Genomic DNA, 121,896 nt, shown 5'->3' on the forward strand with positions numbered 1-121,896 from the left:
TCAGCTCAAAGTTGTCGCCTTATTAGCTCAGTTGGTTAAGGCTTAACCAATTCCGTCCGCGGTATGCTTAGGGTAGCGGGTTCGATTCCCGCCGTCGCAACAAAATTAATTTAATTAATAGTTGTGATAGGCTGGTGTAGTGCACAGTATATGCATGAAGAAGGTGCACTTAGCCTCTGAAATTCAGGAGCTGATAAATGAAATTATCAGCGGAAAGGTGGTAAAACACATATATGGTATCACAATGGGTTCCATAGTCCTTCGTCGACAGCCAATATAACCTAGCCTAATTCAAAGTTGATAAACATATATAACAAATCAACCCTTCTTAAATTAACTCTTGGAGAAGTGTCTACTTGTTTTTTATAATTTATCAATCTAAATATTGCTACTCAAGAAAGTGGAGGTTACTGAAACACTTAACTCATTTAGTTACTATTTTGTTGTTTTTCATTACTTTTTTTGAGTGAAACAAATATGGACAAGCATATAAGTTTCAATATAACTTCTTCAACACATTGAGAAATTCAATTCTAGTTCAAAAGATTTAGATTAAAATTTTTGTTCATTTTCAAGGCAGGATAAAACTGAAAACTGAACGAATTAATCTTTTGTTGAAAATAGAATTTGACACTGACTATACAAGTTGGAAAAATACTTAATTTTTCAAACTGAAATAATTCCTTATTCTTTATAAATATGTTAAATAGGAAATATCAATAAGTTGATCCATCAATCAATATAATAAATAAAATTAATTTAAATAATGATTGGTTTATGATATATAAAAAAAATTCAGATCGTGAGATTTGATGTAGAATCTTGTTATTATAATCGGTAATATAAAGGCATCCCTGAAAGACTTGAGGCTATTAATATATTTAAAGAAAACACAAATTAAATAAAATCAACTTGTACATGTAGGTAGGTATACACGGTGTTAACTGTAATTACATTTTGATTATTGCACGTTCAATAATCAATATTCATAATACATATTTAATTACGATACATTAATGTTTATTACATAATGTTTTAAATAACATATGTAGAAGTCTTTTAACGTTATCATCATCTTATTAATGAAGATGAAGCGACATGATTTTAATGAGCATTGCAATAGTTGTTTAAACGAAAGTGTTTATTAACCTTTTGTTATGCAAGGTGAATCCCTTACATGTACCCATTTTTTATTTCACAAGGTAGCATAGCATTGGCGAAATTCATAATTAACTACTTTTTTTTTCTTTTTTTTTTTTTAATTTATGCAAAAGAAATTAGCTCTCATGAGAGTCGTTGTCAAAAATTGGCTGAGTTGGTTTCAAAACTTTTGAGTAGATAGAACGATGTCTGAAACATACACTGGAACATAGTTTTAATTGAATTATTTTTTTTAGTTTTTGTTTCTGTTGTTAATCAGAAATATTAAAAAATCATTAGATTGTCCAATAAAAAAAGCCTTTTTTTAAACTACCATTCAAAATGGAAGGCTGAATTTTTAAATAAGTTCATTTTGACATAAATTTAAAGCATAAATAGTTAAAAAATTTTGAATTCTATTAAGGGGGTAGAAAGAAGTTAAAAACTACCTCTAAAATCACTTTTTTCAAAATATCTCGAAAACATACGAAGATATGGGAAAAAAATTTAAATCTATAATGTAGGTATCAAAATTTTCTATAAAATCATTTATTATCACTTTTGACGTATTCGCAATTGAAATCGATGAAATAAAATATGGAAAATTATTTAAAAAATCGGAATTTTTTTAAAATCGTATGTATTAAATTTAGCCAGTCATCTCAGAAAAATATTTCGGTAATAAAAATGTAATTTTGGGGGATTTTTCTGGGATGTGGAAAATGAAACTTTTCTGTTAATTTGACTATATTTCGAGTCGATTGGTGAAAATCCCATTTTTCTAGCATGTATAGTACAGAAAGGCGCTTCGAACGTCACGGGTACCTCTTGGGAGTAAAGCGATCAATGATTTAAAAAAAAATAATTTCTCTGAGATGTCTTACATTACTCTATATTTTATAGAGAAGATTAGCAAATTTTTCATATTTTATGCGGCTGAGCTATAAATTAGATTTGTTTATTACAAATACCTATTGCAAATACGCCAAAAGTGATTTTATAGGAAATTTATTTCATTGTTTGTACTTCCTTACAAATTAAACAATGGTTCAGGGTGAAATTAAACACGGGCGTGTATGAATTAAGGCCTGAGATAACATACGCTATAAAACTTAAAAATAATCGTCCTTTTGTCCCATTTTGTGGCACTATCCCACTTTTTGTTTGTAGATTCTACAAACGTTTATTGTATTTGGTATCAAAAGAAAGATCAATTTGGTAGAAAAAGTGGTATTACAGTGTTTAAGACTATCAGCCCAAGGAGTCTATAAATTACCCAATGATAAAGTCCCAAAGTATGCTATCGAGAATCCAAAAATTTGGTAGAGTAAAAATTCTAAGAAATGTAGCCAATCAAATTTTTTTGCTTGGTCAGTGTAAAGATTATGTTTTGCTTCTACCTACAGTCCTTGGAGTAGATACATACTTTTTTCTTACACTTAGTGTAAATAGAGTAGGATAAAATGTTAGGGGAGCTTTTTAAAAACAATTTTATAACAAATTAGTATGCTAGGAAAAAGCTTATGGCTAAAACTTTGTTAAACATAGCCAAGAACAAGGCTCGAACAAACGTGCCTCACTATGAAATGACCGCATAAAATTGCATTGCATCATAATGCAGACTGTGTGACCGAGAAAAGAATAATAATATCTCTCTCCTTCCTTTTTATTTGGTGGAAATTAAAAAGATTACTATATTTTTGAATGTACAACTTTCTGTTGAGCGACGATATACTTGAAAATGAGTTTATAATTTTAAAAGAGATTTTACTCATTAAAAGGCTTCAAATGACGTTAGATACCAATATAATGTGGAGGTGAATCTTCCAAAAGATACTATCAATTAACATTAACAAAATATGTTAATTTAATTCAATGAAATCTATAATCTATACAAGTATAAAATTCGATTACAAAATCACAAACATTCAACATTCTTTACAATTAAAAATAAAAAAATTAAATAGTTTACTGAAGAATTATTTATTATAACATTAGAAGATGTAAAAACTATGTTTGCAATTAATTTATTTAATGTATATTATTATTATTAGTTGATGAAGAGAAACGATTGTTTGAATGTCAGTTTATATGACAAACGGCCCTTCAAAAATTTTATATATTATCAGATGCAATGTTTATGTTAATATATTTGTTATAATAACATAATATATTTATCAGGTCTGAATCGTTATGTATGGTAATTTATTTGCGTTAAAAAATAAACCAAGTGTACCTAACACATTATTGTTTAGCGATTGTTTTTAAAAACGTACTCAGTTCTGGCTTCGAAATATAGTGTGTCCTCGGATAGAAGTAACTATACTTGTAAATTTTCTTATTTTTTATTTAAAGAAAAAAAGTCATTCTCTTTAAAATTTTTTGCTTATTCTGAAAAGTATGTAGGCATATTTAAAACTTCCAAATAATGTACAGAGTAGCCAAAAAATTGAAATCACTATTTTTCTTTTTGGTAAAGTACCTTTCCTTTTTATAAGTTGACAAAATGTTATTCAGAAAAGTTGCTCACAATTAACAATTATGAATCTGTACAAAATATCAAAAAAACCCGTGTACTTAAATTAAAGCATCATTTTTTATTTGAACAAAAGTTGTAATTACAAAAAAACCTAACAAAGAAATTAATAATAAATAAATTAACATGTACTATTCGAGAGTGTATTTTTTTGTGGTTTGGGTTAGAAAATTAAAAAGAAAATTTATTTTCTCGGATAAACATTCACTAAGAATGGAATTGTCAAAGTTGGAAAGATTCAGTCATGAATTTAAATCTTGTGTCAGGATTGGTAATTTCGAGCAACTTTTCTTAGTAACATTTTGTCAACTTATAAAAAGCATGGGTAGATTACCAAAAAAAAAAAAAAAAAAATAGTGATACCAAATTTTTGGTTACCCTGTACATTATTTAGAAGTTTTAAATATTCCTACCTACTTTTCAGAATAAGCAAAAGTTTTTATAAAGAATAACTATTTTTCTTCAAATGCAAAATAAGAAAATTTACAAGTATAATTAGCTCTATTCGGGGACACACTGTATATTTCATTCAAAAGTTGTTACTAGTTACTAAAAAGTAAAAAAATAACGAAAATATAATGTAGTTACAATTATTGTTATTTTTGGGGTCGGTGTCAGCCCAGTTAATGTAGCAAACTGTTCTGCTACTGTGTTTTCCTTGGCTGATACCGACTCCAAAAATAAAGATAATTGTAAATTTTCGTAATTTTTTTACTTTTTAGTGTATATATTAATTTGCTTTCTAATAGTTGCTTTTGCTTTTTTGAAGTCGGTTTTTTTTTGCGCAGTTTCTTTTTTGAAGATTTTTTTTCCTAGTGTGTATGCCTGTTTTAAATAGAAAAATGTATAAATACATTGATTCAACAAAAAAATTTGTTAAAAAAAAATTTGAATTTCATAAATTTCTTCTGTTTTCATGTCGTTACACACCCAAAAAAATAATAAAAATAAATAAAAAATAGAGCAAAACGAAGACGTTTTACAATAAAAGATTCTTCATATTTGATAATAATGATCCTAAATACGCTCCTGATCACGTTTTATTAAATTATATTATTTATTATTAAGTACTAAAGACTAAATAAAAAAATAGTTAAAACACACAGAGTCAATTTAAATAAACAATTCAAATTCGTGTTATTTATGTCAACGTGATAAATTTTTTTTAAATTGTGATTAAAAGTATATACAGATGAGTCAGAAGTAACACACTAATCGCTAAGTTTGTATTCCTATAAACAACGATTACGATCTCAAAAACTTTTTTTGTTAGTTTGTGCTATAGTTAGATACCAAACGCAGTTCATAACACTCGTATGAAGCGTAGATTATGAATGTTTTGGTGACCCGAAACCGGGTCAAGGTCAGTAAAAATATGACCACAGATAAATAATGCTAAAAATTAAATCGGAGGACAAAAAGTTCTTAAGGACTTTTATTTCTGTTTTAAATTGCATGCCTATTGACTGACCCGCAAGAAGAGCTGGATGAATCTCATGCTTTAAATTTTTATTTAATTTAAGGCTTCGGCTATCTATTTTGGATCTCAAAATAATACTATTCAAACCCCAATAGACCTTTCTTCATTAGTGTCGTTCTTAAACAAGTTTAAATTAAATACGACGTAGTTAACAATATACCCATTCTTAGGCATATTTTGTATTTTACTACATAAATGCAATAAATTTGTTGCAAAAAATATTACCATATAATCCGATCGTTTTCGAGTTTTTGCTTATTTATGGAAACATCGGAGTTCGAACCAGGTCCTTATTTTGAAATATTTTTTATTTTCAAATAAATTCATCTCCGTCTCCGTCTCCGTAAGTAGACGAATTCTTCACTCTCGCTGGTGGACATAGCTCACAAATTTTAATTGTAATAAATGGTCATACAGAAAAAATCTATCGAAGATGGGTGAAAGTGCATATGTAGATTAGGGATGTGCCGGATTGGTAAAAATGTAAATTCGCGGATACCAATACGAATTTGTAGCTGCAAATTTCGTTTGATGAGTGCTTAAACTAGGACAGACTTTTCTTTCAATAGACTTTCAAGGTTTGATACGTCGAATATTTTTTATAGGCAAATGTACTCATTCAATTTAAAATGGTCTAACTATTGAGTCGCCCTATTAGCTCAGTTAGTTAAGGCGAAACCAATTCCGTACGCGGTATGCTTAGGGTAGCGGGTTCGATTCCCGCCGTCGCAACAAAATTAATTTAATTAATGGTTGTGATGGGTTGGTGTAGTGCATGGTATATGCATGAAGGAGGTGCATTCAGCCTCTGAAATTGAGGAGTTGATAAATGAAATTATCAGGGGAAATATGATAATAAATATCATAATAAAATTTTAATGGTAGAAAAATAACATTACAGTAATTTGAAAAAACTATCGGAGCAAAGTGTCCTTACACTCTTATTCCACCCAGCTCCTTTTGCTTAATGTGCTAGGGGACATATATTTAAAATAGGACAGTGAATTTCTGAAACACCCAATATAATAGTATATTATATTTCTTATATATGTAGAAGAATGCATGTGTATTGTAAGGAAATATTTTAAAAAATATTTGTATATATTCAATCATTGAGATCGGATCGTGAATATAAGAAATATTTATATGTATGGTTTACAGGTAAAACATTTATTTGAAGAATATTATTATTTAACAGTTGGAAATATTCATTTAGGTATTTTAAGTACCTATATATACAGTTTAACTTCTGTAATTACGAAAGTTATTTAAAAAATTGAGCCATCGCGCGACGCTTGGCAGATGTAAAAAATCGAAACTATTTTGTACCTATAGAAATTATGCATGAAAGGATGATTTAGTAAAGTAAATAAATATGACATTATCCAAAATCGAATCGTAGAATATTTATAACATAGTATATTATGTATATATAATCAAAAAAGTCGAGAGGTGTCGTCAGACACCCGGTAGGAACTATATACCTTTCGTACCTTTATACATTATAAATATAGCGCTTATTTTTTTTAATTTACAAGATATCTTTCTGAAAATTTAAAGTATTAATTGATTGAAGAGTAGAATTAGTTTAAAAAAGACATACTTTTGATTAGTAGTCAATCCAATATGTGAATACATTACGTTTGATTTGATTAGGATATTTATTATGACATAATATACAAATTGCATTGTACTTACTTTAAATTAATAATCTCTGCTTTATTTAACTTCTTATAACTTTCACAACTCAATTTTTTTAATTGATAAAATATAAAATTTGGACAAAAAATACAAATTGACAGTTATAAAAAGATTTTTGCATTTTCTCAAAATTCATGGCACCCTGAATCGATTGAAAAAGTTTTAGTTTCCTAGGTAACCTAGATGGCGTTTTTGGTGTCTGTTGCAATTTTTTTTGGTTTCCAACTCTCTTCATTCCTATATAAAGGAAGAGAAGATTATTTTTACAAAACTGCATGATGAATTATAAAATTGTACTAAAACGAAAGCATTACTGATATTTCTGCTACATAAAATTTGTTTGGGAACCTTAATATATCTATTAGATAATTTATATTAAAGTCATAGCATAAATATTAATGGGAATTAAAAATTTGTTTTAGTGACTCAGCATAAGGAAGTTTATATCCAGCCCGAAAATCGAACTTTTCAACATTTTTACAGTCGGTCCGGAAATCAAAATTTTTAGCATATTTTTACGTTTCATTGTCAGAAAAATGTATTGATACCACTTGTTCGTTGAATCCTATGTGTTCGCATGTGTGTATGTCTTCGGGGACATTTTTTCGTTCACAATTTCTTGTGTTCGAATGGAAATATCGTACTACTCTCTGGATGTGCTGAAAACACAACCAAAAATACAAATTGGCAGTTATAAACATATTTTTGTATTTTCTCAAAATTCATGGCAGCCTGTATCGAATGAAAAAGGTTTTAGTTTCCTAGGTAACCTAGGTGTCGGTTTATTGTGTCTGTTGCAGTTTTTTTGATTTTAACTCCTTAGCCGCAAACAAATATCGTGCGATAAGGAACATAGTACCAAAAATACTTTTCCCAGTGGCGGGTTGATTTCAGTACCTCTCGCATAAAAGCTTGTATTTCTATTGTAATATAATAATATTAATATTTCAGTGGTTTAAAGGCGGTCCCAGTAAAGAAAAGTTATTTTTATCATCTGGGAAGTTGAATGTGTTGACAATAAGGGTCACACTCACGTAAACAGCATGTTTTCAGAGTTTAGAGAATCATTCTTCAGATAAAAGAATAACATTACTAGTAAAGATTGACTGTACAATAAGTAAGTATATTTGTATTGTACTAGTAATAGAATTTATTACACATTACTATTATTATTGATCAATATATTGGTGTATTATTATAATATTATACTGAACAACACAAAAATACTTGATCATTTTACTTCCTTTTGTAGATGTACAAATCACTACTAACTAAATACTTTGAATATGTAATGAGACCTCTTTTTACACTTCCATCACTTTGTATATTTAGGGCAACTAACATCCAAATCAAATAAAAATCTGCATATTGTTTTAAAGATGAATATAAATACAATTTTTAAATAATACTATTTTATTCTGAAATAATATTCGGTATAATTTCAAATTATTCTTTATTGATATAGTGAGGTAATATAGTTACCCCAACCAGTTGTTTTAAACATGATTCAATTAAAGCGAATAATTTATACTAAAGCTTTAAAGTTTTAAAATTATGAAAAACCTAATAATAAAGGGAATAGCGGGCAAATGTCACGATGATGAAAGAATACTTGGCCTCACAATAATAGAAATCATAAATACATAAAATTTTTATTTACAAATTTATGGTATGGGGAGCGATGGGAATGAGAAACATTCTTTGCTATGAGTAGGTAATCTACAAAAGTAATTATAACTGGTTTTCCATATTATATTCACGCTGCCTGGTGCTATTACCCTATACTATACTAGCTGTGAACTACCTGCTCTGCTAAACAACATCCCCACTTTGATCCCTCCGTTATAGTTTTAGTAATATTTTTGTGTAATGCTCTTATTTGATAACCTAGTTGGGTATATTTGAAAATATTCCATTATTCATTCCTACTTTCTCGTTCCACCATTACTCCTCTGAAGGTTAACAATAAATAAAAACAATCCTTGAAACTGGTTGCATATCTTGTTAATATTTGAGCTTAATCGATGTACAATTTTTTAAGTTTTTGAAGCACATCCCTTTCCACCCCTATTCCCATCCCTCCATATACTATGTTATGCATGTATTATACATAAAAATCTTCCTCTTGAAGTCTTCCTTAGAAAAAAAAATCGCATCAAAATCGGTTGCGTAGTTTTAAAGATTTAAGCATAGTATCTAGGGATAAGGGACAGACAGACGGATTGAAAAGACTTTTTTTTATACTATATGTATTGATTTCTACCTAGTAAACTTGTAGAAATTCCTTATTTTTATGTATACAATAGTATACTGTAAAGACAAAAATAACTTTCGGTCATTCTTTTAATCAATCAGGCATTGTTGGTGTGAAATCTACCGACACTTAAAAAATTATTGCAGAAAATTTAGTGAAATTTACATTAAAATCAGCTATTAGTGTACAATTAGTCTTTGGAAACTGATCATGTATTATTTCTCAAGGCGTTACAAAATCCCAGTTTACCCAAAGCATCCTTTAAACAGGTGGATAAAAAAATAGAATTTTTTGTTCGTTTGGAAGAGAGCTTATGTTTCTTGTTCCATAAATATAATTGGAGTTATTAAGATTAGGGATTTTGAAAGAGCCATTTTAATTTTTTCTAAACGTTTAAACGAAAAGTCTCTTTCTAAATATGGCTCTTTCTAAATATGGATCATTTATACCCACTCTCCTCTATTATTCAACATCTACTGTAAGCCCATGTAAGTGAATTTTTTAGGAATAAGTCAAATACCATCGTTTACCACGCTTTATTCTAACAATTACTAATATAATATTTTATTTAGCTGCATGTATACTTACGTTCTGTTTGTATTTGGCACGTTTAGAAATTGAAATCGCTCTATTTAAAATTTTCGATTCTTCAAACTGATTTGGAATTCTCATTTTATTTTTTGGAAAGATTTGCGATGGAGATTGTAGTATATAGCCTATACATCAAATAATAACCGATTCGATATTGTTTCAAACTTGGGAGGTAATTGCTAAGTATTGAGCCAAGCTTTAAAACCAAGATTGGTCCAGTCTTGTAATAGCATAGAATAATAACATAATAATGTATATTGCCTTAAGCCTGGTTTCCTTTCTTTTTCCAAACATAATATAATTTGATATTTATCATGTATGATAGATATTAAGTTATAATGATGTGTTCTAATCAGTTTTGGAATTTATTTGCTTAAACGGTCATTCTTGTCACTGTCATAGAAGCAAGAAACAAAAATACAAGCCTAAACTCAATCGTCAAGCTTAGGAATCGATCAGCCAGAAGGAATGCTTCGAAAATGTTTTAGATTCACAAAACTTTAAATTTCATGTACGATTTTTGAATAATGTAAAGTTCAAGTGTAAAATAAAATATTTCGCCAATTACATTTTATGAATGGAAATGTAATTTTTAATCGAATAACTAATAATGTACTTATTACGTAAATTAACGGAAGTTATTTGATGTGTTTACTGTATTACATCAGTTAATAAAAATAACATATTAAAAATGTTGTGTATGTTTAGTATAGGTAGGTAATAGATATTACTCATTCAGTAGCAATAATATTCAATTGAATTCAATTTCGTTGTAATATAATTTTTAATTATTGTTAAAATAATATGATTGCATTCCTCTCTCTAATTTCAAATCATTTCAATTTTATTTACTTCTTTATGTATACAGTAAAACTAGTTTATCTCACAAAAAAAAATATTGTTATTAGGTAGGTATGTGCTATAAATGTCAATAATAATTATATATTAACATCTCTGGTCATATCATCATAGCGCACATATAGTACAAGAAAAATTTAAGAAAGTCTACTTAAAGGTAGGTACTTTCACATAATTTTATTATGTAAAATTGTGTTAGCTAATTTATATTGAATAGGCATTAGTAATGACATAAAGGGCAGGTTGCTTCTGAAATGATCTCCTGAATGTAGGGTCAATTTTTATTAACTTTTTTATGACTTTTTTTTTTTTTTTTTAAATTATGAATTATCATTTTTCATTTATTATATTTATACTTACGTTATTATTTTTAGTCTTCAGTTGAGTAGATAAAATTGATAGGATTTCATACAGCTTTTTTAAAATCGCAATTTTCTACATACTCTGTATATCTTTAAATGCATTATCATTGTGGAGTGGAAATTTTACTAATAACAACAAAAAAGTCTAAAACTAACAATTGATTACTCTAAAGATGAAAACAAACATTTACTATAATTGTAAAAGCTAGTAGTATGTAAAAAGATTAACATTCAAAAGTTATTCAAAAGTTCTTGGACTAAAAGTGGTTGTTACAGGCCTAAGAATTTACGACCTCGAAGGCCCCTGACTACAACTGTTTAATTACAAGACGCTCGCAAAAATCAATTCTCCCTCTTTTTTCATACTTACCGTCGTATCTTGCCTAGCGAAATTTTAATATTCAACTTTTTTTTTGTTGTAGTTTTCTTTTTGTTCTTTATGTTTTTACCCTATGTGTGGGCTATGTAATAACATTTAAATTTCTTTTGTTCATAGCTTTATTATGAGCCATTTTTGTTAATAATAATTATAATAATAATAAAAATACTTAAAATATATGTTAAATAAAATGTACAGTTTAAGGCCTTTATTTGTCAACAAACACGATACATTTATTTAAAATTGTAGTAACTTTATTGCATACTAGAGGGCTTTATTATTTATCTTAGAAAAAATCTTGCTTTTGTCTCACGGGTTAATGACAAAATGGTTGTATATGTTGAATATGATGAAATCGATTGAGTGGGTTAAGTACTGGGAACATGCGTGCGGCAGTTTACATGGGTATATTTTCCTAAGATTTATTTTGCTAATTAATACTAGTTGTTTTATAATAACACTAGCTGAATACACGCCCGCTTCACTGGATTTCAATGTAAAAACCACCGCTTTATAGCCTAAAAACCTCCACCACTCTTGATCTCACTTATCCTACTTCGATAACACTCGAAGGGATTGTTTTATACAGCTAAAATATATGCAAAGTTTTCAATTTTGTTTAAAAAAAGTCATAATTCACTGAGCATATCAGAAAAGATGGCCATGAATTGTTTTACATTTACTATTTTAAATTTTTACAGAAATCTTTAATTTATGATTCAAAATGATGGTCATAGATGGAGCAGTAATATGTCAGATTGAATTTAATTATATTCGTTTTTTTTTTTTTAATATAACTTTATAAATTATTGCTCATGTTTTGTTATTCTGATGTTATGAGCTATATTGTTGTACCGTTTCATTCAAATCCATTCGGTAGTTTTAGCGTGAAAGCAAACAAGCAAACATCATCACATTCACATTTATAATATATAGGGATATGTATTTATTGTGAAAATAATATAAAAGGAAAGTTATTGGATAGCGTAAATTGAAATTAAAATTTTAACCTTATTGAAATTTCAACATAAATAATAACTTGCAAATTCATTGAGTTAAAATAAAAGAATTCACAATCAATTTCATAGAATTAAAAAACTCTTAGTGATTCACCATTAAAACACAGTTTAGACGTGATAAATTAGAATGATAATGCATGTCTACTTTATTGTTCAATTAACATAATATAAGAGGAATACGAGGTTTTTATAAGAAATTGACAATAATTATTTATCCATATAATAATATAAAATAATCAACAGATGTCTGAAAATTATACAATTAAAATTGATGATGTTAATTATAATAATATATAGTAGCAACAACAAAAAAAAAATTAAATTGCGGTAAAATGTTTAATTATGTTCATGGCGCGTGGCATTTTATTTAATTGTTTTATTTGCGAGCAATTGCATGTGCAAACAACTGTAAAAACTACACCACCATCTTTATTTACCACACAATATAAAAATTTTAATTTCAAGATTAAACTTTTTTATGTAAATGTTTTCTAATTGATTCAAAAATGTATTGGTGACAAAATTATGAAATTATAATACCAATATAATATATGGTTTCTACAATATCAATTTATTAGGGTTTTGTATATAATGTGAGTACTAACCGACCTTTAAAGCAAGACCTCTCCAACGTTTTAAGCATTAAGGATGTTAGAGAATTGAAACAAACTTTTACAATGTTTTTTATTTGAGGAGATTTTATTTTACGAACTAATTATTCAAAAAATAACAGATGTTAGTATTTTCAATTTTTGAATCTTTAAGACCCTGTTGAGAAATAAATTTGTAAATACATAAAATATATAAAAAATCATGTAATAGTTACAAAACTATAAAAAATATTATTCAAATTTAGATTGGCATTACTGTGGTCTGTATTATGTATGCATTTTATTAAAATATATCCTCTTCAGGACTAAGTACTAATAAAAATATATAGCTAAATTTTGTTATATAAAGTAATTAGCTAGGCCGGTTTCGATTAAGAATCAAAATAAAATAAATAAATGAACAATAAGAAATAAAACAAAAATGATACAACGCACTGTAACAAATAAAATTGATTAATTTTACCTGAAACAGAAAATGTTGTAGGTATATTATAATTTTTTTATTTTATTTTTTATTGCTCATTTTATATATCTTATATTGGTTTTTATTTACTCTTATTTTAGTTTTAAGAGTTTAATGCTACAGAAGAGTATTGCCAAAGTAATCGATGCCTGTCTATCTTATAAATTTTTTTGATAAATTTAGTTAAATATTTTATTTTGGGTCCTGAAGGAATAAAAATTTAACAAAATGAATATTACACCAACATGTTTCAATTCTAGAAAATAGTTTTGATACCAACTTTTACACTTTCCTTGTACCTCCTTTCTGCAAAAAAAGAAAAATATTTATTAAAATTAAATATTTTTTTAACGTTTACTGATCGGTAGAACCAAGATTCTATACAAATTAATAATTATCCGCTAATCAAGAAACCAATACTTTTATATCGTTGTATCTATACTATATAAATCTTTCTGCAAGTTATCCAGAAATCCACCAAAAAATAAAAAACAACGGGAAAAAAAATTTACATCCCAGCACAACTATGGTGACGGGGTTGGGAATTTATATAATTTAAATTATAAAAAATGGATTATTAAAAACTTAAGAAACGAGGGGTGCTTTAAGTTTTACTCTTTACTATCCCTGAGGGGTGGACTGGAATGAATGTATTGAATGAATACTGAAATAATTTTATCAAAAATTCTAAAGTAACATAACAGACCATGATGATCCCTTAATAGGAGGAAATTTCTATGCTCTTTTTTATCTTTTATTTGGAAGATTGGTAAAGTCAAGTTCCTTAATAAAGAAAAATGAAGTTTTAACCTATGGCTTGAGTCTCAAATTTGAGGGAATTCACAATATTTTTTTGCTTAACGTTTATGCTTTGATGAACAAAATATCTACAATCGAGGGACAGAAAGCTTGCAACTGTTGAAAGAGTTCAACAATCGTTTCGAAAAATCATGAAATTTCACATCATCTTAGAACTCTTACGGTAGTTAGCCTCTTACTTATTTGTTTTCAATGACAATGGTTTTCTTTTAACAAAAACGCTAGGTAAAAATACATCCACAAAATATACAAATCGTAACAAAATATTAAAACAAAAACATATTCCACAAATCCAACATTCGAAACACATTTGAAACTTTTTTATTAAATTAAATTTTTTTTATTAAATACCGTTTCAATGTTCCAAGTGACAGACAAAAAGAGTCGTCATATAAATTTTGCTTCATTATGGGCTTACGGTTTTTAATGAATACTTATACAGCAAGAATATTAATTAAAGCTACTTGATTAGCTACACCCCAATTCCAATTTTATTAGAAAATTTCCATTCCATATTCATTTCTCCAACAAACAAACCACAATAAGCCTTAAGCCATACTTAGATTGATACACGTAATTTACGCAACATAAATGATTACTGAGTAAATAACAAACATATGATGATTTAAATTGAAATAAATAAGATTAAAAATTTATGAGAATTGAATACACTTAAAAATAATTTAGATAAACAATTATATTATTATTATGTTATAATGTTACGATGATGATATTTGAAAAGTGAATTTGTTCTGCTCTTAATATGGAGAAAAGTTGTAACAGTTATTAATAGTGGACAGGTCGAATATATATGTTTGTAGGTATGTGAGCACTACTATACGGAGACGGACACTATGAAGTAATCATGATAATATCACGATGTTGATGATAATGATGAATAATTATGTAAAAGAAGATGTTCTTCGTATTCTTAAAAAAGGTGTTTTTTGTATATTTTAATAAAAAATTAATGTTACTCTGGTAGACAAATTTACTACATATTTACAACAGAGTGCTATATTTAGTCTCAGTTTCCAAGTCATCGTGTATTTGTTTCGAGTACTTAGATGCTCATTTGGAGAATAGGTGGATTCACACTGAACTTTCCATTAAACAAGTGCACTTAATGAATAAGTACACTGATGGTCTGTTTGGAAGTTTGGATAAGCTTATTATTTGATCTTAATCTTTAGATTAGTTTCGATAGCGGAAGCAAAGTTAAATAGATTATTTAGACAAGTTACGATTGCAGTTTAGTTTACAAAATTTAGAAAAATATTTTTATTGTGGGTCCTAAATGAGAAATATTTTAACAAACTGAAGTTTTAAGCAAAGAAATACTTTTTAGCCTCCAAACTAAACAAATAAAATTACAAAATTTAAAAAACTCCCAACAAAATTTTTGTGGTACGGAAGCAAACTCTCACTTGAAACAGCTAAGGACACTCCCCGTTAAATTAACTTTAAAACGAAACCAAAAAAATTAAAATCGGTTCATCCGTTTAGATTAGATTTACGATGCCACAGACAGACACAAACACATAGTGGGAAAACTTATAAAACCCTTTTTTTTAGTTCGGCGGTTCCGTACAGGAAAAAACTAAAAAATTGGCGATCATTTTCAAAATCGATTCAGTTTGAAAAAGGCATAACATATAATTTTAACATATAAATAATTACTATGGAAATGAATGGTCAAATAAACCTGACTCAATTCATTTTGAATATTGAAATCTCTATCTCTATATTATAATAAATGCGAAAGTAAGCATGTTTGTTTGTTTCGCTTTCGCGGTAAAACTAGCGAATGGTTTTGAATGAAACTGTACAGCAATATAGATTATACTTCAGAATAACACATGAGATATAATTCATAAAGATATATTAATAAAAAAAAATTATAAATTAATTTAATTTGACATTACCATAAATTACAAATTTCTGTAAAAGTAGTCATTTGACATTACCATAAATTACAGATTTCTGTTAAAATAATCAATATCAAATATTTCACGGCTATCAGCTGACATACTCAATGAATAATAACGACTATTATAAATTTAAAAAAATAGAAAACCATACATATATTTAACCTGTGCTAAACAATTCTTGCCATTATTTCGAGTGTTATAGAAAAAGGATAAGCGAGAGCAATCTTTATCAATCTATACTTTTAAACCCAGCGGGTGGGTATCACTCTATTAGGTAATTCAAAACAATAATTGAAAAGAATAAAATCAACTCAAATATTTAAATTTAAATTAAAATATTTCCAAAAATTTGTCCCAAAAAATGATAGCTCTCTTCCTAGTATCCTTTTCATCTCATCTGAAGTCCTTGACCATCACTTTGATATTGATTTAAGAAGGAGTGTTATAAGTTTAAAGGGTTTATCTGTACGTCTGTGCGTTTCTCAGTGGCATCGTTGCCCCTAAACGGTCGAACCGATTAGATTGAAGACATTTTATAGCTAATTTTCCATAAAAATGGGTTTACAGGGAATAAATCGCATTTATCAGGAGTTTTTTAAATTTTGTAAATTTCACTTGTGGTTGTTGAGTTGCATGTAAGTCTATCAGAGTACGTACTTTACCATACTGTACTGTATGTAATGTGTAATATTAACTGCACATAATCATATATACATTTCATTACAATTATTATTATTATGAGGATATAAGATGATGTTTTGTTTTAATCCCCTTCTCTATATGATGAGACTTCTTTCTTTTACTCTCGTTAATCATTTTGTATGTATGTATGTGTGTTTTATGCAGAAAAATGTACCTATATTATGGTTTAAGTATATAAGGTAAAAATAGGTGAGATGATCTCAATTCAAAAATGGTATATAAATAAGGGTACATCTTCATTTGAAATCAGTACATCATCTTTTAGTACTTAAGTCAATACACATAAGTTCATTTAGTGAATGGTTTAAAAATTTTTGAAAAAGAAAATTTTTTATTTAGTTCATGAAAATATAACATTTTCAAAATTACTTTTAGTTTTTTTTTTTAAGATAGTAATTAGGAATTTCGTCATTATGAAAGTGGTAAGTTTAATTTTTTGTTGATTAAATGTCGAAAAGTGAAAATTTATCTTAACTATATGTGATCGATTGTTACTTCGTGAAAATTAATAATTTTCAATTAAAAAAATTAAAATAATCTATTGTGGTGAAAAAAATCATTTATTGAATCTCAATTTTAAAAAAATTACGTCTTAATTTTAAAACTTAAAAAAAAAATTAATTTATGACAATATTTTAGTTTCAAATTTATGGATTTTTATACTTTTCAGCCAAAATTTTATTCCGTTTGGTCATAGACAACGTAGAATTATATAATGTATAGTCACTTACTATGATCACATAAAATAACAAAAATGTCAATGACCGATATTTCTCTTGAAATAAGACTTTTAGTGGAAACAGAAATTAATTTCAGACAGAGAAAAATTTTTATCCTGATCTTTCTAGATATTTGAAATGTATTTTAAAGAGTGGCTCAAATTTGGAATTAAAATCTTATAAATCAACATAATTGTCTAGACTTTTAATATTTGATAGTTATATTAAATCTAAGAAATTGCATAATATTTATCTTAAAATAATTTTTATTAAATTAAATATTTTTGTTTGTTCTACATTTTTTTCGTTAATCATAATTAATTTTTTATTAAATTAACTTTAAATTATTAAAAAAATTTATTATTTTGATAATTTGGGTTGCTTTTTTTGTAAATTTTTATTTCGTTATTTTCAGTTATTTTGGCTAATTTTAAATATTTTACCTCTTGCTTTTTCACTAAACGAAATTGTTCAACTAGACGCAATTTATTCTTTTAGACGGCTGACTATTTTTTTTATCTGCTTAAGATCCTATTTTATTTTGTTTTCTAATTGTTATATAAACACCGAAAATTTAAATAGTTAATTTAAAGATATATTTCCATTTCCATATATTCCCATTACTAGCTCGACCCGTGAGTAATTACACTCCCATAGTTACTGTATGGCTACCCGGTACCCGTGGCTAAAAACAACTTTCGTAGAAAAGTGTTGAAAAAAAAGTTCTTAAATTTATATTAGGAGATCATGTATTAAAAATAGTACCTAATTTTATATGTCTTGAGTGTTAGGAGAATATCTGTAAAAATATAAATTTATTATTTAAATTTATGATATTTTTTCGTTCAAATAAGTTGCTTAGCGTGTTTTTCCTATGCGGTACATTTTTCGTCAAACCTAGATAATCAGCTTGAAAATGAGGGGTGAATCATGAAATTTAATAAAGGAATAAGGAAGATAAGGGTAGAAAATATTTTGCTTGAGTAATAATATACATATACCTCCTACACTTCCAATTCCGAATGGTAAGGAGATTATACTAAATAAAAAAGTATACATTTTTTGAAATATAAAATGATCAGAACTGAATCTTAAAATTTCGTTTATAACTAGTTTTTCTGTTAACTCTTGTTGGAATCTAGGTATTGGATTATTCTAACATTTTGTTATTTAAGATTTCCTTAAAATTATTAGAAATTATATACAAATGATGTTAAAATCTACAAATAGATTTTTTAATTCAATTTCTATTGAATCTATTTGATTTTCGAAAAATTAGCTTTTTATACCGCCCAACTTTCGAAGTGTTCTTTGTTGCTTATGAGTTACTAGCTCATAATGAACGTTAAATGAACCTGGTGGTTTAAGTCAAATTTATGATCTTTTTAAGATACCTCCCATTTAGCCCAATAATTTTGGTAGCACTAATTTTTATTTCATTTAATAGTTGGATTGCTATTTTCCGAATGAAACACTTTTGATGGCCGATATACAGATAATCCTTTGCCAAATCTTCAAATGAATATATTTTATTACTTTTTGTTCTTTTTAATATCGTTAAATATGGCTTTTTGTATAAAGGATGTCTTCTAATGCTCGCATTGATACAGTACAGTGATATAAAGAAAGTGTAAACAAACAATTTGTCCAGAAGCTTTTAACCCGATGTACCTTTCACCTGATAATAATTCATGTTAATTAATTTCACCATCTTAGACCAATAATTTCCATAGTACCTAAATGTAGTTGCACCTGTTGCCATTGAAATTTTGCATAAAAACGGAGACGTAGCTACATAATGAGCCACTTATTATGATGCTCTTAATAATGATTCTAAATGATACAGCTGCAGCAGTTTTGGTAACAAATTTATTTTATTGTGCACTGGGTTCATACAGCGAAAGTGAGCAATATTAAGTGGAGAGGTAGTACTGACACGTAATAGTTTTTATGTTATACGGGATATATTCATTCGGTCAAATATCAAAACTAACGAATAGATATCATACCGAAATGGATTGAAATGCATTCAGAGATGCTCAAAATGAATATTTCCATCTTGTTTTTTAGAGAAAAAAACAGACAGACTTTATCTAAAGGTAGCCCATGTAATAAATACGTTGAAAACGGCACACCTGATAACAATCATTACATTGTATTTTATCAAAGACTATCTGATTCATGGCATTATTTTGAAATAATGTTATTGATGAACAAAGCTCTAATGACTTAATAGTAATACCATAAATTATCTAAAACTCATTATTTTACTTTTAATTTCTTAAAAAGTTAAAAATAAAAACTCTTATTATGCGGACTTCACAAAACTTCTTTATAATTAAGAAAAAGGTAGCAGCCTTTTGCCTAAGCCCCGAATTTTGTCAAAAGATGAAGAGTACAACTAATGGTTTTCAGGCTATGCGAGATACATTCATTCATTCTTCAATACATTCAAATTAACGAATAGATATCACGCCAAAATTGATCGAAATATATTGAGGCATACCTACTCAAAATCTGTATTTCCATTGAAATTTAAAAACTGTAATTTTTTACCTTAACCAATAACTTCACCTCGTATAACGAAGTAATTCAACAATGAATATTAACAAAACTTATTAGAATTTAACAAAATTTTTTGCTTACAGTTGTTACTAGTGTTTATTGCCACCGTGTGTTCAGCGGCACGTTTAGAAAATAATTATTTGCCACCGCAAGGAGCAAGTCGAGCGGGTGGTGGTCCTGGAATTGCTCCACCAGTATATGGACCTCCTAGTGCGGGAGGTGGTGGTGGTGGCGGCCGAGGAGGACCAGGAGGGCCAGGTGGAAATGGAGCTTTAGGTGGTCGAGGAGGAGGAGGTGGTGGCGGTTTTGGTGGTGGTGCCGGTGGAAATGGAGCTCTAGGTGGTCGAGGAGGCGGCGGTGGTGGCGGTTTTGGTGGTGGTGCGGGAGGTGGTTTTGGAGGAGGAGCGCCTGGTCCACGTAATCCAAATGCTGATATTCCAATTATTTCATATGAAAATGAAAACTCCGGTGATGGAAACTACAGATACAGTTATGAAACTGGTAATGGCATCAAAGCTCAAGAACAAGGAACATTGAAAAATGCAGGTGGTCCAGATGGAGAATCAATTTCCGTACAAGGTTCATATTCGTATACAGATGATCAAGGAAACTTAATAGAAGTTACATATACCGCTGATGAAAATGGTTTCCAACCACAAGGAGCTCATTTACCAACTCCTCCACCAATTCCAGAAGCTATCTTAAAGTAAGTTTACAAATAACAGAAAAATCAACCGAAGTAACTAATAACACTGAAATTCAATTTTTTTTTAAATCATATATATTTTATATAACCTTAGAAGGAGAAAATTTTGTACGTTAAATCTAGACATGGAGCTACAATCTTCTCTATTAGTCTTAATTCCCGTCATCATATTAGTCTTTTTCCTAAACTGTCGAACAACTTTCTTCTAAACAAAAATTCTTGAAGTGGGTCACTTCTTATACAGCTCATCTGAAAAAATTTAATTCATAAAGTCACACAGGAATTTTCTGTATTCCTGTTATATCAATGACATCATACGCTGGATATTTATTATATAAACTAACGCTAATTTATGTTCATGGGGATCCCAAGAGGACGGTAAGTAAGTTCCGATGCCTTCCCTTGGTCTTTGATTGATCATTGATTTTGTTGGCTAAGTCTGTATTTATGGCAAATTAATAATAATGGTTAGCACTAGTTTACTGTGTTGGCTTGTAATAGTATCCTCATGTATACCGGAATTTTTTTTCAAGGTATTCAAATTTTCGAAAAAATTTGTTTCTATATTATCCGATGTCGTACTTATTTAACACATGTTATAATTCCGTAGCATGTGGATTTTAAAATCTAAGCGCTGAAAGAATATAACTTTCATGTTATTAAGGATGTTTTACTACGATTAACTCTTTAATCATAGTATTATAGAAATTTAGGCTTTAACTACGAATAATTTAATTTTAGATCACTTCAACAAAATGCTGCGGAAGAAGCAGCTGGAGGTGGCCAAGGAGGCGGTTATGGTGGTGGTGCTGGTGGCGGACAAGGAGGAGGATACGGTGGTGGTGCACCAAGTGGTCCAAGTGGACGAGGTGGATATCCATCGGGTCCTTCAGGTCCATCTCCTTCATACGGAGCTCCAGGTGGTGGAGCCCCAGGAGGCGGATTCCGAGCACCTGGTCAAGGACCATCCAGACCCTCGTTCTCTCCACAAACTGGTTACAATTACAGAAAATAAACATTATATTAAGTGATCATAAAAAAAGCTTTTTCGAAAAATCGCTGTAACGATTATTATTATTTTGTAAATAATTAATTTAATTTTTCTCATCGTGATTTCTTAAATATTTCATTATTCTAATAAAAAAACTCTTCTTTTTCTGTTTTTTTAATGCACTAGTTATTTACTTTAGTTTTTGCACTTTTTTATTTACTAATTTTTTGTTAATTTCATGTGACACCATTTTTATTTAAGAAATTTACTTTTATTTTCTTTTTTGTTTTATGTTTCGTCTTAACTTGTTTTTAGTGAATTATGAAATATTTAATTGTTCTAAAAAATGATAATTTAAAAAAAGTAGGTAGTAAGCTTTTTTTATAACACTCTGACTGCCATTTTGTTCAAGGACGATGATTTGTATATGATGATATTTTGATGACTCTCTCCAAAACGCTTAATGATTTGGAGAACGTGATATTAATACTGGGTCTATATAAATTTTTTTTATTGAAGTGCAATTTAATATTATATGAAAAAAATATTATTTTTTTAGGTATAAGTTTCATCCAACTTTATTTTATATTTATTCCATTTATAATTTTTACGTATGAGCTAGAATTTTTTTTCATATTTCTTTGCATGTGATGCATCTTTTCTTATATAGTATATTTCATATAACTTGAACAGGATATTAAATCGAAAGTTCATCATAATATTTGCGAACTATGAAGTAAACTATTTAAATTGACTTATATGTAAAAAAAATTATAATGTATCGTTATTTTAAAAAACAAGAAAAAATAAATATATTTTAACGATAGTTTTATTATTATTATTAATTTATTTTTAGAGTTCCATTATGCGGTGAAAAAATAAATCCCTGTAGGATCACTTTTGTGTCTGTCTGTATGTCTGTTTAACGACAAACAAGCTACATAACTACACACTGCTTGACGTCCCAATCATTAAATATAGCTAATTCAACAAATTTTGAATTAAGGACACTTCTTTGCCCTTAATTCGAATCACACACAAATGTCGCACCTTCTAGTGTTCAATTAAAAGGGGCTGTAGAAGTGCATATATCTTTAAATAACAAATCTATACAAATTTTCAAATTTCTAGTTCTATTTGGAGGGAATGCAGAATTGGGTAAACCCGAAAAAAGGTTTTTTTTTAAATTCCTCAAGTGTTCTGAAGTCAGTCCTCTGCTAAACATCCCAACATACTAAATTTTATCTTATAGTGGAGGTCATTGTGAATGCCAAAGTGTATCGGGGCGAAGGAACTACATCTACTAAGTCAGCCATTTTGAACACTTCAATTGAAAGTTTCTTCAACGAATGGTTTCTGTGGAAAATTTCTGAAATGAAAATGGTGGCTATTTGAAAGTGGAAGCGCATATTAGTCCTTGAATTGTAAGATCGTTTAAAAATCCCCTCATGCACTGAACTGATAAAAGAGAGGAAAAATGGGAAAGCTATTCTATGGAAAATAACAAAGCTAAATTCATGGTAATAGTAAGAGAAAGAGAAACATTTCAAATAATATTTGTATACAAATACAAATGTTATTTGAAATGAACAGTATTTTGTTGGAAAATACATTTTCCAACAAAAACACAAAAACAATTTTTGTTGGAAAGATTTGTTGCAGGTTTATTAGATTCAGTAGAAATCGAATCGAAAAACTAATATCGATGAATGTTTGCATTCGATTTCCACCGAAATTATTGACGAAAAAATGTTACCAAAGTTGTTTGTTATTTTATAAAAAATATCTTTCTTACTTAAAATTTTCCTCCACTTTTTATCAATTCAGAGCAAGAGTTGAGTTTTAAATGGCCTTCCAGTTCTTTACTGTTTCTTTGACCCCTCCAGACACAGATATGCCCAAATCCTAATAAATAGAGTTCCACGTGTTATGAATCAGAAATATCCCCGTTGACCTTGTGTAAAGTATAAATTGAATCTAAAAAAATCAACTTAAAATCTGACAGGTCTGTAAGAACAATAAAATATTACCTACACATGTTCAAAAGGGATTGAATATTTATTTTTCTATTTATTTTGTTAATGTTCTATGAATCTATGCCATGTGATGAACATTATTGTTTGAAAAAAAAAATAAATAGTGATCTGGACTCTGGATGTACCAATACTTCATTTTGGTTTTAGTACAGGGCTGTCAATCAATTAATTTATTCGTGAAATTTCTACTGGTGCCATTTAATTTTTCGAATGATTTTGACTCTCTTCCGACTTTTTATGGGACGGAGAGCTAGTAGATAGTTTAGTAGAATTATTCTACGAAATGGTAATAAATAGCTCATCCAGTTTACTAACTTATTTTCAATTTATTTAGGTTCTACGTTTAATACATAATTTGATGTTTGTCTTAGATTAGTCAATAATGTGTAAATCGTAAGCCACATCGATTTCCCCAAAAAACTCCTCCGATTTCCTTCGATTAGGCCCGTGCGCAGGAATTATGCATGGGAGGGGTTCAAACAAGAAATTCTTTTTTCTAATAACAGTATATTTAATTAGGTCAAAATGTGACAGCCAGCCACTGTTTTTCAATGAGTTAATTCTGCGAAGTACAAAAAAAACTTTCCAAAACTCTGTAATCGCATCGATCTCTACACCGCGAAGTATATTAAACGAGGACTAAACCGTTTAGCCGATCTTCAGACATTGTCGATGTAAGATATGGTTTGAGATGACGTTTGAAAACGCAGGTAAAAGTGCCAGAACGCGAAGCGTTTAGTAGATATTCGGAAAAACATCTTTCTTGCAAATATGAAGTACTTCGAGTGCATTTTTGGTAACCTGCTCGTCAATGTGTTTTCGCCTAAGTTAAACTTCGTCAACCCAGATATCACGGGAATCATCGTGCAAAATTAGATATTCTAGTTCAAAAAGTCGAACAAGAGTTTTCATCAAAATTTTTCATTTTATTGAGAAAAAGAAAGCAAAGTTTGATAAAATATTGCGATGAATCAAAATTCGATCTATAATCTTCAACGGTATAAGTCTGTATATTCGAGCGTTGAGTCTTTTATGAGGTGAACTTTGGCTTCCGAAAATTTTCCTGAACTGTTCTCCAACATTTGCTCTTCTTTCAAGCAAAATATGTTTCGCAGAATCAGCTAGTTCGATAGCCTCGCCAAGATGAAGGTTTTCCAGTACTCGACTCAAAGAAAAAGTCAAATAAGGTACCGAGCTTCAAATATGTATTGGTATCTGGGAGGGGCTTTGACCCCCAAAGCCCCTCCCTTGCACACGGTCCTGCCTTCGATAACTCGTTTACCAGACATACTTTCCAAAAAGTTGATTATTTCAGAGTTAATTCACACAATTATCCGACTCCGAGAAACCAAACTTAGCTTCTTAACTCTAACTTAAAATTGGCAACAATAATTTAAATTAGGAAATTTAGCATATCTATGTTGTTGGTACCATTGTAATCATAGAAGCAACGGATCTGAATTTATTTTCCAGAAATAAATAATGCTAGTCGACCAGTGCGAAATTCCGTAGTGTGCACCAAATCGTTTAGTTTGGCAAAACATTCTTTAAAAATTTGGGAGAAATGGCAAATCTAGATCTAAATTCAAATTTAAGAGAAGCGGTACACTTTTGGACCATGGACGGCATTTTTCATTAGCTGGCACTATAATAAATTAGTACTCAAATTAATGGCACCAATCGATTATTTTCCAATCAATTTTAAATTAGGCTGTTTCGATTAAAAATATTATATTTTAATCGTATCGAAATTAAATAATTTGTATTCAATAAAATTATTAGTAAATCAATTAGATTTTTAAAACAAGTTTGAAATGATATTTTCATATCAAAATATATCAATTTGACATATGTAACGTATAATAGATTAACGCTATGAATCTTTTATATATGTTAAAAACAAGTATAGGTATAATACATTAGTATTACAAGATTTGTTAATACCATAAACATCGGTTTTATTAAATTACAAAGATTAATATTTAAAAATTCAAAATACTGATTTCCAAATGACTGTATACGATAAAATAAAATATGCCAACTAAAATCACATTACTCGTACATTTTTTAGAATTTGATACTAGGTGCGTCATTTTTACCGATACATTCAAAAATCTCCTAACATACACCAGCTATAAAAATCTGGTTAGGACAAAAATATTGTTAAGTGAAGGATATCGATGCCTGGAATTAAAATTGACCTTGGCCTTCGTAATTATTTAACCATTGTTGACTCAAGTTTCCAACAGCTAAGAAATAAAAGAACATTTTAAATTTGAAAATTGTTTTCTCATCAAAATATAAACTCTTAAAATTTGAAATATTTTTTCCAAATTCGAATACTTTCAGAAGAAATGCTACTTAAAAAATTGTCGTAATTCAAATTAATTGAAAGAAAGTATATTATTATTTCGATAAAATTGGGTCATGATTAATTTTTGAAGGTACCCCTTTGAAAGTATTCGAATTATTCCCAGAACTCCAGAGCTTCCCAATGTAAGTACTGAGATATCCGCATCTCACAGGCGTGAGATGCCCACCTCAGCAGATATATAAAAGTAGTCATTTTTAAATGTAAAATTAATCTCATTTACACTTAAATTGTCATTCTAATGGCCTCGTGACGGAATAAATTATTAGGTAGAATTGAAAAAAATCTCTTATTAACCTTGATTTATAGTTATATATTTGATTAAAATTTGGTACCATTTGCAAAAGAATAGGCCCTGATCTGAAGAAAATTAATATGCTTGAATGTAATTATAGCTTTTATAAAACTTGAATTCCATAATTAACATCCCTGATAGGTGATTTACTTATTTCGGAAAGCCAAAATAGTTCCTCGATATTAGTTTGGTCTCTCAAAAGACATCTACTCCCCAAGTTCAGCGTTAATTCCCTAATCTAAAACAAACAATATTTGAGACAATGCAATGCATGGTAAATAAAACCATGCAATGTGATATTTGAGACAATGCATGATAAATAATAATAATTAAAATGAAATACTTAAAAAAAACAATTATACTGTTTCCGGCCTATGTTATAAATAAATCTTCATCTTAAATCAAATTTTAATAAGAATTTCATGTAGTTTACCTTAAACACAATACAATAAGGTGTTAAAATAAGGTCATGCCTATATTATTATAAATGATGTTCATCAATATTCAGTAAATTGATCTAAATAATTATTTTATGTAATCAATATATGATAATAATTTTCCATAATTACTATAAGTATTTTATGAACACGCCATACCACCTCTATATTTAAAATAAAATAGTAATTTGAAAGCTGGAAATATTCGATTAGCTAGGTACTATTAGATTGAAAAATTTAAATTCAATTTAATTCAAATTTGAATTCAATTTTACAACAACCCACTCTCAATTTCATAGTTACCCGACATTATAAAAACCAGATACGATGAATTAAAACCAGTTTTAATTCAGCCCAAAACCATCAAGACTTTGCAATTTTGCATAGGTACGAAACTAATCATCATAAAATTCTGCACAAATTAGGTTAATTTTTAAGAAAGTTCAAGTAGAACATAAGGGATTGTTATTCCTTATAGTTTTATCATATCCAGCCGTCACTAGAATCTGTTGAAATTGAATGTGGTTAGAAAATATTTCGCTCATAAACATCTCGAATTTTTAAATCGAGCCTTAATGCAACTTGAACAGCCGGATTAAAATAAATCATCTTTATTCACACAAAAAATGTTAAATTCAGAGAGACTGGCGATTTTTTTCGCGAAATTCCAATGCTTTAAAAGATGGGTTTTTTATAATTTTTGGATACAAAATCCGCTGTATTCGCCTTAAAAACTCTTTCATATGAGCATTATTTGTACCTAGCAAGTGGGTAGTTTTGAGAGAGATACAGAATTTTATTCGTTGATAACAAATTTTTGGCATTTGTGATCTTTTGTAGCCTTCTTTTACTCCTAGGTGTTTCATTTCCAAATATCCGAACCTCAACTTCCGTTTCGCTTTATTGTATTTTGAAAAACAAACAGCAATAATCCCGTTGTTACAAACAATAGAGGTTCGAAAAACTAAATAATATACCAAGAGTACTACCTTTTGGTATTGTTCGTATGTTTCCGTTTATTGGAAGGTAGATAAGTTTGAAAACAGAGGTACAATACCGTACTGTCCCTCATACCATCTGTTTTTAAATTACCTTCAAATTCCGATTCATAATATTCATTTCTACGATCACTTTTTGACTCTACGATTTTGCTTCATGAAATTTTTGAAATTTAGTGTGCCCAGCGAAGCGGGTGGGAATCAGCTAGTATATATATAAAGTCAAGAAAACGCTGTTATTTAAATTGGGAGGATTATAAATTACAATTCAATTTCCAAATGTTATGTAAAATTTTGAAAAAAAATAGCGTGGTTCTAATAATAAGTGTCCTTCTTTACATTAAATTCTATGTAACAATAAAAATTATTTTGTACCATTTAGTCCATTGTAGTTGATTATGTAATTCTTAGTTTTTTACACTATGAATATACTTTTTTCAATACTGATTACGTCCATACTAAATGTTGTGCATAAACAGTTCTCATAATTATAACAAGCAAGCATAGAGGTAAAAAAATGTAACAAGTTTTTATTTATAAAAAAAAATGCTGGTGTTATTGAAGATGAGATAAATCTTGTAATTATTAAATAATTACTGGATATTTAATCCGAATGTGTAAGTGTAAGTCTATCTACAAATGATTAAAATTTACATAAATGGTAACACACACACCTTACCGTGCATCTAACAGTAGATATACATATATATCATAAATATTTATATTTTGCATATTGGATGGACGGTTGTTACAATTATTTTCTTCACCTCCCTACTCTAAATAAATTAAAGTACATTACATATGTGGACCAAAATGTGTAATAAAAAAATTTATTGGTAAATACCTACTTCGATGATCTAAAAATTATGGGTATATAAACTGAATATCTTCTTCGGTTTAAATCAGAGTGCATCCAATAACTCAAAATAATAAGAGCTTATTAGCAAGCAACAAATAAATATTTTTTGTGATTTTTAAATTTTTTTTGGATTAATTCAAAATGAAAGTGGTAAGTGAAAATTTGATTGTATAATAATTATTGTTGAATGAAAGTAAGAATTGAGTATTAGCTATATTTGGACTTAATGTTCACTTGAGCTGTGTCTATTCTAAAAGCATAACACAAAAGTTGTTAATACTTGCTACTTTAAAGTGCTTAATAATATCAAATAAAAAGCAATTTCGTTTAATTTAGTGACTTTTTGACAAACAATAAGAAAAAGCAATTAACATTTTCTGACCTCTTAGCGCTAAATTTACCGGAAATAAACTTCAAAACTGTTTTCGAGTGCACCGTATCACTTAATAATTTTGATAAACATAAAAAAATTGTTATTGGCTGGGTTTCCGAATACTCAAGAATCAATGGGAACACAGAGACTGACAAATTAGCCAAAATATATGCATGTAATAAACGACCGAGAACTATTTCTTGGAGTACATAACGAAAAAGAAGAGATGGTACACCATCCAACCACTTTGGATAAACTCTAATGCCCAAGACCTTTTAAAGGCTTTGATTAATGGCTTTTCATGGGAAAAGACTTCAGAGCATTAGTAACTTGGGAAAGTTGTCTAAGGATCATAACTGATATACTTCCTGGCCTCTGTAAACTTATTAATGATATAAATAACATCAATCTTACAGGGATCCTTTTCTTCAAATTTTATGAGGAAAGTAAGGACATCAGGTACTTTAGAAAGCCCATCTCTCAAACGACATGATCACTTGATGAAGTGATCTTCATTTAAGTGAAAAAAATAAGTATCTCTTATAAGAGGGCCTTTAAGGCAACGCAAAAGTTAAATAGATAAAACTGGCCGCAATACAATAGATTTTCTAAAATTTACGCAAATCTAACCTTATTTCGAGCATAAAAATGCATCGAGAACTGAAAGTTGCAAATTACTTATGAGATAATAATAACTATGCCATAAAGACCGTGGTGGTCTCAAAACATTCACAGTTTTTTTTATCTTATACTAAAATACCAAAATTTTCACAGTTTTTTTTATCTTATACTAAGAGACATCAAGTTTAAAAGGACAATAATTAAAGGATATCTCATATCCAAGGGTAGATACTCAAAATTCAATCCAAAAGATATTGGTGATATGAAAGACTTATTCAGTTTATGTTGATCAACAAATAGTCTGTATATATAATAATATCAATAGTCTAGGGCCACTAAGTACGAATGAGTTCAAAAAGCAAAACGAACTACAAAAACTTAAGAAAAGAAAGAAAATTAAAATGCCAATGGTTTGTGATTTACAGTTCTTCGTGGCCTGCTTAGTCGCTGTTTGTTCAGCTGGACGTTTACAAAACAATTATTTACCACCAAGGGGTGCTAGTCAATCTGCCGGTGCATCCGCTGGTATTATTGCACCTGTTTATGGTGCTCCAGGTGCTGGTATTGGTATTGGTGCCGGCGCTGGGATTGTTGCTAGTGCTTTTGGTGGTGCTAGATTCGCCCCACAACCAAGAAACCCAAATAATGATATTCCAATCTTATCATACTCAAATGAAAACAATGGTGATGGAAGCTACAGATACAGCTATGAAACTGCTAATGGAATTAAAGCTGAAGAACAAGGTGCATTGAAAAATGTTGGCTCAGAAGCTGAAGCTATTGCTGTACAAGGTGGATTCTCTTACACAGACGAACAAGGAAACTTAATCCAACTTACATACACCGCTGATGAAAATGGTTTCCAACCCCAAGGAGCTCATTTACCAACCCCTCCACCAATCCCAGAAGCCATCTTAAAGTAAGTTTGAAGTTTAGTTTTCACTGAGCAAGTTTTAAGAGAATTTTATTTTCATAGATCCATTCAACAAAATGCTGCCGCTCAAGCCGCTGCTGCTGCTCGTGGTGGTTATGCATCAGGAGCTTATGATCAAGGAGCATACAACCAAGGTTCATATAGTCAAGGTTCATACAATCAAGGATCATCAGCATCAAGTTTTCGACCAGCTAAACCATCTTTCTCACCTCAATCGGGATACAATTATTAACTTTAAATAGCGAAATGCCATAAAAATGATAGCTTTAAACTTTTTTGTAAAAGCTCTTAGATTGTAAATAAGTCTAAAAAACAATGTAAATATTTTGCACTGATTGTAAAAATACAATCGAATTTTTATATAAGTAATAAAAAATAAATATGTTTTTCTAAGAAATTATATGTTTAATTGTTCATGTTCCTCAAATACCTATAACAAGCCCAACCCAACATACTTCAATCCAACAGAACCCAACTCAACATAAATCAACGTAATGTACGCATTTCTTTATATGAAAAAAAGATATCTTTTTGTATCTAATAAACTAAATTTTTATTATCAATCATGAATATCACAAAAATTATACAAGCAAGGTCTTGAAAAATTTCTTCTTGGTTTCCATTTTACCCAGAAAAGGTCTATAAGAATTTATTTATAGCCAAATTTTGTCACCAAAAACCGTAATTCTTTTGAACTAAGGGAATGTTGTGTATTTCTAAAACCGGTTTTCCATTAAACGGACCAAACAAAATAGAAACTGGTGTCGAAAAAAACAAAACTGCAACTTTTTACAAACTTTGGAAGACTGGCAATGTAATGGCCACTACAGTTTCAGTTTTGTTTTTGTTTTTCAACAAAAACTCAACGGCCCGTTTAGTTAAAAACCAGCATAAGCAACCAGTAAATGTTGATATTAAAACTTTATGTCTTAGCCAGTTATGTTGTGGGGCAAGGGGCAATGTAAACATCATAGAAATTAAAAAACATTGATATGTCATGCTGCTTTCAAAAGTTCCTGAAGTCCCTAGAATATTTGAAATTCTTTGGCTTTTCTAGATGATCAGATGGTGGTAAATAACACTAATTTTCTGTTTTTTTATTATACCCTGCATATATTTAATACATATCAAAGTACAAGTTCGTAACATTACTTTAATTCCGGATGTCTATCCGTCTGTCTGTTTGTCGCCACAATAACTCAGAAATGAAAAGTGATATCTAGCTGAAATTTTACGTGCAGGCCAGGACGTTAAAAGTGAGATCGAATTCATCGATTGGACCTCACTTAAATACAAAATAATATAGGTCAATTGGGTTTTGGGTTCGTAAGACCTATATCTAATAAACGTTAGAGATAGAACAAATGTTTAAATGTAAAAAAAATTTTCTTTATAAAAATATAAACAACTTTTCTTTGAAACCTTTTTTTTGTTAAAATAACTGTTTATCTGTGATGGCGCAAATTAGAACAAAACTTTCTTGTCCATTTTCTCCAAAACTATTAAAGATAGGCAGTTGAAAATTTGCAGGTAGCTGTCTGTAAATAATGGCCTTGTGGTTCTTGAAAAACGCAAAAAAATTCCAGAAAATACTTTCCAAAATTTTCGAAATTTTTAACAAGCAAATAATTGGCGACCGAAAGGCCGCCAAAATTGTGTTGGCTTTTTAAACTCATATAATTAAAAAAAAAAAAAAAATTCAAACACTAACATTCAAGACTTTCTATACAGAGTATTTCAACAAATAACTCAGTCAATTGTTTGTTATCACTTGTATTTTTATTATGATAGTTAAGAGCAGGTTATTCTTAAATCGAAAAGATGAGTGGTAGAAATACAACGTTAACCAATGATACTATGGATTTTACAGAAAAAGTAATTTAAACGTGAATTTTTCTATCGATTTGGTGATAGGTTAACTAAGGAACATGAACAATTAAACATATAATTTTTTAGAAAAATATATTTATTTTTTTATTACTTATATAAAAATTCGATTGTATTTTTACAATCAGTGCAAAATATTTACATTGTTTTTTAGACTTATTTACAATCTAAGAGCTTTTACAAAAAAGTTAAAAGCTATCATTTTTATGGCATTTCGCTATTTAAAGTTAATAATTGTATCCCGATTGAGGTGAGAAAGATGGTTTAGCTGGTCGAAAACTTGATGCTGATGATCCTTGATTGTATGAACCTTGGCTGTATGAACCTTGGTTGTATGCTCCTTGATCATAAGCTCCTGATGCATAACCACCACGAGCAGCAGCAGCGGCTTGAGCGGCAGCATTTTGTTGAATGGATCTATGAAAATAAAATTCTCTTAAAACTTGCTCAGTGAAAACTTAACTTCAAACTTACTTTAAGATGGCTTCTGGGATTGGTGGAGGGGTTGGTAAATGAGCTCCTTGAGGTTGGAAACCATTTTCATCAGCGGTGTATGTAAGTTGGATTAAGTTTCCTTGTTCGTCTGTGTAAGAGAATCCACCTTGTACAGCAATAGCTTCAGCTTCTGAGCCAACATTTTTCAATGCACCTTGTTCTTCAGCTTTAATTCCATTAGCAGTTTCATAACTGTATCTGTAGCTTCCATCACCATTGTTTTCATTTGAGTATGATAATATTGGAATATCATTATTTGGGTTTCTTGGTTGTGGGGCGAATCTAGCTCCACCAAAACTACTAGCACCTATTCCAGCACCAGCTCGAATACCAGCACCTGGAGTACCATAAGCAGGTGCAATAATACCAGCGGATGCACCGGCAGATTGAGTAGCACCGCTTGGTGGTAAATAATTGTTTTGTAAACGTCCAGCTGAACAAATAGCGACTAAACAGGCGACTAAGAACTGTAAATCACAAATCATTGACATTTTAATTTTTAAAATATTATAGATGGCTTTTTTGCAACTTTAGAAAGGGCTCAAAGATTGGCATTTACTGAAAGGATCTTTTATATCTCTTATTTTTTTAATGGGATTAAACTTTAATTTTGAGTTTGATTTAGCAACTCGATACGAAAAAAATTTACTGATTTTTTCGGTCAATCAATGTTTTCTACGCTGGTATCTCGAAGCGGGACTACACGACTATTTAATTCATCAAAAACCTTTTTTCACTTTCATTACTCTCCTATTTTCTTCATTTTGGTTATACTCAACAATATGCTGTTGCACTAAAAATAGTGCGTAATTAGCTTAAACGAAAATTGAGAAATTCACATGTTTTGTGTATTACTCATTGGAGTGTTCAAACTTCACAATTCCTCTTTGGTGGGCAAATGGCACTTTATACTAACTCCTTATTTATACTATCCCGATTTTAACATTAAAAAAATGAATTCCATCTATTCATTTTTGTAGGTACTAAAAATAGGAACCAATTATGACCCAAGTGCAGTAGTCATCGTCAGTATTTAAATTACTATATTTCCGCAGTACAAAAGTCACTATACTTCAAGGCTTTGTATGTTCAATTATTTGATATTCTTAAGTGCTTTAAGTTATCAAATATTAACATCTCCTGTGTTACACATTTAAAATTTTTGACAAAGTTCAATTGAACATGATACGAGTACAAATACAGGTAATTATCGATTCTCACTTTAATTTAGCAAAAAATATCATACAAACCAATTTTTACTTACCACTTTCATTTTAAATTAATAAAAAAAATTGAAATATCACAAAAAATATTTTATTTGTTGCAAATAAGCTCTTATTGTTTGGAGTTATTGAATGTACTCTGATTTAAACCGAAGAAGATATTCAGTTTATATACTCATAATTTTTTAGATCATCGAGGTAGGTATTTACCAATAAATTTTTTTATTACGTATTTTTGGTCCACATATGCAGTGTAATTTGTATATGTTAAACACATCAGTCAAATACATATAATTTGTTTAACATATAACTCTTTATCTTTGTTTAACAGATAAGTTTCACATATAAGTGGTAACATGTTTTTGAACAACTCTGTTTTGTATTTAGTATTAGTATTTTCAGGTAAGAATTCTAGCCCTTTTTAAAATTCATTTCAAATTGAAGGAAAAACGACTATTTATACGTCATTTATCAAGCACTTTCAGTTTTGTATTGATACAAATAGAAAAAATCAAAGAACACCTTGCACAAGAACACATTATGGAGATAGGGTTTCGGTTAAATTTACTAATATTGCGAGATTTTGTAGAGCTTGGTGTCCTGATCAGAAATCCCAAAGAGCAGAACGATGCAAAAGATAATGATTTTAAGTTATGGGTGATGGAATGTGAATAATCATTGTATAAAAGTATATGTGTTTTCCAAACATATTTAAGAAAAATATTTTTTTGTTTGAGTGTAACTGTGCGCATTTTTACACATCCAAACATATATTTTTTTTAAATACTTACGCTCACACTATCAATTTTTTTGAAAATAAAGAGTAGTTATTGACATTCCATCGCCCATAACTCGATGAGACAAACGAGAAACGTATGGATTTGATCCATCGTGCCTATTGACACTTTATGAGCGAGCTTTTTGAGAATATGAGCGAATGTAATATCAATGTAATTCCCATAAGATTTAATGCGGGATCTTAGAGAAAAAAAATTTGTAATTTGGGTTGTTTTCAACCCTTCTGGTTCCGTTGGTTAAAGTGTAACCAATTCCGTACGCGATATGTCTATCGTCGTTATGACTTTACTCGTCACAACGACGACAAACGTAACCTAACCTTACTTTACCTAATCTATATTTCGAAAACGAAATGTTTTAATTTTCAGAATTACCAATGCACACATATGCAAACAATATCGTGCAAGAAAAAATGAAACAAAAATTAAACCTAAAATTACCAACACGAGAAATGCAAAATGTTTCGAGAAAGAAAAAATAAAAACAAAAAACTAATTACAGTCAACCGGCAAGGTAGCTTACCACAAAACTAATATTTATTATTAATTACTAATACAGTTATTCATACGAAAGGCACATAGTTCCTACAGGGTGTTTCACGAAACCTCTCGTCTTCGTTGTTTGATGTTCGCCTTCGTGTATAAAGCATAATTGTTGTAATAAAGATGGAGCATCATATATTGTTTTCATAATTTGGTACTTCACCATTTTTTTTATAAACTAAGAAATCAATAGTATCAATTAACACAAATTGTAGTTATTGACCAATCATTATTTTGTTTCATCTAAAAATACAATACAAAAAGAAAGTGCAAATCATTTTAAACATTTTTGGCAACATTAGATAATTTAATGTAAAGAGGCGGCGGGAACTGCGTTTTAATGTTAATTCAATTTATTTATGATGATTCTATTAAACAATAAACATAATAATTAATCAAAAAATGATGGGGAACGGTCAACTCCCATTATTGTACTAATGTCGCAATAATAATATTTAAAAGACTATGTGATTAACACAAAAATTAAGCGAGATATGTACATTCACCTTTACCAAAAAATTTTACCTGAATATTACAAGACTTTCTTAAACAATTATCAAAGGATCAAAATCGATAAATATTTTTATTGAAATCTGAAAATGGAAAATATTTGATATCGCTACGTACAAGGATGTACAAAAAAGGAGTTTCACAACTATATGTTACAGGCGTCTACTTTCTTAAACTTTAACAATATAAGGGTATAATCGTTTTGACATATGAATGGCGAAAAGTTTTGCCGTTGAAAAATACGAAACTTTTTCTCGATTTTAATGTATTAAAAAGATGCCACGATATTCCGTATGGGAGATCAATTCCCACCGCAAGAACAATAATTAATTTAATTAACAGTTGTGTTGAACTGGTAAATGCATGAATTTTAGGAGTACACATCCTCCTAAAATAATTGCGGAGCTGATATAATTAACCGAAAAGGTGGTAAAACAGATGTTCTCTTATCAGGGAGACGCTGTTGTTTTTGATCTTCTTCTTTGTCTTTTATTTTCTAGTAATTTAATGAAGCATAAATAAGCATTGCATTTTATAAGAAAGTCTTTTATCTCAGCATAAGCAATTTCTTAGATATCTGATATATTATACGTGTTGTAGACTCTTTTATCCTAGATTTGTAAAGACAAGCCTGTTAAATTATCCTTACTCAGTTTTTATTTTTAAATTTTCTTGTAATTAAAAAAATTCAAATTCTTCTTTTATACAAAGTCAGAATTAACAAGGAAAGAATAATTTTAATAAGAATATTTCGCATTTCATCGTCCTTAACCTTTGGTAAATAAAAATTATGAAATAAAAAAGTGGTCCACGAAATTTTCTCAACATTTAATATTACATGCACAAATTATTTTATTTACTTTTTTTAAATTGCTTTTAAATTGCTTAATCCAAAATGATTCAAAAAAATTATGATATAAACGAATTAAATTAATTAATAAATTTTAGCCCAATTATATTTTAATAACACGAACAATACACTTTCATTATTATTAAAATAATAAAAAATGTTATTGATTTTAAAAAAGTGATTTATCTTATTGTTAACAATAAAAACATTTTTATTTATAATCTAAAATCAGATTTTAAAATGTTGTCTTTAATTGAAACAAAATCTTATCTAAGATTATTATATTCTTCAATTGAATATCTGTAACTAGATACGTCAATATTTCATGTGATTCTTTTCAATTATTATATAATTTGTTGATATAATTTTGGGAAAATTACATAAGTATGATTTATAGATTGTAGAAAAAGTCACAGCCAATTTCAAAACACACAGCTTTTAAAATTTTGTGTACTAGGTAAAATACTAAGTAATTCCTTAGAAAATTGACCAAAAAAGTGAGATATTTTAAATAAGTTAAAATTTTAACAAATATTGGTAACTGGTAATTTACATGCAGAATTTAATTTTATTCAGAATTAAGATGATGCTAACCAACTATATCACGTAGAGTCCCCGTCAGCATATTATGTCATAGATAAATATTTGCATAAATTCTTTTATGACTAAATTATGCTTAGCCTGAACTTTTTCCACACAACAATTTACACTTGAAAAATGATTCTCTGTGTATCTTCTTTTTTTTTGTTATTCTAATAAGAAGATTCTTAAATAACAAATGTCAAAAGTACTTTATGCGTGCTTTAATACGCTGTAATTTTCATGATCCTGCCAGACTGCTATCTATCATGGCTCTTCGGGTGCTCTATCCAGGCACCGTGAAAGAAAACGCCTTACTCATATAGAATTCGTAGAGGAAAATATTGCCAAGTTAAGTATAATCAAGAAACGTAAGAATGTCTGCGTTACATTTATTACAGACGCCATAGGCTGACGGACACCAGGCCTGGGAAATATCGTGAAGGAAATGTAGTATATTTCTGGACTATCAAACTTATTTTTATAAATCCTCAAAAAGGCAGACAAAAAGAATCATTGCTTCATTATGAGCTGACAATCTATTACTATTACGTATTATGGTATACTAAATGTTTTCTTCTTAAATTATTTTTTATAGCTTTTTTATAAATAACCTATTTAATTTGAAGTAAAATGATAATATGCAAATGTTAATAGACTTTAATTTTTGTTAGAAACAAATTGAATATAAACAAATTAATCTTTTAAATGTATAAATTCAAAATCCTGACAGCAGTATATTATTAGATACCATTATTGTTATAATTAATCTTTTATGCATATTTATAAAATATGCATAAAAATCTAAATGCAGATACACCAAGGTGGCGGTCATTAGTATAATTATTTTTCTATACAATAATTATTGATTTTTTTTAAAAATAAAATTAATGATTCATAGTTTATCAAATCAACGGGAAGTGAAAAAAACATAACAATTATAGATACATATTAGAATTTGATGGCCAAAGATATCTTTATTTTTAAAAAAGATTTTTAATAAATATCAATTACAATATTTTCAAAACATCCAAAGAATGGTTGGTTCTCAATTTGAATGATAGATGATTAAAACTCAAATAAAATGATCTATAACAATTTTTTAATTTTTTTGTCTGATGTGTTGTCTTAAACGACCTTCACAACAACTAAAAATATTATTATGATCTAAATTATTTTATTAACCAATAATTACCAATAACTATTTTAAATTTCTGTGAAGGTAACGCGAAGAAGATGAAGAAGATAGATCTGTTAAAATTTGTTATGGACGTCAGGCGACCTCCATATAAGCATTCTTTAATCGGCTGTAATCGGAGTTATTCAATCATGTTTTGTTGTTATTCCAAAAATGTTTACTATACTTATCATTATTTCAAAAAATAGTCAAAAAGTCACAAAAAATTAAAGATTGTACTTTGATATTTTCACGGCTGTTATACCCGCTCAGTATTCAATGATATTCATTTGAAAAAAAATTAAAAAAGGAATTTAAACCACCCAGAGTATTTGGATGTACATATAACCTATCTTTAATGGAAATTCTTGAAAGCTCCGAGAAAAACCAAAGAAATTGTACAGTAAAGTAAGTGTCTCTGTGTAAATATCCCATATAGAAATGTGACAAAGCTTATTATCGTCGAAAAAAATAAATAACCCATAAATTTTTTATGAATGTGAATCGAACATTTAGAAATGATCAGCTAATATCGGTCTAGCCAAATCATTTCGAATGAAAAGCAGTACAGGAACTTTAAAAAAAATTTAGAGTTATGGATCGCTGAATGTGAAAGTTTAATATTACTTATAGGTGGGAAATGAGATAGATTGAAGTAACAGAACAAACTAAATTAACTTTACCTGTATTCCTTAACTTTATATTTCAATTCAGTGACCTGAAAAAGCTTTATTTTTTCTTATTTACTTATTTTGTGGAGCTTGTTTTTTCTAAATAGATCAGACCCTGAGTTGTTAATGAAATGATCCAACATACACAAAATTAAAAAATTGGAAAATTCATTGCAATCTCAACGCCTGTTGTGAAGGATCTGGGACTAGTCTTGATGAGAAGGGAATGTTAAAAGGAAAAATATAAAGCTTTGCTATTGAACATGTCCCAGGTTTTTTCCCTGTGCACAAACAGTATTCAAAAAATGTATCCAAAGGATAACTCTGCCAAAAAGGGGCAAAGTTTTATTTCCATTCACTCGTAATGAGTAGACTATCTAGCACTTCTACTTTACTTACTTCTGAATGCAAAATATATTCTTTACTGATTTTTAATTTAAAGAACTCCCCAAAATTCATACAAGTAATTTTTTCATTAATTGCTGGCACATACAATCTTTTTTGTCGACATTTTTTATTAACATAAATTCCTCCCTCAAAACGTATGTGATCGTGAGCTTGTTGACATAAACTTTCAACTGTAAACATCCCAAAGTAAAAAGATGTTAAATCTAGTCATTTATGATCCAGCCACCTCGAACTTTCGTAATTGATCTTCCCATACTTAGATAATGAAGTTAAATGTCACTATCTCGATTATACTTTGCACTTATGTAGCGATCTGATGTAGAGCTACCAAGCGTTCAATACTTTTAAAATCTTGCTCAAAAGTGAAAATGCGTTTTTTCTTAGTGAGGCATTCAAGTTTGTAATCTCTAAATAGTCAGCTGCCAAACTGGCTTGGTTTAATAACACTTCATTGCAAAAATAGTGTAAAATTCAAGTCTTTCGTGAACATCCATTATGTAATTTGAGTAAAATTTTCATAAACTTTTATCATTACGAAAATAACGTAAGTTCAAGGGTTATCAGTCTTGTATACCATAAATTGCTATTACATTATGGTCTATATACAGAGGTAAAAACAATTTAAAATAAATATGCAACACCTTTTATAATATGCATTAACCCATCAAAAATTTACATAAATGTTACTCTTACACACCTTAGAAATAATTTTTTTAGCATAGACTGGACTGATACAATTAATACTCCCACCGCTACGATAATTCTAAATAATTACTCTTATTAGTAATCATATAGGTACCCAAAATTTATAATAAAAAAATATTTTATTGGTAAATAGATGATTTGAAAAAATTGTATATAAACTGAATATCATCTTCATTTTAAATCAGAGTACTCCAATAACTCAAAATAATAATTTTATTTTTAACAACAAATAAATTTTGTGATTGTTTTGAGTTTTTTTGTTTTTTGGATTAATTGAAAAATGAAAGTGGTGAGTTTGGAAAAATTGATAGAAAATTGTGTTCCTTTAAAAACGATTAGTTTGATTAATTTCGGGAAAATGCCAAATATCGTTTAACTTTATATTTCGGTATTCAGTTTATTCATTTTCGTACTTTGGATTTCAAAAGTATGTCCACAGTATAAAAAATATATTATTGTCTTATTAATGTGAACCTATTCTAAAAAGAAAAGTAAAACGACAAACTTCTTTTTATAAATATCTTTTACTAAAAAATTTACGTTTTAACTCAAGTCACCATTACGATGAAAAAAAAATTCACTTCGTTCCTTTTTCGGAAACTTTACGAGGGTCATCAAATTACGAGACACATCTACTGACATTCTTTCGATTAAATTACTTACAAAGAAACGTATAATTTTGAATTTGAATGTTTATAATTGTTCATTATTGTATAAAATACATCTTTCGTATATTATTTCGTATTTTGTTATACGTCGAAACAATCGGGTTGGTATCCCCAGAAATTTTGTCAACCCTATCGCTGTTTATGGTGGTTACAAGTAGCTACGTATATTATTTAACAAAAATTTAGAATCTTCTTCTATAAAAGTTCACTACATTGAGCTACAGTCACGTCGCTTAGAAAAATTCTGGGAAATTGAGCAATGATATCAATCGACGAATCAATACTGTCTTATGAGAAACTCTCCTAAGACTTATGAGGTACTATCTCCTAAGATATCGAATTTCGCTTTTATATAAATATATATTAAACGACATAAGAGATGGGATCGAGACATACATCGAGATGGGATCCATCTCGATGTATACTGTATATATAGGGTTTTCGGGCGAAAGAGTTTTAGTTAACAAACCAAATTCCTGCTTCTGTCACCATTATTGTTCGAATTAAAATTAGAGAGAATAATACGTCTTTCTACTATTATTGCAATTGAGAATCCTATTAAAACACTTTTCGATACTTTTGTTCATCCAATAACTTTTTTTGCAGTTTTTATTCGTCACATTCGTCGCTGTGTGCTCAGCTGCACGATTAGAAAATAATTATTTACCACCAAGTGGTGCTAGTCAATCAGGTGGTGCTTCCGCTGGTATTGTAGCACCTGTATATGGTGCACCAAGTGCTGGTAGCCGAGGAGGTAGTTTCGCTGGAAACTTTGGCAGTCGTGGTGCTGGTAGCGCTTTTGGCGCTGCATCTGGTAATGCTTTTGGTGGTGCATCAGCTTCATATGCTCCAAGACCAAGAAATCCAAATAATGATATTCCAATCCTTTCCTACTCAAACGACAACAATGGTGAGGGAAGCTACAGATACAGTTATGAAACTGGTAATGGAATCCGTGCTGAAGAACAAGGTGCATTGAAAAATGCTGGCTCACAAGCTGAAGGTATTGCTGTACAAGGTTCATACTCATATACAGACGAACAAGGAAACTTAATCCAAGTAACATACACCGCTGACGAAAACGGTTTCCAACCACAAGGTGCTCATTTACCAACTCCACCACCAATTCCAGAAGCTATCTTAAAGTAAGTTATAATTTTTAATCAAAACCAAATTATTTTAAATAATTATTCTTCTTTTTAGATCAATCCAATTAAACGCTGCTGCAGCTAGTAGCCGTGGAGGTTCTTATGACGATGGTTCATACAATGAAGGAGCTTACTCCCAAGGATCATCTTCTCAAAGATCATCTTCCCAAGGAGCATACTCCCAAGGATCGTCTTCCCAAGGAGCATACCGTCAAGGTTCATATAGCACAGGTTCAGCTGGATTCCGTCCTTCAAGACCATCATTCAATCCACAAACAGGATACAACTATTAAAATGAAGCTTTTTAAAAAGCTTTTAATTTTAATTTAAAAGCTAAGTAAATTGTAAATAATTTTTAATGTATATAAATTTAATCGTGCAATGTTTCACTGATTACCGACAAGCACATACTAATTTAATGTTGACGACGATTTAAAAAATTTTTAATTAATAAAGATTTATATATTTTTGTATCAATTTTAAATTTTATTCAAATTATCTACCACTTCGAGCTTTCTTTTTCAGGAAGATATGTTTCAGAGACATAGGCGAAAATAAACCGACTCTGAAATAAAATTTTCAAGTAGATACTTTTTAACGATTTAATAATGTAATTAACATATTCTATTCAATCTCTTGAATAATCAACGTGATATTCGAAACTTTTTTATTATTTTCGTTCTTATCAACCAGTGTATATCCTTTTTTTCTACTGCTAAAGAGATACATATATTTTACAGCAATTTTATAATCGAAGAAATTTTTATTAAGAATCTCTCGCGATCACATTCACTGGTATTCGGATAAATTGTCGAAACAGTCCAAACAGAGATAAGTACATCATAGTATTACGTAGTATTATGGTAAGAACGGAACTGTATGGAACCATGGTATCATTATATATTTATTTGTTATATTGAGAGAAATGAGAGAATAGGGAGGGAAATGCAAGATGTAGGAATACTTTATTATTTTAAAAAATTAGTACAGACTGTAAATTTAGTTAAATGACCAAAATATACTAAAGATACTTAACCGAAGAGTTTTTCTCGTTATTAAGGATACGTGTCGAAGTTTTTCGATTTTGCCGTATGTTTCAAGCAATTTCACGTAGATTTCCGAAAATCGAATCTTTCTAGCATGCCTAGAAGTCTTTAGAATTTGTATAGGTCAGTCAGTGAGTTACTTCAGTTATGGCGCTAACCGCCCGCTATCTCAAAACGGTTGAGCGCATGAAATAAAATATGTCGTAAGTTTTATGCTCAACTTTTTTATAACAGATGTTAACATCATTAGAGCAATAGAATCCGAGTTAATCTTGAAAAACTGATTTTTTCTTATCTTTGACCTTGAACAACTTACGACGCAGAAACGAGATTTTATGAGACTTTTGAGAATAATTTTAGAACGCTATAATGAACGAAATAGAACGCTATACGAAAATTCAGCTTATTATCTCTCATTCCAAGGTTGACCCTATTTTTATTATAAAGTGATTAGTTTAATATACTTTTACCTGTGTAAAACAAACCCTACCCCTGTTTCGAGTGTTATGGAAGGGGGATAAGTGAGAGTAAGGGAGGTGAAAGCTATAACGCGGTGGTATTTACCAGTATCATTGTCATTATATAGCATATATTCAGGTACTGTATATATATTTTAAATTTATACCTTTGTGTAAGAGTGACTATCCTTCTTTACTTACATGACGTAAAAAAACAAAAGATCATACAATTAACTAATTATTTGTTTTCACTTGTTTATTATAGGTTTCAATAGTCTATAATTTTCAAGTTACAAATAGACACGTAATTTTTATTGCAATTAAATAGCGAATTTTGAAAAATTGTTTCAAACAGAAAAAAAAACTGTTTTTTAACATCTAAAAATATAATAAAATAATATTGTGTAAAACACCCATCAAAAGACGGTGTCGCAAAGATGTTTTTGGTAATTCAAGATAGGAGGATCAAGAATAGGTATAGGAAAATGATTACATCATTATATAAAGTGGATCAAAACAAAATCTTGGATAGTTGTGCACCGGGTAAATAAAGTTTGAATACTTGATATTGAAATTTATAAAATCAAATGAAAAAGATGAGAAGAGAAAAGAAGTTTTCATAAGTATATGTGTTGAACACTGAACCTAACGAGAAAAGAAAGTATTGTGGAACGAAAAGTGACATTACTAAGTTGTCATGCTCTTTTTTTATGCCAGTTTATACGATATAGACTTTTGAGCCTAAACAAATTACATAAGACAACGTTGCATAGGGGTATGGGTTCGTCTTGGCACTATAACTAACCTCGAATATGTTTACACCTTGGTTGGTACACCTTGCAAGAGTTACTATCACTGGAGTTTAGTGACAACGTGCATCATAGTGCAATTTGAACTAACCATAAATTATGTCACATCAAATTTACGGTTTTTAGCTCCGAGTCAACTTCTTTCAAAAAAATGATCCTTTAGATTATGTATTTAAATTTTAAGTACATAAGAACGTAAGTCCATTGAATATTTAAAATTTCCATATTGTAAATGGTGGGGACATTTATTTACACTGCTTGTTTTATTGTCAGTCTAACTAGTGCAGTAGTATTATACAGACCAACATTTATCTGTAAACAGTGTATACCGTATATATCACCAGCTGAGAGTAATAATATTCACTACCAATTTAGTGAATGATTGAAGGTCACTGACGTACAAAATGTATACAAAGAAAAAGATCGGATAGCATCTTTAATACACACTATTTTTTTAAATAACAGTAATGATGCATCCAGCCAGTCAGAATATAAAAGAGCGCACTTGCTTCAAATTTACAAATTATTACATAACCTATACCAAATGTCAGTGCACTGAATCACTCTTGACAGACTCACTACCCAATCTATAACATACCTAAATATAATTTTTTTGTATGTACATAATAATTATTATTACTTAATCAAATAAAATTGGAAAAAGTAATGTACTTTTTTATGTCTGCCATCAAATTTTAATAAATAAATATTGTGTCAAAATAATAAGTACCTACCGATTAGAATCATTGCAATTATTTTCACGCAAGTTTGTAATTAATTGAACACCGTCTTCATATGTCATATATTTGTCATTGAAAATTATGTGGTAAGTTTATACTATAAAATTTCCATTCTATAGACTGACTTTTTGAGTAAAATATTTATTTAAGTATGTGAAAACCAACCGTTACCCATCGGATTGCTTTGGTCTTCCATACTCAGCACCCTACGTATAGAAAATGAGGTGCCGTGTGCTTTGGGTTCGCTCATTAAATATATTCTCTGTTAGGTGCATTGGAAGTTAAACGCTATTTGTTATCTTGCGATGGAACTATGGTCGCAACTCCATAGACTCAAAAAAAAATCTAAATTGACTTTAATGAATTAGCTTAGTGTCTTTACTTGCTCTGGTATTTGTTTATATGTTAGTTTTTTCTGAAATTGGCTTTTAATTAATTGATCGATTCTATATCTTAAACATCTGCGTTGTTGAAGGTAAGAACTACAGACTCAGATAAAGTTCTGAATAATTTAATAAGTTTGTCATCATTTGCCTAGCCTATGCTCTCTCTATAATAGATTACTTATAATATATTAAATGCATTAAAATTTTATTATAAAAATACATCGTTTAAGACAAAGAAAAGTTAAAACGAAAAACTACTGATATTTAAATCACCCTAAGCTAAGTGAATGCAAAAACATCGTTTAAAATTTAAAATTTAAAACTAAAAAATACCTTACCTAAAAAAGGCCTTTAAAACTAAAAAATACCTTACCTAAAAAGGAAATGTATAGCACACGAATTAAGATTACACCGGAAACAGTTATTTTATACGGAATATCCTTTCTAATGACCAATGAACGTATGTCAAAATAGGTCAGTTCATAGACCTCATGGAAAAGATTATTACGGGTAGATTGAGAAAAATGTTTTTAGAGATAGATTCTTAAAGTTGTCGATTGTTGGGTGCCTAGTTTCCCGATGAGGTGTCACAGACGGAAATCTAAAGAGTTTTTTTCAAGATCTTTCGATGTCAATGCTTTTAAAATTGCGGTATTTTTTAAATTTGTTTGGGGGCGACGCGACGGTCATATCAGTTGGGTAACCTACAAAGAAAAGGATTGAATACCTGTCTTTTAAACCGAAGTTTCTAATGATCGGCCAACTTATTCTTGCTGTTGAGTAACGGGGAATAGCCGTGCAAAATATGTTTTCTCAAGATCTAGACGTTGCCAATAGTTTTTACACTTGAATAATCGAGAATTGAGACAACTTTTGTTCAAAATTTTTGGTTATTACGATGATTTGCCTCAAAAGACGACATTGACACTTTCGCGGTTTGACTTACTTCAAAGAAGCTGAATTTGAGAATTTCAGTTTGATGGGAAATCTGGAATTTCAGTCAGCAAGGTGACGAAGCATCCGATCGCTGTCGAATAAATTGAGCTAAAAACAAACCGTTACGGAAACAGCTGTCTTTAAACATCTTCGTACAATACTTACTAAGTTTAAAGAAGATATACTGCCCAAAACCTCTATACGACCCCTGCTTATTTCTGCAAATTTTCCCAGTTTGTGGAAAGCGCCTTTCAACAATTCATCACTATTCTTGATATTTCCATCTTAAATGCTATGTATTCCAATACAGTTTTAGTAAACTACAACATCCCTTGGTGGTCTGTTATTGTTGCTTAAGTAATTTGTTGCATCTCTTACAGCGCAGATTTCAACCTGCAATATAGTGTAACGTAGATTTCCATACTGCAACCATCTCTTGAATGTCAAGCACCTCTGAGTAGGTGCCTACGTCAGCTCTTGTTAGGGTTGCAAAGACATCATATATTGATGTCTCTTGTTCTTCAAGTACTGAATAATTCAGCCAATCCTCTATTGAGAGCATGTATATGTTCACATTTTCCTTTATATTATTCCTTGCGTCCATATAGCACCTTAGCAGACTAAGATGTCCCAGATTTTGACAAACTCCGTCTCTCTGCCTACATCAATTTTAGATCATATATTTTAATAGATAAGCCCAACGTATACCAAGTATGTATATTTTGGCTTCACAGAGTAGATTAACAAAGACAAAAAAACAATATTCAAACAGCTGACATATCGTATTGACGGAAGTCAGCTGCTTCAATAGTTACTGTTTGTATAATTAATTCTGTATTAAAGTTCTAAAAAATGGTTAGTAGTTGTTATATTTGCAAGAAATATTTGTATCACAGGTTAGTAAAGTTTAATTATTAAATATTATTTATTAAATGGCAGTTATTATGTTGTAAATACATGCCAGAATATTATGTTGTATATTAAGACATGCGCATTAATAACCATGCTTTTGCATTTATTATCCTTGTCAATCTACTTTGAGGCGTGAGGGATACACAAATTTGTATTCCTGAATAGTAAGGATAGAACTAGACTACAAAATCATTTTTAAGGGAAAATTATACTTTGCGTAAATAATTTTTGACAACTGTCCGAAACAATAGCAAATCGATGAAAAGGCCTATAACTCGGTGTCTGATTCCATAGATGAACAGTATAAAAAGTGTACATTGATCATCCATTAACTTATTCTGAACTCTATAATTCCTTCGAAATACACAATCTATCGCACGAAAATATAGTCGTAGGAATTTGTTATAAATTTTGTAATCAACACAATATTTATACCCCAAAATAATTAATTAATATCACACAAAACTTACGCAATAGTAATATTAATTTTTTCTTTGGAATAACCTTGAAAATGAAACAAATACATATGCACACATAACAAAAGATAAAAGTTAACGGATGTAACACGCATGAAATAAGAAATCTCCTACGTTACACATACGTAGTAGTGAATACAATTTGTTGAGTTTAGTGCTTATTATACCATCTATCAGTTCATATTATAAACTTACATCAAAGAGTATCTTTGACTTACATTATCTAGTTTAGTGCAGAATATAGTCTGTATTCTTTGGTTTAGTTGTTGAATGCTATGTTTGAATGAAATGTGACCTGATGGCTCTCATTGTCGGAATTTTTTCTTTATCGGTATCATTTGGTCACTCGCAGTTCTTCATATTTTTTGCATTATCAAAATATATTAGCATGCACCTTTTGTAGAATTTTTCTAATTACTTAATCGCTATCGATTAGTCATTGGTTAGTCGATCCACGATTTGTCGTTTCATCAATTAATTTAAAACATAAAATAGTTTTGGTAGTTTATCAAATTTTGTTTTGGACTATATAGATTTTTTAAAATATTTTTATGTTGATTTAATGAATGTTGACTTATAAAATTCTATCAACAATAGCTTTTTAATACATTTCTACCATCTGTGAACGAGAAGCTGAACTACGTAAAGAAAAATGCTAAATAACAGGAAACCGAATATTACTTAAAGACTAATATTAAAAAAAAAGGGCAATGGTTAGAAAAAAATTTTTTGAAAATTATAAAATTCTGAAAAGTTTTGAATGACCAACCGTTGAAAAATATTGACCACTCATAACCAAACGATTGCGATAAAGAAAATGGAGAAAATCCAACAATGAGGGCCACCGGGTAGTACCTGATTTAATGCATATGAATGGGACAAATGGTAGATAAATGACATTTAATCTGGTATATGAATGTTTTACTAGATGTCACTGAAGGTATACATCCTTTACTAGTTTCGATAAAAAAGACTTGTGGAGCTCCAATTGTACACAAGTTTTAAATTCACATGTTGAAAGCTAACGTGTAGGGCGCCACTTTCATATAAGTTGACAGTGAGCTAACCCCGGTTCCATAGAGATAAAACCATAGAGGTGTAAAGACACAGGAAACGCATTAAGTGAATTCTTGACTGCAGTTAGAGATAGAAAGAGACTGAGACATAGGCTTCTTCCTACTCTGTCTCTCAGCCAATATGGTTATATCCAAAGAGATTATATATATAGAGTGCGCATTCGATGAAATTCATGTTCCGATATTAGAAAGAGATACAAAGAGAGTTTTGGTATAGTTATCTCTACTATAGATAGTAGATACATTATAGAGAGCTCTACCTTAGATCAGAGGCTGTCTCTTTCTAAAGTTGGCACAACTTTTAAACACAGAAAGTAAATGATCCGTGCAGTCTATTATTTCTATGTCTAAGGTTATATCTTATTCACACAGAGCTCCACATTATAGATACATCACATTTTTTTCGGTTAAATTGGGATATTGAAATCTTCTTCATAAAAACTCCGGGATTTTCTGCCGTTTATAGTAAACAAAGAGGGTATAAAAAAACTAACACAATAAATACTTTTATATTTATAATATAACTTAAAATACTATTCTAATTATTAAAAACTAACAAAACTTACCTAATAATTTAATGTATTTGACCGAATTTTTAATGTCATTATTATCTTTTAACATGGCACAATATGAATATGCTATGCTCTTAGATCATCTATTATTTTTAAATGCTATGCTTTATTATTAAGAATAGCATTCATATATAAAATATGGAAGTGGTAGCATCTTTCTATGTTCCTGTTATAGGTGCTTACCTTATATATATTTATAATCAACAATCCAAATTAATGTTCCAATAAAATACTTATAATTTTTATGTAATTGGACTGCCAAGTCCGTTTAAATAAATAAATAAATAGAATTAGCATTTATTATGGGCTTCTGTTGTCACATATTTAACACCACGTATAATTAATTACTCATTATTTTTTTATTCTTAACCAACAATTAACCAGCGAATTTGTAAACATTCTTTTCTGATTTATATTAACTCTACACTTATCTAACAGATGGTGTCTGTAGTAGATAAAGCATTGCTTATGTCTTATTAGTTCTGTAATTTTCAACAGATGGCGATAGTAATTTCGATTTTCATTTGGTATATGTATATCCATATATCTATAAGTATACATTGTTGTATCTTTATTTTAGATTAGTCGGACATCAGGACAATGTTCCTTTTAATAAAATATAAATTTTTGATATGCTACTAATTGCAATTGCTACTAAATTTTCGGGGTTTTGACGCTTTTTGTGTAAATTTTCCTTGTCTATCACAAAAGGAATATGTACCTACGACCTTGTTAAACCAATTTTATGAGGAAGGAGCTAAGGCAAATAAATGAAGCAACGAATAAAAATTAATGTTGTTTTTATTTTTTTTATAATTAAACTATTTTTTAATAATAGAAAACTATTTACACATGAATGAAAAATAATCTGAGAATTATTCTTCATGTTTTAATTGACTTTGTAACCAGACTCCATTAGCTATATTAGGTAAATATAATATTAAAAAAAATTCAAATGGACAATGATTCCCAAAGTCAATTTACAAAATACTTAAAGCTAAGGACTGTGTTCGTATTAATTTATATTTCGTACTAATTTAACTAGATAACTTTCTCTTTTTTGTTTTTTAGTCACTAGCCAGAACTTAATTACATACAAGGTTAAAGTTTTTATTCCTAAATGATTTACTTCAAATTAATTATGTATTACCAATTTTATTAAAAATGATATATTTTGGCACGATTCTGTTGAAGAAATTCACATGAACAATAATAATATTACAAATTTTGTTGTTATTGTTTGTTACGTTTTAGTACTAGGTCAGAACCACACCTATTTTGAATTTGTATTTCTTTAATAAAAATTATATCAAACGTGTTAAGAAACCAGCCTTCGTCAATCCAAATAAGGTTACTTGATTCGCGTTATATAAGCGCAGTAGCATTTATCTTATTACTCCCACATATGTTATGGCTAATATTTAAATCAGTGTATTTCTTATTTATGAAATAGACTATTTAAAAATAATACTGTATTTCCATTTCTTTTTCTGCAATATTTTGTGTGGGCATTATTTAATTTATATTTTAATTATTATTGCGAAAACAAACATCAAGGGAGGTAGAAACATTTATAGCTTTGAAAAGCCGTTTTTCAGATCACTATAATTGATGAGAGTGGGAACTCTAAAGCTTCGAAATAATCTTGAGTGGGAAAAGTGATTTTTACTGGCGTTTACCTACAATTACTTAAAAACTTAAACACAACAATTAGGTTGGCTTACACTCAATTCTAGTAGGTCGATTTGGTTCAAGAAAAAAAGCTGGAACAAATTTTTTGTCCTTGTCGTTAGAACGAGTTTTTGCAATTTAATATGACAGAATATAATTTTTTCAATTTAAAATGAACAATTTTCGAGAGAAAATGGTTAATGAAAATTAAATGAAAAATGAAGGTTCGAGTAAAGAAATATATTTCCGATGAAGTTGTCCAGCAACGGGAAAAATATCTCCTTTTTACATTTAAGTAGGAAGGTAATTTTTTTTTCAGTTATCTATATGATCAAAAATAGATACGCACACAACAGCGAAATAATTAAAAATACTGCGATTTTTATCTTTTGTAATTTTTCAGGATGGTGCATAAGGAATTGTTTTATGTCGGTTTTCAGGTAACAGCTCAGAAACTCCACTTCTAAATTGACTTCGAATCTGCTTGGATTACTTCAGTTTAATATAATGTCACGTCAAATATACTTTACATAATCAAATCCGTGAAAACAATTCATTAAAGTAGCGCTTGAGTAATTTTACCGAGAATTCCGAGAGTTAAAGAGTATAAACCTTTATATGAACCAATGCAACGCAAGCGTCAATAATCATATTTCATTGCTTTAGAATCTTCAAAGAATTTCTAACCTTAACACCTCATAATAGCTATTATTCATGTTTTAACTAGTTTATAATGAAAAATATATTTGGAGTCGATAGTGACGAAGGATTAGCTGAATTTTTCGTTCGGTATCGTTTTTATAACTAATTATATAATTATAAGCACAGGAAAAGGATAATTTATATTTTTGCTAGTAGCTGATAAAATCAGCTGAAATTTCACTTACTTTAGAATTTCATACAATATCGTAAGTACTGGAATTAAGTGAAGGGAAATATTACGGGCAAGACAAGGGCAATAAATTAAAAAAATGGTTAAATGACAACACTCTTCTCAAAACATTCAAATTAAATCCATACACACAAACATTATCTAAAATTGAAAAAAAAATTGTTAATGGCTTCGAATCAATTTAGAATTTCTATAAGATAATTTAGTACGGTCTTGGATCATAAGGTGTCGCATCAAAACCAACATAACGATTATTTTTTCTGTGTGTGAATCCAGTTTTAGCTCCTGCATTATAATACACAACTCTTCGTATACCAAATGGATCAATATATCCAAAACTTCCATGTCTATCATTATCCGGTAATGTTTCTTCTTCATGATACAATCGTGGTAAATAGTATCTAAAGCCATTGCGGGTAACTGAAACTCCATCATATTCTTGATATTGTGGTGTGTAGCCATTTCCAATTTGATTATACCCCTTATTCGAGGGCGCAGGTGGTTTACCTCCAACTTGATATGCCCATTGATGCTCATTATTTGGATTGCCAGTGTATTCCCCTAAATCTTGATATGGATCTGAAATATATTGAGGTTTTCTTGGTGGGAATCGTGGTGTGTATGGAATAGAATTTGGACTTGCAAAAGGTCTTGGGGTTGACGAACCGTAGCGAGGAGTACTGGAAGGTGAATAAGTACTAGAAGGTAAATAAGTGCTGGAAGGCAATGGTGGTGCTAAGGTTGTTGAAACAGGCAGGTACGTACTACTTGGGGGAGGCACTGTTGTTGAATAACCTCCACCGATCAAAATAGCTTCTGTACTATCAATTGGTGATGGAGTTGTGGATCCATAATACGATGAATCCGTTGTTGATCCACCTCCAAAACCATTATGTACAATTTCAACACGTGGAATGGATAAGGGTGATTTCGTACTCGTTTCGATTGAATTCGGTGATACTCGTACATAGCTAGGTGTAGCAGTGGGCCGTGGTGAGATTGTTGAAGATTCAATTCCAGGTGATACAAGTATTCCATTTTGAGCCGGTACATTTTTACTAACTGCTACAGCTTTTTGTATTGGTTCATTTTGTCCGACAAATACCATTTTGGATTTTAATATTCGATAACCTTCACGGTCAGCAATATAATCTTGTAAGCGTAAATAACCATTTGGGTCTACCCAACCGGTGGTACCAACTACTGTGCCATCTTGTAAACGTTTTTCTTTGCGATATTGCCCACTTATTGTTTGGTACCGAAAGAATCTTTCAGGCCCTTCATCAGTTTGTATATGGTATTGTGTATTTGGTGTGTCATTCCAACCGCTATTGGCACCTTTTGATGGATGCGAAACAAAGGCTACCATAAACATCTGAAACAATTAAAATAAAAAGTTAGTTACAAACTTAATTTTGATTGATATTTTTTAGTTAAATCTAATATTTATACAAGAATGTGTAAGAATCTTAATAGGTATTGGTATCTCGAATTAATGGACAACAAGCACATGCAAACATTTTTCGAGTGAAATGATTCACCAGGAAGCATGTTGAAAAAGATGCTCCAACATGTAAAAGTAACTTTAAGCACCATGACGTCAGTTTTGCGCGATACAGGTGAGTACAGGTGAGAATATGAGTGTCACACCCCGTGGTGTCTCACTCCTGCACCAGCAAATACGTACGGCGTTGCTGAATACTAACTCTGCATAAGCGAAGTACATAAATGGCGTGCAGAATTAAATCACATAGGGCTTTGGAAATTGACGGAACATCACGGAATTGACGGAACAAAAGTTTTAGCATGAGTTTGTAATCTATAAACACATCTAAGGTTTTATGGTAAATTAAAATTTTTTTGTTTGTTTTGAAGATACTAACAAGCTTACTCCAGTTTATTATTTACATGCAAATTTGTAAGAGCTAAAATTCTTGCTTTTGGGCTTGTTTATAAAAATCATCAACTGGTAGAAAAACATTTTTTCTATATTTTCTTAGTAAATATCACAAGCTTCCTTACACCTTAAGCAACAAACCAGTATATTTAGTCAATTTAGTTTAAAAATCGACTTTTATAGTTAGGCGGTATTTACAAATATAGCAGAATACCGTGCGTAGATTACACAATTAGGTACATACACCCAAAGTGCTTCATTTTAATTTTTACTGATTATGGGTAAATTTGATTTGATTTTAAATTTTGGATTTTATTCAAGTTTTTTCTAGAAAACTATTTCTTCTTTGAAAAGGGACAAATATCTTATGTAGTTAATGATGAAGTCTACTTGATAATCGAAATACGTCATCATATATAAAAGAAATACATATTAATTTATAATTATTATATGAATATAAAAATTTCACACTCTAATTAACAATTCAATTGGGTTTAAAAATTCATTGTCGGTTTTAAAATAATTTATGGTAGTAAGTTATATCATCTTTATAGCAAAAAAAAAAAAAAAAAACTAGAACTGATCAGGTGTATACAAACAATTGTAATTATTTCTTCTATTTACGTAATCATTACCGGTAAAACTTGTATAAATTCAATAAATTCTTGTATAAATTCAATCATTTACTATTAAATAAGAATAAAATAATAAATCTACAGGAAATAATAATGCATAAATTTCCTTAATGTCGATAATTTTCTTTTTTTAATCTAATTTTTATTCTGAATCTGAATGAATAAGATGTTTAGTGTAACAATCAGTTTTCTTTTTAGATTTTCAAAGACAACTATTTATTATATTAATGTAAATTTCTTATCAATATTTTGAACCATTTCTCTCATGTAATTTTTAAACCACCAGTGATGTAGCTGATAGCAAAAAATATTCGATCTTCAAAATCAAATTACTCTCAATTGCAAATTATTATGTTAAACTAAAAATTTGAGCTCTATAAAGCTTAATATACTTAACTTGAAATTTTCCATGTCAAGTCTTTCCTGCTTTTATGGAACAAAAGATTTTTACTTAATTTCATAGAAACTATGTACTATCTAATTGGAACAGCGTTTTCTTTGAAAATTGGTTTGAAAAAAGGTTTATCTTCATTTTCGGTACGATAGAAGCAAATAACTATCAATTGGTAGGGCGCTTGACATGAATCCAAGAAGTCCGGGTTCGAGTCCTGGCTCGAGTGTATTTTTTTTTTCAATTCTCGTTAATTAAGATTACTAGACAAGATATTTGTCAATATTTAGTTTACGCTGTATGTATCATATTAAAAATCATCAATTATAATCGAGAGACCATGATGTAAATAAATATCGTATACATGATTAAAGTAAACAAAAACAAAAACAAAAAGTAATAATGTTCGAACTGTTTATAGTTATTAAGTCTATTAAATTACGGAAAATACATCGATGCAGATTATAACAGTATTATGCCTTTATGTAGTATAATATATACGTGTATTATTTCTATTAATTCATATTATGTACTTGGTTGGATTTAATTCATCGGATCACTTACTCATTTTGTCACTTACAGAAAGAATCGCCCCACAAGGAGCCATTCATTACGCCTTGAATGACTTGGAGTAGTTCAAGAACAGTAGGTGACATTTGACGCCGAAACTTCAAATTTATAGAGATTAGGAAATAATTTCTTAATTGAAAATAAATCATTTTTGAAAAATGAAATTTTGTTTACTATTTTCTACCTCACTGATGGCTTTAAAGATATCTTCTTGTAATCCTTATTAATCTATCAGTCTTTTTCTTTATGCCGGTAAACAACACACAGCCTGAATATAAGTAATAATCTGATTTAATAAGTCTATGCAGCACCTGTGTGTCGTATTTCAATCAATTTTGTTATAAGGTAGTCTTTCAAACTTTAGAAAAAATTCAAGTTTCGATAAAATAAAAAAAAATATTTCTTCATTTCTCCCCCGTCTCTCCCACCATCAATTCATATTATTTCAGGAACATACCTTTGAAATAAATTTTTTATTTTAGTGATAATAAAGGTAACCTATCAAAGTTTTATAAAAATATACTTTTCTGGCTAAATAATAGTTTTGAACTGAAAATCTCTATTATTATTGAAATTACAACTGAAATTTGTTTGAATTGACTATAAAAGAAAATTTTTACTTATTTAAATATTTATTTATTTGCTCCACTTATCCTTTCTCATCTGTTTTAAAAGGATGCAATCAATATATGCTCCAAGCATATTTATGACATCTTATATATTTTGTTCTTTATACTTTATGTAAACCTTGAAATTAATACAAGCGCAAGGCCATGCAAAACTTAAAACAATTTAATATGTATTACAGTACACATAACACTATTATTATTAGCATTATAAATATTTATTATATCTATTTTATAGTCAAAGAACACATTACTTTCCACTTCGTCATAAAATTCAGTTAAATTGTATTTAATATTTCATAATAAATAAATAGTAATGAATAATTAATTTTTGATTTGATTATTTCATTGTTCAATTGATTTAACCTTAACGTAATAAAATTTATTTTTATTTTTTTGCAAAAACCTACTCAAAATTATTTCTAAATGGGCGTATATTGTTTGTTTTTTTACCATATTTTTAATGACAATGAAAATTTATCGTGTCGTGTTGGTTATTTAAAGGTTAAATTCATAAGTTACAGTGATATAATTTTTAAGTAAAGGTCGGACAAAAAGGTCATAATTTTAAGATTAATATTTTATATAAAATTAGATCATAGTTCATATGATAAATAAACCCCTATTGATTTTGAAAAAGTAATAAAATTTAGGTGCGGTTACTTTTTTAAATTTATTGATGTAAGTATGTGGGATGAACATTAGGTATATGTTTAGTAAAATAATCATTCTTTTGTTCTCAACAAATGAAAAGCAATTAATCAAAAAAAAATTATTAATATGTGAAATTAAAAATGAAATTTGTTGTTCTTTAAAAGTACTGTTATAATAAATTCCAAAAATGATGTGTTTTAGAATTAAAATTGACGGCTATAACCACTTTGCCTATAACAAGAAAAGTTTTAAACTAGTAAACTGTTATATAATAATTCATCATCAACAATATTGGTCAATATAGATAAATCATCTAAATGTAAAATTAGTTTTTAACAAAAATGAAAATAATGTGTCAACATGAATTTTAGTCAAATTTTTAAAACCTTGACAAAAGTTAATTTAGACAATTTTTATCAATAGGTAAGTTTTAAGTTCACTTTGAAATTGAGCCAAGTTATAACGTTTTGAAGACCTAAAATAATTGGGAAAAAAAGATTTTCTATTACGTGTATGTATGCTGTATAATCAAAATTTGTCAAGAAATACCTGTATTGCGTTCATTAAGAAATTTTGAGTGTGCAGTTGTCGATGTAAATTTTTGTTCCAAAAAATTGAAGACAATAAGTTTTAGCTGTTTTGAAAATAAATAATTTTATAATATTTTGTGGGTATATTAAAATTGAAATTTTCTTGAAACTTATATATCTGATGAAACTTAGAATAGAATCCAATTGAGTCCGTAGATAATATTTATTAAATACTGATTTTATATGAAACGCGATTGTAACTTAACTTAAACTGTTGAGCGAAGTATTTCTAATTTTTGTTTAACACTTTTAATTTTTAGCAATTAAAATGTTATAGAGTTTCTTACTTCACGTACAGGAAAGTGAAGTTGATTTTTGAAAATCATATGAAACTTTCATAAGGTTTAAAATCACTAATTAGGCAAAGAGGAATATATAATAATATAATAGATGAGATGTCACGTATATGTATCGGCATACAGCCTCGCTACTTAAAACTCAGCTTCGCAAGAAAGAAGCGAACAAAAAAACTTCTTTTATTTTTAATCAATTATAATTTAATTTTCAAGTTTTGGAAATATAATCAGTCTAGTTTCATAGTTAGACTTAAAGCCCAAAAAATAAACTGAAGTGTTCGGTCTATACCCTAGCCACAAACCACAAGGAGGCAATTGCCATAAATAATGAATTGTGCTGGAATTATTCAAGTGAGTTAGATTATTTTCGCCAGTTATATCATTTTTGTCAGCTGACTGACAAACAAGCTTTTGTTTATCGTTCTGATTCGTTTGCTGGTTTAGAGGCAATACCAAAAGTAGTAGTGCAACAAAAGAAACGACACCAAAAAACGACAATTTTCATCTAGGTTACCTAGGATACTAAATCTTTTTCAATCGATTCAGGGTGCCATGAATTAGGAGAAAATGCAAAAATATTTGTATAACTGTTAATTTGTATGTTTTGTCAAAATTTTAAGTTTTATCATTAAAAAAAATTGAGTTGTGAAAGTTATCAGAGATAACAGAGATAATTTAGAGTAAGTACAATGCAATTTTTATGTTATGTCATAATAAATATCCTGATCAAACCAAACGTAATGTACACACATTTTGGGTTGACTGTCCCACGAACACCTCTCGTTCTTTTTTTCGTAACGAGTTAAGTTCTTGTTTTAATAGAGGTATAAGGATTATGCAAGAGTTCTGTCATTAAAATTTTCCCATTCTTTGGTTTATCATAAACCTCCTCGTAGGTTAATTAAACGCAAGCCTGAACTAAATTGATGTATACGAATTTAAAGCTTTTACAAACAATAATATGAACTCAAAACATGATACATTATTTTATATTATTGTTATAAATAAATATGCATTTATTTAGATACATTTCTTATTTAATAGTTTTATTTGAACAGATAGCAGCAATACATTAAAAGAATGTCATTATTTATTTCTGTTTTATTATAATTTTTCATTTGTATAAAATAAAAATAAGTACACACATCATTTTATATATTGCTACATGTCGTTTTAATGACCATCCTACTTTAGGGGAAAGTTGTCATAATCGTTACCTCTAAGTAAAAATGGTCTGTGTATGCATCTCATTTACTATTTTGGAAATTAATATGTATCAGATCGGTTTCTAAACAAATAATTTTTTTAAATAATGAATATTATTTTTAAAACTAATATTTTCTCGAATTTTGTAAAATTAATCAAGATGTACTATTTTGGCAACTGCTTTCATAAATCGTACTCCATTTTCGATACTATGTCGACCCTAGTAAGCTCAATTGGTTAAAGCATAACCAAGCCCGAACGTAGTGTACTTAGGGCACCGGGCTCGATTTCTACCGTCACAACAAAAAACGTAATTTAATTAATGGTTGTAATGGGTTGGTGTAGTGTATAGTATATGTATGAAGAAGGTGCACTCGTCCTCTCAAAATAATTAAGCAGCTGATAATTGAAATTATCAGCGGAAAACTGCGTCGCACGAGTTGGACAATCGCAGAAGTACGTTAATAGTGCGTTATCAAACGTATATCGTATAAAACTTTATCTATTCGTCTAAAATGTGAAAAGAAACTGTAATTATTATTTAATATTTGTCTTGACTCATTGAAAAAATAGAAAATTCATTAGTTTACATTATGACAAAAATTTTGGAGTGTAGCAATGATTTCCTTGCAAGTGCGGTAATGAATTATTTTCCCACGCATTCTGAGAAAAGTAGTTCTTACTCACAGGCGTAGATAAAACACATTTAAAATCACAATGGACCCAATCTCCTAATTTTTGCCTGTTCTTATAAGTAAATACCAAATATGTGTCTAATAGTACACTTATATGTATAAGGATAACACTTATTCTAGTTTTATAGAAATAAAGGAATGTAATGAAATTCTCTTAAATATTCAATTTTTACCATTAATCATGTAGGCGTCATTCGCAGGTGCCAATGTCGTATATTTGCTGGGAATTTTTTTGGTAGCTTGCCTTTTTTACGATTTATGATGTAATTCATATTCTCTAGATTTAGCTAAAAATTGGTAATAAAAAAATCAACAGGTACGATCTAGAAGACCGATAGGTAATTGGCAACTATCTCCTACAATGTGCATTCATGATTATTTGCAATTCACTTTATAGATTGGATGAGATAAATAACTCGTGGAAAAATCATCGGTACCTTTTAGACCAAATAGGCGTCGTTCGCAGGAACCAATGTCGTATATTTGTTCGGAAATTTTTGGGTAACTTGCCCTTTTGGCATGATCTATGTAATCTTCTAATATATTTTGTTCTAAATTTGCACTATGGAAGGCTGTTGAAGCTTTTTTTTGAAAGACTCACATTTAATGCAAGTGAAAAAAAATCTAATAATGAATGTATTTTCTATGTATAAAGAAAAGATTTGCAAACATGTAATCTTGTTATCCATTTTGGCTCTACCATCAGAGCTTAAATTTAAATTTAGAGACAAAGAAATGAGCTTGAAGTTGCCTTAATTTAAGTCTCCAGGTGAGCTTTATTCTTAAACTGAAAGTGTTGCGATGGCAGTCGGAAATTGAAAACTATTTGCAAAAAGAAAAATTCAATGTTTGTCCTGACACACGGCATGTCTCACGATCCTTTTATGAAAACAGTTATGCTTGTTAGAGACTCCTATTTTCCTTTCCAATTTGAGGTGCGAATCACACCTGTGTAATTTTTCGTTCTTGAGATATGAGCATAGTGGTAAGGGGCAATCGTGCAATTTTACATAATCGTATATAGAAGACTTAAATCGTATACATTCAAAAACATAAACAACTCTTCAATTCTGTTTTACTCAATTCTTACCAAAATACGAACTTTTTTGTCAAAATTTTATTTGATTATTTTTTATAAATAATGTGGAATTTCTTTGATATAGTTCTCAATTTTCTCCCTTAATCGTAGGAGGCCGCACCTTTATTGACGAAAATTGCCAGTTATAGTTGTCAAATTTTCATTATATATTCAATCTCCCAAACCTTCATTCAATCTGACACAACGCATTGTTCTTTCTTGTAACGCCCCCACTCTTAAGAAGATTAAACTGTTAGTTGTCACGTTGTTTTTGTATTTCATCGTCAACATTTAATTACCACAAACATGGCATGGAATTTATATCATGCATTACTTTTGGGACACCTTTACATCCAGAGGGTAAAAAAATCGAAACCTCAGAAGACTAATTTAGAGTTTTTAAATTAATGTTGTCGAATATATATCATGCATCTTTTTAATAGAACCATATACAAAACTGTAAGTTCCTGATTCAGAAGACATCAGTTAACTTACATTCAATATCATTGATGATAAATATTGATTATTCATTAAATTAATATCTCTGTATGACATCAATCAAATTATATGCTTAGTGTATCTATATCTATCTTTCATGGGCTGAATTAGATATGTAAATCATGATAAACATCATACATTTACTTTGTAACTTAATAGTATGGTATTTTGTTTTATGAATAAATTAATATTTTGTAAAAAATATATCATATGACGAATTAATGGTCTTATGAATCATTTTTATATACGTACATATATAAAAAATTAATCGATTTTCAATTTTATTTATTGAATGTAATTAATTAGATTTTCGTTAATGGATGTTAGCTTTTAGATTTTGATTAATAAAAAACTGTAGGTGTCCTATTAAATTGTATACTTAATGTAAACTGAACTCAAAAGTTTAAAAAAATTGACTAATTGTAATTATCTTATATATATATATATATATATATATATATATATATATATATATATATATATATATATACAAGTTTTTTTCTGTCCTGTCTTCCTTATTCTTTCATCAAATTCCATGATTCACCCTTCATTTCTAAGCTTATTATGTTTAGGTTGATGAAAAATATACTCATGGTCTAAAAATGTACCGCTTAGGAAAAAACACGCAAGACAAATAATTTGAACAAAAAAATATTAAGTGAAGTGAAATAATTAGTTTATTAGGCAATCATGTTAGTTTTTACACATTTCATTTTTCACACTTAGGTACTTTTTCGTATTCCACTATTCCTAGATGTAAACAATGAAAATTGGGAAAATAAATATGATTTTCGAGAAACAAAATCAGGGTAGGTACAATTTGAGTACCTATAACATATCCAAATTTCAAATCGATAGAGTAAAGGGTATAATCGCAGTGCTTGAAATTCAAACGAAACTTTAACCATTCTTATCTGGGAAACCGCTTTTCTTTATAAATTTTTTTTCCACCAATGAATATTTAAGAGGAGTCTCAAAAAAATTAGAAAATTTCACGCAAATCAAATAATGATTTCACTCCATTGAAAAATGTGTATAAAACCGTCAACAGTCTACTGTTTTTTAAACTTAGGTGCGTTATTCTTGGTAGTGTATTAAAAGGGAATATACGAGTGAAAAAATATTTTTCGAGAAATTCGATTTTAATTTTCACATTAATTTGAAAGGACACAACTTTAAAATAGGGTAACTTACGCTATATACGGTATTTATCTTACAAACCTTATCTTTTTTAATTATTTCTGATACTTATGAGAGGCTTATCTTTGTTTTTTTATTATTAACAAGCAAAATAAGACGATTGTACGATTAAGGCAAAAGAGAAAAAGTTAAGAAAATTATCAGCTTTTAGTTACCACCAGGGAATGGTATCAACACAAAATGAAATGGAATGTACAACTTGGACAATAATGTACAACTGAAGTAATATTGTTCTAGTTATAGGTAATGTTCCTACTCGTAATGGTTCCTACTCGTAGCAATTTAAAAATAATTCGAGTCATTAGAATATTGCCTTTTTTGTAATCAATGGTATGGTGTAAATACCTGTGGTACCTACTATATGGAACTCGTACGCTAAGACGTACTATTGGCAGACTTTCGTAAAAATCATGCTTTTGCAGGCTTTACAAACTAAATACTTGTGCTTATTTCAAAATTGGTACGACTTAATTCACTTTACCCAAGTACCTTTAGTATACATTAATGTTTTTATTCTTCATTGTTATAACATAGACCTTCGTATGTTTTATGAATAACCCCTTGAAATTAGAAAAATGTTATTGTTGTATAATTTTACGTTGAATAATTATTTAATGAACATTTTAAAATGCACACACTAAGTATTTAGATTTATTCTAATTAAGATAATTTAATTTCTGATCATATAATATTTATGTTTCTAATTCGAGGTCAATTACGCACTTAAATAATTTTATTTAAATGATTAATTTTTTTATTTTATATAGTGTGTAATTTAAAAATAGATGTATATACATCGTGAGTGCGAAAAATTTAAATTATCATTTGACTAAGCATAAGAATGTAAACCGATTGACAATCAATAAGTTAATTGCTGACATTTTAGAGTTTAATTTTTTGATATGGTTTGGAATATAAATTACACTGGATGGAGCATAAAAATCCCAAATTTGTTTATCGGATTTTTCAGTTTGCGTGGAAACTTGGGTAATACGTGAGATTCCCAGAGATTCATTATCAATTGAAATGGCATTATAGTCCATCCAACAGAAGACTCAAACATAGGAAAAAGACTTTTTTCCATTACTGAGTCGCAGATTATTAACCAAACGTAAGATTGTGTCTCGGGCGGGAACACAAGAACATAATCATTTTGATTGATAATCAATTCTCGGTGTACCGAAGTACGAAAACAATCGTCGTTAAGCTAAGAAATATACCCAACAAAACTTCGCCAAGTACTTTTCGAATTTTTTTTTGTAAATTTAATAATATGATGTAAAAACCAGAAGATCGGAACAAGCGTTTTGGCAAGCGTTTGTTGGGTCTTTGCATGGTTTAACATAAAAACTACTTTCTTTCTCTATCCAAGCATTCATTCGCATTACAGTACAATCTCACTAATACGGCTCTTTTAAAAATCAGATGGTGGCGGATTATTGGAATGTTCGGATTCCTGTATATTATAGACAAATTCATAATAATGATTGAAGATATCGGCCTATTGAATTTCCGGATTAGTGAGATTGTATTGTATTTGCAAAAATTAAAATTCTATATTTTGAACTAGTCTTAATGTAATCTGATGTGATTAATGTTATACAATGCAATTTTTGTGCAAAATTAACTGGGCGTATATTATGTTTTATGCTATATCATCTACTTATTCATTATTAAGTGTTTGTTATTATATCTACCACCTATAATAGCTGGGGCTACATGACGACTTGTGGAGTATGCCATCTCCATATATGTGAATCTTTTTTTTTATTTATTTATTACGTATGATGAATATTTGATTACTTTGTATGACATTATTGTATTTCTCATCATTATATTTTTTAGTATTAGATTATTTTCCTAATGATTCATTCATTGAGTATTTTCCAAATTAATACATTTTTTTAAAGGCGTACAACATTTTTATTGAATCATTTTTAAATGATCACGTAATTTAATATACGAAGATAGGCAAAATTTTGACAAAAAATCTTAAGACTTGAAGTATTGAATTCTTGATTGTATCAAGCCTCTAAAGATGTCCTGTAAAGAGCTGTAAAAATTTTTACAGTGGAAAACTTTCAAGCATGGATATGTACCATAAGACTTACAAGACTAAAACCAATGATTTGAATAAAGATGCTATACCCATTACACTAAATTCCTTAAACAAAGATAGTCAAATTTTGATCTTGATCTTGGTATCGTTCATCACTAATGCAATTACTACACGATTGTGTCATTGCTAGCCTGTAAACGAAAATTGATAGCATAGAGACTATTGAATCCTAAAATGAACCTCGGTTGCATAACCACTGGAAACGAATTTGTAGGGAACAACTTCAAAAAATAAGGGATCGCAAGGAAACTAATGGAGATGATACGAAGATAAAACAATGGAGTATGCTCTTATATGAACTAAGTCTTCTACACGGTGTCAAATTTTACTAAATGCTTCAAAGCGAAGGTTTAAAACAAGAAAATGTTTCAAATACAAAAAAGGCAATTCAGGGAATAGTATCAGCCCTAGTATCATCTTATTAAATTTGAAGGATTAGTATCATCCCTACTAACTTCTTCAAATAATTGAATTTCCGTTTTTTGTATTTTTAAATGAATTTTGCATGATGGTAGGAAATATTATTTTTCGATTTATCACTCTAATAAACATATAATTATCAAGAATATTCCATGCAATTGAAAATTTTTTGTGCGAATCTGTGTAACTTTCGTTTTATTTGTATAAAATTTTTTTTGTTTCATTCCTAAATCTCTGCTTAGCTCTATCGAAATGAATAAAGGTCTAAATTTACATAATCACACAATTATTGAAATTTATGGCGATTGATTATCTATTCAATTAGTTATTTAAAACGCAAATCAAAAGATTTATTTAACTATAAACGAAACTGTTTTTTTCTGTGTATTTTAGAATGCCATTTTTTTTACCTAAGGAATTTGAAGGTTGTCATTTTTCAATGAAATCACAGTGTAAGTTGTATTGTGTAATATTAAAATATTTCACTTGAAGAACATAGGATTATCGATAAATACTGGACGCATTAACTGACTATGGTTGAAAAGAGGCTTATCAATGGTTTTAAAAATTTGTGGCAATCCATAAATAATTCTAAGAGTTAGTTCAATAACTTAAGCCAAGTTTTGAAAATAACTTAAGTAAAGCTATTTTACAAATTACAATTAGCAAATTGTGCTTTGTACTTAAATTGTGGCGAGCTGACCTCGGCCTGAAGAAAATTTCGTTACTTGAAGTAGCACGCGCATGTTCTCAAGTTCAAATTTATCTCTTTCAGGATGTAATAAGGTTGCAGACATTGGAGATATTCAACTATTTATTAAATAGGCGGCAGATATGCTATTTTGGGGGTAAGGTTACCCGATATGCATATAACAAAAAAAAAAAAAAAATTTATGAAAACCCAACATTTTTTAGAAAATTTGGAAGCTCGAACGTTATTAAAGGTAAGGTCTTTTTGCATTTACACAAATTCGTTCGTCTGATTATTTGTATGCAAATAACAAGAAATGAGAGCGAATCATAATTTTAATAGCGTGTTATAAATTTTGATGGCTTAAATTTAAAGTAATTTATTAAAGTTATTTACATAAGAGCATTCATATTTTGAGGATTAATAGATTCATTTAATAAATATAAACAACCCGTTTAGGATATCTGGTTTAAGAAAAATATAAATTTGGTAACAAAGATAAATGAATTTTCAACCGTGACTCTTGTTTTCTTTTCCTTCTTTCTATGTTAAAAGTAATTGGTAAAAACAAAGAAACAAATTTTCAACCCTTTCGACACTTCATTCTATCTGCAAACATTCTGCCGTTTATTTCTATATATTTTAGTGGCAATGATATATATAAACTTACCTTTACAAATCATCCAAATGGCAGACAAAAAGATTCAAAGAAACTTTGCTTAATTATGAACTCACGGTTTCTTAAAAGTTATGGAAAGATAAGCAAACATGTGCATCTTTCTAATTAAAATTATGATTTGAAATAGAATTGAATTTTATTCCTTAAATACATTTAAATTTTCACTCAAAACATTTATACCATAATATTTTTATAAAAGCTGATTGTTTTATAGCATTTGATTATCATTACGTTTATAGTTTGTTTTTGAAACGTGATAAAATGTTAGAAATGATGACTAAATTTATCATCAACCTACATTTTGTATCCAAATGTACTATGAAATTAAAAAACAATCTTATTTAGTTATAATATTCTACGTAAATGGTTTGAAATTAATGACAATATGAAGATGTTATATTATAGCAAAATAAACTAAAACAATCTCTAAAGATCATTTTATATTATTAGTAAATTGAGTTCAAACATCAAAGGATTGCAGGAAGTATAATCCAATTGAGTTAGCTAAAGACTAATTTTGGTAAAAATTTAGTTTTAAGAGATTAGGAAAATTTTGTATCTAAAGTAATTATAACATGCAAGCAAGTTTGATGCACGCAAGATCCAAATACCCAGTCTTGGGCCGAGGCAAGACAACCAAACTTTTCAAATATAATTTTCAATCCATTCAGCAATTACAAAGCTCTTGGTAATTATCTCCGCTACTGCCATTTTCAGGCTGATAGTGTCAATGACTTTTTTTCAATATATATACAAAATTTCAATAATTTTCTTTAGTAATAAATTTTAATCTTTATGAATACCCCAAAGGTAGTTAGTTATAACACTATTGGCTCAAAGTCTAATTTCGAATAAAAATTGGTGGTTATTATTATGCTACAGTAGTGAAGACATTGAAAAAAAAATTTCACATTTTTATAATAGCTTTTGCGCATATATCTTACAAATGTAAATTGAAAGAGCTAAATAAGAAACTGCTAAGTGATCAATAAAAATAATTTTTGTTTTGTGGCAATATTAAACTATAGCATTCTTGATTCGAAATTATCAAAGCTTCTTTTGTAATCAAAAAGCTTTGAATCGTGCTGTTTAATAATTAAAAGGTATTGGACAATAATCATCCTTTGGGAGTTGATGAATAAAATAATGTAAATTACCTAATATTTTTACATAACAGTTAGTTGAGACAAAATTATATTATTAGAATTACATCATAATACCTATAATGAAATAAGACAAAAAAGTATGTAGGCTTATTTAGCAAATAAAACAAAAAATTTCACAATTATTTAATTTTATTGAAAATCAAAATTTTAAATTTGTCATAGGATTTGAATTTGTTTTTAATTTCGAATAATTTGATGAACTTCCATATATAAAATACCCGTAAATGAATCTAATAACTTGAAGAAATCGTAAATAAATCTGAAACTGATCTAGATAAAGAAAATGTATGAGAAAATTCTACATTTACATTATGCTAAACTTTCAATAGGATAGCACAGTTAATGGAAGATCGAAAAATAACTTAATTAAAAAATTATTTATTGAAAAACTTTACAGAAACTCTGGAAACAAACTAGGTTGTGGTATACGTTTTCTTATTAAGAAGGAAATGAGGAAATTTTTGCCATTCAAATAATAAATATTTCAATCTTGAGTTCATAAGTAAATATAAACTGTAATTTTATCAAAAAAGTATGTGAAATCATCTTGTTAAATTTGAATTCAAATAATGTGGGTTCTTTAGAATATTTTAACTACAAGTCTTTGCAAAGTTTATTTTATGAATCATATTTGAATGCATAAAATTTGTTTTGCATGTATGAGCTACATGTTTCTATTAAAGAAAAAAACATTAAATAACGATAAGTACTTACTACCAATGTAGACGAATAGCGTGGGTGTTTAACGTTTACCCATTATAAATTGGTTCTCAAACGAAAGATGTATTACAGTAAAATTACTCTAGACAGGTTCCTCCGTAATCTGAGTGCAAGGATTACTAAATTTAACAAGACGTGGGTGGGTCTGGTGCGATTCCCGAGATCCACACATCAAACTTTCAGTATAATAAAGAGTTATAAAAAAATAATATTAATGAAAAAACTCCACCGACTCGAAATGACTCGATATGAAATTCTTTTCGGATCATATTGTCGTTAATACGATTCATAAGTAAATAGAATAAATAAGATATTTAAAATAAGTCAATTTTTATCTCTATAAATACCTTTTCATAATTATAGATTTTTCCAAAAACCAGTCAAATATCCCCTTAATTTTCAATATATTAAATATTTGCAAAGTGCAAATCACAGGAGTTTCCCTTTTCCAATTCAACATTCAAAAATTATATCTCTGGTAGTTCGTTTCATTTTATAACACGCTTCTATTAACTTGACTTGTTTGTATCGATGTAATGGAATTTTTCAAATAGACCTTCATTTCTTGCCGAATATCGAAATAATTTGAATTTTTACGATCGTAATAAAAACTGATGATAATACAATAGTGTGATCTCATCTTCCTGATATTATAACGGAATTTCACAATATGATTCGAAGAAAAAATTTGAATGGTGTAGGTCTGACGAACATATATATAGCTGAATAGCGTGTGCATTGGATTTTAGTCTTTAATTTAAATATGGCTTAAAAAATTGATAAAACACGCATCACTAAGATGTAGACTTTAAAGTACAAAATAATTAAATCTATACATATGAAATGCTTTGCCCTGAATGACTGACTGACTGACAGATCAACGCACAGCCTAGACCGCTGATCGTAGATACATAAAACTTGGAGGGGGTTAAAAAGGAGTAGAATAAATTTTATCATTTTTGAAGTTAGAGATTTAAGCATTGTTATATGAGCCCATAATTTGAGACAGAATTTTACTGTGTCACTTTTTTATGAAAATTTATTTTTTAAGGGGGTTAAATAGGGAATGAAACTTTGTATGAAACTGTCGTCGTTTTGGTGGTGAAAAAGAGACAGTTTGTCTGAAAATTCGTCATTTTTGAATTAACTACAAAATCAATTTTAAAAATTATTCACCCATAGAAAGTTGCATTATCAGCAAGTATCATAGGCTTAATTTTATTGTCAAAATTTAGGGTTTCTCATCAAAAAATTAAATTCATAAAATTGTGAACAAAAGAGAGAATAAGTGAAGTTTATAACGCGATAGTCTTTGTTTTCAAACTTGAAATGGCTCAGCGAAGCGGGCAGTTATCTGCTAGTAATATATATTTAATTATCTGATTTGATTATCAGTGTAGAATATTGTCTAAAATTTTTATTTTTAATGTCTAAAAATCTCGTCTTCACGCAAGATATATTAAACTTGTGATGTGCTTAAAATCAAACCAAATGTTTTTAATGTTTTCCCCTACATTTAGATTATGAAGATTGCACTGTAATATATATATTTTTGATTTCTAAAGTTTGCTATAGTTGTTCAGAGTAATACAACTTCACAAACTAATAATAATACAGAAAGGAACAGTGGACAAAAGGTACTTACTTGTTAGCTGGTGGTACATGATTATTATTACATTTATTTTATTTATTATCTGAAAGAAGTGGTAGGCGAAAGTGTAGACATCACCTTATAAAGAATACGCTTGTCCGACGCCCTATTAATAACATTTCATTTATCTGTTTTATTTATTTATTTTTTTAAATGAAAATAAAAAATTATTTATTATGCAAGATACCAGGATATATGTTTCTAATTTTTATCGTAATTTGTGTTCAACGGTAAAATGTTTGAAATTTATTAAGACATTTTTTAAATTAGTCTAGGTGCTTGCCAGCATACTTAAAAAGCCATTGATATACTCAGGCTAACAACTTTTTCCTCAACGAAAACTCTTGTAATAGACGCTCTCTTTTCATAGTGATGCCTAAAATTGATGTAATTTGAATAACAAATACGATACAAAAATCATTATTTTCGATATCCCATAGGTTGTCTGATATCTTTTTCGGAAATTCAAGCATATCGGACAACGAACACCTCGTTTTATTCAGTTCCAGCGGAGGGTCATTTTTGCATTTGTAACTTGATTACCAACCGACTAAAATAATAATAAAATTCACCAATTTTAAGATCCTGCGATTATTGATTACCGTGCGATCGTAAGATTGCACGTATCCATACGAAAAAAATTTCCTGGGTTCTTTGTAAGAAAATAGCACACTTAGTAGAATTTTTGTCTAGGGAAAAGTAGTTATTGTAATCATAATCCATCTCACAAGAATTTCTAGAGGTGCATTTGTCGATAACAATGTATGTTTACGGGTAACGGGACTAATGATTTGTTTATATTGAACTCGCCTTAAAACACTTAGAGTAACATTTTTATAAAATGATTTAACTTTGAATTTTGTTTTAATTTGGGTTCATGATTTTGAGATTTTTATTAACACGCTTTTGACACGCTTATAAGATTGACCCATAGATAAAAGATTTAGTTATATTTATTGTACATATATTATAATATATTTTTTGTATTGTATATTGTATTTATTTATTTATTGTATATTCATTGACCTTTATGTGTACATGTTTGTACGTATGGTTTGTATGCATGCATGAAACGGAATCTGCCAACGTAAGATTCTCCAACTTACAGATTTCCGATTAAAATGAAAATTTACTCTCGTATAAAGAACCGATCGATGATAATACAATAATTAAATAAATTTTATCCTAGTATTACCAACGATCAGATGTAGTGGAATAGTGCCCGCTCCTTATGCGGATGGTCGTAAGATCAAAACCTATCTAGTTTATAGATTTTTTTAAATTCTATTTTGTTATCCAAACTGTACACAATATTTGACTTTTAAAAAACTAAAAAAACACGCTTTATATCACTAAAAAGTGGATAATAATTTAAAGAATGGATGAAGATTTTATTTTAGTATTTTTGCTGATACAACCTTTGCTGAAATAGTGTATACGTTTCTGGTATCATTGCTCTCAAGCGTGCCTGCTAATCGACTTCAATAAATTTTTTTTTAAACTGGTATATTCGAAATAGTAATCGAAACAGCCCTCTGAAAATTGTTTTTTTTCTAGTTTTAAAGTTTTGCGAATACCTACTAGTTTTAAAAGAGATCAATATTTTATAGGGAACTCCAGGAAATTATAAGATTTGTATTTCTTTATTGATAAGTTTTTATTAATTGTCAAGATAACTGAGGGTAACTTCAAAAAATTAATATATTCCAGTCTGTTTTTAATCCCCGCATTGAAAAAAGGGGTCTTATAAGTTTGACCGCTATTTGAGTTGGCTGTGTGTTTGTCTGTCTGTGGCATCGTACCGCCTAAACGGATGAACTGATTTTAATTTTTTGGTTTCATTTGAAAGGTAATTTAACGGAGAGTGGAGAGTGGAACGGTTTGGAAAAGGCATGACGTATAATTTTAACATATAAATAATTACTATGGAAATGAATGGTCAAATAAACCTGGCTCAATTCATTTGAAAAAGTGACATGGTAAAATAATAAGGTAAGTCAAAACAATAATTCAAAAGAACAAAGTCAACTCGAATATTTCAATTTCAATTAAAATATTTCCAATTTGTCTCAAAGAATGATAGCTCTCTAAGTATCCTTTTCATCTCATCTGATGTCATTAACCATCACATTGATAATAGATTTAAGAAGGAGTGTTATAAGTTTCAAGTGTTTATCTGTGCGTCTGTATGTTTCTCAGTGGCATCGTAGCCCTTAAACGATCGAACCGCCTTGATTGAGAACATTTCATAGCTAAGTTTCCAAAAATCGGTTTACAAGGAACAAATCGCATTTGTCGAGGATTTTTTAAATTTTGTAAACTTCACTTGTTACTAGCCAATGTTGCCTGAAGTGGCTCGTCGTATAATTATCAATGAGATAATCTTTCGATGTATAATTATTATATCAAGTCCGAGGTTTCTGAAAAAAGTTACAAGCTTCGAAGAAATCCAAAATCTTGAGAACTAAAAAAAATACTGATAAATTTACACTTGAAATGAATAGCCACAGTTACGGTGAGCGGTGAGAAAGTTATGTATTTTTAACATAATTATCTAATTGTTATAAATAATTATACCGTTATTATCATGTTTATAATAAATGTTGATATGAATTTATAAGTAATCGTGAGATGGTCAGTTCAGAATTTTCTTTCCTCAAACTTAATAATCATTGTTTATTATTAGGCACAATATTAAAATGTTTTAACATTACACTAAAATACGTGCTTGCCCTAAAGCATAGGAGTGGTTATTTTTACTTATTATTTAAAAATAACTAGTTATTATTATGTGATATATTGACAAGCGCATGGGCGCCTATTATGTTTTACTACTTTACGTGATACTTGTCGTGAATGCAGAAAAGTTACGACTTTTGAACCAAGAAAAAATATATTGTAAATTAGTAGCAGCTGTAGTAATATTGTAATAAAAAATCACTTTGATCGTGACATTGTTGGTTTAAAACCGAGAGAATACAATATACCGGTAATCATAAGTATTTTTTAAATCGATAATTGGGTAAGTTCGATCATTAAGACTTAACATGAGTTATAGGACATGACGGGAGGTCACCCGCTGGAACTGTTTTTTATTGTAAGATGCTTTTTAGTGAAATGAGATTTTTTCCTGTTTCATGTTTTTGAAATCATGAAATATCATCATAAAAGGCTGGAAAAGGAACCCTCTCTCCAACGTCATTTAAAGAGAGCGTGAAAACTATCTTTAAAACCCTTGGATTTCTTTCGCACCCTTGGCACTTAAATCACATTAGTACATACTGATTTGTAACGCTCTATCTTGATTTGGAGAGGATGTATAAATCTGCGCAGATGTTAAAATTACGAAAAGAGCGGGTTTTCTTCTCTGCCTAATATACAAACGTACAAACCATATTTCAACTCGTTTGTAACACACCTCCACCCCTACCTATTGATACAGGGCATCAACAGCGATATTGATGTATCAGTCTACGATTCGGGAAAATCTGGTTAATTATTGAAATTCGCTTGGTAGAATTATAGTTTCAATAATTAGAATTTTTGAAAAACTCGATAGAAAAAATTAGGTATGCAAATTATTGATAGATAGCTACATAAAAATCGTGATACTATGAACCAACTGAACAACAATAATAATATGTTACGCAGAATTACAGTAAATTTTACTTTCGTTTGACCAAGTTAAATTATCTCTATATAACAAAAAAACTATACGTATACCAATGAACTGATTGTTAAGAGTACGAACCAAATAATTACATTTTATGAATTTAGTATACTTTTGTCTGAAACTGTTAAATTGAAAAAAAGATCAACAAAAATAAAACTGCAGTATCTATCTTCAACTATGAAAATTAATATTGGTAAACCTAATCTCTTCTTACTGTATTCTGCCGTAGCTTCTTGAAAGTGGCTATTGCTATATTGTTCAGATTAATGATTTTATCACTCTGAATTCCTTAATAGTGCAGTACATTAAGACAAAAAATCAAAAACACAGTTAAATCTTGGACCTCGATTACTATGAATCGGTTTGGATAAAACCATCCGCGTTCGATACGTTTTCGCAAAAATTAAAAAGTTCTGGGTTTAAAAAAGGGTGGAAGTTTTTAGAAAATTTTGATTTTTTTAAATTTTTTTAGAAACAGATACCCAATTTATTATATAGATTTGTATAATTTTTCTAAATCAAATTTTCGATGAAGTGTCACAGCAAAACCAACACGAAGAGGTGGTAAAAAAATTAAGGTCTCACTGCATACAATTGAAGTATTTGAAAATTGCATACAATTGAAGTACTATTTTTAAGTAATTTTAATCACTACAGTACCTAATGCAAACACTTGCATGCGTTGTGTCTTAAAAGGCGCATATTCGTTTGAGAATTAAATTTTTATTGGGTAACGCTAATGTATGGTATTTTCAAACTTTTGAAAACATTCTTTGTAATCGAATTTTTATTTATATTCAGCCATGCTTACATACGAACAAAAAGAACTTATTTTAATGTAAATGCTTTAGGCAAAATCTATATGTAGAAGATTCGTCACACAAGTGCTGTGTAAACTAAGCGAACTCCCTATTAAATATTTAAAATAAAAACTGGCGCAAATACAAAATTTTGAATTTGTTCAAAATAAAAAATATTTTGGTATTTTTTTTTTAGTGTTAAGCAAAAAAGTACTAATTTTCCTCTAGACTAGACGCTTAGTTTTCGAAATTAAAATTTTTGAAAAATTAAAAATGAAATATTCGATTTTAAGAAAAATGTATTGTTTTAACGCAGATCCTGCGCTATGAACTTCTATTTAGTATACATTCAATTTTGCTCGTTAGCAAACCTGGCCTTTCTTTTAAGAACCAAAGGCAACCTAGATATTCAATTTCATGCCAAAATTCCAAATTCATTTTCAATTTCATTTAAAAAACAAATTTGAAATTAGATACAAATTTCATTCCATCAAAATTGCACCATTGGTACAAAACCAATAGCTCATTTCCCTTGTAGAGGCAATTCGCTAATATTCGCATTTTATTTAAACGCGCTATTTTTATTATGGCGATTCATGATTATTTAATTTATTAACCAGTTCGTTCGCTTGCTGCTTTATGATGTCGAAAGTGAAGTTATTTAAAACAAAAACAGCATATATACAAATGAATATTACGAATTGTTTTATTATGAATAATATCCATGATCTCTTTTTAAACATTGCATTGGTTAGTTAGTTATGTGCTATAATGTACGAAATAACTGTTTTTTTATTTATTTACTTTTTGTTTATTTGTTTGTGGGTCAATATTTTTAAAACCGTAAAATAAATTATAATTTATTTTTATTTAATAGTATTTTTTTTTAAATATTACTCTCGATTTCGTATTGAAATCTTTTCAAATTGTATTGAATTAATATTATTATTTTTGGTATTAAATAATAATTATATATCTGAACAGTAATAATGACCTTTGGTTGTTTTTAATTTTTATTTCTTTACTGTTGGTTGTTAAAATTGAGTAAATTTACATACATTTAGGCTTCCAAATTTTAGAAATATTGTGATAAGGCCTGCTGACAAAGATGTTAGCTTGAACGAGGCAAAAAAATGTCTGTTTTAAAAAGTTACTTAGACTAATTGCAGTTTAATTATAAGTGCAATGTTTCGTAAATTTTAACAACTAAATTAGGTTAGGTTAGGTTAAGTAAGATTATATTGGCTGTCCACGAAGGACACACTTAGGCTATGGAGCCCATTGTGATACCATATATGTGTTTTACCACCTTTTCCGCTGATAATTTCATTTATCAGTTCCTCAATTTCAGAGGCTGAGTGCACCTCCTTCATGCATATACCATGCACTACACCAGCCCACCACAACAATTAATTAAATTAATTTTGTTGCGACGGCGGGAATCGAACCCGCTACCCTTAGCATATCGCGGGCGGAATTCGCCTTCGATAACTGAGAAGTAGTATTTACTGTCGCGATTAAATCGAGTTTTATGATATCAATTTCAATGTCTCTCAGTTTTTAGTTTGATAAATATGGTGGAAGCGCAAATAAATACAAAAAAATCCGTGGTATTAATTCATATAATTGCAAAAAATAAATTGCGTTTCTACTTTATTCACGTTGAAATCACTAAGCCATTTTCAATTGAATAAGATACTATTTACATACTACAGGCGAGAAGGAATACTATTTACAGCCGTTTTTGGGAGGTAGTTAGCATTCTGGAGGCAGATTTTAGCAATTTTTCTCTGCAAAAACATTGCAATCTGGAACAGACCTTTTAATACGCATATTAAAAAAGCTTTGGATCGTAGAATTTTGTATTCTCCATAATGTAATATCGGACACAGGATTTGAAGAGAGACTTTGCAATTAATTTTTAGATACTTTTCTACATGTTTTCAAACATTTTTTTAGGTCTCCGAAATTTTGTGGAGTTTGGGAGATTGCGAGAATATTAATGGCACACGGCTCTAATTTATTTTAGTCAAAACCATATACCTTCATCAAACGCATGTACAGAGTAAACAGCATGTTGGGTTTTTAATTTTAAGAAGAAAGGAAGAGCTAAGTTTAATTTAACCTGGCTTTTTTCAAGGTTTAGTTAAAGAGGTAATTAATAAAATATAGATTTAACAGTGGCCGAGGTGTCAAGTGAATAAACTTAAGGATGATAAGGTTACTGGTGGGGAAAGGAATAAAACTGGCTTTTTTATAAGTACACTCTTTTTTTACTTTTTCAGCTACGCAACTTTTTAAAGTTTTGTTCTTAAAACTTTCTATAAAGGAAGAATCAAGAATCATAACTTAACGGTTAAGGTAGTACCAGCATGAAATCACTTTTCGACAGATTTGGCCGAATTTTTTTTCTCGGGTTTATAATAGCTTTATTTATGAATTCCTAAAATTTCATAATTTTTGACCGTTTAGATCGCGAGATATTTAAAGACAAAGTTCGCGATTTTGAGGATCATGTCCCATTTAAAGCATGTAAAATGTCCGGTCTCTCCAACTATTTTTTATGATATTATTATATATTGAAGAAAAAGTAGAAAAAAATGTTTATACAATACAATTCTAAAAAAAAAATTTAGAAATTAATTTTCACTTTCGAGATATTAATTTTGACGTAAATTGATCGAAATTGGGACGTTGGCATAATTATTTCCCATTTTAAACGGTCAAAATTTCTGAAACTTTGGGAATTAATAGTAAGCATTATTAAATTCTTAAATTTAATTTTTCGTTAAATTCTGTCGAAAAAAAAATTGTACCATTGCTTTAACATAGAAACTGCAAATACCATGCATGGAACATCGTTAATAAATTATTTTATATCAAAAAATACAGGAAAACAGTAAAAGTATAAAGTATATGAAAACTTTTTGCTCTTATTGATGATTTAACTTTTCTTTGCAACATTGTGTAGGCGTATTTATTGATTATTGGTTTGCAGTCTGTATTATACTTTCAAAATATTAATATGAAATAATAAGAGTTGTATATTACGTAAAACTAAATCAGTTCTTATAATACATGGTGGAACTACATATATTTTTATATCTGTATTATTGTATACATGTTGTTTCTCCTGAGGGGTTTTATCGTTTAATTATAGAAATTGCAATGTGAAAGGAAACATTTAAGCAGGCAGAGTAATTAAATTAGTGACCTTTAGAAAATTATGATATATTTATTTTAAGAATATTTATGATGTTAAACTACACACTGTACAAAATGTGTACAAGGTGGTTTTTAAATTCAGGGTTATCAGGTAATAGAAAATATTCCCAAAGTTTATGGCACGGCCGACTATCAAAATTCCTAAATTCTTTTTTAAAGAAATTAAGAAGTGTCCAATTTTTTAATATACGCATAATCATAGATCTAAAATTAATTTTGAGAAAAAAGAAAATTTAAATATCTTGGTTTATTTATATAGCACTCGGGTGTCAGTGATATCATGATATACCCATTGAGTTCAAACTCGTGTTACAGATTTATAATATTTATAAAGTTTGTCATTGTTACATATATTCCCAGTAACAAATATCGAAATGTCTTTCTGCATTTTCGTCCAAATTTATTGGTGTAAAAATCATCTCATGTAAGTTTATTGATGACGTTGACAGCCTATTGTTTGTATTTTGACATTAAAATGAACATTACATAAATTTTCTACAGTTACTACTATATACAACTACTATATTTGTACCTATTTGGACTTTTGGTGCTTTATTTCAAGGCCTTTCTTCATCTTGAAATAGCACTGGACTTGACACGTTAGGCGACTGACTGGGAGGTTGTGGGTTCAATTACAGGCTGCGGTAGTGTGATCAATTATAATTATAATTCATGGGGCGGTTAATTAATTACACTGCCGGCCCTTGGATAAGAACGAAGCAATCGACTCCATCCACATCATAAAGTTAATTCTATATATGGATGTAGTTCAATAATAAATAAAGATTAAAAATAATGATGTGGGTGACCTCTGTTATAGATAAATATGTGAAAAACGATGGTTAAACTCTATTATTATTATTACTAAAGCAGATATTGGGTTAATAATAATTATGTGATTTTAAGCTAAACAACCTGTATAATATAAACAGGATCTGATCTTTTTTATTAATCGAGATGCCGTGTATTAATTAAATGTAGGGCACCTTCTACATATATTTTGATAATAATTTTCAAGGTTTAATTATAATTTAATGACGCTTAAAATATAGGCCAAAATTTTTTAGTATAATTTAAAAAAAAAAAAAAAGATCCAAAAAAACTTGCTGATAATTTTATTTTTACAAGCTTTTATTGAACTTCAACCTTTTTAAGGGTAACATTCCATTTAGATAAACGAAATTGCAATATGGGCAATATGTAGATAGGTAGTAATATAATGAAAAGGGTCTTATTCGCACCGTGCGTGAGTTTTTTTGGAGGCGTTTCCGTGGTACCGATACCCTACAGAATACACCATAAGTTTTTCAAATTTTTAAATTAATATTTAATAACATAAAAAATTATTTACTGCGAAATACTCGTTTTTGACAATATAACAATCTAAAAATGACGCAAAAAAACTTATTTTCAGCGTTTAATTAAAATTATAAATATCTGAGATAGACTTCCGGGAGTGGGTGTTTTTTATCGGAAATTTCCTCCTCTTTAAGAATCTTTTTTTAAAACTTCTTAAATAATATTTTATAAAATACCTTTTATAATATAAAATATTGGCGAAAAACGAAATACCTTTTGTTTATCTTTAATTTTTTAGAACTTTTGCAATTTTTTATCGAATGAAAAATGCTTCTCGCATATTTATCTAGGCATCATTCTGAATCCAACTCTTTTACGACCATTATTTCTATATTTCACCAGTTAAAATATTTTGACTAGACTATAAATTTAAAGAAGTATTTTTAGCGTATTTTTATAACTCTTTCTTTTTAATTTATTTTTTACGTTAATACACTACATATTTTTATTAACTTTTATTTTTCTTTTTTTACACTAGAAATAACAATCGGCTCCTTTTCCGCTATTAATTTACTTCCAGTTAGCGTGAGAAGTACAATATTGATAGACAAGGAGGTCAATACTATCTATAAAATAAAAACAAATATAAATTTTATTTTGACTGTCTCTATAAATTACCTACTTTTAAGGAGACAATAATTGAATAATAATAATAAAAAATATTAAATTTATTTATAAGTAGTATTTTTTAAAGATTTTCTTTAAATTCCCATGAGAATTAATTCAATAAAAAATAACGATATATGATACCAAGGTACTTGTAGATATCTGAGACATGAAGGTATTCCTCAGGTGACCCAGTTTTAATTAAATATCATCTTTATCAACGTCGTCACCTTGAAATAATTAATAAAAGCCTAAAGGTGGTTAGTTAGATTTCACTTTGATTAATTACAAACGTATGTAAAAAGATTAATTGAACTAAACAAGGTTATTAACCGACAAATAATAATCATTATTTAAACAAATTAAATAATATCTTTATATTTAATTATTAGTAATCACTACCTGGTATACTTTTTTTAATTAATTTATTCGATCTCTGTTCCATACTAAAACTCTCACTTTTTTTATCCCTATCATAAATATCTTTGATATCATGACTACAAAACGGATGTTACGGCTGTTTTTTTTTTTTTTTTTAAACTGATTTATTGGTTTAAGTATTGCTAAGTTAATTAAATGTATTCGTTAGTTGAAATCATCTTTTGTCTAGTTGTTTGAGGATTCGTGATATTGATGGAAGCTTTTAGTAATCATTAAGAATTGGCAATATCTGTTAAAAAAATAAGACGGTAATTGCAAAGCTATTGTTTTCACCCCGAAAAACTAAATCACAAATGTTATGATGTCGTTACGTTGCGAGGTATCCAAATTTCAAAAATAACATTTATCAAATGTATGTTACTATGTAGTGCGTGCGTGTTTGTGTAGTCAAGGTTTTTTGTTCGCGACATAAATTTTGATTAAATAATTTCATAACCCTTATATCTGAACAACTGACTATAGGGTTTTCTGAGGAGTCAAGATGGTTTCTGTGGGAATAAGTACGTGGAAGGCTACTTAAAATTTGTGAAAATCAATGAAAACTCTTTCTTTTTAATTTATTTTTTACGTTAATACATTTAGCATTTTTATTTTTGTTAACTTTTATTTTTCTTTATTACACTAGAAATAACAATCGGCTCCTTTGCCGCTATGAAAAATACTAGGTATAGCGGCAAACCATATTGCAATCCTTGCCTTTAACTGTGGTTTATATTTGTCAACCAAATATAAGTGATAAAGTTGGTATGGGATATCTAAGTCGTCATGATTTTTGATAATGCCAAAAGCTAGTTTTAGAGATAACAATAGTAAAATTCTGTAGATTAAACACAAAAAATTCGGTATATCAATGGCAGACAGATTCCGTGGGAACAAATACGTCGTAGGCTGGTTATAAAAAATATGATCCATATTTACAAGAGTATTTTTAATTAAAGTAGTAAGTAACACGGAAATATTTATTAAAATTACGACTGACCCTATGAAAAATTTAGATCTGCCCTATGTAGGCCTTATCCAGCACGCCTAGTTTAAAATTGTTTATAACCACGTTTATTTATTGTAATTACATATTAAAGTTGTATACAGTATGTCCCAGAAGTCGCTAGTCACCCTGTAATAAAATCTTTCTAATCTTCTTTTCTAGGCTCAGATTCAGAAAATGTTTCAAGCAAAAATAGTTTGTATCAAAGTAGGCAATCTGTATAGGCTCTCAGGACTTGATCTTGACCTTCAAGATAAATCAAAGGTAAGCTCATTATCGTTCTCTATCGTTGAGGGCTCACTTTAAATAGCTTTCCTAAAAAATTGTACATTTTTTGAAATTTTAAATATGTACAAATTGATTCGGCAGAAATTTAATTTGAAAACCTTTGGTATAAATTGCATTGGTATATCTGTTTTGTCATGAGATGAGGTTTTTGAAATGCGCCCTTGAATAGCAATGATTGTTTTTTTTTTTTAAATTTTCCCAAAACAAAAATTTAAAAATTGGACTGTAAAAGTTTTAATGTATTTTTATTTTTTACATTGACTTTTTGCCCACTTTTAATATAAATAATTCTTGCTTTAAACATTTTTCTGTATCAGACTAAACTTAAAAAAAATTTTTATTAAAGGAGGCCTTAAAACTTTTGGAACATACTGTATTAATATCTGTCTCTATGCAATGTATGTAATACTGTTGATTCATTAAACACTTGTTATTTAATAATTCGAAAAATATTAATTAAGTGCAATTTTATCGATCGGCTTACTATATCTGCCTGAGAAAAATTAGTTGTTAATTATAATTATTACATATAATCCAGTTTGATTATTTTTGCTCTACTGTAAAAAATAAACTTGTATGAAAGTAGCAAAATTCACTTTTATTTAAATTAAATGAACTGTATTTTAGGTTGATTAGTGACTTTTTATACCATTCACTTTTTAAAAAATTCTTATATTTCTATTTATGTCTAAATTCAAATATTGATAAAAATTTGTCGTGATCTAAATTTATAAATTATGGGGCTAGTTTTATTTTAGGGTGTGATTTTTTAAATGACCTCAGTAAATAAAATAAAATTCAATCTAATCTGATTTAAAGATAAAATATTTTATTTATAATATGTTTAAATTTGCATAAAGGCCGATTTCGTTTTATTTTCAGTACAACTGCAGTTACACGCAGAAATTATCAACACTTGGAAGACATTCAGTTACCTGTCATCTCATAAATGGGTATAAACAAAGAAAAATTTAAAAAAAATTCTTTAAAATGACTTTTTGATTTTTTCAACGTTTTTTTAATTTTCTTCCCTTTAAACAAACAAAGCTGGGAGTTTCTTATACATCTTTTATATATACTAATCAAAAAATAACTTTTACATAAGTTATAGAGTTTCATTGGGGGACATCATGTTCTGAGATCAGATTGGACCTAGTTTCTTCTGGTTTCTAGTTCCTAAACGGTAAGAGATAGAATAATACTTTAAGTTAAAAAGTTAACTAAAGTTAAAAAGTTATCATAATTTTTCTAATATTCAATCTTTTCCATGAACGAATTTTTCAAGTTAGCCCATGACAGAAGATTTTTTCAAATATTTTCTGTCTAGTGTATCATTTAAAAAAAACAAAAACAAATACTTTATATAACAATAATAAAAATTATAAGGTGTACTTATAATTTTAATTAATTGAACATGACTTTAAAAAGGTGTGTATTTTTAGTGAATCAACGGAAGTTATTGTATTTGCTTCAATTTGGAATTCCTTGATCAATAGATAGATAAAAACAAAACAATATCAGGTGAATACTTGTTATACAAAAATATTGTAAAAGTATTTTTTCTGTCTATTGTTACCGTATTGGTGTTTTCGTTCTAAGGTCGATATTTATTTTATAATTACGAATTTGAATTTGCTTTTTTGAAAAATGATAGACTACGGTCATTAAATTCTTTATATAATTTTCGAATAAGTCAATATTTAATTAACTTCTTCAATTTAAAACAGTCGATAAGTGGAAATTGGCTGTTAAAAGTTAAATAGATAAAAATTTAATTAAAAGTTCCTTAACGCGGCTTGTCATGTTCAGCAAACTGGCAAAAACTGTTACGTAACAAAATGAGATATGCTTTGTGAGTGTGTGTGTGTGTGCCATATCCATCGAAACCGCGATATGTTATCCTACTTAGCATTACTTTTATTTATTATCGAACACAAATTTTGCTTTTTTTGTACTATTTATATCCACTAGTTATGGATACATATGCATAACTAGGTTTGGATTTAAATATTAGAAAAATGGCCAAAATCGTGTAAGTACGTAATTATGTGAGTCTTGGAACCTTGCCTACTTGACACTACAGGTTGAACAGATTACCTATATGTATTTATTTAACATTTACATTTGTTTCTGTTCCTAACGGGGATCCCTCGCCCACAATCACTTTTTTTTTTCTTGTAGGTTAGGAATTTGCTTTACAAACGTCTGAAATGACTTGAACAATATGTAAAATACTTTCTTATTATTACAAGTTATTAAAGAATAATTAAGAGGCCACTTATGGTCTATAGTTTATATGACGTTAATCTTCCTGATTTGAAATCTGGTTGCAGACAACATATTCAATTTTCTTCTATTTATAAAATATCATGTTTACATAGATGGTCATTCAATCCTTTGATAGTTTTATTCATGAATATACATTTTCTGACCACTAGACAATATGAAAGTGCTGTTTATTTCTGAGGAAAAGGTTCTTTTTCTTGAACAAGGTGAACTGAAAATTAAATTTTTTTCTGTCTAAGTTTCAAAGCAGGGGATAGTAAGTGTGTAATTTTCAATCACCCGTTAAATGAACGATATGTTATTATTTAAGAAATATTATTTCTGGTCAGTTTAATTAATTTGTAGTAAATTAATTTGAAACAATAATTTATATGAAATTTTCTTGATTATTTTTTATAGAGAACAAATACATCTCTAAAATAGTGCCGTGCAATTCCGAAACAACCAGTTTATAAAATACACAATTGGAGGCAGCTATCGCTTCATCATTTTAACATTTAAGTAAAAGACTAAGAGCCAGTAAGCTTGCAGCTTGTAAAAGATCGAGGGATATCAAACCTACGGCTCCAGAAATTCTGGTCTAGTGCCCTATGTCTAAGCCACCAGAGACAATGGTATTTACATTGCTTTAGATATTTTAAAATATTGCACAAATAAATTCAATAAGCTTCAAGTAAAGGATTTATTATTTTTATTTTGTTTTATAACTGAACCGCTATGTGTGTCTGTCTGTATGTGGCAAACGAATGTATCGATTTAGTTTTTTTTTTTCGTTTGACAGGTAATTTAATAGGGAGTATTCTTCGCTATGTTTAAAAAGCGAGTTTTGGCTTCCGTACCCGGAACAACTAAAAAATAGGCAATGATCCTCAAAATCGATTCAGTTTGGAAACGGCTTTAAGGAAAAAGGTTATTTAATGGAGTGTCTTCTTAGATACATTCCAAGTGCGTTTAGGGTTTAGTACCCGAAAAATTTATCGGCGGTTTTTTGAAATTTTGTAAATTTCACTTGTTAAATATATAATATTGTTGATATTATCATTTCAAGGCTTTGTCGTCTGACATGTGAATAAGAAATATAAAAATAAAGTTATTTCAAAAGAATTTCTAATTATTTAACAATATCTGAAATTAGTTTCATTAATGAATAAATAAAAACGTTTTTTTTTTTTTTTTAAATTTATGCAATTTTAAAATAATGTAGTACATTAAATAAATGCATTTTTGTTGTTAAAAAAAAGCGAAAGGCATGTAACATTTAAAAAAAATTAAAATCTATATTAATATATAAATTTTAAACAAGTTTCTCATATGGCAATAATACATTTGGTACTCATAGGTAGTATGAGTATTCACTTAGAAAATAGTTATTTACGATACTGGTGACCTAACAGTATTTTTAACGTACGCGTTCATAAGCTCTCAGATAGTTTTACAATATAAGGTAGTAATGAAAGTAAAGCAAGTTGCATTGCAGTTTGGAATTATAAAATAAAGCATATTATTTTATTATTTTTCGCTTCTTTGAGGTTTTAAATAATTTTTTTTTTCATAATACAAAAAAAAAAACCAGTTGCTAGTTTTTATATACTAATATGTTAGAAAAATATTTCTACTACTTATTTAATATTTTTATTGTATAAGGCAACCCGTCTATTGTTATACTTTGTATTTTTTAACTGATTTAAATCTAATAATGTAATAATTATTATTGTTATTATTCTTGTTGCTTGTTAACTTTTTACAATTTTGTTTTATACAAATAAAAATGAAAAAAAAAATCACACATTCATTTGATAATGAATTTAATCGCACTTAAAATGTAATTTCACTTTCTTCTGTCACTTTTTCCCGCACTTATATATACCAAAAATTTCTTTTATCATATTTTTCTGTTTTGTATATATTGTGAAATATTATTATTTTTACATTATCATAAATTTTTTAACAATTTAAGAAATATTTTTATGCTATCAACGTAATAAGTACATTCAACTCGCATACCCTATTCTTTTAAAACATGAGGTAGGTAAAACTAGTATAATATAAATATTTATTATCTATGGGTAAAACATTCCGCTGAAAATCATTTATAAACAAAATTTTGAAAACAATAGACTTTGACCAACAACACAAAAATTTGGCCAACTTAAAAAAATGAATAAAAAGTAAAAAATAATTTTATTTACTAAAAGTCAATACCAAAGTGAGTATTAACTAATTTTTTTGAAATAGGAATAATATTTCTATGTTTTTGCCAAAATATTTTTACGCCCAAGATATCTCCAGCATGATATTTGCAGTTCCTGTGCTGAAGCTATGGTAAAAAGAACTTAATAGAACTTACTATTAAATCCCAAAGTTTGGAAAAGTTTGATCGTTTAAAACACGAGATAATTATGCCTTAATTCTTAATTCTTTTAACCAATTTGCGTTAAAATTAATATCTCGAATATTTTTAAAAGTACATTTTTTCTTTCTTGGTTACCGTGATTTTTTATTTAATTTTGTTGTGCTATATCAAAATTAATGGGTTTCAAAAAGAAATTCTATCAAATCATATTAAATTTTGCCAAGATATAAAATAAAATAATTTTTTTTTTTTGAATTCTATAAAGTTATCAATCGCACCTAAGTTTCCATTTAGCACATATCTACATAACACGTAATCTGGATATCGATAAGTATGTATGTGTTTAGTTAAATTCATATACTCGATGGAAAACATATGATGGAATACATTAAAATAACTGTCCATTTCATAAAATTTATTTAAAAAAATTGTGTGCCAAAACCGCGTTTGCACAGAAACAAAAATCAAACTTTTTTTTAAAAACTTTTCCCATTTAAAAAAAAATGATCCTCATGTTTCTTTTTTACACGCGAAGATACGTTTAATGTATATTTTTAACCGACATCCAACAATAAAGGAGGAAGTTATCTATTCGACTGTATTTTTTTTTTCTGTGTGTTACTTCAGAACTTTTGACTGGATGAACCGATTTTGATGACTCGTTATCTTTTTGAAAGCTGGTGATTCCCGTGTGGTCCCAGTTTATTTTGGTCCAGTTCTGACAACAGCATCCATGAGAAAACCATAAAAGTCTTAAATTTGCATTAAGTATGCACAACAAGAGGACGAATAACTACATTATATTATCGTTATTTTTTTACTTTTTCGAGCATATTAATTTGTTTTGGAAAAGTTTTTCTTTTGAAGTCGGTTATCTTTTTGTTAAAAGTTTTTTTAAGAATAATTTTCATCAATTTAAATAACTTTACGTAATATTTTCTCAGCAAAAGATAAAAGTTTATACCATCGCGTTAATACTTTATCTAATCAACAAATCTCAGAAATTAATCTCAATAAATAAATATAAATAAAATCATAAATTAATAATCATATCACAAAACAATAGATGCTGATAACAAAAGAATAAATTTAATATTTAACATTAAATTATTCATACGCATAAATAAAAGTTAAATTTAAATAAATAATTTATTATTATTATTATTTTTTTTTTCAATTTGTATATTATTAATTTTAAACAGTAGTAAAATATATATTATTACATACATGTTAATTTTTATGTATTAATTTAAATTAAGTGTGAGTAAATATACCAATCAAGTATTTAACTAAATGCTTTTTTAGTAGGAATAAAAAAATATTTTAAAGATGAGAGTTTTATTTGTTTACTTTCTCTAAACGCAAAAAAATTGTATTTTCTTAATTCATTATGTTACAATCAATTAATTGTTTAAACGCTTTAATAAAAAAAATTAATTGTTCGTTATTTATAACTATTATACCATGTATTTAAAATATACCAAGGTATACTAAGTTTAGTCTCATGTTTGTAACGCTCAAAAATATTGATACTATTAACAAAATTTTGGTATAGGTAGGTGTTCATAAAATCATCTGATTAGTTCATTTCCGATAGTCTATCTATCTGTCACGATTACTCAAAAACGAAAAGAAATAAGCTGAAATTTTTATAGCGGTCTTGGGTCCGTAGGACCCATCTTGTAAACCGTTAGAGATAGAACAAAAGTTTAAATGTAAAAAATGTCCCTTATAAAAAAATAAACAACTTTTGTTTGAAACATTTTTTCGTAAACATCACTGTTTGCCCATGAGAGCATGTATTGTATGGGAATATCAGTTATATATGTGTGACATGTATGACTTATGTGACAGAGTAATCAACACTGTCTATACATGGTATTTCAACAGTTAACTCAGTCAACTGTTTTTTTTATTGACCAAAACCCTGCCTGGTCTTTATATTAAACAAATAATAATTTCGCACTTGTTATGATATTTAGTTGTTGTTTTTATCCTGGATTTTATTCCCTTTGGGCCAATGTATGTGCTTGCTGTAATTCGAGTGCCTTTGCTCACACAGCCATGCCATTTTCTAACATGACTGAAAAAAACCTGTATATAAATTAACAACAAACTTGATGCATTAGCCTTCGTCAAGGACTGACATACCAAAGCTTAGAGCAATGACAGGCGAAACTTGTTCAAGAAATTGATAAACTAAGCTTCGATTTATATTTTTGGCGTTTACAGTCAGTACGTAATACTGAATCTATTAAAATAAAAAAATAACTCCTGTAATTTAATGCAGAAAAATATTATCTGTAGTCTGTAGTACTTACACATATAAATAAAGTAAAAAAGCTTAAGACTAAAAATATGACCATAATTAATTAATTTTATTTAATATCATCGATTCGATTCTTCATCGCTTACTATTTTCAAATTCTACAATGTATCAGGTAAATTTTAAATCTATTCAATATTAATAAAATTATTAATTTTAATAATATATATTATTAAATTTGTACCTCCCGCTAACTTAACTACCATCAGAAGTTATACATTTTGTCACAATTATTATTATTAATAAAAAATTTCACTTAAAGTAACACCTCATAATAAAAATATTTTTATAATCTCGACTGTGTGAATAGAAGTGAAAACATAGTTTCTTGTAAAAGAGAGGACGGAATTGAAAATTTAGTATTCATCTTATAATATGTGACCTACTTCAATTTATTAATAACACTATCAATAAATTCAATGGTTCATTATATATAGTAAAATATTTTTATCTAGTTTAAAGTAGAAAATAATTTTTTATTTGAGTCACTCATACATGACTATTTGTAAAAGCTGAAGATAATTCGGAGCGGCTCAAGCTTTTACAAATAATCAAGTACGAGTACCTCATAGAAAAAATTATTTTCTACTATTTAGTACCTAGGTGCAATAAAATCTTCATTAAAAAAATATTTTTTATTTATAACTAAAAGACGTATACATGGTGGGTAATTTTAATCTATAATGGCTAGTAGGTCGTTTTGTTAACCGACTTCAAACCAAAAAAAGGAGGTTATCAAAACGAAAATATTTTTTTTTTAAATTTGTTACCTCAGAACATTTGACTGGGTGCACCGATTTTGATGATTCTTTATCTATTTGAAAGCTGGTGCTTCCCGTGTTTTCCCATTTCATTTTGGTCTACTTCTGGCAACGGCATCCATGAGAAAACCATAAAAGTCATAAATTTGCATTAAGTATGCACGACAAGGGGGAATAACTCAATATCGCGCCAACCGATTTCGATGATTCTTTTTTAGTGACAAATTAGTTAGTGTATTTCAGATTTACTAAAAATCACAAAATAAAAAAAAACTTTTAACAAAAAGAGGAACTGACTTTGAAAAGAAAAACTTTTCCAAAACAATTTAATATGCAATAAAAAGTAAAAAAATTTAAATAACGATAATACAATGCAGTTAAAAATATTGTTATTTTTGGAGTCGGTGTCAGCCAAGCTAATGAAGCAAACTGTTCTATCAGAGTTGTTTCCTTGGCTGACACCGACTCCAAAAATAACAATAATTTTAACTGCATTGTATTATCGTTATTTAAATTTTTTTACTTTTTATTGCATATTAATTTGTTTTGGAAAAGTTTTTCTTTTGAAGCCGGTTCTTCTTTTTGTTAAAAGTTTTTTTTATCTAAGATATATTTGTTAGAAATTTTTTTCAGAGAAATCTCTGGGTCAGTCATTCAGCTTTCATGTTGTGGTTGTCAATACATTCGGGCAATTATTTTTGGAATAATAATTGTGAAACGTATCTTAATTTGCCGCTGACTTAACTCTGCTCTTTTTCTTTTGAATAATATTGTGAAACATACCTTAAATAGCCGCTGACTGAACTCTGCATCCTTTGTCAAATTTAGTAAGTAGATAAATAATAACATAACATTATTCTGTTTGTGATTTATACCATTGATGTCTTTGATAATGCAAACTTTCTATAAAATTAAAGTTTGAATAAAATCAATTTTAACCTTCAACTTATTAGTAAGACAAGCTGATAAATAAAATGATTATAATTTCAATGAACTTGTAATCATTTCTTTAAAAAAATAAAATAATTGTAGGTGTTTATTTATGTTTAATGTTTATCTAAAGAAATATTTTGAACTCTAAAAAAGGTAATTTAACATCTTCAATAATCACCATTTTTAATAAAATCTTGTAATCAACACAGTAATAAAAATAATAATAAAATGTCAAAATCTCTTAAAATTGGGTCTATTGATAAATTTACTTAATAATGATGCCATCCATGTAGGTTTATCAAATATGAGTCAGATACAATCGAGTTCGATAATAATATCATAAATTCAAAAAATTATTAATTGTCCAATTCTCTTTAATTAAGATAACTAGACAAGATATTTGTCAATAGTTAGTTTACGCTGTATATATCATATTAAAATTCATCAATTATAATGGAGAGACCATGATGTAAATAAATATCGTATACATGATTAAAATTAAACAAAAACAAAAAGTAGTTAATCGTTCTTATTTCCACTAGAATAATAAAGTGTAGTGTTATTTATTTTCTTAAACTTTGCTAATGATGAACATTGCCAGTTTCTTTTTAATAATCAACAGATTTAAGTTGTATTTTTCAATTTTTTGACAGCTCCTTGGTTTCTTTCCAACTCATTTGGGCACTATCACGCAACTGCCAGCACGAATCTGATTTAGACAGCAACATTTGTTCAAGGAGAAATCGTGCAAGAAATGTTAACTTACGAACGCTCACACACATACAAACACAAAAAATTGTCCTGACTAACATAAACGTAGAAAATGTAGAAAATTCCAATTTGAATTTTCAGACCCCTTAGAATACGTAGTAATTATCTTGTTACATAATTTGTTTGAAAAGTTTTAGTAAAATACTTTTTATTTACGTAATCAAAAAAATTTTTTTTTGTTTTATTTTGTAAAACGTCAGTTTGGAAAAAGGCAGATATATGATTATATTAGATAGAAAGATATATTATAGTGTTATTATTTTTGTCATTAATGTTTTGATAAAATGTTTGATAGTTATCTAAATAAACCCCCTGAATGAAACTGCTTTAAGGACTTTCTGGGCGTCAACGATTTAAATGTAAAATTTAAAAAAAAAAAATATTTCCAAAGTTTAACTGATTTTGAATGATTTAAGAAAGAAAAAGTATAATGTTATCGAATTAATTTCGTTCAATTTCATAAAGATTTCAAAGTGACGAAAAGCAAGGTTATAAATGAAACTAACTAAGCGAAAAATATAAATCGATAATTCTCAAAAATAACTTCGAAAACTAGTCTTGCAACTTTTACAAGTTAATAAAATTATTATCTAAAATTTCATAAATTTTTCAATTTTCGATTCGTAAATAAAATGTAGGTATGTACATGGTGTTTCCCTATACTATCCTATTGGTGGCACATGAAGATCCTTAAATTTATTTATTGTAAAATAATATCTTTTATCCGGAATTTTATAAGTCTTTGAAAGAAACCACTCCTCAATTTGACTTTAGTATCAACAGTTAATTGTATCAAAGAATTGGTTTCACTTTTTATGTTATACATATTAAAAGATGAATAAAACAAAAATATTTTGCTAATTTTTTTTCACACACAGCACATCACAACAACAAAAAATCGAAAGTAGTTTACATATGTTTGGTTGTGTTGTGTTTATTTAATAAGTAAGTTCATTCACTTGATTACACTGAAATAACATTTGAAGATTTCAATTATTAACATAAATGTTTCAAACAAATGATTAACTGTTTTATACTTAGTAGTGTTTTAAGTACTTTTTTTGAATCTCTATCTCTATATATTATAAATGCGAAAGTAAGCACGTTTGTTTGTTTGTTACGCTTTCACGCTTGAACTAGCCAATTGTTTTTAATGAAACTGTACAGCAATATATAGCTGATATATCAGAATAACACATGAGATATAATTTATAAAGATATACATATTTAAAAAAAATTTAATTTAATTTAACATTGAAATTACCATAAATTACAGATTTCTGTAAAAATAGTCAATATAAAATATTTCAAGGCCATCTTCTCTGTGTTCATTATTTCGAGTGTTATAGAAAAGTGATAAGCGGTGGCAATCTTTATCAATCTTTACTTTTAAACCCATCGAAGCGGGTAGATATCACCATATAAATTAAATATATCAGTGTATATTAAGTTCAGTCCCAAGTTTGTAAGGCTTAGAAATATTGTTGATACAAACAAAACTTTGGAATAGGTGCCCAAAATCACCTTGTTAGGTCATTTCGACTGTCCATCTGTCCGTTTTTCCGCCATCGTGGTAACTCGAAAAGAAACGAATAGAGATATCAAGCTGAAATTTTCTAAAAAGTGAGAAAAGATATCTAAAAAGTGAGCTTTTGTTCATAAACATTTTGAGCACAGAAGTTTAAATGAAATAACTCATTTCCTATGAGAAAGAAAACAACTTTTGTTTGAAATTTTTTTTCGTTAGTTATTTTTTTTCCCGCGAAAGTCCAACTAAGGACAAAACTAAAGTTTCTATTTGCTCAAAAAATATAAAAGATAGAGACTGGATTTGTAGGTAACTTCAAATAGTGAGTTTATTGATTCTAATTTAATACCAAGCCCATCTGAAATTAGGCCCCTTAGAAATCCTAAACTTTAGGGTATTAAAGGGGTTTTTCTATTCAAAAGGTAAACATAATATCTTACCTCACAAACAAAAGCTATGAATTAATTACGGACTGTTATTAAACATTAACATATTAGACAGTCTTTATCACATGCTTTTTTGATCTCTACTTCCGAGTAAGAATTCAGTAATTAGATAATTCAATTAGTTCGGACGCCGTAACATCAAAATGTTTGAAATCTTCTTTTCATAAGCCCGGATGATGTCTGATATTTTTCAAACGTATTAAGAATATATGTCATATCCCTGATATAATAAAGAGATGCGAAAAAATGACATAAAACAGAAATAAATAGGAGGTTATGGCATGATAAAAGAAACCTTTTAGATCAATTGAGCTTTTTTCGAGATGCATTTAATAAAATTAATTACAAAAATTTAAAGAGAACTAATTTTATTGTAACAAAGTATTAAGATCGTTAGTTTAAGATAGAGAAAAAATATTTATTTTTTTTTTTTATTTTTTTTTTTTTTTTTTACTTTACTATGTGTAGTTTTAAATAATTATCGTTTTATCTTCCAAACTTCCAAAACAATCTCCCTTATCAAAGTTCTTTGGAATAATTTTAAATATATTTCTTTAGAACTTTTGTGCTTAGTTTTTTATCATAAATAATTTTGAATATGACTCCAAATTTTTCACACTTTCCAAAGCCCCCACTTTCCACTCAAAAATATATTTAATTCTCAAATGGAGAATATTAAAAAGGTATTTTCGATAATTTAGATATATCAATTTCTCTCATACAATAACGCACGCTTCGCCTGTTCCTATGAATAATGCTTGTTTTGTTAAGCTTTGACCTAAATTGACTTATGATACACTGAGCTATAAAGCGGAGTTTGTTCTACCTAATTTATTAATTAATATTGAATAAAATAAATAATTACAATCATTTATTTAAGTATTAAGTAATACATTCTTAATCTTAAGTTACAAGAAGTAAATTATCATACTATTCTTAATTATTAAAATATTCAACAAGGTCGTTTATTATAATTTCTATTAAATTTTTTTTTAAAGATTTATTTCTATTAAAAGAATAAAATAAAATAATTTTTTGTACCATTTTGTGTAATGAAGAAAAATAAATACTCAAAAGAAATTAATACAAAAAAATTAAATAATAATATTTATTATGTGGTAAAAGTAATTAATATTATTATTGATAATGTAATTTATTAACACAAAAAAAGTTATTAATAATAGTAATTGTTTTTTATTTTATTTTTATTGTATTGTTGTATACATATACAATAACTTTACTTATGTTTTCGTATTTAATTGTTTTAATTAAATATATTTTTTTATTAATTTTTTATATTATAAAATTAAAAATAATAATAGTAGATTTTTTTTGAGCCATAGTTTACAAACAGCCCAATTAAACATTAAAAAGCTTGAGACTAATCGATTATGTTAGTAATAATGCACAGGGTAATATAGGGGGCAAAAGCCTCTTTCAGATAAACGGAAAAGCTAAAAAAAAATTTCGATGAATTTTTGTACAAATTTTGTGTATAAAGTAATATTGAGAGATCTGCGCTTTTCCGTTATGGGTCCGGCATATTTTCCTGCCAGCTTAAAGTTGACTAATATTTGATTAGTATTTGATTTTTTTGTTTATTTAAATAGGAAGATTATCGAGTCTACGACACTGTAAAATTAGAATAACTTCAAATCGCAAAGATGTGGAATTTGACACCGGAATTTGATAAAATAAAAAATCTAGTGGTTTTAATAGCTGGCTTTAAATAAAGAAATATCGCAACAATAAATTACAAAATGTAATTTTTAAAAGAAATTAATAAGGCCACTTCGATCAAAAAAATTTGGGATAGTGAAAAATAAGGAGGTGACATTAGTATAAACTGTACATCTCGATTTCCTCATACACCTACGATTACAAATAAGTGAATGGTCAAGAATCCGCAAAACATATCAATTCAGTAAAAGCATAGCCATAATTTAGATTCCGCTCTCATAGCCTTTATATTACCAACGTAGGTACTATTCAAGTCATTTTATTAAGGTAAAAAAATAAAACCAATAAAACAATACTGAATTGATAGATTATTTCAAATAATAGAAATTTTGACCTTGTTACGTCAAATTAAAAACTATCGCTTCTGTAACACAAGCGAATGTAGTACCTTGAATAACAATTTACGTTTATATGTTCTTTGAAGCCTTTTTTTTTAAATGTAACAACGAGAATAATCTCTCATTATATCACCATTATTCTTACGCACTATGTAATATTTTGAGTATTTAACTATTGAAATGATATCGATAAAAACTACATTCATATTTTATTACATGTGTTCCATGGTAAAATACCATAATGTAGTATGAATCACCTCTTTATGTACATCAGATCACCTCCACAGATTATACTTGAGGACTCTTCTTTAACATTAAATCTTGACCGTTTACTCTTAGGAACAGCATCCTTGAAAGTATACGATTGAAACATCACAAGTGCAAGTTTTTTATTGGCATATTCTTCTCTGAAATAGCTTAAACTTTTTTTCGTTGACTTATTGTAATATGATTTCTTTTCATCCATTTTTTACGCTAAACAATGCATAGTATAATAAAAGACAAAATAAATGTAACATTAAGTATTTATTTATAACACTTATGATCATTGATCATTGGCATCACTATGTCGTTTTGAATCTAAGGTAGATAATGGCTATTGTTTCAGAAACTTTACCTCCTCAAAATTTTACATTATATTTAAAATTGACCTAAGCATAACAAAACATTCATCAGTATCTAAGCATTAATTTTAGGTAAAAAGTGATTTAAAGCACAATAGTCAACTCGTAAATAAAGAAAAGAGTTAAAGCAAATTTTTTTAATTATCACTAAAAAATTTTAATTCTTTAATTTGGAAATCAATTGATATTATTTCTTATAGTTACTATTTTAACCGACTTCAAACAAAAATAAAAATTAAGCTAATGTAGGTAGCTGTACTGTCAGAGTTGTTTCCTTGGCTGACACCGACTCCAAAAATAACAATTATGTTATCGTTATTTTTGTACTTTTTAGTGCATATTAATTTGTTTAGAAAAAGTTTTTCTTTGGAAGTCGGTTTTCTTTTTCTTAAAAGTTTTTTTTTATAGATATCAACGTCTTTCAAGAAGCTTAAGAATGGGTGCTACATTTTACCCTATTTGTTCCAAAACTATCTCTTCTAATACCCATATATTTATATCCAATCTTTGTTTTTAATGAATAATATACAATAGTTAATTATAATAATAGTATTAATACTATTATTACATAATATTGCAAAGAGTGCGTATAACATTGTTTTTTTTTTAAATTTTGTTATTAAATTTACAAAAATCTATTCTACCATATGTTTCAATTATTATTTCATACTTGAAAAATTAATTAAATTCTCTATTTGTGCGAGTTATTATTAATAAAAAAAAAACATTTATAATTTTCTAAAAACAATTACATGAAATTTATTTAGAATTATGTTTTTCAATTTTTTAATTTTTATGTAATAGTTTAGAAAATTGACTTTTATGGTTAGAACAAGTATTAAATTGATTATTAAAAAAATATACGAAAAGTGAAATTTAAAAAAAAAAAAATAATAATCCTAATTTTGTAATTATTTTTGTGATTTATTATGTTGGATCTGATAAAAAAAAGAAAGAAAAAGTCAAAACGGTAATGATGTTTTTCTTTTCTATTTGGAGAAGTATATTATAGGCTGGAAATAACAGCGTAAATTTATCCATGCCAATGACAGATGAAATTCTTATGCGACAGGTAAATATTAGTTCTAATTTAAAAATTTAATCTGAGATTTTTTTTACAAAAATGAAAAATAAAGAAAGACGTGTGTTCAGTTCTTTTCTTTTTCAAGACATTAATGAATAGGTACAATGAATTCAATATAAGATGTTAAATAATACTTATTCGTTGTGTGCGTAGTCATGGTAGGGAAAATCAAATCGAGGCAGAGCTTCCAGTGGATAATTTTGGTGTTAAAGGAGGCTGTATGACTAATTTTCAATTTTCAATTTTTACATGTTAATGTTATAGAAAATGTATAAATAAAATTATTGAAAAATAAGATTAATTAAACTTGTTGCATTTAGCAATTGTAAAAATAAGAGACGAAACAAAATCGTTACCATGGAAACGCCTCCAATAAAACTCATGCAAAGTGCGAATACCCATTTGATACTTGCCTATTTTCGTTGTTAACAGCCCGCCTTAGTGTCTGACGTTAGAATAATATGAAATTAAAAAATAAAAACAAATATCTAAAGAGGAACAAATTAATTACCTTAATTAAATAATAAATAAAGCTTTGAACCTCAAGACTTCATATTTTAGCGAATGAATGGATTACATATAGATTTTTTAACCCCCGAACCAAAAAAGGGGTGTTATAAGTTTGACCGCTATGTGTGTCTGTCTGTGGTATCGTAGTGCCTAAGCGGATGAACCGATTTTGAGTTTTTTTGCTTCGTTTGAAAGATAATTTAATAGAGAGCGTTCTTAGCTATATTTCAAGTGTGATTTTGGGTTTCGTATCCAGGACAACTAAAAAATAGGCGATGATCCTCAAAATCGGTTCAGTTTGGAGAAGACTATAAGGAAAAAGGTAATTTAATGGTGAGTGTTCTTAGATACGTTTCAAGTGCGAGTTTAGGGTTCCGTACGCGAAAAATTTCTCAGAGATTTTTTAAATTTTGTAAATTTTATTATTTCTCATTTCGATTACTTCAATCGTCCCAAAAATATTGTTATAATTTTGAAACAAATGAAAGCTTCATCAATTTAATTAAAAATTATAAACCTTACGAAATTAAAGCTTTTGTACGCGGAACTATAAAAACTTCTACTTTATAAATATTTCATTTACTATATTTCAAAATAATTTTAAAACTAATAAAAATTGCATGTTCACTTTATAAATGATTTATTATTAATAATGAATAAATAATAATTTTGACACCTCTGTTTATTGAACTACGTATTCAAAAAACAACAAAAAAAGATTCACTTCCTACTATAAGCAATTTAACGCCTTTTTATTATATTAAATTTTATGGGTCTTAAGTTTTTCTGCTGCATATTATGAAAATAATTAATATTGTAAATGCAGCATTAGAAGTGTGTATGTTATTATCTTAATATATATATTTCTTGTGTGCGTGTGTATGTAATTGAACTCCTCCTAGACGGCTGGACCGATTTTGATGAAATTTTTTGTGTGTGTTCGTGGAGATTCGAGAATGGTTTAGATTTACAATTTGGTCCAGTACAACTGTTTTTGAGGGCTCCGTACCAAAAAAATGAAATTTCATTAAATGGTGGGAGCGCATATAAATCATATCACATTATGTATACTATGTGTACTATGTATTTTTAATAGTATTCAGGTATTGTCAATAGGCATTTATTAGAGCCATATGCGAGCGCAGCGAGCTCTACTATCAAAGGTCAGGCCAAAGGTCGAAGGTCAGGCCACTCCAATAAATAGGAGTTAAATTGGGGTTTAGCGGGATGGGTTTAGCGGACAGGCTAAACGTAGTATAGGTATTCATGAATTGGAGTTACGTTTTTACGGGACAACGTCCGTCGGGGCCGCTAGTATAATAATAATATTGTTCATAAATTTATTATTGTTACAATTTTACCTGTCAAAATGTATCCATAAAATCAATTGTGTATTAGTTACAATCAAACATTAGCGTACGCGCTAGACCGTAAGTCAATAACGTAGCGAAACTTTCATGGTTATTTTTGTCCGCAATTTTAACGGTATTTACAAAAGAAAGTTGTAAGTATGGAAATTCTTGTTCCACATATTAATTATATTGATCTAAAAATAGATATGCTGCTACCTAGAATTATATTCGTGGTACATTTTTCGTGCTGAATACATAGGTAAATTCTGCAGTATGGAATGAAATCCGTCTAGCTGAAGATGTAAAAATCTAGTATTCTTGAAAGGGTAATTAAGTTTCCAAAAAATTCCTAAGTCAACGGGCTTTTTATTATTATTTTATCGTTCAAAGTTGGCTAAAATGAATCATATAGGTTATTCTTTTCAATTGGTTATTTCTATATCAAAAAATCTAGAGAGTGTGATAAAAAACTATCTAAAATATTTCCACAATCTTGTAGTTTATAATAATACCATAGAAATATAAGGTTGGCGATGGTATAACTACAAAATTTTAATTTAATTATTAAAATTCGAAAATCCATGATTTGATGAACATAGACGACTATAGGTAGAGTATTGATGATTGAAGAGCGATCTATATTATCAAATTTATAAGCATCACTTGCACACAATATATTATAAATTTTTGTAGCTGCGAGGTATTGTAAAGCTTAACATAACTTATTACTTGACTACTACTTACTTGGTTTATATGTATGTTCCGTGCAATAAACCAAAATTTTTGTACAATACTGTAGGTTTACAATCACCTTAAAGGTTTCTAAATTTTATTTTTTTGTTGCTTTTTCGTCACTGTTTTTGTCAGTCGTAAAACAAAACGAAAAACGTTTATCCTAAAATTAGTTTGCTGTATAAAAATGTTTTGGGTTTTACAAGATACGCTAATGGCACAATCTCGTTGAAGTAATTATATAGCCATAAATAAAATGTTATCGATAAAATAATAATTTAATAGATTGAACATTTGAGATGTTTATTATACCTATATAATAATAATAATATGAGCAATGCTCTAAATGTCTAAACTATTTATTTGTGTTGATCTATACCTAGGTTTGCTAGTTTTTAATTTAATTATAACTTTCACAATTTTTATTGTTAACAAGATGTAGGGTGTCTTTTACTTCTATATTTTATTCACACAACAGTTCTAACTTCTTTGATTTTATGCTTACTTTTTGGAACGAAGTACCTTAACACGGCTTACCATGGCGAGCAAACTGGCAAAAACCGTCACATAACAAAATGAAATGATATGCTTTGTATGTGTGTGTTTGTGTCATATTCATGGCAATCGCGATATGTTATCCTACTTTTTTCTTTATTATAGTACACGAATTTGGCGTTTTTGTACTATTTATATCTAAAAGCTACTGATGTGAATTGATGTTGTTGAGAAAAACAGGCTGTTTAATGATAATGTGGACTCTCACTAAAAACGCTACATCCTTTGAAGTCATTTTTATCATTTTGAAACTCTTGTGGCATCATAGCAAAGTAAGGTGTTTATTTCCTTTCAGTATTGTAAAAAAGTTTAGGTTTATTGCACGGTATATAAACGAAATATATGCTTTGTAGTCAAATGTGTTTTTTTTAGCTTTAACATACCACGCAACTACAAAAATATATAATATATTGTAGGCAAGTGCTGCTTATAAATTGGATAATATAGATATCGCTCTTCAATCATCAATACTCTTTTCTGTTCAAACTATAGTCTTCTCTGTTCATCAGATGATGGATCTTCGATGAACTCATAATTAAATTAAAATTTTGTTTTTATATCATCAACAACCTTATATTTTTATGGTATAATTATAAACTACAAGATTGTCTAAATATTTTAGATAGTTTTTTATCACGCTCTCTAGACTTGTTGATATAGAAATATCTAATTGAAAAAGATAACCTATATGATTCACCATTTTTTTAGCCATCTTTGAACTATAAAATAATAATAAAATGCGTGATGGCCTTTTTTTGTGATTTTTGGAAACTTTGTTAATCAAAAAATGTATTTATAAGGTTTTATTGAACTCCCTTGTATTATTCAATCCTTGCAAATCTCCCTTAATACCAAAAATAATAAAGGAAGCATTGCTATAAATTAAATGACAAATCTTATATACTTATAGTACACTAAATACATATTTTGCAATTATTTTTTTACGTAATATTAACTTTTGGTATAATTATTCTTTATATGAATTGTTTTAATTAATTATATTACATATTTTTGATATACCTTTATACAAGAGTTTATTAATTTTTATTTTTTCGTTCTTTTCTGCATTGTGGTTTAAAAAAAAAAAAAAAAACAAAAAAACAAGATTATTGGCAACCACAAGTATGCTGGTTGTAATTTTAATTAATAATGTGGTTTACTGTCGTAGGTTTTAGCAGAAAATAAAATTTTACAATTTCATAATATTTTTACATTTTTTGTCTAAAAATAAAATAATATTATATAAAATTATAATGAGTAAGTAATGTTATATCACATTTGAACTCTAAAATAGGAGATTATAAATTTCTCTACTTTTTATAATAAATAAAACACCAGACGTAAATTCCAAGTAACAGACCTTATAACATCATTATTTAATTACGAGAAATGTAATACCTGTTGAAAAGTCAAGGGTATCATTTGCAATTCAAATTTTTTTATATGAGAACGAAGAACTTTAACAATATTAGTAATTTTTTGCTCTTCATTGACAGGAAGTTCACAATAAGAATAACATACATAGTTCGACAACAAGTATTTCTTTAAAAATGACATTTTCCTGACCGGAAAGAAATTCGGTAAACATGATAGTTACAAGTGGTCGATTAAAAATATCCGATCTTAACTTTAGAACTTATACAGAAAATTATAGGACCTATACAAAAAATGCACTGACTGGATGGCAAGACGGAATATTTTACCAACTGTAAGCAAATAATGGACAGAGGATATTTAATTTTTATAATAAATTCATAACATACACTGCCTAATCCGATAATTTAATGAAATAACATAAGTACTTATGGTAATCTGTTTTTGGTGATGGATGTAATAATCTGCTTTTTTATGTAATTTTAAAAACTGACCTGTTTTATTGTATCTTTCAGTGTACAAGGTAACTAGAAAAAATGAGTGAATTTATTTTAAAGATTCGAAAATCTTCCTGAAGTCATTAGTTCGACTTCTTAAGGTCTCGTTTCTGATTTAAAAAATTCTGATTTAAAAGATTTTCGATAAACAGATTTTAATAGACAGTGTGATCATTTCAAAAGTATCCACCCTTATTAACTTTTGATCTGATTATTGTTTTAAATGAGAACACATCGATTGAGGCATCGACGAGAAAGTTCAAAAATAGAACCTAGAAAATTTTAGGTTTTATTCTAACACACCTATTCACCCCAACTTTGAAATTTCCAATAGCACTACTTTGTGATACCTCATTTAAAAGGGCATAAAATTCTCTCTTTAACAATAATAAAAAAAAAAATTGAAATCAATCGATAGGTTCTTAAGACAGACAACACAGAAAGTGGAAGATATGAATTCGATCTTCTGGGTAGTCTGTTTTAAGAACCAATCGATCGATTTAATTTTTTTATCATGGTAAAGAGAAAATTTTATGTTTCTTCAAATGAGGTATCACAAAGTAAAAAGTGAAATTTTAAATTTAAAAGTTGGAGTGCAGGAATGAAACCTAAAACTTTCTAGGTACCATTTTTGAACTTTCCCGTCGATACCTAAATCGACGTGTTTTCTTTCAAAACAATAATCACATCAGGTCAAGAGTTATTAAGGGTGGATACATTCTTTTTTTTGTGTGGTCTATCTTGAGAACCAACCGATCGAATTCATTTTTTTTATCATGGTGAATAGATAATTTTATGGCCTTTCACCCTTAAGAGTTATTAAGGGTGGATACTTTTGAAATGATCACACTGTATAATAATAAATGATGAGAATAAATTGAGAAATTTTTGTTACGTAGATTTCAAACTTTGAACGTCAATATACTATATGTAAAATCTGTTCGGCTGTCTAAACTTTGACCAATAATAATAATTCATCATTAACAAACGTCACAGTAATTATCAATGTTTAATATTTTCTAACAAACAAAATAACAGTTAAATTTCCCCAAAACAATACACTTCTACTACTTATTAAGTCTTTAATAAAAACTTTAATACAGTCAAATTCGACTATAACGACTAAAACAAACCAACATCCAACCGAATCCTTACATAAACACCAGATATGAAAGTATCGGCTATAACAACATCGGTTATAACGACATAGTAGCTAAAGCGACTTATATTTATTGGAATTATAAGCCGGCATATCGGCTATAACGACCAACACATGCTCAAAAATACTTATGCTACTTTTACATACTTTTACAGTTAAGTTATCAGTTCATATATCTAGTCGCAGAAACGATGCAATGAATTTCGAAAAATTTGAAAAGTTTGTCAGATTTGAATGCGTTTTTCGGTATTCGATTTGTTAGAGCGTCAGGAAATTTGGTGACCTAAATTGATTTATAAGAGATTAAAAATATTCAATTTGAAAAAATAATATGCATTTTATAATTGCATTTTCAATTAACCGTAAATATGTTATATTCACAATTTGGTTGATAGTGATGAAAATGATTCCAAATTTGTTACTCGGGGGTTTTTACATTTTATAATTTAATTTTCAATTAACCGTAAATATATTAAATTCACGATTCGGTTAACAGTGACGAAAATGATTCCAAACTTGAGAAGACAGATCAATTCTGTCACGACATTGTGCTCATCAAATCCAAAAACCCCCGAGTAACGAATTAGGACCGATTATATTACGAATTTCCCGAATATACGGGATATCTGAACATCAAATACCTCATAGACCAATTCTGAAGAAACATTCGCCTTCAGCGACCCTAAAAACCCCCGAGTAACAAGTTCGGATTCATTTTCATCACTATTAACCGAATTGTGAATTTAGTATATTTACGGTTAATTTAAAATGTATATGATTTATGCAAATTGCATATTTTTAGTTTATTATAAATTAAATTTGGTCATAAAATTTTCTGACGCTGTAACGAATCGAATGATGAAAACTGCATTCAAAGCCGATATACTGTTCATACAAATCCGAACTTTGACCCTTTTTAGAGTTTCGTTTCTGCGACTAATCGCTTATAGCAACCAATTCTCAAGACCATTGGTTACAACGACTAAAATTAATGGTCACTTCAATGTCGTTATAACCTATTTTAACTGTATATGTGATATTAAAAAAGTGTTAATTAAAGTTAATAACATTAGACCATCGGTAACAGTAACAATAACCAATTGTTTGTTAATAATTAAAACCTAATGTTATATGTATGTGTTATCTATATAGGTACACTAAACACATTACCGGTAATTATCTAATGTTTATGGTTTTTATAACAAAATTATATTTGAAATGGAAAAAAAATACTGACATTATACCTCTGTGTACAAATTTTAAATAAAAACTAACAGATTTCACAAATCTTTATACTAAGAAAATTACTTTTCTTTTCTTGAAAAGATTCTTTAATTTTCTTTCAGAAAACAATATCTAGGAGGACTGTCATATGGGTCATTAGACAAATAACCCCTCCCCCATGGAACTCTAGATTCGTAGCTGCAAGTAAACATAAAATTTAGAATTTCTTGGTTAATATAAAGTAAAATTGAAATTATAATAATATTCAAAGTCATAGAAAATAAATTTATTCTATAAGATAAATATTTACAGAACTAAAATTTTATGGTTGCTGAATAACAGCAGATTATATTTTTAATCGACGCGACGCGGTTGGAAATGTTTTTGAAATATAAATGACAGTAACAGTATTTTGCCAAGTAAAACTTATGTGAGACATAAGCTCCCAGAAAAAAATAATTAATTTTGTCCTCCCACCTCTAAATTTAGGCTATGTGATTTATAAATATGATAAATATGTCCATAGTAGTACTCGATCAATATTTTTTAGGAAGATTATTTCGAACCTGATACGTTAATTAGGAGCGGAGTGGGACTTACAATTAATTTAATATTTTAAAAGCTATCATTTTGGGAAGTTTTTACCTGTGGAAAAAGCTTTTGAAACTTTTTGTTGCATTTTTAAAAACCCATTAACAATAAATAGCTCGCGATATGTGACTTCAATGGCAGACAAAAATAATTATAGCAATTTTGTTGCATTTTGGGCTCACACTTTAAAATAGTTATTTGGCATTCGAGAATTTTAATACAAAAACATTTTTATACCATGTATATGAAATATACCAAGGTATACTAAGTTTAGTCCCAAGTTTGTAACGCTTAAAAATATTGATACTATGAACAAAATTTTGGTATAGATGTTCATAAAATCGAACGATTACTCCAAAACGAAAAGAAATAAAGCTGAAATTTTTAAAGCGTTAAAAAAGAAGTCGAGTTCGTAAATGAGCAACAGGTCAAATGGGTCTTGCGTCCGTAGGACCCATCTTGTAAGCCGTTAGAGATAGAACAAAAGTTTTCATGTAAAAAATGTTCCTTATCAAAAAATAAACAACTTTTGTTTCAAATATTCTTCGTAAACATCACTGTTTACCCGTGAGAGCGCAAATGATTTAGTATGTATTATATGGCAATATCAGTTATGTATGACATTATATGTGACATGTATGTATGTGTAATGTAACAGAGTAATCAACACTGTCAATACATGGTATTTCAACAATTAACTCAGTCAATTGTTTGTTTTCACTTGTTTACTACTGAAAATATGTCTGATGTGTATATAGAGGTAAAAAAGGTAGTATCATTTCATTTAACAGATTATTAAAAGAACTACCAAGAATTAACTACTTCTATATACATAATATATAATTATCATACTAATTATTGAGAATATAATTACTTATTTTAGAATGCATTTTTTTTTTAATCAATAAGAGTGGTACACAATAATTATGATTAATTTATCCTTTAAATCTCTTTTTTCTTTGAAGTAAAGAAAAATAAAATAAACGTATTTTCAGTAATCGTCACATTAATAAATTATTACCTGTAGAGGATGGGACAGAGAAACATGTGATTTTCAAAGCGTTGTAAAACTAAAACTCACCAGTTTTTCATAGTTATTTTTGGAACTCAGTTTATTTCTTTAATTTTTTTTGTTTATAATTTAATTGTTTAAGCATTTAGAAATAGAATTTACTTAACTTTGATAAAATATATTTTACAAAGTTAAAAATACAGTTTGTATAATTTTCTTAAATGGTTGCTCATGTATTTTAAGACGCAAACAAATAATTTGGAAAAATTAATGGGTTTTGGTTTAATAGTGTTTTCAAAATCGCATAATTCTATGCCCCACTCTGTATTTATGTATTTATTTAATATGAAATTTTAATGTTTCTTAGTTTCTCTTAGCATAAAAGCTACTCTACCTATGTTTTTGTACTGAAACAAGGCTTATGTGCCTTTCTCAAAGCTAAGTTCAATTAAAATATGCCATTCAGCCATGAGTGCTGTTTTGTAAAATTGTCTTACACTTTAAATGTAAAGAAAATTGCTTAGTATCTTTATTTCATTTGGAACCATACGGTTAACGGTAGCTAAGCCAAAGAGGTGTGTAAAAAAATGTTACTGTCGATATGTGCGATATGTCCCAATTACCGAGCCCAGTATTTTGTGTTCCACCAGATTTTTGTTGCATGATTAAAAAGTCCAAGGGAAGGCAAAAATTTTATAACTTTGAGGCGTATCTTATAATTTTAAAAGCTTTTATTTAACTTGCAATGTATGTATGTATGTTACGGTGGAAATTTTGCATGCACATTTAGTTTGAATGACAATGCATGGTGAGGTTGTGCCGTCCTGATTTTCTCATCGCTTCTACCATTTTTTATATAAATACCTAAATTTTTTTAGTCTTAAATTAAAAATTTTACTAAAAATTACTCTTTCAGGGACAAGCTTTTATTGTACTAAAAAGTAAAAAAATAATTTTATCTATAAGTCACTCATACCCGACTATTTGTAAAAACTTGAAGCGCTTAATATCAAGGATGAATCGAAAAGTTATTAGGCATGTGGAGTAGATGAGGCGTTCCGATTCATTTTTGATATTTTAAATTAACCGCCTCAAGCTTTTACAAATAGTCGGATATGAGTGACTTATAGATAAAATTATTTTCTACTTTTTAGTACAATAAAAGCTTGTCCCTTAAAAAGTATTTTTTATTAATGTTTTTTTTTAAATAGGTTAAATCTTGTTTGATATCAAGAATCGAAAAAAAAGGCAGGCAGACATGAGGAAATCATAATAATTCAGTTTTCCCATTTGTTGACAATAATATAAAAAAATGAACTGAAAGAACCTATTATCTTTTTATGCCCCCCCCCCCCTTTTTCTCTAAAAATAATCTAATTTTATTAGAATTATAACCTAATTAAAATTATAATTATTATCTAATTCGTTAATATTTTAATTAATAGTAAACAAAAATATTTACCAATAACGTAATAGCCCACATTGTTGAAAAATGTAAATCAATCTCGATGGAAATGATGTCAAAACAGTTCTTGTTAAAATTACAATAACGTTTTATACACAATTTGTTTTAGAAATCCAAATACACACACATAAAATATCATAAATTTACACACATTCGAGCTTAATTTGATCCACAGATTAACAAGAATATATTTTCAAAAACAATAGAATTGCAACAACAGTTTAATACCACTAATATTACACTTAAACAACATTGCATGAAAAACTTATGTCTCAAGTCATATTACTCTTAAGTCATCTATAATTTTAATAAAAAAAAGTCAAATAAAATAAATAAAAACAAATAATTTAAAAATAATATACAATTTTAATAAATAAATTTAAATTTCAAAATAAAATTTAAATTTATATATTTTGTTTTTATTTATTTTATTTTTATATAATATCTATCCACAGTGTGTATGTTTATTGTTGAATTGTGTTGAATGAATGTTCGTTGGGTACTAAAACAATTTTGTTGTGTTGCAGTCAGTTCGTTTGTTGAATGAATTTAAAAATGAATGAGAAATTTTTGTGTGTTAATAGTTTCAGTTGTCAGAAGACAACAAATAATGTAAACAAGAATATTTTAATAATAGGAATTAATAAATTCAATGTTAATTCTAATAAGAAATTATTAAAATGGTAATGAAATGTGGAGGATTGTTTTTTGTTTTTTTAATTGTTGCGTGTTGCGTGAGTGTGTTATTTACATTCTATTGTTGTTCACAAGCACTCAACTTGTTTGTTACTAACTGATATCAGATTGGAATTAACAACAGATCTTAAATCAGTTTTACATACACCTACTTGAGATCAATAGAACTTATGTTATATTTATTTAAGTACCTATGACAATTTTTTCTTATTTTTTAGTATGTATTGCACTTATGGATGAATCAGTGAATTTTTTCTGTTTAAATCTTGATTTTATTATGGTATTGTTGTTGATATGGAATTCTGAAAATTTTTATTAGTCAATGTGCAAAGTTTAATGTTATTTCTGAATTTACGTGGAATTTGTATAAATTTCCCCAATTGTTAAATATGCTGGCATTTTACTTTGGAAAATTCGATAAAAAGATTTTTAATTTTTTTTTTAATATATTTGTTTCCAATCTAGTGTAGGCCAGACTTACACGTAGAGAATTTTTATCAAAAATTAAAACTCTGGCAAAATTGATTGCAGAAACTAAATTGTGAGCAGCAGAGCTCCATCACTAAGGTTATATTTCTCCTGCTAATTTGATGAGTACTTTTTATTATTTAATGATTTCTATTGAATTTTTTTTTATGTTTCTGAGCAAATATTTTTATTAAAGAGGGTTGGAAGTGCACTACCAGAAGGCAATTTCCTGATACTAACTCCACCTATGTACATATTTCCTCTAGCTCAATTATGGAAGACTGTGGAAGCATGCAAATTCTCAAAATCTACGAAAATCCATGATAATTAGTAGAAACAAGGGTGAACGATGTTGGGAGATTGACATTACTTGATATTTATCCAACATACCAATTCTCTAGATTAATTTGAAAGGATTTACCAGAATTCGAGAACGAAAACAACGTATACGGTCAGATAATATATACGACGAAAAAAAATTTTTACTCAAACAATTTTTGGGCAAGATAGCAAACCAAAACTTTGTCTATAGCCTTGAATAACCCTTGAGAAAAGACTGGCAAATGTAAGCTTGCCAAGTCAATGCCAGCCCAACTTCGGTTCGATCGCTAAGCATTTTCTATTAGGATATTACGTTATTTATTATCCAATACCAACCAAGTTTTTTATATTAAGGTTGTTATGACACTTCAGGAAAAAGTCACCGTACAATTTTATAATACAAATTTTGAGGAATTGTTCTTAAACATTACATTTATAATTAGTCACAATTAAATTTTTAAAAAGATTGCCTGAAAATTGTGCATATTATTCAGACAATAAGTTACCGTAAATTAACATTAGTTCTTATGGGAATTAATAAAATTACTATTTTTTTTTTCAGGTTGTCCTAAATATTAATTTTCAGTAAATATTTATTTTTATAAAAAATTAAAGTAAAAATATTTTTTATAAAATATTTCAAATAAAACAAGTGAAAACAACCAATTGACTGAGTGAATTGTTGAAATACTGTGTATAGACAGTGTTGATGACGCAATCGTTTGTTTTTTGACTTCACGTAAATAAAGAAAGATATCCACTCTTAAATAGCTAAACACAAATAACTGATATTCCCATATCACACACACTATCAAATTTGCAACTAACTAGCGCCCTCGTGGGTGCACAGTGATGTTACAAAAAAATGTTTCAAATAAAAGTTTTTATTTTTTTATAAAGAACATTTTTTACATTTAAAGTTTTGTTTTATCTCTAACGGTTTACAAGATGTGTCCTACGAACCTAAGTCCTAATTGACCTATATTGCTCACTTTTTACGTCCTTAGAACGCTATAAAAATTTCAGCTTGATATCTCTTTTCGTTTTTGAGCTTTCGTGCTTACGCATCAATATTTGTAAGTGTTACAAACTTGGGACTAAATATTCTAATATGTATATTTCATATGTACATGGTATAAAACCTCCTGTTTCTTTAACAATTTGTTAAATCTTTGTTAAGGCCTAAAACTTATGACATTCCGATAAGAACTATTGTTTATTTGCGGTCACTTATTTTTGAATCACTTGAATAATTTTCAGACATTCGGTTTAAGAATTTAATTGTAACTTCTTACAAGTTTAAAAATCAATAAAAATTATATCACCTTAATGGTGTCTCTATATCCTTCAAGTGCATATGGTTTACCGTGATATACGATCATACCTATAGGTAATTGATGATGATTTCTTTATTGCATTTATAAATTAATTAATTATAAATATTAGAATCAAGGTATAATTGTGGTTGGCCAAAGACATATCAAATGTTTTTTGTCACCTTCTTCATTTATTTAGAGATACTTCATTTATTTATAAATGATATCAGTATTTGGTTAACATCAATCCATTTATATTGATTTAAAAAAATTATATCGAGTGTATCAAAAGTATGGGAACGGTTCAACTTAAAACATCAATTAAGTGAGCATATAAGTGTAACCTACTTATGATCATGGAAAGCCCCATGAAGGTTAATTTCATAATTTCAAATAAAGGCCCCATTTTTTATCGATAATTCGTATAAAAGACATTTAAAAAAATATATTTTACCCCAAATATGTTTTTGGTAGCTAAAGTAACTGAACACTTGGATATTCTATTAGAATGCTGGATATGCCATTTATTTAGTAAGCAAAGGTCATATAGTAATTTTCAAAGAGGAATCTAACGTTGACTTTATTTTTGAACTTGACGTCGATCTTAACGATAGGTAATTTGAAGATAAAAACTAAACATTCTCTATTTGTACGTCGGTCGTGCAACAGTGATTTTATGTTTTAATAAGAGAAAATGATAAAATGGGTTTATATTTTAAAAGTTGATTTTGAAAAAAACTTGTATGGAAACTTTTAGATCATGAAGGTCACCGAAACATTCTTCGTTGAAAATTAATAAGTCTTTTATACGAATTGATAATAAAAAATGAAGGTTTCCATTTGAAATTTTGAAATTGGCATTCCTGAAGCCTTCCGTAGTCATATAAATGACATTTTAAATAGGTAACGAAAAAACACCTAAAATAAGGAAAATATATGGAAAATTCTATTTTTTGACAAGAAATGGCGGCCAGATGAAAAAACGCTTAAGATATAGAAAATTCTATTTTCCACATGTTTTTAAAATTAAAAGTGGGAGTGATTAAATATTTTTACAAAACAATTTACAAGGGCTTTAACGAAGGCAAATTAAGTTTTCAAATGATATGAGACAAATTTCAATGTGATGATTATTTCAGGCAATATTGCTTGGAGAGTGTATATCTTGGTACAAAAAGCTTGTACGGGAATATTAAACTCATTTTCAAGAAAAGTAAACGAACTTTCGAGTGGTTTTAGCAGATTTGTTCTAAAATAATTCAAAAAATTTTCGGAAAATTTAGGAAAATTTTTCTCACATTTTCAACCCTCCATACAAAGTGAAAAAGAGAGAATAATAGATTCCAAATCTAGAAAGTATAAGCTTTAAAATGGGCTATTGCGCTAAGAAATTGGAAGATTTTTCGCAGTTTTTAAAATTTTCCTGTAACACTTTTGATATGTGTATACCTATATTATCTACGTTATGTGGAAGTTTTAGTAACGATGGTTATATAGCCAAGATAATTCAAATTCATTTTTCAACGTGTTTCTGATTATGTGTATAAACAACAATGTACTTGGCATATTTGTTGCCATTCCTATAATGTGACAATAACAATAAAGTTTGTAGGCGGTAGCAAATACTTTATTTATATATTTTAATTAAAGGTATGTTTCAATTGATGAGAAACTAAGCATTTCACTTCCATAGTTCTTCCTATAATAATTGTAAAAAATTGTCTAGAATAATAGTACAATATTTTTTTAAATTTCCTCAAAATTACAACAACAACAAAATGTTTGAGAAGTGAATCGTAAATAACCCGTGTTAAAACAGAATAGTTGGGATCAAATAACCAATATTAAAAACCATGTTAAAGAATATCTGCTGAATTTAAAAGAAAAAGTTGCATCCAAAAATTTCCAATACAGGCAATAGGGAATGGAATATGCATGAAATTTAAATTTGGTTCAAATATATTTTTCCGCATCTTTATTGGCTGGACATTTGAACTAAACCATTATTTTAGTAATTAATATCTTTTTAAGTACTTAAAATTAATTGATAAAGTACAAAATCACTGAGAGAAATTCAAATTTAGTATGTGGCTTGTCAAAATTGTTGACATACTGTATGGTATTAATTACTAATATTTTGTATGGTATTACCATGGATATATACTATAATTACTACGTACGTGGGTATTACACCTGTAATGAACAGTATATTGAACTGTCACATATTAATACGTCATCAACAGAAAGCGCCAAAAGGACTGCGTTTAAACATATTCTCTATTTTAAAAAATTGTTTGCACTTAATTGCAGCATTTTTAAACAGTATTTATATTTTTACTATGTTATAATTGTGTAAGCAATGAATTAAAAGTATAAAAAAACACATGAATATTCTCTATTATTTGATCCGTAAATTTGGGAAAAATTCCTTTGTAATAGAATCGAACGAAAGAATATAAAGAAATCTATAGGACAGAAAATGTTTGTAATCAAATACTACCAATGTTAAAAGCATTTGTAAACTAAAAATTATAAAAACAATTAAGTTTGAATATTTATTAACTCGAACACTTTGTTATTTCCAAATAAAATTCAATCCCCAAAATTAAATATATTTTTATGATCGGCCCTCATGAAAAACATCAGACAGCATTATAAACATATCTATTTTATTGCGAAATAATTACGGGTAATTTTATTAAAAAATTTTGAAACTATTTTAAATAATTTTCGTAGGTGTTATTTACAATAACAAAAAAAAAATGTGGTTGAACTTGAAAAATTACAAAATAAAAAAAAATAAAATATTTCAATCACACAAAATGATATAATAAGAATAATAAACTAATAAACAATTAATTAATAATAATGAAAAATTATGAAATAATAATTAAACAAATTAATTTAAAATTATTTTAACTAGGTTATACTTATTATTTATTAATAAAAATAAAATTTAGTTGTTTTTATAAACAAAAGAGTAAAAGTATAATAATACAAAAATATATATTAAATAAGAGAAAAAAAATTAAAATAATATTATTTAAAATAAAATCTATTTAAAAAAAAAATTTGTGTACTTAAAAAAATTATAATAATTATTAATTATTATTAATATTTTAATTGGATGTAAATAAAACGTTTAAAATTAAATTAAGAAGAAAAAAATATGATGACGAAATTTATTTATTTATGCTTATAAATAAATCTGTTTTAATCAAACATTTTATAAGTATCTTAATAAAATAATCAAAATTCTTGTTTTTATTGTTTATTTATTTATATACTTTACGAGGTTGAAATGATTTTTTGTTTAAATATAGTCCAATAAATACTATCGAATGTTTTCATTTTACCAAATATTTTCTTTATCATACGTACGAAGTTTATAAAATACTTTACGTATGTTTTATTAAAAAAATATACTTTTTAAGGGTCAAGCTTTTTTGTAATAAAAAGTAGAAAATAATTTTATCTATAAGTCACTCATACCCGACCATCTGTAAAAGCTTGAGACGGTAAATTTAAAATATCAAAAATGAATCAGAACACCTCATCTACTCTACATGCCTTATTTCTTTTCAATTCATACTTGATAAGAAGGACCTCAAGCTTTAATAAATAGACGGGTGATAAATAGTGACTTATAGATAAAATTATTTTCTACTTTTTAGTACAATAAAAGCTTGTCCCTTAGAAAGTATTTTTTATAAAAATTTTTAATGTAAGACTAAAAAAATGTATTTATATAAAATATGGTTGAAGCGATGGGAAAATCAGGACGGCGCAACCTTACCATGCATTGTCATCCAAACTAAATGTGCATTCAAAATTTCAGCTCAATCGGTTGAAAATATCTACTTCAAAATTGAGTTCAAAGAATCCACCGTAACTTACATACATACAATTTTATTTTTAAATAAAAGCTTTTTAAAAAGTTTATAAGCATGGATATTGGATAAGGTTAAAAATTGATATTATTCATTTGTAAGGTCTAATTTTTAACACGGTTCCACTCTGCTCCTTACGCGTTGGTACATTTTCTTGATTCGAAAGAGTCTTATTTCTAACGATTCGTAAATTGTTTGAACTCTTTGAACTTATTTTCAAGATGACCAGACTGGTTTTTATTCGTTTTATTTATAACATGTGTCCAAACTTATTTTTAACCCCCGAACTACAAATAGGGGTGTTATAAGTTTGACCGCTATGTGTGTGTGTCTGTGTGTTTGTTTGTCTGTGACATTGTTGCGCCTAAACGGATGAACCCATTTTAATTTTTTTATTTTCATTTGAAAGGTAATTTAACGGAGAGTATTCTTAGCTATGTTTCATGTGCGAGCTTAGAGTTTTGTATCCGAAAAAACTTAAAAATTGGAGATGATCTTCAAAATCGATTAAGTTTGGAAAAGACATGGCATATAATTTTAACATATAAATAATGACTATGAAAATGAATGGCCAAATAAACATGGCTCAGTTCATTTCGAAAAGTGGAATGGAAAATAATTAGGTAATTCAAAACAATAATTCAAAGAATAAAATCAACTCAAATATTTCAATTTCAATTAAAATATTTCCAAAAATTTGTCGCAAAAAATGATAGCTCTCTAAGTATCCTTTTCATCTCATCTGATGTCCTTGACCATCACTTTGATATTGATAGAAGTTTAAAGTGTTTATCTGCGCGTCCGTGTGTTTCTCAGTGACATCGTAGCCTTTAAACGGTGGAATCGACTTGATTGAGAACATTTTATAGCTAAATTTCCAAAAATTGGTTTACAAAAAATAAATCACATTTGTCGGAGGTTCTTTAAATTTTGTAAATTTCATTTGTCATTATACATAGTTAGAAAAAAAGTTTTCTATACAAATTTCAACATTATTTATTTAAAGTGAAGAATTGAAGTAGCGTACCTACAAAAATTAATTATTAGTTTTATATTCAACAACCTGATTGAGTTATTTCTTTCTGATGACACATATTTCTAATGATTTCATTAAATAACTATACAATGTCAAAGTCATATTATTATGTTTCACACATACACATATAATTTTAATCATAATTATTATTTTAAAAGTAAAATTACATAAATATGCTTCAACATGAATCAAAAATTAATACATGGCAATTGAATAATTAATATTCATAACTAGTAAAAATATATATTTTGTACTAATAACACAATTTTATCCATAAACATTAACGTCTTAATTTACATGTAACCAATACACAGCATGTCTATTGTATTTAATTTAATTGAATTAAACTTTTCAATATTTAATCAATATTATAGCAATATTTGTTTGGGCTCCGTACAAATCAGATCTAAAAATGTGTTGTTTGATGTGAGAATAAATTGAATTGCTGAAATAGCCGACGTCTTAAATTCATTGGTTTTAAATTTCAAACTTTTGAAAAAGTGAAGAAGATGAGTGTGGAACATGGCGATCACATGCGTTAATTTTTCCTTACTAAATACAATAAACGGTCCGAAACATCGGACAAGACTTTATTATACTATAAAATTGATATATTATTCTTGTAATATTTTTATTGAAAGCAGCCAATTGTAAGAATTATTTATAAACAAGTAATGAGGAACAGGCTTAGGTATTTATTAGATTTAATATAATATTTAGAAGGATGTAGTTTGATAAAGGTGAGGTTAAGCAAAGATTACCAAGTTACAAAAGTTACTTAAAAAGACATTTTAAATAATATTTGATCAATTTTGGGTAGGGTTGATTTGACCACTTTTGACGATTTCATCCCCTCCAGCTTTACGGCTTCAGGGAGAGGGATCCCAGAGGGGAGTTATATCAAACCTAGAATCTTGTTGATATAAACCCTGATACGAAGTTTCACTGCTGTCCCCTCAGCCACTCCCTAGAAAATCCCATTTACCTGTATTTGGAAAGGTTTTCCTTAGGGTGTGGGCCTTCTTGAATTTTCCCGGATATGTGGCTTATACCAATCCTAGGAACACCTTAAGTTCTAGCCTTGTGCCAAGTTTAATCGAAATCATTAGAGCCGTTATTGAGAAAACCCCAAAAATTCTGTTTTGGCCTAGAGGGAAGTACCCTTGAAAAAAAGCCTAGGGAAAAAATTGTCTGCAATTATGACCAAACTGAACCTATGTACCGAGTTTGAGAAAGATCGGTTGAAAATTGAAGGCTCCAGCTTGGTAACAGACATACCGACATATATATACCGACGGACGCAACATTTTAAAAAAACCAAGTTTTTGGAATCAGGAACCCTCATAACCTGTATTTCCGTTGAAACCTCGATATCGATTGCAATTCTTTATTATATTATATTATAATAAAGTAAAAGGTTATGATTTGTTAACCTACCGAACCTTCCACAATCAAAGATTTAAATTATCTTTGACTTTATTAAAATAAGAATTTTAGCTATTGTTTTAAATGTGATATACATTCTATCGAAATTCTTCCAATAATAATTTATAGTTTTAAAAAAAATAGAAAGTTCTATATGAATATGTTACAATATTATATATAGATACATTTTTTTTTCTAACTTTATATTAAACGTAAGAATTTGTTTAAATAGAAGGTTTATTGACATGTCAAATGTAAGATATATGTTAAAACCTATATTGGATAATTGTTTATAATTAATTTAATAATAAAAATTGAAAGTATACCTTATACTACATAGCTTTTTTATGGTTTTATATGGAATTTATTAATCAGATATAATTTAAGAAAGTATTTTTTTTACCTATGTGTACAAATTACATTCAATATACCTATTATTAACTAATGAAAAACTGTTGCTGTGGCCGTTATGAATTTGAGAATTTTTTTGGGTATCTAACGAGATATATTCCCTGATTATCGGTAATTTATTATTGGATATGCTATAATTCCAAAAAGTACCCATTTAAATGTGAATAAATACTCTACCTCTAAGTGAATGATATGGTATGGGTATGGGTATGGAGGTTAGCAGGCCATGCTCGAGCATCGGGCCTCGAAGCAATGGTTCAGAGCACCTAGCCAAATAGACCCTTGTACTCTATCCCCGCTACGCTTTTCAGTGGCTATTATAACTAACTGATGTACTGAAACCCAGGATCTGCCTAGCGCTGAGTTTCCTAATTTCTTCTGGTTCGACTATGGCCGGACCAAACCATTTCCTTCGCTGCTGTATGAGCGCCGGGCAGTAACAGAGAAAGTGGATCGATGTTTCTTCTGAATTTTCTCCGCATCTGTCACACGCGGGAGATTGTCTTTTTCCAATCTGATGTTGGAACTTGTTCAGATTATCATGCCCTGTGAGTAACTCTACGATGACTCTAATATCAGCTCTGTTTAGTTCCAAGATCTCCTCGGCTCTGTTACCGAGCGAGTTTCCTTCACCCAACTGGCTTTTGGCGATTCGCCCTCCCTCGTAGCTGGTCCATGCCTTTAATTGTTGGTTTTTTAGATTATCTTCTAATCTGTTAAGACCTCCTTCGAATGATATGTTAGGGAATACAAAAATTTGGGGTTGGATTGTTTTGAAAAGTTTACTTTTTTCTGTCACTCTAGGAGAAATACCATTAGTAAAAAAAACTTTAATTTATTACAAACTGTACCCATTTGCTGTAGCCATTTGTTTCTAGCACCAAAAGGACGATTTCATTAAAGCTGAGCAAAATTAATGCGCATTGAACGATGAATATCACATAAATAAAAGTAATTTAAAGGGAATTAGAATTATTCTTTGTATAGTTTCACTTTGCTCAGCATTTTGTATTTTGGTTAAAAAAATGGATTGTACCCGCAATAGCATTCTAATCTCTAGAAATTACTTAAATTGTGTTTTTTTTTTTTTCAATTTTTTGGGCAAAATTAAAAAACAGAGTACAAAATTAATTGTTTTTTATTTAGAAGATATGCATCAAGATAATGTTGCCTAGTTCTAATGAAATCGTCCAAAACAAAACTTCCTTCTTCATTATTTTCTTGAACTTTTTACGGTAAGTAATTCAATACTAACAAATCAGCTGTATAAACAAGTCAAGGCAATCGGACATCGAACTTTTACATTTTTATGTAAAAAATGGCCTTAAAGGGTCTTTTTGTCATATATGTTCATCTATTAATCTGTCAGCTCCATAGATTTAATATTTAAAAAAAAAATGTTTCAAAATAATATTTGTATACAGAGGTAATGAGTGTTTCTCATTTTTTTACAAATACTACTGCTGGACAATATAAAAAATGAACTAAAAGTCAAACAAAATTATAATATTTTCAAAAATGTCGTTATCGATGTATTTATCTTTTTTTTTTAATTTCAAATTTCTTTCGATTTTGTTATTATTGATTACAATATCTTTCTTCAATCGCGCTTCTTTACTTTCTACGTATTTAAAATGTTTTTTTATGGAAAATCGCAAATGTTTGCCTTTGATGTCTCATTCCATTTTCATATTTTCTTTACACAACCCAAACTAAACAATAAAATAATTGACCAAATTTATCTAATAATAATTATGTATTTGTACGCGTAAATCGTCTCTATTTAAGCTCTACTTTTCATCCCTCTCAGAATAAAAAAGTTTCTAAGTCTTAACATTAAAATTTTGTTTCGCATTCAAGGTAGAATGGACGTTATACTCAAGAACATAAAAAAACATTCTCAAATCAAGCGTATAATTGTACATAATACTTGTACATCGTATTGTTACATATACAAATTATCCACACACACCTGCATTTTTATTAAATTTTTGTGTATATTTTGTTAATAAAACAGGAAAGACCGTTTTCTTGATACCAAACAATTCGTCATAAATGTATCAGCCTATTGCCCAAACACTAGATTTATCAAAATACACGAATGATTGAGTGAACAAACCAATAAAGACCAATAAAGGTAAAAATTGACCTATTTTTTTAAAATGCCGTACCTTATTAATTCGATGCAAAACTTTTAAAGACGCTGATGTTTACAATGTAGAACAATGTTGGGATATCTTCAAAGTCCCTGTAAATATCAATCACATTTTGGAAAACTCTGTGGGAAATATTTAAGTTTGTTTGACATATTTTAAAATCTATAATTTATTATTAATCCGTCATGTACTCGTACATGTGGTAATGTATTCGAACATGAGGTCACGTAGTGTTTTTAATTTTTTTAATCACTTAGTTAACCAATTTAATATATTTTTTGTTAAAATTTTTTTGAATAAAACTATTTATTTAAATCTTATAGGATTATGCCAACCACCCCAGCTCCGCCTAAAAAGGATGCAAAAGTCGTTTTTTGACTAACCGAACTCACCCCATAAATAATTTTGCGTTTTATAATGATTACGAATGAAATCAACTCCTTGCTCCTATCGGAAGAGATTATTTCAATCCCTAACTCAATTTAATTTAATGTAATGTGACTTTTTTCATATTTTTATTCTTGTTTGAAATTTTTTTTTTTTAATTTTCAATCCCAAAACACAGAGGTGGAGTGGTTTTGGGTAGATAAAATGCTACTTTTATTATCCGATTCAGATTTTTTTTCCCAAATAAAACCCTCATTTTTTACATTTAAACTTCTATCTTTAATGGTTTACAAGATGGAACCTACGGAGCCAAGACCCAATTCACCTTAGGTCTTGGTCCTTATTATGCTTATTTACGAGCTCGACCACATATTTTACGCAATAATCATGCTATAAAAATTTAAGCTTGAACGGACGGACTGACAGACGGACAACCGAAAATGGACTAATTAAATGATTACATGAACATCTGCACCAAAGTTTTGTTTGTAGCAACAATATTTTTAAGCGTTACAAACTTGGAACTAAACTTAGTATACTTTGATATATTTCATATATACAGAGTATAAAAATATTTGTGAAGCTTATTCGGTATACAAACAGAAGTTTGTTAAATAAGAGTCCCAATGACAGATAGTAAGTAATTGTAAAAATATTTGAATACAGTTGTAATTTTAGGATTTAGAAAAACAAATATTTCGGCATGGTTTTAAACGTCCGATTTTAAGGTAGATTTCTATATAGTTATTCGAGTAATTAATTAATTCAATATATTCATATAAATATGCTAACTAACTATCGTAGGTCTCCAAATTTTTATGCCACAAGTAATAATTATTTCATATTTGTATTTAATTATTTGTTAAAATAAAAATGATGTAGGTTCATGTAGGTTCTAATTTTTTTTAAATATAAAAACAGTCAAACTAATGACAATTTTTTTTAAATTTTTTTATAAAAATGATTAATTAATATACACTAATTTGTTTATTTCAAGGTTGAAAAATTATTATTATTTCTTTATTTCATAAAAGCAAATAGGTAGATAAATAACTAAACAATTTATTGTTTTATTTTTGTAATTAAATACTTACCTTTATTCTAGGTATATGTAGGTTGGCGCCAAGTACATACGAATAACCATTAAAATGAAAAGAAATTAAGTGAAAACAAACAATTGACTGAGTTAATTGTTGAAATACCATGTATAAACAGTGTTGATTACACTGTCACATTATACATACATACATGTCACACATATACATATAACTGATATCCAAATAATAGAATATAATTTGCGCATAATTTGCGCTCTCACGGGTAAACAGTGACGTTGTTTATCTTTTTATAAGGAACATTTAAACTTTTATTCTATCTCTAACAGTTTACAATATGGGTCCTACGAACCGAAGATCCAATTGACCTCATTTACGAACTTGACCTCACGTCCTCAACACGCTATAAAAATTTCAGCTTGATATCTCTTTTCGTTGCATTATTGGGAAGATTTGAGTCGATCTAAATTTTTAAGTCCCGATTGTTAAAGTCGCTATATTGACTACTGGACTTTTTTTTTTCATTTTTTATTCAAAAATCATTTTTTACGCAATCAGATTTTTTTAATTTTTTATTTTACAATTTTTAGTTAGCATTTCCAAATTCCGATTCAATGATACCCCACTTAACATAGTTCGACGACTTTAATTTTTTTCTTTGCACAATATGGCGCCTGGCCTTCGCCATAATGAGTTTTGATTACTAGCATTGCTCTTTAAAAGCACTCGCAAAATTAAGACAAAAAGATTGACGTAAAAATAATTAAAATCAGACAATCAAACATAGGATACACATCGTGTAAAAATTTAAGATAAATATCACAAAAATTGGATAATTCACTTTGTTTTTCAAATATTTTGAGAAATTTTTTAGTAATGTAATTGGAAATCACATTCTATAAAAATTATCTGAAAATTATGTAATAATTGTAAATTTATAATTTTCTTTAGAATTAAAGACATTTTTTTAACTTTGCAGAGTAGAGTTGGAATAACTTTAAATATAATAAATAAAAAAAGGATAAAAGAATATAAAAAAGAAAAAAATTAGATATTTTTGCAGGTTTAATACAAAATTGCATCAAAAATTTTTGTTGAATCAAATTTTATCAGTGTTCGAAAAAGTTTTATTCATACTTTCGTCAATAATTTCTAATAGGAATTACTTCATCGACTTTCTATTAAGAATTACTTCGTCAGAAACTTCGTTCGAAATTATCTAATTTAAAGGCAAACATAATCGTTTTTCAAAATTGTATGTATTTATTTAATATTCAAATTTATTTGTCGTCATAGAGTTCATTTGAATACAGAAGACGCGGAAGCCTAAATAAACAAACATATATCTTGTAGGTACATACATAAAATTAAACCCACACTTCAGGTTTAAAGTAAGCACATAAAATATACAAAAATTTAAAATTTCGCAAAATAGAATACTAATATGTAGGCGACATATTAATTATGAGAAAATTTAACTAGAGTAACATAACTGTTAGGTATTCATACCAATAAAATAAAGATATTAAT

At 28.3% G+C, this 121,896-nt stretch overlaps 4 protein-coding genes across 4 annotated transcripts; 2 read left to right on the forward strand and 2 right to left on the reverse strand.

The window, feature by feature from the left end:
- The first annotated feature begins 17,123 nt into the window (after nt 1-17,123).
- Nucleotides 17,124-31,037, forward strand: LOC123306213 (pupal cuticle protein 36a-like). The gene is made up of 5 exons (XM_044888138.1): nt 17,124-17,268; nt 20,214-20,836; nt 21,578-21,842; nt 30,243-30,736; nt 30,794-31,037. The coding sequence occupies exons 1-5, from the start codon at nt 17,260-17,262 to the stop codon at nt 30,981-30,983; spliced, it is 1,581 nt and encodes a 526-aa protein (XP_044744073.1). The 5' UTR covers nt 17,124-17,259; the 3' UTR covers nt 30,984-31,037.
- Nucleotides 31,038-32,743: 1,706 nt separating this feature from the next.
- Nucleotides 32,744-34,484, reverse strand: LOC123300749 (endocuticle structural glycoprotein SgAbd-8-like). The gene is made up of 3 exons (XM_044883397.1): nt 34,398-34,484; nt 33,113-33,600; nt 32,744-33,055 (listed from the first exon to the last, which is right to left on the reverse strand). The coding sequence occupies exons 1-3, from the start codon at nt 34,404-34,406 to the stop codon at nt 32,866-32,868; spliced, it is 687 nt and encodes a 228-aa protein (XP_044739332.1). The 5' UTR covers nt 34,407-34,484; the 3' UTR covers nt 32,744-32,865.
- A 6,370-nt stretch (nt 34,485-40,854) lies between these two features.
- On the forward strand, nt 40,855-42,889 carry LOC123290643 (pupal cuticle protein 20-like). Its single transcript, XM_044870937.1, has 3 exons — nt 40,855-40,885; nt 41,871-42,409; nt 42,468-42,889. Exons 1-3 carry the CDS (start codon nt 40,877-40,879, stop codon nt 42,703-42,705), a joined length of 786 nt encoding a protein of 261 aa, XP_044726872.1. The 5' UTR covers nt 40,855-40,876; the 3' UTR covers nt 42,706-42,889.
- Nucleotides 42,890-51,572: 8,683 nt separating this feature from the next.
- LOC123305318 lies at nt 51,573-107,986 on the reverse strand. The gene is made up of 3 exons (XM_044887004.1): nt 107,957-107,986; nt 107,203-107,502; nt 51,573-53,761 (listed from the first exon to the last, which is right to left on the reverse strand). The coding sequence occupies exons 2-3, from the start codon at nt 107,221-107,223 to the stop codon at nt 52,589-52,591; spliced, it is 1,194 nt and encodes a 397-aa protein (XP_044742939.1). The 5' UTR covers nt 107,224-107,502; nt 107,957-107,986; the 3' UTR covers nt 51,573-52,588.
- Nucleotides 107,987-121,896: the final 13,910 nt, after the last annotated feature.

The sequence above is a fragment of the Chrysoperla carnea genome, chromosome 1 (assembly GCF_905475395.1).
Source record: "Chrysoperla carnea chromosome 1, inChrCarn1.1, whole genome shotgun sequence".
NCBI lineage: Eukaryota > Metazoa > Arthropoda > Insecta > Neuroptera > Chrysopidae > Chrysoperla > Chrysoperla carnea.

Coding starts and splice junctions, on each gene's coding strand:
- LOC123306213 (XM_044888138.1), top strand. Junction 20,837..21,577: donor ATTCCAGAAGCTATCTTAAA/GTAAGTTTACAA, acceptor ATTTAATTTTAG/ATCACTTCAACAAAATGCTG. Junction 30,737..30,793: donor ATCCCAGAAGCCATCTTAAA/GTAAGTTTGAAG, acceptor TTATTTTCATAG/ATCCATTCAACAAAATGCTG.
- LOC123300749 (XM_044883397.1), bottom strand. Junction 33,056..33,112: donor ATCCCAGAAGCCATCTTAAA/GTAAGTTTGAAG, acceptor TTATTTTCATAG/ATCCATTCAACAAAATGCTG.
- LOC123290643 (XM_044870937.1), top strand. Junction 42,410..42,467: donor ATTCCAGAAGCTATCTTAAA/GTAAGTTATAAT, acceptor TCTTCTTTTTAG/ATCAATCCAATTAAACGCTG.
- LOC123305318 (XM_044887004.1), bottom strand. CDS start 107,223: ATGTGGGCTATTACGTTATTG. Junction 53,762..107,202: donor TGTGGGCTATTACGTTATTG/GTAAATATTTTT, acceptor TAATTGTTTCAG/ATGTTTATGGTAGCCTTTGT.